Raw genomic sequence first — 144,179 nt, forward strand, 5'->3', positions numbered from 1 at the left:
CAGAGAACTGAAGTAAAGAAATTGGCCTGTAATTAGACAGCTTATGCTTATCACCAGCTTTAAATATAGGTTTAGACTGTTTGACTACATTCAAGATCTCTTGCTCATCAATGTTTTGAAAAGAAACTGCTTTTGAAACCTTTGTGTCCATCATTGTTTAATCTATTGATAATCTAAAAATATAGTTCTCACTCACCAGATACAATAAAGTTTCCTTCCCAAGGTTGAAGTCTAAGATTGGCAACATCAATTTACTGACCATAAATATATTGAAAACATTGATCCTGACAATTTTTGTAATTAATTTACAGAATGATTGTCAATACTATACAGAATTGAACAAAAATGGAAACAGAGGGAATGTTATACATTTTAATAGAAGTCTGACTTCTAGTATTTCAAAAATAGAACAGTGTTTAAAAATCTATTTACAGCAATAGCCAATTCTCTGATCCTGGTCCAACCAGGTCTGACACATTCTGTTGACCTGGATGGATGAGATGTTTTCTATGTGTAGAAAACACAAGTGGAGGTGGGGTTGCTTTATGGACAAAATAAGTAGCCTCAAATTTTGTGACTTGGTTGAGTTTAAAATAGCTCCATTTATGTTCAAAGGAAAAAGATGACGGTATACAAAAGATGTTTAAAGGAAGTTGCTGTGTACAACCTGAGGTAAAGCTGTTATAGAAACCATACGCACACACTGCCCTAAAAAGCAGATGTCTCCATTTATGGAGTAACTTCATGGGATGTTCAGTGATTTAAACTATCATGTTTCAAAATATATACAAGAAATGGTAAAATTGAGCAAATTAACAATCTGGCTGATGACACTAAGGATGTAAACTGTATTTAGCCATATAACTGCGTAAATTCAATAAGGAGTAGTATTTAAATAAGCTTTGGGCTTCCTTCTGCTCCATCTCAAACAAGGTATGTTACAAAAAATGAGCAGCCTTTCTTTGTACTTTATCCCTTTTTTTTTGTTTTTTCCTCAAACCAATGGTATGACACTGATGGAAAATTTGTCCCGTCCATCTCCACCAAATGGAGTGTTTCTGGACAGATTCAGTCAGGACGCAATTCTATTGTACAGTCATTTAGCTGACGCTTTTAACCGAAGCAACTTACTTACATGCTAATCCCACGATGGGCACATCAGGGGCAACTTAGGGTTTTAGTGTCTTGCCCAAGGACACTTCAGCACATAGTCAGGGGAAGCCAGCAATTGAACTCCCAATTTCCCGGTTACAAGCCAGCTGCCCTATCAAGACTCATACAAAGAGTTTACTTAAACTTCCAAAAGACCAAAAATCCTGGAGGACAAACTTTCCTCATTTTATTAAAGGTTTAGTGGAACGTTTTCTGCTGGTTCCTGTGAAGCTTTAATTAGCAATGACTTGATCTAAAATTAGTATCTTTCCCCACAACATGAACATTTCAAGGCTTAAAATTGTTTCACTGAGACGAAATGAGATCAGGAGAAGAAAGGATAACAGAGTGGACATTAGCTTGTTTAGCTGATAAAGCCATGAACACTAAATCTGTACAAACCATGTTTTTTCTACTAACTGATCCCTCTGACACTGGTAATGATTTAAAGCACTGGCTCAAATGGCAGCGTGTAACTCTGAAGGGTCAACTGTGATTATAGAACACCCTTATAAAACTGACTCAGCAGAAAAGTTTGGCGTTTATTTCAGCCCTAAAGGAGCAAAAGGGTTATCAGTAACTAGTAGTAGAAATGAGGGGTAAACAGATCTCCAGAAGTGCAGTGAACTATATGTAAATGGTTTTTGGTGAGAAGCGTCCCACAGGGATCAGAACTTGGCCCATTTTTGCATCTCAGAACTTTATATTACAGAAACCACCTCAAGTCTCACATTCAGTAAAACTCAGATTAACGGTGAAGCATCAGTGAAAGTTCTGTTGTCGTAATGAATAGTAAAGAATTTACACACAAAGCAGAAACATTAGTTCACATGAGGTACAAATTAAATTCTTTTCCATCACCTGACCTAGAAACCCTGCCGTATAAAAGGAGCCAGACATTGCTGCATGTGTTAAAGCGTTGATGTGAAGGCGACGTGGGCTTCGGGGGTCGTACCATCCTGTAACAGTGCAGATGAAGCGTCCTCTTTGGTCTGGTGCACCTTCATGTGCGTCTTCAGACAGTGGCTCTGCGTGAATGCTTTGTCACAGACGGTGCACTTGTACGGTCTCTCTCCGTTGTGCGTCCTCATGTGGACTTTCAGATGCTCCAGACGAGAGGATTTTTTCCCACAAACCCTGCAGGTGAAATCTTTGATGCCCAGGTGGCTCTTCATGTGGTCAGTCAGGTTCTCCTTGAACTTGAACGAGCGGCCGCATTCGGAGCATTGGTACGGTCTCTCCCCGGTGTGGACACGCATGTGACTCTTGAGGGTGGCCTTCAGGTTGAAGCCTCGGTTGCACACTGTGCATAGGAAGGGTTTGTGGTTGCTGTGCGTGCCGATGTGAATCATCAGAAGGCTTTTGGTGAAGAAGCTTTTGCAGCAGATGTGACAGAGAAATGGCCGCTCACGGTGTGTGTGCGTCGCCATGTGGGTCCTCAGCGTTTGGCGGAGCTTGAAGCTTTTCCCGCAGACCTCGCAGACATGACTGCGCTCCCCCGTGTGGGTGAGCTTGTGGGACGCCAGCGACCGGCGGTTGGTGACGGTCTTGCCGCAGATGTTACAGCTGTATTCCTCTTTGATGGTGTGAAGCCGCCTGTGAAGCTTCAGTCGTCTCGTCGTGACGAACGACTTCTCGCACAAGTCGCAGTGGTGCGGTCTCTCCACCAGATGGACTGCGTGGTGAATGTTGAGGCGAGACATGGTGGGGAAACCCCGGCTGCAGACGGAACACGTGAACAAACCGTCTCCGGTGTGCAAAGCCGTGTGAGTGTTCAGGCTGGAGGCGGAGACGAAACACTTCCCGCAGACGGTGCAGACGTGGCACTGATGCTGCGTTGTGAGATGAACCTTTAACTCCTCCGGAAACGTCTTCCCGCAGATCCCACAAACGCCCTGCGGCTCGTTCACGTGACTCCAGGCGTGTCTTTTCAAGCCGCCCTTGAATCGGTACCACACGCCGCACACTTTGCAGGCCGTCTTCCCCTTCTTTGTGTCCACGCTGCTTCTGGGACGTCTCAGCTCGTCCAAACCTGGTTCCCAGTCGTCGGCATCCAGAAGCCCCGCCTCAACCCCGTCGCTGTCGGACAGCTCGCCGCTCTCGGATACCTCTGCTTCCTGCAGCTGTGAATCGGAGCGCTGGGAAGAAGCTTCCTCTTCGGTAGCATCCTGGAGCAGAACGGGACTCCGGAGCCGGAAAACTGGTTTTATAAACCGTTTTCTGGAAGAAACAGAGAAACATTGTTCAAATCATCTTTAAATTAAAACATATCTGCATGTTTAATAATAAAAAGGCTTATTTATGGTGAGGAAAATTATATGAAGGTGGTGAAATGAATGGGAAATGTTTAGCGAGACAACCTGAAAATCCACTGGTTTCCTCGTAAAAGGAAACAAACCAGTAACTGAACTGGTACAAGTTGAACTCCCAGCTCTCACCAGGGAACAACTTGGCTTCAAGCACCTTTAAAGGAAGTCAGAGCAGCTTCCATCGATGAACACTGGAAGTCGCCTGGTTTGGAAAGTTTCCCAGTTGAGTATGAAGCTTATTTAACTGGGTGGGTGGAGCATCCCACTAAGACCAAGCTAACGCCGCGGTGCTGCAACACAGCGAGGCTCACAACAGATCAGATCATTTAAAAACACAAAAATGAGTACTAATTCCTGGAAGTACGGGACTGTTTTACTCCGACGCGACACAGAAACACAAAGATGTTTTCTATAAATCTGAGGTCAGAAGATGTCATGTCGTATCAACAGATTAGGAGACGCTGGAAAAGCCGCTCAGATCCAGGGACATTTATTCTCGCTACATATTTAACTCATTGTGTCATGAGGAATGTTTGGGTTGATGACAATATGGGACAGAATGGCTAAAAACATGAATTTCTGGTTAAACATCTATTTATTTTCATCATTTCTGATCCAACATGAGATAAATCACCTCGCACCACGTCCACCTTCCTCGCCCTCCACGCCACCCGGGGCTGCAGATGGAGGCTCGCTGTGTGACGTTAACGTCTGGGAAGCTTCATCCTCCTCCAGCTGCTCCTCATCCTCTTGTTTCTGCAGAGTTTGTTCCCAGATTATTAAATACAGAACACATATGAACAGCATCTGTCCATTCCTAAGGCGAATAAAGTCCATATGAGGATCCAAGCCTCCGTCAGACCAGTTGCTACTGGTCTTCAGTCCAGTGTCAAACCGCTTCAGATCTTTGCCAGATTTATTACAGTTTCTTTACATCCTTCATATTATCTCAGTGGTGCCCGAATGACAGATAATCCATCATCCAACCGGACCTCTGAGGCATTTAATCAGAACCAATAAGTGATTTGATCGTGTCCATATATCTGTAAACCGTTTAACGTTTACTTACTTATCAATATCTGCTCTTATACTGTGAAAATAACCCATTTTCAACATATTCCAGTTAACAATGAGGCGAAAAGCAGAATGAAACTGAAATAACTGCAGATGAATCGTAACCATGGCAACTATTTGCCCCGTCTGCCCTCTAGCTCCGTTTCTTTACTGAATCAGCCGAGTGTTTGTCTGCTTGTTCGTAAGGATGCACCGATACCAGTATCTGTATCGGCTCAATGCCCAGCGTGTGTGGTCCTACTTGGTAATAAAAGTGTACCGATAACACGCCAGTCAAACTACTGCAGGTGTGTTTTATAGTAAACACCTTGAATGTTAATGTGACTTTTTTTTTTTCCCACTAAAACAGTGATCTTCACTGTTAATTCAACAAGAGCCGAATTCAGTATACTAAGACAAGAGGAGAGCCACTGTGATTTTTCCCGCACAGCCACCACCCCCCTCTTAAACAGCGTTCCCACCTTACGTTGCCAAATCAGTAACATTCAGCTTTTTAGCAAGGAATGGTTATCCTGATTATTACACGGAGTAATGGCGTCTGATGAAAATACAATAATGCCTCCAGAATGTGGGCGTTTCCTTTTCATTATATATACGGAGCTACCGACGGAGCAGCTCTTTGGTGGAGTTCGCTGCAGCTGAAATCAGCCAGAACTGGCAACTCTGACAGGGTCAGTTAGGGCCGTTAGGACAGCAGAGTTTCTGCAAGCAGCCTGCAGCTCTTGTTTGTGGAGAGAACTGCAGCGTTGAGGATCATTATGACTTGTTTAGATGCATTTTCAGACAGCCAGAGGCTGCTTCACGAGCCGCAAGGCAAGAGTCAGAGAGCCGCATGCGATGAGGAACACGGCACTAAAAGATGGATCTTTGTTCCAAAACCACACATTTATAGTTGTATTTAGGTAAAATGTTCCAAATCAGAATAAAACTTGTTGGAATTATTAGATCAGTGATGTTATTCGATTTGTATTGGTGAGGTAACTTCAGAAAGGATGGGGCATTTATTACAACCTAATGAAATCTTACACAGTTATAACAGCAGTAATAACCATAGTCACAATAATGTTCACATTTCAGACTTCGGGATTGGATCAGGTCACCCTTAAGTGCCAGCGTGTGACGCACAAGGCGTTTTCTTCTTCTGGTGTTTCTGGACGGTTGTAAGTGCTTTAAAGTCAACACTGCCCACCAGTGCAGTGGTTGTCAAACTGGAAGTTGGGACCCCCATTGGGGTTGTGAGATGGCCATGTTGGCGCCTTGTTACAGCAGTAAAACAAACCAACTTTTTCCTCCTTTTTTAGGAATATTCTGACAGCTTTCCAGACTCAGAGGATGAAGCATCTGCTATATTACACCATCATCGTGTGGAGGGGTGGGGGGTCACATACACCTACACATGTCATCATGGGGTCACAGTTCAAAGCGTTTGAGAACCACTGATCTCATAGATGGTCTGACTAAAAAACCACGGCAACGTAAAAGATGGATGGAAGTAGTGGTCACGTATTACGGCATTTGAATCAAACATCCATGTTTACATGTAAGAGAAGAGAAACGGACTTTAAAGACGAACTGCAGAAAGTTTCCCATTTCCCCATCAGCACCCCCATCAATGGCTTTTATAACATTAACAATACTTAATAGGTTTCAAGGTCCAGTATGTAAAACCATAGATCATATAAAAAAGATGGGCGGAGCCTCCGTGACGTCACCCGTACGTTTCTGAAGAGCTGAATTGAAGCTCGGTGGGCGGTTCCTACCATCGCCATCTTGGCAGGGGCATGCGTGTCGTTTCGCCCGGAAAATACAAATATGGGCAAAGAGACGGAGCTGAGAGGGGGGCTGTGAGCGTCATGGTGGATGATTGACATCGAGCGAACTCCGAGCTTTCTGTAGCTAAGAGCTAACCGAGCTAACCCGGAGATAACAGGAGCTAACCAGCTAATAGAGGTAAGCGGGCTAAAGCTAAGTCACGTTGTTAACCGGCTAAAAACCGCGGTTGTTCCACGTTATTATGACTTGAAGCGGGAGATCGGGTACCTGTCAATCAAAAGGACACGCCCCTAAATATGCCGAACTTCGAGATTAAATTACTTTAAATTACTTTAAAACGGGCAAGTTAGAAAAAAATTCACTCCCCCCCACAGTTGTCATGAAGGTAAACCTGACCTATTAAACCTAAAATGGATTTTTGAACCAGGCTGTAAACATGTTTATTCCTGCTGTAAACATGTTTATTCCTGCTGTGAAGTTGGTCTTTTTAACATGGGAGTCTATGGGGATTTGCTCTGTTTTGCAGCCCCTAGTGGATGAAGGGGGAACTGCAGTTTTGTGCACTTCTGCACAGGCTTCACTGTTAACCACTGGAGGTTGCCGCTTGGTGGAAATGGACATTTTGTCCTTTGAAACTTAGTGGATGAAGAGCAGGACCTTGTTGCTCTGTGGTGGATCTCACAGAGGCCATTTCAACCGACGTTGCCGGAGACGAAGACGTAAAGCCTCCACTACCCCTGATGTTGGTCTGTAAGTATTTCCATCACATGACATTTCAGCTTCCAGGTTACCAAACATCTGAGTCAGCAGACTTACCAGCAGTTTGAGGTAGAGGGTGACTCGTTGTCCCTTGGAGGGCCGGAAGTTCCTGTAGATCTCCTCTGGCGTCAGGGTCTCCAGTCTGAACCTTTGGAGTTTTCTGCTCCGATCGGCCCTGAAGATGCCGAACGGTTTGTCCTCGCTGGCCAGCTGGGGGAAGGTGGACTTCAGCAGGCTCAGGAAGTCGTCCTCCTGTAGACCGTGAGGACACCTCAGGTCCTGCACCTGAGTGTTCTGAAAGACTAGAAGAGCAAATCACAGGAGGATTTCAGTCCCAAGAAAAAGCTGGATTTAAACCAGAACAACCTGTCTGAACTGGAAACCAGTGGGATTTACTGACCGAGGTTTGAGAGCACCTTGGTCTCAGAGTCGTCCAGAAACCGGACCCTGATGGTCCGATGGTTTTCCAGGTCACTGCTCTGAGGTTTGCCAGGACTCTTCCTGGTAGACTTAGTCGGGCCTGAAACGGATCTGCAGGACAGTCAAAGATCAGGTCTGATTGGTTCAAAGGTCCATAGAGACGAAGGTGTCCGTTATAAACGCCCGTAACTTTGCTAATAAAACGCTGCACCAGGCGACTGAACGCCATTTACCAACCACGGGTTTTCAGACAGTAGAAGAACTCTAAACACCAAGCAAACGACGCAAAGCACTACAGAAGGTGCTGGGGACAGTATCGTCTTTTTGTTTAACCAACGAAGAAGAAACTGACGGCAGCGCAATCTATTTCCAAAGTTTGGGGATATTTCAGTCTAAACAAAGTGTCAAACAGGTGAAACGTGTCGTCTGCCACGCAGAGTCGGCATACCACGGCAGCACGACAGTCATGCATCAGCATCTGGAAGGAAAGCAGCCCGGAGTCATGGTTTCCAGCGTTCCTGATGGCAAAGTTAGCATTAGCTAAAGTTAGCATTAGCGAGTAGCGATGTGCTGTTGTTACCTCTGCCAAAGAGCTTCTGCTTTTTACCGCCGTTTATCTGTTTGTGTTCAATAACTCAGAAAGTTATGGATAGATTTTCATGAGATTTTCAGAAGTTGTTGGAAATGTGAAAAGGAAGAAGTGATTTAATTCTGGTGGTGATCCGGATCACCGTTTGGATTCAGTAATGTTTTAAAGGATTCTGGTCTTTGTTTAACTGCAAAACAGGCTTTTTCAAGATGTAAATAATCCTTTCAATGCAATTCTTTTAAGATTAAGATGTTAAAATATTTTATTTATTTTCCTTTTGAGTCAAATTTTGTACAGCTTGGATATGACACTATAGCTAAGTTTGAATGTTTCACAATAAATTAGTAGTAAGCTGTTAAGCTAAATATCTAACTGGTTCAGGAGTCGTTCTTTTAACTTACTAAAGGACATCATGTTGGGACCGACTGGGAACCAGGGGGACCTTCATATGATGCAGATGGAGAGAGTGGGGTAAAACATACTGGAACCAGTAAAAAAAAAGCTGCGTCAACTGGAAGCACAGATGGTGGGCGGGACAGAAATAATCAGGATTTATCAACAAAATTATTTACAGGTTAGTCGACTGTTAAAATAATCCTTAGTTGCAGCCCTAATAGAGACAGAAACTTTTGCCAGTCTTTTACGTGAGCAGTAATGAGCATTACCACCAAAGCGTCAGGTATTTAAAGTCCTCCCAGACACTGCTCCGCTTTGTTTTACATCTCCATGTTTGTCATCGTCTGAAACCAACGTCAGAACTGGGAGGTGAGCTCCGAACGGCCCTCTAGTGGTTCTGCTGACTAACTACACCTCTAACGTTATGACGGTGTGATGGGAAGGAAATCTGAAATAGACGTACGTAAAAGGAGCATAAATGGGCCTTACACCGGAATGGTAGGAATACTCTGTCCCGTTTATTTCTCCACTAAACATGACAGAACAGCCAAAGTGCTGGTTCTGAGGAAAAAACACGAATATTCACTTTTCTATTGTTGGCACCAGTTAAAACATTTTATAACATGGATTTTGTTACTGACGAAGAGGAGCAGGAAGTTAAATCTACCACAAAAGCAGGTTGAAGTCCTGCCACCTGGTGGACAGGAGGACAAACACACCTTGGAAAAGTCCACCATGTGACCTCCTCTTTGTGTTTTCCTGGACAAGAAGTGGTTTTTGGACCGGAACAAATTATTTATGTGGCATCTGACAGTGAAAACTATTTGCATTAAAATACAGCATAAATTTATAAGAACAAATAGTTGTTCAAACTTTGTTAACTTTTAAATTACCTGATTTTATTTGTATTGTCAGTAGCACTTTGGATTGTTTTTTTTAAAGCATGAAAAATGCAATAGAAATAGTTTGATTTGATTGATAAAAATGATTCATTAAACAATTCGACATGTATGACGCAGCAAAACGCTGTAGATTAAACTGCATGAAGGTCTACGGCACCCTCTAGTGGTCTTGCAAAGTGTCTTTATGAAATAACTGGGATGTGGAACCTTGATGGTAAATGAAAATCCGGGTCTTTCAGGTCTTCTCGTTTCTGTATGGAGCAGATCAGAGGTTCCCACTTTTCATCATCATCATCACTAATGGGACAACCCAGGGTCAAAGGTTCCTCCACATCTGTGTAAAACAAAGACGTTAAATGTGAGAAAATGCAGATAAACACATCTCATGTTCATGAAACGACATGTATGTCGAAGCTTCATGATCAGGAAACTTTCTGGATGTGAAACGAGGAGACGAAGAGGAGGAGGACTTTGTCTGGTGAGGACACCTTCGTCTTCCATCCTGGCTGCAAACGACAGACTGAAGCAACATTTTTCACCTTGTCTGGTTTCGTCCTTCAAGTTTCCTCCTTTCTGTTTGCAGACGGCAGGTTGATCAACATCATCACCACCACTGATGGGACAACCCGGGGTCGGAGCGTCCTCCTCGTCTGCACAAAACACAGATCTTTAATGTGACAAGATGCTGTGAATTTATCATGTTTCTGCGTTAACGTTCAGGAGACTTTGTGGTCTGAGCTTCTTTGTGTTCATTTGATTTTCGTTGAGGATTAAAAAACTTTGATTTTTGTTTCAGGATGACAAAACTAAATGAGCCATTTTCCCTTCAATTGTTAAAACTGAAACCAAAATTAAACTTTTTCAAACATTTTATTTTATAGTTTGGAGAAAGAAAAATAAAATCACTTTAATACAAAAAACGAAAAACAGTTTTACCGTTTTTTCAGACCTGAAGTGACGCGGGGGTGTAAGTAGGAAAATCATGGAAAACCTCTGCAGCGGGAGGGACTGACGATCAAACACAGTTTGCTTCTTTATTGCACTTATAAAAATCAAAGTGCCAATATATGACTCCAACGACTGGAGAGCTGGGTGGGTCTCTGGTTCTGTACTGAACTGGCTCATAACGTAGAGAACAGAAAGTACTTTGCTCAGATGTAAAGTTACCTGTTGACACAGACAAGAATTAAATGTGGAGTTCCACAAGGTTCCATGCTAGAGCCTCTTCTGTTTAACATCTCCATGCTCCCACCAGCACAGGTCATACAGAATAACATGAGTTACCATAGCTACGCAGACGACACACAGGTTTATGTTACAATGTCACCAGGAGACGAGGACCTGTACAGGGCCTTGGTACATTTGTTGAGGAGATTAATGACTGGATGTGTCTGTTTTCAGCTAAATAAAAACAAAACCAAGGCGATTAGTTGTTTCACTTTGGCTCCATGACAAAGGCCACCACAGAGCTTCATTCTGTACAACTAAAGACCACCAAACCTAAAAACCAACAACCAGACCAGAAATCGGGGTCTAACAATGGACTCAGACATAAAAACCAACAACCAGACCAGAAATCTGTGTGCTGTCTTGATAAAAAATAAAAAAAAAATCAGACACCTGCAGCTCAAGTCTTTGCTAAGACCAGCAAAGTGGACCACATCAGTCGGGAACATAAGGCATGCTACTGCTAACGCACATAAACCCGCCATAGTAGACGTTGTCTTAGACTTTAGAAAGACTTTTTTCTTCTTAAATTATCTTGTAATAACAAAGTTTCATCAGGGTGTAGTAAACCACACGTTTCTTTACAAGAGCGACAAACTAAATCAATCCAAAATAATTTACATCAGTAATAACAGCAACCAGTATGATCATCACAATAAAGTTCAGATAAACTGATCTGGTAACAGGAAACATCATAAACAGATTAAAGGTGGAGTATGTAAGATTTTCAATATTTTCAAACTAAATTAACTAAAAAAATAACTACAATCATAATTAGTTTTTTTTAAAAAAACATATAGGTTCCAGTCTGTCCATATTTGATGTGTTATTAAATTACAAGTTTGTTTAATGACAGACTGGAACCTACATGTTCAAAAGACTATCTAATAATGATTGTAGTTAATTTAGTTTGAAAATATTGAAAATCTTACATACTCCACCTTTCAAACAAGTAAATCAATACATCTCTGCTCGTCTCTACAGCAAAATTATTACATCAGCTTTAAAAGATACAAATAAAATATGAGTGAATAGTTTCGACACTGGTCCCATGTGTTTATATGATCTAGTTGGCCAAAGTAGTTGAGATATTTTGCTGTTTGGATGCTTTTTAACGAAAAATGATCACCTGTGAGACTGAGAATAAAAATGTGGATGAAACATTTATTCATCTGAGCACAGGTTGAGATGTGTGTTTCATACTGAAGTGTGTATTAAATAGAAATGATCTCAACATCTCTGAGCATTACTGAGTAAAAAGATCCAGAAATATGTATAAAAAGCTACTTTCAGGTTTTAAATTAATACATTTCAGATGTTAAATCATCTCATTGACTATCAATAAATGTTACTGACTGGAAATAATAATTCCATGCATCTCTGACCATCAATGAGTCTAAAAATCCAGAAACTTGTATAAAAAGCTCCTTTCGTGTTTTAAATTAATACATTTCAGATGTTATTGAGTGTAAATAACCAGCAAAGCATCTCTGACCAACTTTGTGCAGCTGGACGTGAGGCTGCAGGACCTCCAGATGTCTCCTCTGCCGATCGATCTCCTGCCTGAAGCCCGAAGCCTCCTCCTCGTATCCGGCTACGGTCCTCTCCACCACCGCCAGGATCTCCCGCGCGACGGTGCTCAGCTTCTCCGCGATGATTCCTCTCAGGATGTCGGTCTTGGACACGGTACCGAGCCCGGTGAGCGGCTCCGAGCAGCTGCCGCTTCTCCAGGACGACATATGCAGGTTTTTTTAGTTTTTTCTCTGCGACAAAAACGTGCAAAACTTCCTCCAAACAAACACCCTCTTCCGGTTTGGGTGCAACACCGAATTACGTCCGTGTAACAACCCATGTCTATGGTAATAACCAAGTCAGCTATGGCTCTGTTCTGTTATAGAAAACCAGTTTCTGATCGATATCAACTGCTTTCAGTTGACAGAATGAGCCTGTCAATTTATTCTTGTTGTTCCTTTAACAAAATTAGAAGAAACTAAAAAATTAAGTGGTTGTCATGGTGATTCCAGGTCCATTGATTGTTAAAGTTATGGCCCATTTGTGGTCCCAAGGAGTTGGGATGTACTTGCTGTGTATGTTTACGTTCATGACTCAGCTATGTTTGTGTTTTGAAATTAACAATACTTTATTAATCCCCAAAGGGAAATACTGTAGTATATAATAATAATAACTATAGGAGGTCTTGTTCCGGAGGCTGCTGGCTGCTGGCAGGAATGATCTTCTGTATCTTTCAGTCTTACATGGGACCTGAAGAAGCCTCTCACTGAACACCCTTTGTTGTTTCATCACTGTGTTGTGGAGAGGGTGTGAAGAATCCTCCATCATCTTCATCAGCTTGTGCAGCATTCTTCTTTGGACAGCTCCAGCGGCTCCAGAGTTACTCCAAGCACAGAAGCAGCTTTCTGGATCAGTTTGTTGATTCTCTTCAAGTCTCTGGTTCTGATGCTACTACCCCAGCAGATGCTGCAAAGCTGACTGCACTCTCCACAGGTTAGGTTTGCTGCAAACAAGGCTAGCATGCTGTGACCAAAACATTCAATTCTGGAGGTCATCTATAGGAGGAAGTACACCGCACCAGGACAATGAACAAGTGAAAAGACCATTCATCTGAAATGTTGTACTCCTGTGGTATTTTGGAAAACCATAGTTTACCAATCTGTTGCTAACTAGGCACAAGTGTTTATCCCTGTGCAGTGGGGAGGAACAATTGCCGGTTTGTGCTCTTGTTCCAATGAGCGCCTCAACTGTTTAAGTCACACCTTGCGCACGTGACAGATTCTTTCTTCTTCTTATGCCACTTGATTCCTTGGGGAACATAGGGCCTCAACAACACTCCTCCATTGCGCTCGGTTCTGGCTGGTCCTCCTTAGCTCAGTCCACATTTTTCCGGCAGCCTACATCTCAGCATCGATGCTTCTCCGCCAAGTCTGCTTCGGTGGAAGTACTTTGCGCTTGCCTTGAGGATTCCAGTCAAGGGCCTGCCTGATGATGTTGTGTGCAGGCTTCCGCAGAGTTTGGCCAATCCAGTTCCATTTTCGCTTTCCAATCTCTATTGGAGTTCGTCCAGTGTCATATAAACAAAACTCAACATGCCTTCAGCACCTTGAGACCTATCTGGAGATCAACTGCCCTCTCACTCCGTAAAACCAACGTGAAATCGGTCCTGCTCTATGGCTCCAGACCTTCATCAACAGATGCCGGAACATCTTGAACATCAGATGGCCAGAGAAGATCCCCAACTGTGGGAGAGAACAAGCGTGCGACACATTACCTCTTGTCAATGTGCACAGCCTACATGCCAAAGGTCAACACAGACAGATGCAGACACATTGCCAGCAGCAAGTATATCCCAGGCCTTACAAACGTAAATAAAGATATTTATAAGTTTTATACACTTCTGTCTTCATGTTTTTATGTTTTTTTGTTTTTTTTTTAAGTTCCCATACTTGTTAAGTCAGTTCATCCACTAGAGGGCAGTGCTGAGTTCACATTTGACTTTTCACACTGGGTGGTAACAGTAATGTGCTGCTACTACCGTCCAAAATCAGCAGAAGAACAAAACCATCATTTTTACTGCTCTCGGTTTCTTCTGTCTTTTTCTGGCAATTTTCATCTGTCAGTTTCTGCATCGTCTTCTTTTCTGGTTTTTTCCTTTCTCTGATTGCATGTCAGCTATACAACACAACACTGCCCCCATGATTTCTGGTGGTATTGCAACGTTTTCTGCCTCAAGTGACAGATAGCTAAGCTCTTTAAAAATCGGATCAAACTACTCATATAACTGAGAGGAGGCAGACGAAACTGTCCATCCATCTGCGGATCCATCATCTGTGTTCAGCATAAATGGACCTTTTAACAAGTTCTCATACTAGCATTGGGTAAAAATAGTTGCAGCTAATAAGATGAAAAGCTTCAGGTTGGAGCTGGTCAATACTGCAAATATTTTCTATCGATCCAATACTATGTAAATGCTGGGCAAGAATTGTCAATAGAGATGTAGATACCACCATTTAATGATTTTGCCTTTGATTACACAACATGATTATAAAACACTGAACAAAGATCTTTTAAAAACATTTTAAAATAAAATTTTAATTTAAGCTGTTTTGTTTGTAAATAATATAAAACAACATAATTAAATGAGTTATTCACAATTTTATCACACCATTTTCTGAGAAAAATAAAGTCTAAATTATTGATTGAATCTCATTCACATTCTTTTACTTTTTGGCCCCAAAACCTTCTGCAAGGAAAATATCTTTTCGCTGGTATTGAACGACGCCAATACTACTGTTGTACAGTATATCAATACTATCTTTATTTAGACAGATCCACCAGCCTCACTTTATGTAAGAAAATTCAGTGTGAAAGTTACGAGTCCACTGACTTAAGCTGGTGAGACGATCTTAGACCTTAGAGCCCTGCCCTGAGCGATCGGAGATCAGATAAGGTGATGCTCGTCCAGCAACACACCTGATTAAAACAAAAAGGTTCTGAAACAAATTGTTGTTGACATCTGCAGTCTGTTAATTAACCATTGATTTGTTGCAGCAAGGAACCAGAAAAGCTAGCATAGAACTAGATTAGCCTGCTAAGTACCTTCATGCTCATTTCAGATTAACAGCCTAACATGACATTAGTTGCATGTTCCCAGCAGAGATTTCATCCCTGCGCAGGTACAACTGACTCACATAGTACTACAATCAATATGTTCACATTGGAGCTAAAAATAACTAGAAAGGTGCTTCAAGATTAGCTTAGTGCCGACTAAGCTAGCTACATGATCAGTGTCATTAATCAGAGGGCTAGCAAGGATACTAGCTAGTTTTACAGCAGCTACAGCATTAAAATGTGGAGAAATTTATTCTGTCACTGTCTGGTTCTGTAGAGGAAGAAATACAAATGAAGAAAAAAATGACTTTTTAGCAAAAAGTATCACAGTAGGAACTATTTCCTTGTTATGATAAAGTTTAGCCGCATAGTTAGCATTTATGTAACGTTGGCGTGTTGATTCGTCCTTTTTGTTTCAGTGTTTTCATAAAAGCTTTATCTATGCATTTTTAATCAAATAAATAATAGTTATTTAACATTCATTCATCCATTATCAACATTAACAACTTAGTCTGATAAAAGGTCATGGGGGAGCTGGCCTTAATCGGCAATCATTGGACGAGAGGCAGGTATATCCTGGACAGATTGCCGGTCCATCACAAGGCAGTATTTACCATTTTGTGGTAAGCAGATATCAATGGTAAAACTGATAAGGTACTACCACAAAAAAGAAAAAATAGTTGTGATCTTATTTATAATTTTGTTTTTGTTAATTTACACCAAAATAACAAAGATCTGGTCTCGGATGAGTTTTGTTTTGCAGAGAAACGTAATCCTCTCTGACAGCTACTTCCTTTAACTGTTATTTGATAAAAGTATGAAAAATGTACGTAACATGTTTGTATGTTTAGTGTCTCTATGACCAAAATAAACAATAGTTCAAGGTTGATTTTTTTTTCTGACTTCTGCTAGATATAGATTTCCCCCAAAATCCCCCTGTCAGGGGGAATTCACCTGAAACTCAGTAGAAAATGTAAATGACACGGCAGCCATCTCATTTATGTCCATAAAACTGTACATAAGTTCTAAGAATTAGTAAAATAGTCCTTGAAATGAGAACAGTTTGAACACAGCAGACACACGAGGAGAGTCTTTCAGAGCTGGAATAAAAACAGTAAAAGTGGGACATGGTTTGTGACGACAGACGTCTTCCAGAGTTTCTGTCCCACAGAGACGAGACAGACGTCTTCCAGAGTTTCTGTCCCACAGAGACGAGACAGACGTCTTCCAGAGTTTCTGTCCCACAGAGACGAGACAGACGTCTTCCAGAGTTTCTGTCCCACAGAGACAGACGTCTTCCAGAGTTTCTGTCCCACAGAGACGAGACAGACGTCTTCCAGAGTTTCTGTCCCACAGAGACAGACGTCTTCCAGAGTTTCTGTCCCACAGAGACGAGACAGACGTCTTCCAGAGTTTCTGTCCCACAGAGACGAGACAGACGTCTTCCAGAGTTTCTGTCCCACAGAGACAGACGTCTTCCAGAGTTTCTGTCCCACAGAGACGAGACAGACGTCTTCCAGAGTTTCTGTCCCACAGAGACAGACGTCTTCCAGAGTTTCTGTCCCACAGAGACGAGACAGACGTCTTCCAGAGTTTCTGTCCCACAGAGACGAGACAGACGTCTTCCAGAGTTTCTGTCCCACAGAGACAGACGTCTTCCAGAGTTTCTGTCCCACAGAGACGAGACAGACGTCTTCCAGAGTTTCTGTCCCACAGAGACGAGACAGACGTCTTCCAGAGTTTCTGTCCCACGGAGACGAGGCGGATGTCTTCCAGAGTTTCTGTCCCACAGAGACGAGACAGACGTCTCTGTAACCAGCAGAGTCTCTGCTTTCATACGACTCCTTGTCCGACGAGGAGAAATAATCAGAAGTTCTAAAGTGAACCTTGATGTTCTCATGTTCTGTGTTTTCTCGCACTCTGGTCGGGTCTTTTAGTCTGCAGCTCACGGCAGCTCCAGCATGTCGTACTCGGCCAGGATTCGCTGGGTCCTTTCGTGCACCAGCGTCAGGGCGTGGATGATGACGTGCAGGACTGGCGTGGCGTCCTGCTGCCTCTGGACACACACCAGCTCCAGGAAGTACTTCCTGTCAGGGAGTGCGAGGAAGACAAACTCGGCGGCCTGACGGAGGAACCAGGGGTGGTGGGGGGCCAACGCCACCTGGTAGGCATCCCTGACCGAACAGGATCAGACAATCAGAACGTCTTCTCTGATTTTCCTTTGCGACTAGAAGCAGAGAAGGCGTTACCTGCTGAGCTCGCCGGGTGTTTTGAATCGTCCGTCGGCGTCCGGTCCCTCGGATAAACCCTCCAGCATCAGCTTCAGCCACAGCAGTGAGCGATGCAGCCGCAGCAGCGTTCTGCATCCAGAGTCCGTACGATGGAGGAAGTTGACCACGCCCGCTTTTAGCTCCGCCTCCACCATGGAGCGCACCGATCGATATGCCTCAGGGCAAGAAATGTCAGAATAAATTAGTGGAACTACTTTTACTGGTCTTTTAGAGACGAACTGATGTCTCACCCCGGTTTGTAGTCCAAACGCTGCAGGGGTTTGTCGTCCAAACGCTGCGGGGGTTTGTAGTTCAGCAGGGTCGCCTGGCTTCCCAGCCGCCTCTAAACTGTGTCTGAGCGACAGCTCTCGAATCAGCCAAATCTTTTCTTTCACTTTCTGAGAGAAGAAGCCAACTATTGTCCCGAGAGACTCCATGAAACTGAGGAGCAAAAACAAAATGACGTAAACTGTCAACATAGATTTAAAGTCAAGTTTAGAAGCCAACTCAGGGTTTTTATGAGCTTTCTTGAGGAAAACAAACTGAAATAAGTTAATTTTTTAAGATTCACGCCTGAGAAACGGCATCAGGAAGGATAAAAACATGGTTTTGTGAGGCTCGCTTTGGCCCAGGAGCCACTAAGAAGGAAGGAAAGTCGTAGATGTACTTCAGGAGCTGATCCCAGCTCTGCAGGTAGGACTCCAGCAGGATGTCGTCCTCATCTTCAGCCAGGCTGGACTTGAGGTGGCGGAGAAGATGTCGGGCCTGAAACGACTGTCCAGGACAATCTTTGATAAGAGGCGGGGTCGCATCCAGCCCTGCCCACCTGTTAGGGACTGGTGGAGGGCCAGGCTGGAAGAGAAAGCCGTAATCCAGTTAAATCTGGAGGAAATGCAGCCATTTATCATTTAATATGATCCACTTTATCATGTTCAGCTGCTTGTTAATACAAATATCTAACCAGCCAATCACAAGGCAGCAACTTTAAGCAGAAAGGAATCCTGCCTTGTATCAAAGCTTCAAGCTGCTGCTGGCGTCATTCTCCCCGTTTGGTCCCCTTAGTATGACCTGGTTTAACCTCCACAGCCTACCTGAGTCCTACTGCTGACCATTTTTCATCCCTTTATGAGCACAGCGTAGCATCTTCTGATGGAAACTTCCAGCAGATTCCATAAGAAGACACTGCAGTAACTGAGAAACGCAGTGCATGCTGGGAAATGAAAACTGATCCCAGTATTTTTATCTGTTAACGCTCCTCTGATCACTGAAGATTTTACATTTAACCATCTGCACACATGCTTTCATCCCTCTCAGGCTCTGCTGTGCAAATTCACACCTGACAAGAGCTACTTCAAACAGCAGGGACGGAGCCAAGAGGCAAAGAAAAGGGTGGCCACAGCCCCCCAGCCCATGACACCCCCCCCCCCCCCATGGTGAACATAACGCTCAAACTGGTTTTTACCTGTATTTCTGTTTAATAATAATAATTTTTTAAAAAAAACTGTGTGTTTGACGTACCGTTTGGCTGTAAAAAGTCAAACATGGCTGCCAGGAGGAGCTGCAACCTCGTCCTCCACCCTGAGCTGAAGTAAAACAGGTAAATAGTTTGTTATTTAACAGTTTCAAATAATTTCCTGATAAAATTATTTCTTACAAGCCCGTTACTTTACATCACACTGTAGCCTGACAGAAAATATGAAACACCGAGGCAGATTCATTATATTCATCCAGTTTCATCCATAAATAATGCCGTTTACAACACAATGATCAGCCAATCAGAACATAGAATTCCTTTTAGAGGAGGGGTGTAAAGAACTAAATCAGCCAATCAGAACATTGTATTCCTTTTAGGGGAGGGGCGTAAAGAACAGAATCAGCCAATCAGAACATAGAATTCCTTTTAGAGGAGGGGTGTAGAGAACTAAATCAGCCAATCAGAACATTGTATTCCTTTTAGGGGAGGGGCGTAAAGAACAGAATCAGCCAATCAGAACATAGTATTCCTGTTAGGGGAGGGGCATAAAGAAAGGAAGCCTCTTTTACTTACTTTTGCAGAACAAACATTAAGCATAAGGTAAACAAACATCAGGTCGTCTTTTGATGCTATGTCATTGTAAACGGTTTGAATCCGTAAAGGTGGCGCCAACATGGCCGATCAGTTTGAATGAAACTCACGAAGCCAGAAGGAGCTGATGAAGAGGAGCAGAGTCAGCGTGGTCGTCAACAGCAGGTACCGAAGCAGCAGCGTCTGGCGAAGGAAAACCATGGCAACAACAAACACCTTCCCTTTCAGTCTTCTGTCAAGTTAAAACACGCGCAGGGGTTGCAAGTCGCTACCTCATCACGTCCGATCTTGTCTAAACACCTCAGCGCAAACTTTCAACTTGACCTTCGTCCTCTCAGGCTGTTTTATCTCATGTAAACACACCGTCATCATGCCCAGTGGAATGTGCTGGCTGATTTCTGAAGCTCAGATCAGAGCAGGATGACAGGTCTGGTTTCTGATCCGAGACGCCTGGAGGTTCTGGAGAAGGTTCAGTCTGGTTGCATCAGAAACGTGACGGCTAAACTCCTGTTGATCAATATAATTTATATGTTTTCACTTTTGCAGTTTGTAGCACCAGAACCACAAGAATTCAGATGCATTTTTCCTGTTCGTTGTGAGCATTTGCGTAACATACTGTGCAAAAGAGGTCTGAAACTAGTCTGAACCCAGTCTGACAGACAACCAGACATCGCCACGTCTTTACCTTCATTTAACTCTGTAAGATTTAATATGTTTAAGTTTTAAACTACAGACTCCAGACTGGATGTGTGGTTCACAAGTTTTTTCAACATTTTACATCTTAGCTCATGTTCCACATTTTGAACAAATTCCAGTGGATTTTGACCAATTACCATCCTCCATGGTTAAAAGTGAAGCTAGAAACTGCAGTTCCGCCTTCATCCACTGGGGGCTCCAAAACAGAGCAAATCCCTATAGACTCCCATTGTAAAAAGACCAACTTCACAGCAGTAATAAACATGTTTACAGCCTGGTTCAAAAATCCATTTTAGATTTAATAGGTCAGGTTTACCTTCATGACAACTGTGGGGGGAGTGAATTTTTTTTCTAACTCGCCCGTTTAAAAATGATTTAATGTCAAAGTTCGCCATATTTAGGGGCGTGTCCTTTTGATTGACAGATACCCAATCTCCCGCTTCAAGTCAGAAGAACGTAGAACAACCGCGGTTTTTAGCCGGTTAATAACGTGGTTTTACCTTTAGCCCGCTTACCTCCGTTAGCTGTTAGCTCCTATTAGCTTCGGGTCCGTTATATCTTAGCTACAGGCACATCAGAGTTTGCTAGATGTCAATCATCCAACCCCACATTCACAGCCCCCCTCTCAGTTCTTTTTTTTTTTTTGCTTATTTTTGTGTAGCATGCCCCTGCCAAGATGGTGATGGTAGGAACCGCCCACCGAGCTTCAATTCAGGTCTTCAGAAACCTATGGGTGACGTCACGGCGCCTCCGCCCATCCTTTCACAGACAGTCTCATTGGTTTTTACCAATAATATGAAAAAAAACTATCATTAATGAAAACCACATGTTCATTTTTGCTTTAGTACAAAGAACAAACATAATCAAAATGTTTATCTTTTTAGAAAACATCAAAAACCTGAAACTTTGGTAGAAAAATTAAACTGTGAAGTTTAAACAATATTTTGCCTCATTTTCAGACTTCACCAGATTTTTGTCTCAAAAAGTCTTTATGCCAGGGGTCAAAGAGGGGGTTTGGTCACCCTGTATCCTTATAGAGCTGTAGAATCTATCCATCCACCCCACCACCACCAGTAAAACCAGCAGAATGAGGAAATTTTGCTTCTGGAGCAGCAGCACCCTCTACTGTCCACATCTGCAACAGATTAGCAACAAGTCCAGACAAAACTGAGCAGAAAGTCATTTATTGACAGCAAAATGACACAATTTACCATCTCGATTCTTTTTCGATGCTCAAAGACACATTTCCCATCAACACCTCTTCAGCTTTAACACATTGTTCTAGTGCAGAATTCAACACACACCTCACTTGTGCAAAACGTATTTGTGCATATGAGTGTACTTGTGCTTCTTTTTAAGGTGAAACTAAAGGTTTGATTAAAACTTTAGGGAGGACTAAAGATTTTCTAACACTTTGGGAGAAATTTTATGGCTTTTTAGGCAGAATTTTTTTTGGCTACTTTAGAGGTAGAGGTGAAAAATGAAGTAAAAAAAAGGTTCGTTGGAGAATATTTAGGGTGTTTTTAGTTAACATTTATGTTTCTTAAGTTAAGAAAGTAAGAAAATAAAGGAAAACTAAGAGTGGAGGATAAACTATCTGTGCTAAAAGGACTTCAGTGTGGAGGAAAAAGGGAAAATGTTGCATTAGGTGATTAAAACTGGTTTAAGGATCAAGGTATTAGCTCAGGGATTCACAGAATGATTAATAATAAAATTAATCAAGTTTTTCCACAGTTAAAGTTATCACAAAGATTCCTCCCGTTCTCTCCAGCATCTGAAACCTGACAGCAGTGTTCTGAAAACGTTGAGTCTGAGGTGATATGACAACCACTTTGTGCAGGGAGTTAAAACAGAATGGTGAGGATGAAGAGCCCCGTTTTGTGTTTATGGACACATGACCTGATGAGGGTCAAAGACTTTAAGACACGCTGGATTCAGCCTGAGTGTTACTGATAAATTAATCACTTCAACTGTTTGTTTGTTTGTTTGCAAACACAAAAATTAGCTGCCAGAAATGAAAACTGAAACCGGATCCGGGAAAACTCACTTATTGATCCAAAACCCTGTAAATCGATCAACACAAGCCGATTTATTTCAATCAGACACCTGAAAAATGAATTTGTTGATAAGTGAGGTCCATCTTTAAACCGTTTAGACCCTCAGACTTTCACTTAGATGTAAAAACTGTCATGCGAGAGATGATCGTCCCGTGTGGAAGTATAAATGTGTTGAGGTCAGGAGAATCCTTCGGCTTTAACCTGCAGGACGTCGCTGAGACCAGGACGAGTCTGAAGAACCTGAAAACGTTTCACAACATAAAACACACAATGAAATAACCAATTTACCATGAATATATTCAGTTTATTTACTTATTTTACATTAAGAATACAATACTTTTCATACAAACAACAAAATGTAGTCATTAGTCAAGTTAGCTACCATTAGCGTTACTAGCTAATGTAAAAAAATTAAATTAACATAGCAGTTTAAGCTAATTTCTGATGCTAACATTTGTCAGCTGTTGTGCTTTTCACACAAACAACATTTTAATCTGGCAAGTGGGGTTTTGTCAGAATTGTTTTGTTTTTGCTAACACTTACATGCTAATATTAGCATCATGATACAAGGACTACTGTAAATATCTGTATTAACATTATTTCTCAGGCTAACTTTTGTTGGCAGTACTGTTTTCTATTTAAACACTTTGAGTGTTTTTTGTTTGTTTTGTTTAGTCTTCAATACATTTTCTGTCTTTTTAAAATTTGTCAATTGTTTATGTTAGCCATATTTTATGATAATTTGGCATTTGATGTACTTTTAACTATTTTCCCACAAACTAATCTTCTGATGGTCAAGTTCCTTTTTGATGCTAACTTTTCAATGCTAACTAAATTTCCTTCTTAATGCAAACATTTGCTTGAATGAGGCAGAGTTGCTTTTATATTCAGGTGTTACTTTCTAGTGTTAAACAGGTCATACATTGGGTTTTCTCCAGGTCCCTGGCTTCTTCCACTGTCTAAAAACATACATGTGAGGTTAATTAATGATTTCTATCCCGCCCCAGGAGTGTGACGAGTATGCATGATTGATTGTTGTGTTCATGTCTATGTTAGCGCTGTGATTGAGAGGCGACCTGTGCAGGATAAACCCCACCTCTCGCCTGACAGCGATGGGAATTCGCTCCAGCTCCGCCACGGTTCTGGATTAAACGAGTCCAGAAAATCGATGGATGTTGGAGGGATTTTTTAGTTGGTGGTGTTTAGTTTGGAATAAGCAGTTTTTCGGCTGGATTCTCTGCAGTATTTCTGTCATTTAACAGACAGCAGTATGAAACATACGGTAAACCTCACCTTCAGTGTGCTGAGAATCTCTCCAAACAGGTGTTGAGCTTCCTGAGTATCCGGTTCTTCAAAGTAATCTGACACAGAGACTTCCACCATGATAGAGTCGATGTGTCTGCACGCACCTGCGCAGGTAGAAGGAGGAGGGATCGTCATCGTGTTCACGGGTGATTTAAGTGTTTTCACATCAGAGAGTCTTACTGTGGAAGTGCAGGATGGCCTGACCGCTGACCGGCGTGTGCATCAGGATCAGCGTGTGCAGACTCTTCAGGCCTGCTTGACACAGCTCGATGGCAGTCTGCAGGCCGAGGTCGGTAATACGCTCCAACTCCAGAACCTGCAGCTGAGCGCAGCTACGAGCTGAACATAAAACAACACTACCCCTGTTCATCATCGTCATTTCCACGTGTTAAAAAACTAGAAGAAAGAAATTTACTGATGGGAAACAGCATAGAGAAGCATGACTGTAAACACTGTAAATCTCCAAACCCTGACAATGTTTATCTGGAATAAAATGCATAAAAATGCTCAGAAAAGTCCCTATCACCCACCAATGGTGATCAATCCCTGAGAACTGCAGCCAGCTCCGCCCACACTGAGCGACAGGAGGTGTGGCCAGCATCGACCAATCGTCTGCAAGCAGCGGTTACTAAACCGCGTTGGCTGTTGGCTGACAAATGAAAGACAGATGGATTAATCACTATAAATGATGTGTATTAATTGTTTTTAGTGATTACAGCAATCATCATGTAGGAACTAAAATGAGTCTTTTTGGATGCAGAAACATTTTGAAACGTTTAAATGTTCCCTGTCGTCTGGAAAAGTTACAGAAAACCTGGAGCGTTGGGAATTATTTACTGACCAGGGGAAAGCTGGCGCCACCTGCAGGCTCCTGATGCTTCTGCAGCCGGCACCCAGGGCCCAGAGAACCTCCTGACCTGGAGGATCTGAAGAACTCCTGCAGGTGATCAGGCAGACAGGTAAACATTTAGACAGGTAAACAGGTAAACATGCAGACAGGTAAACAGGTAAACATTCAGACAGGTAAACAGGTAAACATGCAGACAGGTAAACATGCAGACAGGTAAACAGGTAAACATGCAGACAAGTAAACAGGTAAACATTTAGACAGGTAAACAGGTAAACATTCAGACATGTAAACATTCAGACAGGTAAACAGGTGAGCATGCAGACAAGTAAACATTCAGACAGGTAAACATTTAGACAGGTAGACAGGTAAACATTCAGACAGGTAAACAGGTAAACATTTAGACAGGTGAACATTCAGACAGGTAAACATTCAGATAGGTGAACCAACAGGTGAGTATTCAGACAGGTAAACATTCAGACAGGTAAACAGGTAAACATTTAGACAGGTAAACATTCAGACAGGTAAACAGGTAAACATGCAGACAAGTAAACAGGTAAACATTCAGACATGTAAACATTCAGACAGGTAAACAGGTGAGCATGCAGACAGGTAAACATTCAGACAGGTAAACATTTAGACAGGTAGACAGGTAAACATTCAGACAGGTAAACAGGTAAACATTTAGACAGGTAGACAGGTAAACATTCAGACAGGTAAACAGGTAAACATTTAGACAGGTAAACAGGTAAACATGCAGACAGGTAAACATTCAGACAGGTAAACATTTAGACAGGTAAACATTCAGACAGGTAAACAGGTGAACATTCAGACAGGTAAACATTCAGACAGGTGAGCACGCAGACAGGTAAACATTCAGACAGGTGAGCATGCAGATAGGTGAGCATGCAGACAGGTAAACATTCAGACAGGTAAACATTTAGACAGGTAAACATTCAGACAGGTAAACAGGTGAACATTCAGACAGGTAAACATTCAGACAGGTGAGCATGCAGACAGGTAAACATTCAGACAGGTGAGCATGCAGATAGGTGAGCATGCAGACAGGTAAACATTCAGACAGGTAAACAGGTGAGCATGCAGACAGGTAAACAGGTGAGCATGCAGACAGGTAAACATTCAGACAGGTAAACAGGTGAGCATGCAGACAGGTAAACATTCAGACAGGTAAACAGGTGAGCATGCAGACAGGTGAGCAGTCTCACCTGTATGTGAGGGTCTGCAGGTTCCTGCAGTAGCAGCTGGCCAGCCACAGCGTCCTGTCGGTGAGGACGTGGGGACACTGGGAGATGGACAGGTGGAGGAGGCTTCCCCCCGCCGACCGCAGCAGCGCCTCCATGCCGGGCTCCATGATGCCTCTGGGAGACACACAGAGGTCAACTACAATACCCACAATGCACCGCGTTCGCTGCTGTCTGATTCTTATCGCTGCTTTTTAACTTGTCAACAATCAGACGACAGCTGGACTTCTGCTGGATGCTATCAGGAGCTGTTGACATGGCAACAATCCTAACAACCGCAGTATCATGTGTGTGTGTGTGTGTGTGTGTGTGTGTTACCGCGTGTTTTTGTAGTAATCCTCCCGCGTCTCGTTGGCTCGACGGCTTCGAGGCTTCAGGTTGTTCAGAACCACAGACTGGGTCTGGGTGCACCACTGAGACAGGGTGGTCAGGAACTGGACACACAAACGGTTCTGGATTTAGAGAAAGGGTTCTGGTGTGTTCTGGTCCCTTAAACTGGTCTTCAGCAGAACTTTTCCAGCTTTCTGACCGGTTTTCTTTGGACATTTTGCCAAACGATGACAAACAGAACTTTAGCAGCCAGACTCTCTGCATGTGTCAGCATGGAGGCACGAGGACGACAAAACTCTAAGAAACTGGATCTGAAGTCCAGCAAAGACCTGAACCAGAACCAGAGAGATCCAACTGGACCTTCAGCTGATCCACATACTGCTGCTGAAGCCTCATCAGAAACGGTCTCCATGGAAACAAGGACAAAAGGCTGAAATGGGTCACAGAACACAAGAACTGGAGGTGGGTTCTGATGGAGGACTGGATCCTCTCCAGAACCAGGACCTCAGCGGTACTGATGGAGGACTGGATCCTCTCCAGAACCAGGACCTCATGGTCCTGGAGGGATAGAACCTCTCCAGATCAAGAACCTTTAACACAATTAAGTTAGTGAATAAAACAATCAATGAAAACGATTATGGAACCCAGTAACTAACAACTAGAGACTGGTACCGGTATGACCAGTATAACCAGTATTACCAGTATGACCAGTATAACCAGTATATAACCAGTATTACCTGCTGGTCTGCAAACGGGTTAGGGTTAATCTAATCCGCTGCAGCTGCTTCAGGTTTCCTTCCCGTTACATAAAGAAGAGTTTGCCTCCGAGACAACTTTTATTTTCTTCTTCTACTCTCATCTCCGCCAGGAAACGCCGCCCCGTGGTCAAGGAGCGACAACACAGACGTGTTCTTCACGCCGCCAACACCTGGTTCCCCGTCTCAGTTTGTCAAACTAAACACACTGGTGGCGACTTTAACAGTGATGAAGATAATGAAAGTCCTCTACCTCTGCCGAAAGCCTTGCGTTCTCCAGCCGAAGGCGTGTCCAGACCGCAGAATGCCTGGCAACAAGCCGCCAATCAGAGCACACCTCAGCCGCCCGCAGCAACGAGCGTACGTCCAAATATGGGAAGACACAGAAAAGCCCCGCCCTGAGTTTCAGGGTGTTCGCCGCCGGCTGCCTGTCGTCATAGCAACGGGTGGGTGTGGATCGGATGGAGGGGGCATCTGGGTGGGGCGAGGAAGAGCAGAAAGAGCTTTTATTGTGAAGCAGACAGGAAGTCTGTCGTCATAGCAACAGGTGGGTGTGGATCGGATGGAGGAGGGGGCATCTGGGTGGGGCGAGGAAGAGCAGAAAGAGCTTTTATTGTGAAGCAGACAGGAAGTGTGACCAGAACGGCCTGTAACAAACAGAAAAACAGAAACCTGATCCAGGTGTGTGAGTCCTGGCAAAAATAAGCCTCCTCATCTCAGCACTGCTCCACAAACACTCCTCTTCTTCCTCTTCTTCCTCCTCTTCCTCTGTGCTGTGGTGACGAAGGTTTCGTTTGCTCCATGTTCTCCCCCAGCCTTCCTCCCCGACCCTGGCAACACAGGAGGATGACAAGTAGTTTGAGTATTTCTTCCTCAGAGGCAAAAACACGGTCAGGTTACGTAAAGGTGAATAAATTCAGACCATAGACTGCATATAAAAGGTGGGCAGAGCCTCCGTGACGTCACCCGTAGGTTTCTGAAGAGCTGAATTGAAGCTCGGTGGGCGGTTCCTACCATCACCATCTTGGCAGGGGCATGCGCGTCGTCTCGCCCGGGAAATACAAATATGGGCAAAGAGACGGAGCTGAGAGGGGGGCTGTGAGCGTCATGGTGGATGATTGACATCGAGCGAACTCCGAGCTTTCTGTAGCTAAGAGCTAACTGAGCTAATCTGGAGATAACAGGAGCTAACCAGCTAACGGAGGTAAGCGGGCTAAAGTTAAGTCACATTATTAACCGGCTAAAAACTGCGGTTTTTCTACGTTCTCCTGACTTGAAGCGGGAGATCGGGTACCTGTCAATCAAAAGGACACGCCCCTAAATATGCCAAACTTTGAGATTAAATCACCATTAAACGGGTGAGTAAAAAAAGATTCACTCCCACTACAGTTGTCATGAAGGTAAACCTGACCTATTAAACCTAAAATGGATTTTTGTACCAGGCTGTAAACATGTTTATTTCTGCTGTGAACATGTTTATTTCTGCTGTGAACATGTTTATTTCTGCTGTGAACATGTTTATTTCTGCTGTGAAGTTGGTCTTTTTAACATGGGAGTCTATGGGGATTCGCTCTGTTCTGCAGCCCCTAGTGGATGAAGGGGGAACTGCAGTTTTATGCACTTCCGCATAGGCCTCTGTTTTAACCGCTGGAGGCTCCGTCCATCTATCATATACGGACTATGGTTTCATCTCTTGCAAACATACACAGAATGAAATGTTGACACCCCAATCACCACAAACTTCCTCTCCAGTGTTCATTACGACCAGACCTCCATCACTTACCAGAACCTCTCCCTCTGCCCGTCTCCTCTCTCTCGTCGAGTCCGTGGTTGAGCGTAATGGGATGGGTGGATCATGGCCGAACAGCCCTCACTGTCCCACCCCCCAGAGCCCAGAGACATGGTCCGCATCCGGCCTGTAGGACAGCTGGAAGAGACATACCATCAGACAGAAACAAGTTCAGATTCTATTTGTCAAAACGTGATGCGTTCAGATACCTGTAGGGCTGTTGGCCATACAGTTGCTCTCCCAGTCTGTAGGAGCCAGACACACTATAACTCCTCTGGACAAAAAGGGATTAAAGAAACACTTTTGAGTAAATATTAATTGAATCTATTACTGATGCAAGACAAGGCTCGCTTTCAAAGAATAATTTCCACCCTGTTGCCGATGGTTCCCTGCATCCTGTTTGCAATGATGTCATCAGTGCTGCCATCCAGACTGCGTCCGCATCGTCCAGAACCAGGCAGGTACACCTCAGGGGGGGTATACGGGTCTGCATATGCATACTTGTCATTGCGTGTGAAGTGATTGTGACTGAGCAGCAACAACTGTCGCTCCGCACGGTCAGCTCGCTCCAACAGCGTCTCAATAAACACCTACATGAAAACAATAAAAAGAACATCAAGCATGTTTAGATGTGATACAATAACTTAATAATCAAAATCATGATAGAAGTTCTTGACGGAAATAATAAAAATAAATGTTACAACCAAAACTTGAATAGCATCTGTCAAACCTAATTAACTTTAAAATGTTTGTCCAGGACAAACTTTGACTTTACTTGACGTGTTTACAAACAAAAAAAAAATAGTGACAGTGAATTTAAGAATAAAAAAACATGTAACCAGTAACCTGACTCGAAACATTCTGACAGTTAAACATAGCATCTTAGCTATATTTAGATAACAGAAATATAAATATTATTTTGCTTCCCAACATTTATGAATAGCTCAATCACTATCAACTATTACTGTTTTAGCTCAGCTAGTGTTTGCTAACATTTAACAACCAACTAGTTAATTACAAGTACGCTTATTAAGGTATTAAACAAAACTGTTTTAGCTCAGCTAATGTTAGTGAACACAAGATAACTAATTAACAACATTAAGTCCAAGAAACCTTCTTTTAACTATCAAATAAATCTATGTTAGCTCAGCTAATGTTAGCTAGCACTGGTAGTCAACCAACTAATTAATTAACAGTAAGCTTCTTAAGGCATTAAACAAAACTGTTTTAGCTCGGCTAATGTTAGCTAACACATGCTAACTTACTAATTAACAACATTAAGCTCAACAAACCTACTTTTAACTACCAAATAAATCTATTTTAGCTCAGCTAATGTTAGCTAACACGCGATAACTAACTAATTAACAACATTAAGTCCAAGAAACCTTCTTTTAACTATCAAACAAATCTATGTTAGCTTAGCTAATGTTAGCTAGAATTTGTAGTCAACCAACTAGTTAATTAACAGTAAGCTCAGCTAACATTAGCTTACACATGCTAACTAACTGACAACAGTATAATCAAGAAACCTACTTTTAACTATCAAATAAATCTGTTTTAGCTCAGCTAATACTACCTAGCCTAGCATTTGTAGTCAACAAACTACAGTTATTTTAGGAAACCCATTGTAAACCATTAAGAAAAATTGCTTTAGCTCAGCTAATGTTAACTAAGATTTGTTGGCCAACCTCCTAGTTTGTGTGCTCATTAAACTGGACAGAAAGTGGCATTTTCTTTGTCATATTAATGTATTTCACCCTCTAAATATAGGAAATTATCATGATTTAGAACTTTCTGAAAACCCCCCTCTTCCTAAAAATATGCTACATAGTACCGAGTGATTCGTCTTTTCTGTTCATTTCAGTCCTCTATCCAATCCTCCCTCAAGGCCACAGTTAATCATTCAGGCCCAACAAGAGCCGCTATCCAGCAGGTTTTCAATGTAGCCCTGCTTCAACACACCTGGACTGAACACCTAAATGGCTTGAAGAACTGATCCTTTAAACAAACATGGTCTGCATCACCTGCAGCCTGGATTTGGCCTCAGCCTCCTTCTCTGCCGTCTCTTTCAGAAAAAGCTCGATATCCGCCATCTCTCTGGAAGACAAGCATTGGAATACTTCAATCACAAGGACATGGAAGAGGCATGAAATGAAAGATTAGCAGTTTAATATAAGATAGAAATTTACAGAGCAGATGCATCTGCATGCAAATGACATGAATGTTGGATAAACAGGAGCATAGATACAGAAATACAAGGTCTCACCACCAGTGTGACCAATCTTACAAACACAGACACCCTCAGGGCTGCCGAGCCTCACTGTCAGCCCAGATTTATCATCAGAGCGAATACGGAGGACTGTGTTTCACTGTGTGAGACTGACTAAACATGACGTGTCCTCTGTCTGAGCATCGTGTCTCCCTGATCAGCACATTAACTGGATGACCAGTACACAGCGCACATGCAAACACGTCGTTTACTGGTCATTCATTCAGATGCTGAACACAAACTGAACTCCCAGCATTAAAACCTTTAGGTTCTTCACGTGCACACACCATGTGGTCTGCAGCAGCATGGACTCCATGTGTCAGACCTCAGGCTGCAGCGGTTATGTATATCTCAAACACACAATTAAATTAGCAGCTCCATATGTCACCCAGAACGACAGTATTGTCTATTTTCTGTCCATGTTTACAGGGGTTTGTGACAAACGCTACGTCTCTACGCATAACCGCACAGCGTTGGGGGGTTGAAAATGAACACAAGGGAAATTTTCCTCTCAAACTGGAACTTTTCTAGATAATCTAGCTGTTCTGGTTTTAAACGACAGATATGTTTTTGATCATAGTCTCAGATTTATTATTTCTGTAAATGGAAATAGTGGATTTAGCTAAGAATGTACTCTCACTAGTCACTACATCTGGTCAACCGGTTGGGCTGCTTGTTAACGCTGTTACAACCACTGTGGTGTCTCGGGGAAAAGGGGGTGGCAACACAAAATGACAACGGCAACTAAGTACAAGGTCAGATGGGGTTTTATTTAACAAGATTGGCTTTGTCCTTGGTTTGGACTTTGGTGACATAGCTTTAAAGGAAAAAGCCAAACCAAAGGATGTGTAAGTCTACACCAAGCCAGAATATCAGAACAAACCAAGAAATCTAGAAATCTACAGCAAACAAATGCAATCGATTGCACTCAAGCTGAAAGAAGGAAACTTTGTCACAAGGTGCGTTTCCTTTAAACCTAGAATAATACAAAAACTAAATATTGCCATGCCTGTCACGATAACTAATTCTGCCATGCGATTGTCTCATAATTCATTGCGATAGACAATAATATTGCGCCAAGCGATTATTGTTGTCATTTTGATCATTTTCAACTAAAATAACAATCAAGCCATAATAATGTAAGTGCACCTTTTTAAAGAGGGTTTTGCCAACGTGCTTATCCAGAACATATGGTCTATAAACACCATGTAACACAGTTACATAGTCTATGGTCAGCTCATATAAGGAGACATGTTTGGACTGGACCAGAGGTGGAATGGTAAAATGTCATGTTTCATGTCATGGTAAAGTTGTGCAATTGCTTTTTGTAACATGTTTGTTCATCCAGGTGATTCATACTGGCTACGAAATGTTTGCAACATTTTGTAAAATGTCGTCTTTTTAAGGATATTAAAGGGCAGCATGGCTTTACCAACCACGCCGTCTGAGTGCACATCATGTTGCACTGTCCTGGTTGTATCTAATCTGTTGGTTAAACACCCCAGTGATCGTGGACTGTTGGGAAGATGGAGTTAGCCTGGTTGTTAAGGTCTTTTTTTTCCCAGCTGGGAATCACAGTTAATGATGGTGTCTTAAGTGTATATGGAAGCTCATTGTATTGCCGTGTTTCGTTAGTTGTCTTAAAGCAAATGCGGCACTGAAGACACATAAAAATTATTGTGTCTGGCAAACTTATTGTGCTAATTTTTTCTTATTGTGCAATTAACTGACTTATTGCTTACTGCAACAGGCCTAAATATCGCAATAAAAAAACGCAAATGGAAACACCCACATTTTCAAAATAAAGAAGTCTCAATGATGGCTAAAAAGTTTTTACTGTCGTATGAGGTGGTTTTTCATGGAAACATATTGCAAACGTGTAATGGGAACACTTTTTTCACATTTACATGTTCCTGGAACGCGACATGGGGGATCGTGACCAGTTCACTTCCAGTAAAGATGGAAAGGATGAAGTGTGGATCAGAGTGTTAGGGAAAAAAAAAAAGAGAGAGAAAAGCTTCGATAAGCAAATTCTCAGCAGCAAATAGAAAATAGAAAACTCCAAAATAACGCTACGTGGCTACCTCGCATAAGCCACAACTTTCGTAAAATCTCACAAGAGGAACGGGATTTTACGAGACTTTAGGCTAATGCGCTAAATACTGTTTGCTAGAAACACCCGTAAATCGCAATATTTTTTGTTGGAAATGTACAAATATCGCTTTTATTCTGCAAAAAAAACTGAAATTGAAGCACAGTGACCGTGTTCTTGGCCAATGGAGGAAGAGACTGAGAAGACGTCCACCAATCCTGAGGCACGATGTTATGGGTGGAGCCGAGGAATGGCAGCCAATCGGCTGTGGAGTCTCTACATTTGCCTAAAGGCTCTAGAGACCAGCAGACTCAGGATCGTAACAAACATTATCCAACCAGCCAATCACACGGTGCATTTAATCTCAGTGCATTTAGTCATGCAGACGCCTCGCTGTTCGGACTGGGCGTCAGAATGAGGAAGAAGGTCGGGTTAAAAAGACATTTACACCAGAACAGACTGAGGTTGGTATTCTGTGAGACACAGAAAGACAGAAACCTTCAGGATACTGACTGTTGCCGCTCGTTCAGCTCTTCCTCCTTTCCCGTCAGGTCTTTCTTTAATCTCTCCATCATCTCCATGGCAACAGACACCTGCAGGATGAACAGAAAACACTCCTGAAAGGCGTCTGGAAATTCATGTATGTGTTTCATGCTGGTCGTCTGCAGTTCAACCCACCTGTCTGGACAGGTACGCCGCCCTTCGCTCCACCTCCTGCTTCTCGCTCTTCAACCGTTCCCCGTCTCGTCTCTCCAGCTCAAGCTCCGCCTCCCTCCTCTGTAGCTCCGCCCTCAGCCGACCCACGCGCCGGTTCACCCTCTCCTCCACCTCTGCAAATGTGCGGGCAATTTTATGATCCACCCCAAGTCCCAGTCGCTCCTCCAGCCCGATCCCCACCGACAGCCCGAAGTCCAGCTGGAGCCCCACCTCGCCGAGTTTCTCTCCAGGGAACGACTCCAGATGCCCGGGAAGCACCAGAGCCGTGGAGGGGCCCTCCGAGGGGCCCGCGGGGGCGGGAAGGGCACGGTCCGCTGGGCCGAACATATCCCTGAGCAGCTGCATGGAGGCAGACGACGAAGCCAGGTCCAGGCAGGCCAGCGGCAGGGGGAGGCTGCAGGGCTCCACACCCAGAGAGGAGCTCTGATTCGGGGACACGGCGGGACCGGGGAGTGGGAGGAGAGTCCCCGGTCTGGAGCTTCTGACCCGGGCCTGAAAAGGGCCACCAGGTTGGAGACATGAAGCAGTAAACTGTGCAGTACAGTACACTGTAAAGTACTTCCTGCTACTTTCTGGGTTGAATGATCTTTAAAGGATCACCTGAACAAACTCATGATGAAAACGACGGAAGCTTACCTGCGACAGCACCAGCAGGGTCTCGTAGGTGTGCCGGCTCACCAGGTGAGCCCTCAGCTCAGGTACCGACGCGAAGCGAAACGTGTCGCCACAGCGAGGACAAAAGTAGGGCAACTCCGAGGAGGAGGAGGAAGACATGACTCACTGGGGAGCAGCGTCAGGCCTGCAAGATAAAACAGCAGCAAGACTGCAGCAGAGGCAGAAGGATGGCGTGGAGGGATGAACGCAGTCTGCACACGGCTGAACCCGCCTGGAAACTGGGTCAGAGCGTCTGAGCGTCCACGTTATTGATCCTGAGCGGCCGAAGACTTAACGAGCGGATGCTTCCAGAGGAGGCGGCGGCGGAGGAGATCCACGCCGGAGCATCACGTCCAGGTCCGAGCGCCGCAGCCGCATCTGAAGCCGGAGCCCCATGTGCGAGTCTGCTCAGCGAAGCGTCATCTTCCACGCCGCCGGTCAGCCCGTGCAGAGGAATGTTAACACGCATGGATGAGCAGGAAGAAAGAAACGAGTGGGGCGTGGGCTCTCTCTCTGCTTCCATCTGCCCCTGTTTACCTCCTCCTCCTCATGCTCCTCATCCTCACTCTGCTGTCACACCTGAACTCCTCACTCCAGCTGCTGATTCAGTCCCGACTCGCTCCTTCTAACGAGAATAATTACTGATGTTTACATGGATTTATGATATTTTTCTGAGCTCGTAAACATCCGTCTGTAAGCTCACGTGAAGAATGGAGTCGGGATTTTATTTACAGCCAATAAAAAGAATAGAAAATATAGAAATGAAAGATTGAACGTTGATCATTATGAGACTGTAAACTTTAAATATATCAAATTAAAATATTTTTCTACAAATATAAATAGAAAATCATCATCATAGGATAAAAATGACACATTTAGAGGCAGAAATGTTTAAATGACCTTTTAATTTGTTGGAGAAATTCATCCACAGAGTCACAATTATGGTTTCCAAATCCAGAGGTGTTTAAAGTAGAAGTAAAAATAAAGTAGAAGTCCCGCCATGTTTTTGGATCTAGAACAGGTGTTTTCACCAACAGGCTCGTCTACCTGCAGTGGAGCTGAGCTGATTACATTCACCTGGTTTAGTGACTGGTTGGAAAAAGCTCCCAGACAGAACTTATACTTTATACACCTCTGTCCAAAACCAAATGTCTCCAAATTAAAGAGATACCAGTTTGTTTTTACATTAAAAAAGGGCTGAAACTGACACGTAAAACTAATAATCCTGTTCATGTTATTTAAAATGTTTGGAAATGTTTAGAGATTTCTCTTCAGTGAATGGAGAAATATTAATTAAATGACCAGATTTATTTAAACTGTGTGTTATTTTTCTATATTTGATCTTTTATTGTTTATTTAATATGAAAATTGTACAACTAAAGCATTTAATTAGCTACGAGGCTAAAATACTGAAATAATCGCTAATTAATCGTAATGGCGGTAACTTGTTCTATTAACTGTGATACAGATTCCCGACATCGCCCAGCGCTGTCTGAAACCAAGCAGCTTTATTGTGAACCAAACACAGCTAACGTTAAACAGTCCCAAACTGCACCGACGCACCTGGATCCTTTTCTTTCTGCAGTAAAGCCCGCTGGGATCGGCGCTGTGCGGCGACGCAATGTGATGCAACGCGATACGTTGCGACGTAACGCGTACCGAGTCTTCGCAGTATTTCCCCGAACTCGTGTCAAGGCTTGCGTTATTTCAGAAGAGTGACATCACTGATCCGAAGCCTCGCTGCCGGACTGAACCACGTTACCAGTCCGGAAACGTCATGCACATCTTGCTGTTTGCCTCGTCGTTAGCCGCGACTGTGGCGGGTAAAAGGAGGTTTTCCAAGGATGGAGACGTTGGTAGGGTGGATTGCCGTGGGTCGGGAGTCAGGTCCTGCCTCAAGAGGAGGAGTTTAAATATCTCGGGGTCTTGTTCACGAGTGAGGGAAGTATGGAGCGTGAGATGGACAGAGGGATCGATGCGGCGTCTGCAGTAATGCGGACTCTGCGCCGGTCTGTCGTGGTGAAGAAGGAGCTGAGCCAGAAGGCGAAGCTCTCGATTTACCAGTCGATCTACGTTCCTACCCTCACCTATGGTCATGAGCTGTGGGTCGTGACCGAAAGGAGATCTCGTATACAGGCGGCTGAAATGAGTTTCCTCCGCAGGGTGGCCGGGCTCTCCCTTAGAGATAGGGTGAGGAGCTCGGTCATCCTGGAGGAGATCAGAGTAGAGCCGCTGCTCCTCCGCATCGAGAGGAACCAGTTGAGGTGGCTCAGGCATCTGGTCAGGATGCCTCCTGGACCTCCCTGGTGAGGTGTTCCAGGCACGTCCCTCTGGGAGGAGACCCCGGGGAAGACCCAGGACACGCTGGAGGGATTATATCTCTCGGCTGGCCTGGGAACGCCTCGGGATCCCCCCGCAGAGTTGGTGAATGTGGCTGGGGAGAGGGAAGTCTGGGCTTCCCTGCTTAGGCTGCTGCCCCCGCAACCCGAACCCGTTGATGGAGATGTTAAAATCTCCCATGTTAGTTTGAACAACCACGTTCACCATGTCCCATCAAAGCAGGATTTACTGTTCAGGCGACTGAAACGCTGAAAATCTGAACCAGTTTGGTGGAAAGCTTTAAAACTTCCTAAAGCTTCGTCCGACTGAACTGGTCTCTGCGTGGAGTACTGGACCTAGAGGCTCTGGATGTGGCTGAAGACGGGCAAGGCGGTTCGACCAAAACGCAGAAATTCTGCGGACTCCGGGGATGTTTAGTAAAACAAGTCACAGCAAATGCATGGAAAACTGACAAAAACACAAGACAAGAACCGGCGATTCCCGGGAACAATGGGCCGATTCCAGAACGGGATGAAGGTGTGAGGATGAGGAGCCAGAGCCAGAGAGCAGGAAGTAAAGTCCCAGTTATTCCCGGGAACGATGGGCCGATTCCAGAACGGGATGAAGGTGTGAGGATGAGGAGCCAGAGCCAGAGAGCAGGAAGTAAAGTCCCAGTGATTCCCGGGAACGATGGGCCGATTCCAGAACGGGATGAAGGTGTGAGGATGAGGAGTCAGGGAGCAGGAAGTAAAGTCAACAAAATAAAAGTGGAAACGAGACGGAGGACCAGGAAAGGTTTGGAACGCGGTGAGGAGGAGAAACGCCAACCGTTTGAGGGGGGAACGTTTTCACTGCTGCACCACTAAACATAAACTAGACCAGTAAAACCAGTTAGATGTCTGCTTTGTTCTGTGCTCCTGGTAAAGAGCCGATCAGGCTGAAAGGTTAATCAATAGCGTCTGCAGATGCAAAACTTTAATCAATCAATATCAGCTGATTTTTATTGATGATCCTAGGTTACTTTACTGATAAACTGATCTGTTACTGATCGATAAGTGCATGGAAGGAGAGGATCACACATCAGCACAGATGATAATTCCTTACTAATTGATTGATTGATTACTTTTTATGTTCGTGTAAAAGCAGGATCACGTTCTGACACGTCATCTACCGCTGATCAAATAATCGATAGGCCTACCTGGAGTTATTGATCCTCGGGTCCTGGTCCAGCCTGAATCCACCCGGATCCGTGGCTGCGTCACTCGCTCCGCATCAGTCCCGCGATCCCGTTGCCATGGTTTCCAGCAGCTCGCGCTCAGTCCGGTACCACCGGAACCAGGTACTGGTTCTGGTTCTGCAGTGGCGGGACACGGTGCAGGATGAAGGTGCTGCTTCACCACCTCCCGCGCGGAGAGACGGCGTGCAGCCGCCTCGTGCTGCCTGCTGCTGACGTAGGAGCCACGTGACCTGTCAACCCAGAAGTTGTTCATTAGAGGACATTTATTATTATTTATTCATTTATTGATTCATTCTCTTATCAAATCTGTGAATAAAGGCAGCCTATAAGTAGAAATGTTTATATATATATATATATATATATATATATATATATATATACACTATTCACAAAAAGTTAGGGATATTCAGCTTTTGGGTGAAATTTCACAACAAGCCTAAAATGCATTCAAACCTGTACAGGTGAACTTAATGTGATCTTCTCTAAGCTTTTAAATGCACATGTCCAGCTGTTAAATGTTTCAATAAATTTTGCACAAGTTGCTGTTCTCTAACAAGGAGCTTAACGGCAAAAATCACGGCAGGTGTGTGATCCTTGAATTGACCAATAAATGTCCTGGTTCAATTAGAGCTGGTGTTTAAACAGTTGTCCTCATCATGCTGTTCACATTTTGACATCATGAGACCAAGACGACACCTAACAATGGAACAACAGTCCCTTGCCATTGCCATGCTTCAAACAGGACGTTCTCAGACAGAAGTGGCCACTGAGCTTGGAGTGTCACAGAGTGTCATCAGCAGGTTGCAACAGAGATATGGAGAGACTGGAAGAGTCACAGAAAGGCCTAGAAGTGGACGTCCTTTGGCCACATCCCGTGCTGATGACCGCTACATTGTGAACACTGCCCTGAGAAACCGGATGATGAATGCCACTCAACTCCAGGCACGTTTAAGAGAGGTGAGAGGCACCCAAGTGTCACGTCAGACCATTCCAAACCGTTTCCATCAGCGTGGTCTGCGTGCTAGACGACCTGCACGGGTACCTGACCACACCACCAGGCACAGGCATCATCGTCTTGCATGGGCCAGGGAGCATTTACGCTGGACGAGGAACCAGTGGGCCTCAGTGCTGTTCTCTGATGAAAGTCGATTCACACTGAGCAGAAATGATGGCCGGCAACGATGTTGGAGACGTCAGGGAGAGCGCTATGCATCAGCCACTGTTGTCACCAGGCCAGCTTTTGGTGGTGGCGGTGTTACAGTGTGGGCAGGGGTGTCCACTTGGTACAGAACTGCCCTACACTTTGTGAATGGTACAGTGACAAGCCCATACTACCTGAATAACATCATTAATCCAGTGATTGCAACCCTACATGAACAGCACAGGCCTAATTTCATCTTCATGGACGACAATGCTCCTGCTCATCGAGGCCGCATCATCAGGGAACGGCTGTTGGAGACTGGTGGACCTCAAATGGAACGGCCTGCACTCTCTCCAGACCTGAATCCCATTGAAAACCTGTGGGATCAGCTGAGCCGTCGTGTAGAGGCTCGAGACCCTGCACCCCAGAACCTCAATGACCTGAGGGCTGCCCTTCAAGAAGAGTGGGATGCCATGCCTCAGCAGGCAATAAGTTGCGAACAGCATGAGACGTCGTTGTCAAGCTGTAATTGATGCTCAAGGGCACATGACGAGATATTGAGACATTCAAATTTTTTGTTGTGGTGTAACTACCATTGTTGTTACCTTTTGTGTTGAATGAATTTTTTGAGATGAGGAAATCAGTAGTGCATCCTTCTACTTAAATGTCTTACTTTTATGATATTATATCACTGTAGCATGAACATATTGCATTTTCCATAAATTTCACCTGAAATTTGACATTAAAGGAAACTTTATAAAGAAAAAATTTAAGACAGGAACAGATAAAAACAGAATGAGAGGGAGAAATGAACACATCCTCCACACAGGATCCAGAACTACCAGACCAGGCAGGATCCCAGTTACAGACTGTGCAAAGAAACCCTGAAACAATCCAGCAGCTCACAGCAGGGTGCAAGATACAGAGAATACATGGAGCACCATAACTAACCGATCACTACGGCTTTCCTCTGCTGCTGATCCATGATCAATATGTCTGGTTGGTTGGCCACCACCGTCTTGTTGGTCTGGAAGTCCCACACAGGATCTTGGCCCTCTCCAGTGGTGAACTGGTCCTTTCAGAAGTCGGCATACTCTCAATGTGTCGCCTTTGTTTTAAAAACAAAAAGTTTCCAAGAGTAACTTTCAGAAAAAGTGACATGTTAGACTCTACTTACTTTACTCATAAATCCATCAGTATATCTGCTCATTGTCACATATTTTCTGCTCTTTGGTTTCATAGTGGGAGAGGTATGAAATGACTAAATCAGTGCTGACACACAGATGGGTTTATAGACATATATCTGTATTATGTCTATGTTCAGGCTAAAGTTAACTCAGTTGAAGGCTAACTGCACCAGCGTAGCATACTAGGAACCCTAGCTGAGCTGCTGGGAGATGTAGCTACATGTGTAGGGACATTAGTGACTTTTAAAGCAGCATCAGGAGGTCTAGAAGTGGTTTAACTCCGTATATCCTGGACTACACCACCGGTCCTCTCATTCTCCACCACCTTGGTCACTTTACATTGATTACATTAAAACCGAAGATCCTCTGATACAGGAGTTATTAAAACAGATCCACATATTTATTTATTTTTTATTCTGTCAAATTTATTTGTGTTCTGTTAAAACACAGCTGCATCGTTTTCCTTCATCTGCAGGTTATATAAGATATGAACATGATATATTTATTTATGCCTCGGTGGGCGGCAGGGTGTTGGCTATAAGGGGAAGGGGTTGTCTAAACTGCTGCTGTGACCTCTGACCTTCACCATGTTCAGCAGATCAGTGGGAAGATTAGAAAAGCAGAAGAGATTTCATGATCGATCAGGCAGAATATCTTTCTGTAGTACTCATCAACGACCACTGGAGGGCGCCAGGTCCCTGCAGCCATGGCGAGGGGGGAACGTCAGCAGTTCACACATCTTCATCATCATCATCATTATCATCATCATCATCTGGATCCTCCGGGCCTTTAGAAGAAAACTGGACGTTTTGCTGTATGATCACGCGACTCATCAACGAAACTGCAGATTTAACACCCACAGCTGGCCGTGGGTTGAAACTGCCGTTGCCACGGCAACGCAACCTCCACAGCTCATCGCTGAATGAACTGTTAAAGCCGACACAAACCATGGCGCTGTTTGTTGCTTGGCAACATGGACCTGTTGATGGACGGAGCAGGAGAGATATCTGCAGGAGGAGGAGGATGAAGATGCTGAGGACTGATTCACAGTCATGATGGAAACAAAACTCATTCATGATGAGTTCGAGCAAATCTGGAGGTACTTAATCTGCTTTTCAGTCTTTTTGCTCCTGAACTTTACAGCTTGTGTGTCTGGGAAGCCTCTTTCTACCCGACCGACTGAGCTCAGCGTTGTACCCAGCGGTGTAGTCCAGGGTATACGCAGGTATACACAGGTATATGCTGGTATAGGCAGGTATACGCAGGTACACGCAGGTATACAGAGGTATACAAAGGTATATGCAGGTATACTCAGGTACACACAGGTATACAGAGGTATACGCAGGTATATGGAGGTATACGGAGGTATACACAGGCATATGGAGGTATAACAGGTATACACAGGTATACGGAGGTATACTAGGGTATGCAGAGGTATACACAGGTAAACGCAGCTATAGGCAGGTATACAGAAGTATACGGAGGTATACGCAGGCATACGCTGTTATACGCAGGTATACAGAGGTATAACAGGTATACACCGGTAGATGCAGGTATACCAGGGTAAACGGAGGTATACGCAGGTAAATGCAGGCATAGGCGAGTATACGGAGGTATACGCAGGCATATGCTGTTATTTGCAGGTATACAGAGGTATATGCAGATATACGGAGGTATACACAGGTAGACACAGGTATATTCAGGTATACACAGGTATATGCTGGTATATGGAGGTATACGGAGGTATATGGAGGTATACGTGGGTATGCGTAGGTATATTCAGGTATACACGGGTATACACGGGTATACCAGGGTATATGGAGGTATACGGAGGTATATGCAGGCATACGTTGTTATACGCAGTAATACAGAGGTATACGCAGGTATATGCAGATATACGGAGGTATAACAGGTATACACAGGTAGACGCACGTATACCAGGGTATACGGAGGTATACGCAGTTAAATGCAGGTATAGGCAGGTATACGGAGGTATACGCAGGCATACGCTGTTATATGCAGGTATACAGAGGTATATGCATGTATACGGAGGTATACACAGGTAGATGCGCGTATACCAGGGTATACGGAGGTATACGCAGGTAAACACAGGTATACGGAGGTATATGCAGGTAAACACAGGTATACCGAGGTGGAGGCAGGTATACGGAGGTATACGCAGGTATACAGAGGTATACGCAGGTGTATGCAGGTATACACAGGTATATGCAGGTATACGCAGGAAAATGTAGGTATACGGAAGTATACGGAGGTATACGGAGGTATACGGAGGTATACGCAGGTATACGCAGGTATACGGAAGTATACAGTGTATACCCACTTCTAACCCCCTTGTGATGCTGGTTTTACAGTGACAAACATCCCAACACATATATCTACGTTGCCCAGCAGCTCAGATAAGGTTACCAGTATGCTACACTGGTGCAGATTGTCAACAGCTGCATTAACTTTAGCCTGGACATAATAAAGCTATTTGTACATATATATGTCCATTAGCCTGTCTCTCACCAGCCTGTGTGCCAGTACTGGTTCAGTCATTTCTTAACTCTTCCTCCATTAAACCGAAGAGCAGAAATTATGTGAGAAAAAGCAAATATACTGATGGATTTTTTTAAGTAGACTAAATCAACACTTTTTCTGAAACAGCGTTTTTCTGGGCTACATTTTTTCTGTTTTTAAAACAAGGACAAAACATTGAGAGTATACCCAATATACTCTCCAATCCAATATATGGACCATTACACCACTGGTCTTAGCGATGACTTGCCGATGAGACCGCAGGTCCTGTCTCGCCACAAACAGCTGACCTTAAGGTAGATAAATGTTAGAGCATGAGCAGCTTTTAAAACCGCTTTAGCTCCACAAAACGGTGAGAATCCCTGATCAGAGACAGTTTCCATCACCAGTTTCTCCTGGTGATGCTGAGGAAACTCAGCTACGGAGAAGGCTGATCAGTTTCACAGGTTATAAAAACACAGAAATAAATACAATGAATAGAAAAAAGTAAAATCAGCTATAAGAAACAAAGTTTAACTAAAACCTTGCTGGAATTAAAAATGTCTTCCATCGAGTCCAGACTGTGTAAAGTTGGTCTTACGTAAAACCATATACGTAAAAGGGACCATTAAACAATTCTGGCTGGACGGCCAGACCTTTACAAGACATTTCAGAAGTGTGAAGAGGAACCTGAAAACTTCTGACGGTCAAATTGAAGATATTAAAACGGATTCTGAGACCAGCTGGTGTCGGTACCAGATCAGCTGATGGCCCTGCGCCTGCTGATGACGTCACAGTGTGTGATTGGCTGGATGTTGTGGTGGTCCAGACCACTTATGGGAGTGGTTTTTCAGCGACGTGGGATTGTAGGTCTTAATTCATAGGATGCACAAACAACATTCATGAGGAAATCCATCGCTACTGATCGAATGGGACCAACCACAAGCTAACCATCACGTCTGAAACTCCCGAGAGCAGAAAAGCTGCCATTTGGAAGGCATCGAAAAATTACACAATTAGAAATAACAATGTGACCTAATGTTTATGTTTGTGACTCCTGTTTAGTTTATAATTGCAATATTTATCCACTATTTAACCGGTTATTGTCCTAAAATAACATTGTTTTGCTTTCTGCAAGTAAAACTGTACAGGTGTATGACTACGAGGACGAACTCCGCTTGGCGGTGTTTAAACCTTCAAACAGTTCATGGTTCAAACACGTCTGCAATGTATTGACAAGTTCATAGTGAGATTATTGCATCTTCAGGGGCTTTATTGGTCTGATGAAAACATGTTTAGTTTGCCAAAGGAAATGCAAAATAAAAGCAAAAACATCTCTGAATAAATTAGACACCACGAGCGTCTTATTGGACTCTTATGGAGCGAGAAGTAGTGTGACAACATCGGCAGCCGCAGCCGGAGCAGATCTGGTACCAACACCGGCAGGCTGTGCAGAACTTTGGCAGAGGATTATATGAAGCGTCGCTACAGACGCCCTGAAGACGGGTTAGCTCCTTGTTGAGACGGCTAAACAGTCAGTGTAATCATGCAACGCTTAAAGCTCTAGTAGGTAACGTTGCAGAGAGACATGTTCCTCTGGGTGAAGTGGTTCCTTGTCCTGATACATTCTGTAATCATGAACAAAAAGAAATATAGTTAGATCCCTCAGTTTACTGTAAATCTGTAAAAACTCTGACCAATCCAAACGTTCCGACCCAAATGGAGTTGTTCATTTCTTATATTTCGTAGCTTCTTCTGCCAGCTCCTGCCTCCTCTCGCTAAACAGCTGAGAAAGAGAAAATCGTTGGTGGAAAAAACTGCGAATAAAAAAGCCTCGGATCACGCAAGGAGCAGAACCAGAGGGGGAGGAGCCAAGGTAGGGGGAGGAACCAGGACAGGGCGCCCCTTTCACATCCTGCTAACTCCCCAACATGACTTTAAAGCTTCAGTTTTATCTGAAGACGGCTGTCATGCTGCCTTACTGGATGCTAACTATGCAGGCGAGGACAGTCTCTAGAGTTCACAGGGTCTAAATGAGCAGAATAGTTGCAAATCATCAACATAAAGACGATATGGGATATTGTTGACCTGTTTTAGTACCTCATTTAACCTATAAAGACCCAAACTTATGTAAAAATGATCAAATTATAAAAAATTATGAGGTCTTTGTCTCTTCAATGAAATGTAAGAAAGTACCAACATTTTTTAGGGATTAATCACCATGTGTTACGTCAACATTTTCACAGTGTAATTTTCAGCTTTCCAGTTTCCACGGAGGAGCAGAAGAAAAAAATCACGTTGTGTTCCTCAGGATTGTGAGCAAAGTTTGTACCATGAAGGCAAATGTCTCAGAAACTGTGTCATCATATACGCCACGCTGGGTTCTGATGGGTTAAAGGAGCGTAAACAACCAAAACAGAGCCCAGACCGGAGCCCTGAGGAACCAGACGGCAAGCCCAGTCTTCAGACTGGGCTGCTGTCCTACAGGTTTCAGATGTTTCCCTGCTCCAACACCAGTTTAATCCAACACCTTGTAGTCACAGTGAAGCAGGAAAACCACTAAAACCTGCAGGACAGCGTCCCTCCAGGACAGCGTCACACCTGGACAGTGTCCCTCCAGGACGTAAACATATGCATGGACATGCACAGTTATAGCCAACAGTAAACCTCTGTGTGTGTTCACGCTGAACAAAAGGTAGGTATGTATTGTAAAGGTAGGTATTCATGCTGGTCTGCCAGACAAAACGACTGAATCTGGAGGTGCTGAGTGGATGCAGACAGCCACTATGTTGCGGGGGGAGGCGTGGAAATGGGCTCATATCATCACTCTGACTGGGAAAGTGTCACCATGCGGGTTACTGGGTAGATCAGAGCGACATCATTCCTTCAGTACACGACCAGCGCGGCTCTTGTGTTGAGGTTGTGATGGTTGTCATGACGATGAGCGCTGCACAGATAGCAGGACGAGATCTGAGAACGGTGTAAAACCAGCCTGAGATGAACAACGTGTGACATGTTGTGTAATCATGGCTGGGGAGGAACTTTGCTCCATTCTGCTGTCGTTGCTGCAGGTTGCAGAAGGTCCAGCAGTGGCACGTCAGTCAGGCTGAAGTCTGGATGTCAGATCACGTTGGCAGCTTGGTTCTGTTGTAGACCTGCTGCTGTTTGTCGCGTTGCGTGCGACAGTTCCAGCTGGACCCATGGCAGGGGCTCAAACTGGGGGTCGGGACCCCTACGGGGGTCGCTAGACAAGCTCAGGCCTGTCAAAATCATACCGTTACTGCAGAAATAAGCCTGTGAAATCAGCACCTTTACTTTTTTTATCACATAAAAACAGGGTTTTTACGCATTACATATTAACCCTTTAGAGCCTAGTGCGACATACACGACACAGGCAGTTTCTGCGACATTTTGCATCACTTTGTGGTAAAAACTTTGTGTAAAATCCTGCTGAACACAATCAGAAACTTCTGGCTCCTAATAGACACCAGGAACTATGGAAATTCTGACACGATATAGCTATTGTTTAATTGTTTAATTCTTTGTTACATTTGGTTAAAGGACCAAAAAAAAAGTGACTTTTCTTCGATTTTTCATGGTCAGTTCTGACAGGATCAAAAATCTGCATTACGTCTGCCAGGGAAGCTGATTCTGGGGATGAAGGTGTGATAGCAGTGAATATCCACATAAAAATGATTTATTCTCCTTATTTCAAGAGATTCTGACTGTTTTCCTACCTTAGAGGACGCTACGTCTGATATGTCATACAACTAGTCATCATGTGGGGGTGGTGAACATGCCACGGTAACCGCAAGGAGCCCAGACCATCAACCCTCCACCACTGTGCTGACAGCTGCTGTGAGGCATCATGCTGATCTACTCTTGTGTTTTGTGCGTTCTGTAAACAGAGTTTACGATTGGTTGACGCTGCCGCACCTCACAGAAGCTGGAAAGACGAAAGCAGCATCTACCAAACATCCAACATCGCCAGTGGGTTCGGCTTGAAATCCTGCAGGGCAGTCATGGGACCCCGTTCAATGACTTACACTGTCATGTGGTGTCAAAAGGACCCTTGTTTTCCTATTTAAAATCATATTTATATCTACATCATGTCTTATAAAATATGTATAAACAATTTATATAATTGTAAATCATAAAATAAGTATTAACTGGTTCCTCTGAACCCCAAATAGCAAGACGACATCTGTAACGTCAAACAGTAGCTCGGCCACAGGAGCATCTCGTTACATCGTGTTATGTTATTATATATTTCTGTTATTATGTCAGATTTCAGGTATTCAACTACAAGTTGTGTTTCCTTTAGTTATTAAGTACAAAATAAAAAAAAAACCAGTGTGATGAATCCTGGACCAGTTTGTACTGGTCAAAGGTGTCAAACGAATTCACACTCATCACTGAGGTAGAAGTATAGATACCAGGTAGAAGTATAGATACTAAGTAGAAAACTGACATTCAGAGTAAAGCTGATGATACCAAAGCGGCCTGAACTTTGCCATTCTGTTCAGCACTTCATTCTAAAGGCCATCATGACTGATATTAATATTAAATGTTACTTCTGGAACATCAAACTGCTGTCACATCTTTGCCACGACATTTTTGCACGCCTGTTATGTCATTGCCGTGACGTTATTTGTGTTGTGTTATGCATGTTTACATACTATACATGTATTGACTTCTCCTAAATACATCCATCCTTTTTCTTAACCATCCATCCATTCTGCGTCGCTTATCCGGGGTCGGGTCGCGGGGGCAGCAGCCTAAGCAGGGAAGCCCAGACTTCCCTCTCCCCAGCCACATTTGCCAACTCTGCGGGGGGGATCCCGAGGCGTTCCCAGGCCAGCCGAGAGATATAATCCCTCCAGCGTGTCCTGGGTCTTCCCCGGGGTCTCCTCCCAGAGGGACGTGCCTGGAACACCTCACCAGGGAGGTCCAGGAGGCATCCTGACCAGATGCCTGAGCCACCTCAACTGGTTCCTCTCGATGCGGAGGAGCAGCGGCTCTACTCTGATCTCCTCCAGGATGACCGAGCTCCTCACCCTATCTCTAAGGGAGAGCCCGACCACCCTGCGGAGGAAACTCATTTCAGTCACGACCCACAGCTCATGACCATAGGTGAGGGTAGGAACGTAGATCGACTGATAAATCGAGAGCTTCGCCTTCTGGCTCAGCTCCTTCTTCACCACGACAGACCGGCGCAGAGTCCGCATTACTGCAGACGCTGCACCGATCCGTCTGTCCATCTCACGCTCCATCCTTCCCTCACTCGTGAACAAGACCCCGAGACATTTAATCTCCTCCACTTGAGGCAGGACCTGACTCCCGACCCGGAGAGGGCAATCCACCCTATTCCGGCTGAGGACCATGGTCTCAGATTTGGAGGTGCTGATTCTCATCTCAGCCGCTTCACACTCGGCCGCGAATCGCTCAAGTGAGAGCTGGAGATCACGACCAGATGAAGCCAACAGGACCACGTCATCCGCAAAAAGCAGGGACCCAATCCTGAGGCCACCAAGCCGGATCCCCTCAACACCTCGGCTGCGCCTAGAAATTCTGTCCATATAAGTTATGAACAGAATCGGTGATAAAGGGCAGCCTTGGCGGAGTCCAACCCTCACCGGAAACGAATCTGACTTACTACCGGCAATGCGAACCAAGCTCTGACACCTGTCGTACAGGGACCGGACAGCTCGCACAAGGGGTCCGGTACCCCATACTTCCGGAGTACCCCCCACAGGAGCCCCTGGGTCCACAAAGCACATGTAGACTGGTTGGGCAAACTCCCATGCCCCCCCCAGGACCCCAGAGAGGGTATAGAGCTGGTCCACTGTTCCGCGACCAGGATGAAAACCACACTGCTCCTCCTCAATTTAAGATTCGACTATCCGGTGGACCCTCCTCTCCAGGACCCCTCAATAGACCTTACCAGGGAGGCTGAGGAGTGTGATTCCCCTGTAATTGGAACACACCCTCCAGTCCCCCTTCTTAAAAAGGGGGACCACCACCCCAGTCTGCCAGTCCAGCGGTACTGCCCCGATGTCCACGCAATGCTGCAGAGGCGTGTCAGCCAGGACAGCCCCACAGCATCCAGAGCCTTAAGGAACTCCGGGCGGATCTCGTCCACCCCCGGGGCCTTGCCGCCAAGGAGATTTTTGACCACCTCAAAGCCGTTCTTTTATTCTCCATGGCCTCGCTGAACTCCTCCCATGCCTGAGTTTTTGCCTTGGCGACAGCCGAAGCCGCATGCCGCTTAGCCTGTCGGTACCCATCAGCTGCCTCCAGAGTCCCACAGGCCAAGAAGGCTCGATAGGACTCCTTCTTCAGCTTGACGGCATCCCTCACTGCTGGTGTCCACCAACGAGTCCTGGGATTACCTCCACTACAGGCACCAACGACCAGGTTGGTGCCTTTTTCTCCACCACTTAGTTCAATTCAGGGTGACAGGAAGCTGGAGTCTATCCCAGCAGTCACTGGGGGAGAGAGAGGTACACCTGGACAGGTATCCAGTCCATCGCACCTCCTAAATACAAATACTCCAAATTTCTACTGAAGTAATGTAACTAAGTATTTGTACTTGATGATTTGACACCTCTGGTGCCGGAAAAGTCTGGTTCCAAACAGGCAGAGAACCATTTCATGTCTCACCAGGAGGTGTGATGAGGGAATGATGATGATGATGATGATGAAAATTCAGAAGAAAAAGTCTGACTCTCTCCTTGTTTGTTTGTTTGTTGTTTATTGACAGCAACAGCAGCCTCCATGCAGAACAAGGGAACAGTAAACCTGCACAGCCATGTGTGCTACTCAGAGCTCAGCTCACCCTGAGCTGGTGTGTTTCTGTTTTCACCACTACAGACACCAGGACACATATCCCACAATGCATCAGTGCAGCTTAAACCTGCACCCACATGTCAGAATGAAAATTATATAATAAAGTTCATTCAGTGTCCGCAGAGTGTTTACAATCATTTCATAGAAAAGTGACATCATTTCACGTTGATCCGCCATAGAAATCTGGCTTCTTTTCTAAAATAGACACTCTGACTGTAAAACGGCGACACAAAGAGGTAGACGAGCCGTCTAGAAAAATAGAGATATCTTACAAACATAGAACTCCTCGGTCATGTCAAATATAAAGCTGTTCACATAAAAATATCAAGAACAGATTCACCACATTCTGACGGCGACATTCACGTCCGCATGCAGAAAAGTCCGGAAAGGAATATGTTACAGGTAAAAACCTTCCCCAGGTAGACGGACTGCTCCTTTAAAGTCCCAACACGTCACAGCAGCCCGGCTCAAGTCCAGCAGGTGGACCAGCAGGTCCTGGATCCGACCCCAGACCCGTCCAACAGTCTCCTCGGTCCTCCTGCAGGGGACTGGAACGCGCATGCGCCCCGACAGGAGCCAAAACGTGGACGTCAGAGTCCTCTGCACACCTGTAAACGCCCTCTTCCGGTGTGACGTCACATGGAAACGTCTCTCTGACGCTCTCCGGTTCCGATCCAGAAGCTTGAAACTCCTCAGCGCGTGCGCGCGCGCCAGTGCTTTAGACGCCAGGCGCGTTCAGGGCCAGGGAGTAGGCGGCCATCATCTGTGCGCGCAGCTGCTGCTTGACGTGCACGCGCCCGTGCCTCTTCCTCTCGTCGCTGCGCGCGAAGCGCTTGCCGCACACGTCGCAGGAGAAGGGCTTCTCTCCGGTGTGCGTGCGCGTGTGCGTGGTCAGGTGGTCGCTGCGGCTGAAGCTGCGCGCGCAGATGGCGCACTGGAAGGGCTTCTGTCCGGTGTGGATGCGCACGTGCCTGTTGAGCTCGTCGGAGCGCGAGAAGCGTCGCTCGCAGCCCTGCACGGAGCACGGGAACGGCTTCACCTTCACGCCACTCCTCGCGCACGCTCTCCGGCCTCCGCGCGCCTGCTTGGGGGCTGCCGCGGCGTGCACGCTGCTGATGTTCACCATCGGGAACGCGCCCTGCAGGAGGGAGGACAGCAGGTGCGCGTCCAGGGTGGAGGGGGTGCAGAGGAGGTCGCTGCCTCCCTGCGCGAGCGCCGGCCGGCTGATGACGTAGCTGCCGGAATCTCCTCCTGCAGGAGCCGCCAAGCTCTTCAGCCAGTCCTCCAGCCCCAGCGGCTCCTGCTTCACCTCGCACGCCGGCTTCAGCTCGCTCTGCGCGGCCTCGCTGCCCAGCAGGGAGTCGATGAAGTCCGCCACGTCCGCCTGTTGCTCCAGGGCGGACAGCGGGAGGAGGCAGTCCAAGCCGGCCGGGAACAGAGCGTCATTCCCGGTCAGAGAGGGCTGGGAGGCTCCGCTGCTGCAGCTGGAGCTCGCTGCAAACTCGCTCTTCACCATCACAGGCAGCGAGGCGGGGGCGGGGGGCAGCTGCTGGGCTGCAGCCGGGGGGGGCACGCTCATGTCAGAAGCAGGGGCAAACAGAGGTGGAGAGGAGGAGGAGGCTGCAGCCTCGCGCACTGAGCCGGCAGCCTCGCGCACTGAGCCGGCATCGCCCTGCTGCTGCTGCTCCATCTCGGTGCAGATGCCCACAATCTCCGTGATCATGTTGAGGATCGCGTCTGCGGTGCTGCTCAGTCCCGCCGCAGGTACCGGTACCGGTTCTGGTTCGGTGAAGAAGCTGCTCGTGTAGCCGAGGGAGGGGGACAGCGTGTCCGAGGAGCAGTCGCTGAAGTCGGAGAAGAAATCTGAGTCGGATGCGTCGGTTCCCGGAGAGAAGACTGAGGAGAGAGAGAGAGAGAGAGGGGGGGGGGGGGGGGGGGGGGGGGGTGTTACTGCCATTGCATAATATCTGCTCAGTGGGCAGCTCATCAACCTACACACACACACACACACACACACACACACAAACACACACATCAAGTAAATAAATTATAAAGTGATAAACACGCGCATCTGCAGCGCGCGCGCCAGTATTGCGGCTCTTTCTGCGCCTCTACAGGTGACGCACTCTGCACACTTTCTGACCAGTCCATCAGGAACACAACTCACCTTGGCTGAACGGTGAGCCCACGTCAGAGTCCGTGCCGTCGCTGGGGCTCGAGCCCACGCTGTCCACCCAGGCGCTGCACGCGTCCTCAAACTCAGACATGAAGCTGTCGTCGCGCTCAAGCAGCATGGTGTCGCGGTGTGTGTGCAAGAAGCTGAGCTTTAGCTGAAAGAGTTGCGTTTATCCTGCAGGGATTCCCCCAGAAAAAGAGCTTAAATCCGTTACCGGAGCTGCCGGTGTCCGTTTATCCGCTCGGTGATGCTGAGGATGCTGAGCTTCCTCTGCTCACTCTGCCTTTTATATCCTCCATCTCCAAGGTAACTCCCGTCCTGGCCTTATTGGTCCACACCGGCGCGAGGGATTCCCCCCACCGAGCCCATCGTAGCAGCCCAAATATGGGCATGTTCCGGCTGTGACGGCGGGTATCCCCCATACCTTAAAAGGACAGGCGGCAGCGCGACGTCGCGGAGCGGGGAGAGGGGTTTCCTTCACTGCGGCAACAGGGATGGAGGGATGCAGCAGAGGATGAAGAGGATGGGAAAACTCACCATCTTCATCTACTGCCTGTTTATCAGACAGTGTGGGAAACATTTCTGAGTTTTCATGCAGCGTTTAAAACACGAGAGATGGAGAAGTTACTTAGAACTGAGTTCTGATTCAGGGGCGAGAGACATTCAGCAGAAACAAAGAGAGAGAGAGTTACATATCACTGCCCCACATGTGACATTCCTGCACAGCAACATGCAGCTGCTGGGATGTTGTCACCATGGAAACGGAGGGGATTCAGGACAGGGTTTGGTGGTTTTTCATTGGTTTTTTATGTGTCTTTTTGTTGTTTTTGTTCATCATCAGTGTGACTCCACCTATCTGCAGGTGTGGATGCAACAGCGAACAGCCTCCACTGGAGAGACTGTTGTGTAAGACGTGAATGAAAACAGAATGAAATGATTTTCACATTGATTATGACAAACATTCAACCGAATACAAGACAATACCAAGATATTTAATGTTCAAACTGATAAAGTTGATAGCTTTTGGGGCATTTTGACACATTTCGAGATTAATTCCTGCAACATGTTAAAACAAAAGAAAATACGAAATAAAACAAACGAGTTGAAGAATCTGATCAAATTAATCTGATGTGATTTGATCTGACAAACCAGATAAATCTGCATAGATGGATGGATGGAAGGATAAATGGATGGACAGATGAATGGATTATATATGGATGGAGGATGGATGATGGATGATTGATGGACAGATGGATGGATGGATGGAGAATGGATGGATGATAGATGGACGGACAGATGGATGGACGAACGGATAGATGGATGGATGGAGGATGGATGGATGGACAGACAGATAGTTGGATGGATGGATGGATGGACGGATGATGGATGGATTGATGGATGGACGGACAGACAGATGGATGGATGGATGGATGGATGATGGATGGATGGATAGATGGATGGATGGATTGAACTTCCTCATCAAGCTTTTTGCAGCCTGTTAATGATCCTTTATTACATTCAGGTGTGTCAAAGTAGGGTTACCTATAAACCATGCAGGGCAGGAGGCCTGAGGACCTGGACTGAGAAACACTGATCTATATATATATCTATATATATCTATATATATCTAGAGACTCGGCTGTAACCAGATAGTAACTAATGTAGGAGTAATCAGTAATGAACGAGTAAATAACCAGTAGATAACAACATGATTCACAAAAGTAAATTATTTCCTGCATGTTCATGGCGTGTTCTTCACATGTTCTTTGCATGTTTTAATGTGCAAAAAGTTTGTTAAAATGTTCAAATATGATATGCAAATGATACACATTTTAAAGTAACTGTTCCAAGTGTGGCTTATTAAACTCACAAATGTTGTTTCCAGTTAGAAATACCAGTTTACACACATCTGTGTCCAGCCAACCTCCCGTGGGCTCACCATCTGCGGGAGGAGCCGTAGGGGTCGGGTGCAGTGTGAGCTGGGCGGCAGCAAGAGGCGGGGACCCTGGCGGTCCGATCCCCGGCTGCAGAAGCTGGCTCTAGGGACGTGGAACGTCACCTCTCTGGTGGGGAAGGAGCCTGAGCTTGTGCGCGAGGTTGAGCGGTTCCGACTAGATATAGTTGGACTCACCTCGACGCATGGCTTGGGCTCTGGAACCAGTACCCTCGAGAGGGGCTGGACCTTCTTCCACTCTGGAGTTGCTCATGGTAAGAGGCGCCGAGCAGGTGTGGGCATTCTCATCAGCCCCCAGCTTGGTGCCTGCACGTTGGGGTTTACCCCGGTGGATGAAAGGGTAGTTTCCCTCCGCCTCCGGGTGGGGGGACCGGTCCTGACTGTTGTCTGTGCTTATGCACCGAACAGCAGTTCAGAGTACCCACCCTTTCTGGGGTCCTTGGAGGGAGTGCTGGAGGGTGCTCCTTCTGGGGACTCCATTGTTCTGCTGGGGGACTTCAATGCTCACGTGGGCAATGACAGTGAGACCTGGAGGGGAGTGATTGGGAGGCATGGTCCCCCCCCTCTGAACCCAAATGGTGTTTTGTTATTGGACTTCTGTGCTCGTCATGGATTGTCTATAACGAACACCATGTTCCAGCATAAGAGTGTCCATATGTACACCTGGCATCAGGATTCCCTGGGCCTCAGTTCAATGATCGACTTTGTAGTCGTATCGTCGGACCTGCGGCCACATGCCTTGGACACTCGGGTGAAGAGGTGGGCGGAGCTTCAACTGATCACCACCTGGTGGTGAGTTGGCTCAGATGGTGGGGGAGGAAGCCGGTCAGATCTGGCAGGCCCAAACGTGTTGTGAGGGTCTGCTGGGAACGTCTGGCTGAGTCCCTTGTCAGAGCGAGCTTCAACTCCCACCTTCAGCAGAGCTTCGAACATGTCCCGGGTGAGGCGGGGGACATTGAGTCCGAATGGGCTGTGTTCCGTGCCTCTATTGCTGAGGCGGCCAGCCGGAGCTGTGGCTGCAAGGTCGTTGGTGCCTGTCGTGGCGGTAATCCCAGGACTCGTTGGTGGACACCAGCAGTGAGGGATGCCGTCAAGCTGAAGAAGGAGTCCTATCGGGCCTTCTTGGCCTGTGGGACTCTGGAGGCAGCTGATGGGTACCGATGGGCTAAGCGGCATGCGGCTTCAGCCGTTGCCGAGGCAAAAACTCGGGCATGGGAGGAGTTCGGCGAGGCCATGGAGAAAGACTTCCGGACGGCTTCGAGGAGATTCTGGTCCACCATCCGGCGGCTCAGGGAGGGGAAGCAGTGCTCCATCAATACTGTGTACAGTGGAGATGGGGAGCTGCTGACCTCAACTCGGGACGTTGTGGGTCGGTGGAGGGAATACTTCGAAGACCTCCTCAATCCTACCAACATGTCTTCCCATGAGGGAGCAGAGCTGGTGGACTCAGGGGTGGACTCTCCTATCTCTGGGGCTGAAGTCGCTGAGGTGGTCAAAAAGCTCCTTGGCGGCAAGGCCCCGGGGGTGGACGAGATCCGCCCGGAGTTCCTAAAGGCTCTGGATGCTATGGGGCTGTCCTGGCTGACACGCCTCTGCAGCATCGCATGGACATCGGGGGCAGTACCACTGGATTGGCAGACTGGGGTGGTGGTCCCCCTTTTTAAGAAGGGGGACCGGAGGGTGTGTTCCAATTACAGGGGAATCACACTCCTCAGCCTCCCTGGTAAGGTCTATTCAGGGGTCCTGGAGAGGAGGGTCCGCCGGATAGTCGAATCCCGGATTGAGGAGGAGCAGTGTGGTTTTCGTCCTGGTCGCGGAACAGTGGACCAGCTCTATACCCTCTCTGGGGTCCTGGGGGGGGCATGGGAGTTTGCCCAACCAGTCTACATGTGCTTTGTGGACCTGGAGAAGGCATTCGACCGTGTCCCCCGGGGGCTCCTGTGGGGGGTACTCCGGGAGTATGGGGTACCGGACCCCCTTGTACAAGCTGTCCGGTCCCTGTACGACAGGTGTCAGAGCTTGGTCCGCATTGCCGGTAGTAAGTCGGATTCGTTTCCGGTGAGGGTTGGACTCCGCCAAGGCTGCCCTTTATCACCGATTCTGTTCATAACTTATATGGACAGAATTTCTAGGCACAGCCGAGGGGTTGAGGGGATCCGACTTGGTGGCCTCAGGATTGGGTCCCTGCTTTTTGCGGATGACGTGGTCCTGTTGGCTTCATCTGGTCATGATCTCCAGCTCTCGCTTGAGCGATTCGCGGCCGAGTGTGAAGCGGCTGGGATGAGAATCAGCACCTCAAAATCTGAGACCATGGTCCTCAGCCGGAATAGGGTGGATTGCCCTCTCCGGGTCGGGAGTCAGGTCCTGCCTCAAGTGGAGGAGTTTAAATATCTCGGGGTCTTGTTCACGAGTGAGGGAAGGATGGAGCGCGAGATCGACAGACGGATCGGTGCGGCGTCTGCAGTAATGCAGACTCTGCGCCGGTCTGTCGTGGTGAAGAAGGAGCTGAGCCAGAAGGCGAAGCTCTCGATTTATCAGTCGATCTACGTTCCTACCCTCACCTATGGTCATGAGCTGTGGGTCTTGACCGAAAGAAGGAGATCTCGTATACAGGCGGCTGAAATGAGTTTCCTCCGCAGGGTGGCCGGGCTCTCCCTTAGAGATAGGGTGAGGAGCTCAGTCATCCGGGAGGGGCTCAGAGTAGAGCCGCTGCTCCTTCGCATCGAGAGGAACCAGTTGAGGTGGCTCGGGCATCTGGTCAGGATGCCTCCTGGACGCCTCCCTGGTGAGGTGTTCCAGGCACGTCCCTCGGGGAGGAGACCCCGGGGAAGACCCAGGACACGCTGGAGGGATTACATCTCTCGGCTGGCCTGGGAACGCCTCGGGATCCCCCCCGCAGAGTTGGCAAATGTGGCTGGGGAGAGGGAAGTCTGGGCTTCCCTGCTTAGGCAGCTGCCCCCGCGACCCAACCCCGGATAAGCGGCAGAAGATGGATGGATGGATGGGTGTCCAGCCAGTGATGCTGACCGCTTGGTTTGGAACCAGACTCAACCAGTTTCACCAGAAACTCCTGCAGTTCTAAAATACTGTTTCATGTCCAACAAAGCAGTTGTCATGTCTACAAAACAAAATCTAAATAACATGTTTAGATAATATATTAGATCATATATTTATACCGTTTTAAACAGTCCAGAGATTTTCTCTCGCTAACAGCGGCACCCAGTGGTCATCAGAGGAACCGCAGCTTTCAGCTGTTTTAAGCTTTAATCGATAAAAAAAAAAACATCGATCTTCACGTTGTGTTGCATTACATCCTGTAATTTAAATACAAATATATTGTTATTTATTTATAAAAGGACATATTATGATGAAAAGAAACAAAATCGTCTAAACTGGTGAAGAAAAAAGAAAAACATGCATAAACTGAAGCTAATTTCCACATGACGAATATTGAGATCAGGAAGATTTTATTCATAGAACAATCTAAAACTCGTCTTTAAATAACATCTCAGCCAAACTAAATCTGTTTAATCCAAAATAACTTGATTTAGTGTGTTTCTTTTTTTTTTTTTTTTTAATAAAAACTGAGTCATCAAACAGGCATCTGTCACGTTAGAATGATTTTAATAATTATATTTATTTATATATTTATTCATATATATATATATATATTCAAACTAAAGTTGATTTGGTGATTTGCAAACAAAGTTTAAAAGAATAAATTTGTATTGTTTATATATGAAAGACCAGCCCAATATATGGGTGGACATTATAAAAGTAATAAAAACAAAACAATAATGATGAATCATGACCACTATATGTGGTCATAATTTGTATCATAATTTAAATCTTTAACCACTTAAAATATTGTTTTTCATAAAACATTCAAATTCAATCATAAATCTGCTTTTAAATATATAAATATATATTTTACTATTTGAATTATGACAATATTTTATTTTAATTTAATCTAATTTGTTTTTTACTTTATTTTTTTATTTTATGTTTTTTAAAATTTAATTTAATTTCCGTACATTGTTCTTACGTTTCCTTTTGCACATATTCCTGCAGGCATAATCTATTTAAAATCTATCTGTCAGGTGGCAGGGTGGACATGTGTCATGTCTGACTTTAACCTGACACATGAAGGCATCACCTCCTCATACAGTTTTCCTGCTTCACCTTCAGGTGCTGCTGACATCTGATTGGCCGGACTGCGGTCAGTCAGCGACGGCAGCACGCGACAGGCGACAAAGCCGTCATGCGAACGTTTGCTAGATGAGGCAGAGGGCAGAGAAGTCCTGCTATATCTAGATAAATGATGGAGGAATGTGTGTGTGTGGGCGAATTAAGAGACTGTTGCCATGGCGCCGTGCCACCTCCTGCTCCCTCCACCTGTTACAAATGAGACACTGTAAATCCAGAAATGTTGCTCATGGCGTCAGAAACTCTTTGGTTTATGTCGTCTGCAGCAGCTTACTCACTTCAAACCATTTTAAACCTGCAGATGGGTGTTTCTCATCAGCACCAGAGGCATCGGATCAGTTCCAGACCCTTCTGGAGAACGTCCAGTCAGAGATGTGCACTCTATCCATCACAGAACACACAGACCTGCAGCAGGCTTTCCTGTTGCCAGACATGTCTACAAACAGTCCAAAACTCTGCAAAACCCAGACCGAACCACACAAAGCAACACCGAAACCAGGTCTGGAACACATGACTCCATCATCCGTCCTACGGTGAGGTGAAATCCAGTCGTGATCCTGGCTCTGGTTTAGTTACTTTTAGTTTTCTGCCTTCAGTTATTCACGTTGGCGTTCATTTTTTAACTAATTTCTATCACTTCCTGTTTTATTTTGTAGAGCTTGTTGCTTCAGGTGTCTGTTGCGTTTTGCCAGATCAGCGTCTCCATGTTGGTTTGTTCAAATGAAGTCCAAAACCAGGCTAAAATCCAGGCTAAAACTGGCCAAAACCATCTTCAGGTTCATTTAACAGCCAAGTTAATAAAAACCAACCAGTTCAACGCCCCACTGCAGAGATGTCATGGAGGCTCTGCCCATAAACAAATCCAACATTAAAGCTGTCCAACGTTACATCCAAAGCAAATCTGAAAGTCTTTCCTAAACCAGGTCTGCAACGAGTCCAGTCCATGCAAAACCCGGTCCAGAACAGAGTCAAAGCCGGTCCATGCTGGGGTCCAGAACCAAATCCTGAACAACACAAACTCTGGTGATAAACTTCAGAATCACAGAAAACCTGATTATGAGAAATGTGGTTAACGTGTTACACCTTATAATGTTACAGAAAGCTGCGGCGTTACAGGATGCTGCAGCATTACAGGAAGCTGCAATGTTACAGGAAGCTGTGATGTTACAGGAAGCTGTAACATTACAGGAAGCTGTGATGTTACAGGAAGCTGTCATGTTACAGAAAGCTGCAGTGTTACAGGAAGCTGTGATGTTACAGGAAGCTGTGATGTTACAGGAAGCTGTAACATTACAGGAAGCTGTGATGTTACAGAAAGCTGCAGTGTTACAGGAAGCTGTGATGTTACAGGAAGCTGTAACATTACAGGAAGCTGTGATGTTACAGGAAGCTGTGATGTTACAGGAAGCTGTGATGTTACAGAAAGCTGCAGTGTTACAGGAAGCTGTGATGTTACAGGAAGCTGCGATGTTACATGAAGCTGTCATGTAACGTTACAGGAAGCTGTGGCATTACAAGAAGCTGACATGTAACGTTACAGGAAGCTGCAACGTTACAGGAAACTGTAGTGTTACAGGAAGCTGCGATGTTACAGGAAACTGTGGCGTTACAGGAAGCTGTAGCGTAACGGGAAGCTGTGATGTTACAGGAAGCTGTGACATTACAGGAAGCTGTGACGTTACATGAAGCTGTGAGGTTACAGGAAGCTGTGAGGTTACATGAAGCTGTCATGTAACGTTACAGGAAGCTGTAACATCACATGAAGCTGTGACATTACAGGAAGCTGTGGCGTTACAGGAAGCTGTGACGTTACAGGGAGCTGTGACGTTACAGGAAGCTGTGGCGTTACAGGAAGCTGTGGTGCTACAGGAAGCTGTGATGTTACATGAAGCTGTCATGTAATGTTACAGGAAGCTGCAACATCACATGAAGCTGTGACATTACAGGAAGCTGTGACGTTACAGGAAGCTGTGGCGTTACAGGAAGCTGTGGCGTTACGGGAAGCTGTGGCGTTACGGGAAGCTGTGGCGTTACGGGAAGCTGTGACGTTACAGGAAGCTGTGGCATTACAGGAAGCTGTGAGGTTACAGGAAGCTGCAACGTTACAGGAAGCCGAAACGTCATAGGAAGCGGCGATGTTACAGGAAATGGTGGCGTTACAGGAAGCTGTGACATTACAGGAGATTGATGTTACAGGAAGCTGTGACGTTACTGGAAGCTGTGGCGTTACAGGAAGCTGTGCCATTACAGGAAGCTGTGGCGTTACAGGAGATTGATGTTACAGGAAGCTGTGGTGTAACAGGAAGCTGTGATGTTACAGGAAGCTGTGGTGTTACACGAAGCTGTGATGTTACAGGAAGCTGTCATGTAACTTTACAGGAAGCTGCAAGATCACATGAAGCTGTGACGTTACAGGAAGCTGCGACGTTACAGGAAGCTGCGGCGTTACAGGAAGCTGTGGCGTTACAGGAAGCTGTGGCGTTACAGGAAGCGGTGGCGTTACAGGAAGCTGTGGCGTTACAGGAGATTGATGTTACAAGAAGCTGTAGCATTACGGGAAGCTGTGGCGTAACGGGAAGCTGTGGTGTAACAGGTAGCTGCGGCGTTACAGGAAGCTGTGACATTACAGGAGATTGATGTTACAGGAAGCTGTGACGTTACAGGAAGCTGTGGCGTTACAGGAAGCTGTGGCGTTACAGGAAGCTGTGGCGTTACAGGAAGCTGTGACGTTACAGGAAGCTGTGGTGTTACAGGAGATTGATGTTACAGGAAGCTGTGACGTTACAGGAAGCTGTGGCGTTACAGGAAGCTGTGGCGTTACAGGAAGCTGTGGCGTTACAGGAAGCTGTGACGTTACAGGAAGCTGTGGTGTTACACGAAGCTGTGATGTTACAGGAAGCTGTCATGTAACTTTACAGGAAGCTGCAAGATCACATGAAGCTGTGACGTTACAGGAAGCTGCAACGTTACAGGAAGCTGTGGCGTTACAGGAAGCTGTGGCGTTACAGGAAGCTGTGGCATTACAGGAAGCTGTGGCGTTACAGGAGATTGATGTTACAGGAAGCTGTAGCATTACGGGAAGCTGTGGCGTAACGGGAAGCTGTGGTGTAACAGGAAGCTGCGGCGTTACAGGAAGCTGTGACATTACAGGAGATTGATGTTACAGGAAGCTGTGGCGTTACAGGAAGCTGTGACGTTACAGGAAGCTGTGGTGTTACACGAAGCTGTGATGTTACAGGAAGCTGTCATGTAACTTTACAGGAAGCTGCAAGATCACATGAAGCTGTGACGTTACAGGAAGCTGCAACGTTACAGGAAGCTGCGGCGTTACAGGAAGCTGTGGCGTTACAGGAAGCTGTAGCGTTACAGGAAGCTGTAGCGTTACAGGAAGCTGTGACGTTACAGGAAGCTGTGACGTTACAGGAAGCTGTGATGTTACATGAAGCTGTCATGTAACTTTACAGGAAGCTGCAACCTCACATGAAGCTGTGACGTTACAGGAAGCTGCGACATTACAGGAAGCTGTGGCGTTACAGGAAGCTGTGGCGTTACAGGAGATTGATGTGTCAGGAAGCTGCAATGTTACAGGAAGCTGTGGCGTTACAGGAAGCTGTGGTGCTACAGGAAGCTGTGATGTTACATGAAGCTGTCATGTAATGTTACAGGAAGCTGCAACATCACATGAAGCTGTGACATTACAGGAAGCTGTGACGTTACAGGAAGCTGTGGCGTTACGGGAAGCTGTGGCGTTACGGGAAGCTGTGACGTTACAGGAAGCTGTGAGGTTACAGGAAGCTGTGGCATTACAGGAAGCTGTGAGGTTACAGGAAGCTGTGAGGTTACAGGAAGCTGCAACGTTACAGGAAGCCGAAACGTCATAGGAAGCGGCGATGTTACAGGAAATGGTGGCGTTACAGGAAGCTGTGGCGTAACGGGAAGCTGTGGTGTAACAGGAAGCTGCGGCGTTACAGGAAGCTGTGACATTACAGGAGATTGATGTTACAGGAAGCTGTGACGTTACTGGAAGCTGTGGCGTTACAGGAAGCTGTGCCATTACAGGAAGCTGTGGCGTTACAGGAGATTGATGTTACAGGAAGCTGTGGTGTAACAGGAAGCTGTGATGTTACAGGAAGCTGTGGTGTTACACGAAGCTGTGATGTTACAGGAAGCTGTCATGTAACTTTACAGGAAGCTGCAAGATCACATGAAGCTGTGACGTTACAGGAAGCTGCGACGTTACAGGAAGCTGTGACGTTACAGGAAGCTGTGACGTTACAGGAAGCTGTGGCGTTACAGGAAGCTGTGGCATTACAGGAAGCTGTGGCGTTACAGGAAGCTGTGGCGTTACAGGAAGCTGTGGCGTTACAGGAGATTGATGTGTCAGGAAGCTGTGATGTTACAGGAAGCTGCAACGTTACAGGAAGCTGCGGCGTTACAGGAAGCTGTGGCGTTACAGGAGATTGATGTTACAAGAAGCTGTAGCATTACGGGAAGCTGTGGCGTAACGGGAAGCTGTGGTGTAACAGGAAGCTGCGGCGTTACAGGAAGCTGTGACATTACAGGAAGCTGTGACATTACAGGAGATTGATGTTACAGGAAGCTGTGACGTTACAGGAAGCTGTGGCGTTACAGGAAGCTGTGGCGTTACAGGAAGCTGTGACGTTACAGGAAGCTGTGGTGTTACACGAAGCTGTGATGTTACAGGAAGCTGTCATGTAACTTTACAGGAAGCTGCAGGATCACATGAAGCTGTGACGTTACAGGAAGCTGTGGCGTTACAGGAAGCTGTGGCGTTACAGGAAGCTGTGGCATTACAGGAAGCTGTGGCGTTACAGGAGATTGATGTTACAGGAAGCTGTAGCATTACGGGAAGCTGTGGCGTAACGGGAAGCTGTGGTGTAACAGGAAGCTGCGGCGTTACAGGAAGCTGTGACATTACAGGAGATTGATGTTACAGGAAGCTGTGACGTTACAGGAAGCTGTGGCGTTACAGGAAGCTGTGGCGTTACAGGAAGCTGTGACGTTACAGGAAGCTGTGGTGTTACACGAAGCTGTGATGTTACAGGAAGCTGTCATGTAACTTTACAGGAAGCTGCAAGATCACATGAAGCTGTGACGTTACAGGAAGCTGCAACGTTACAGGAAGCTGTGGCGTTACAGGAAGCTGTGGCATTACAGGAAGCTGTGGCGTTACAGGAGATTGATGTTACAGGAAGCTGTAGCATTACGGGAAGCTGTGGCGTAACTAGAAGCTGTGGTGTAACAGGAAGCTGCGGCGTTACAGGAAGCTGTGACATTACAGGAGATTGATGTTACAGGAAGCTGTGACGTTACAGGAAGCTGTGGCGTTACAGGAAGCTGTAGCGTTACAGGAAGCTGTGACGTTACAGGAAGCTGTGATGTTACATGAAGCTGTCATGTAACTTTACAGGAAGCTGCAACCTCACATGAAGCTGTGACGTTACAGGAAGCTGCGACATTACAGGAAGCTGTGGCGTTACAGGAAGCTGTGGCGTTACAGGAGATTGATGTGTCAGGAAGCTGTGATGTTACAGGAAGCTGCGACGTTACAGGAAGCTGCGGCGTTACAGGAAGCTGTGGCGTTACAGGAGATTGATGTTACAAGAAGCTGTAGCATTACGGGAAGCTGTGGCGTAACGGGAAGCTGTGGTGTAACAGGAAGCTGCGGCGTTACAGGAAGCTGTGACATTACAGGAGATTGATGTTACAGGAAGCTGTGGCGTTACAGGAAGCTGTGGCGTTACAGGAAGCTGTGGCGTTACAGGAAGCTGCGGCGTTACAGGAAGCTGCGACGTTACAAGAAGCTGCGACGTTACAGGAAGCTGTGGCGTTACAGGAAGCTGTGGCGTTACAGGAAGCTGCGACGTTACAAGAAGCTGCGACGTTACAGGAAGCTGTGGCGTTACAGGAAGCCGTGGCGTTACAGGAAGATGTGACACCTGCAGAACGTTGGTTTCCTGGTGATGGAAGGAACATAAAGTTGAGTTTAAAATCAACAAACTGATCACGAATAGAACAACCGCCCTCATGTTGTTCCGCTTTAAGGTTGCCATGGCAACCAATGACATCCACACTGATAACATCGAGGTCGTCGGACCAACATAAACACACAATCACGGTCACACACGTGCAATAACAACACACACATACAGCACCTCAAACCTTTCAAGGTTTTCTCATGAGTAACACAGATTAAAGTCAGAACTCTTCATCGTCTTCTCATACTCCTCCGTCTCCTCGCAGACATGCTGACCTGCTTCATCTTCACCTCCTCTCCAGCCGTCCTCCTCGTCTTCATCATCTTTGTGGCGCTCGTCTGGTTTCTGAAGTTTTCTTTGCTTCAGCCTGGTCCAACACAAGGGTCCATCCCCTGCCTGCCGCGGCTCCCCGTCCTGGGCAGCCTCCCATGGCTAGGAGGAGGCCTCCCCCCGCACCTCCTCTTCATGCAGCTGGCCCGCAGGTGAGACCGCACACCTCCCTCCTGGATCCAGTTACGATCCAATTACGATCTGTAGCTTGCACGAGGAAAAGTCAAAAGCACAAAAAGGAAGAACTGGTTAAGGTGACTAATTGTAGAGTGAGAAGACTAGTGAGAACGGTGAAAGGCTGGTTGAGGTTTGGATGGAGAAGCACATTATTGGTAGGACTACTTTCATAATCTTGCTTAAAAGGACTAGTTTATCTGTGCAAAAAACAGAAGGACAAGTGATGCAAAGAACTGGGCATTGTTTCCAAAGACTGGTTAAAACTGAGAAGGACGAGTTAAGATTCAGAGTAACACTTCTACAAGGCAAGCTTTAATTTATGTGTTAACAGACTAGATAATATGAGTTCAAGCTCCAGATTCCAGGTTAACAGACTGGTTATTGAGAGTTAAACTTGAGTTTACAAGTTGACAGACTGGTTAACTTGACTTAAACTCCAGTTTATGGGTTGACGGACAAGTAATGTGAGTTAAACGCCAGTTTAAGGATTGAAAGACTGGTTAATTTGATTTAAACTCCAGTTAATGGGTTAACGGACTGGTTATTGTGAGTTAAACTCAAGCTTACAATTTGACCGACTGGTTAACTTTAGTTAATGGGTTGATGGACAAGTAATGTGAGTTAAACTCCAGGTTAAGGATTGACAGACTGGTTAATATGACTTAAACTCCTGCTTATGGGTTGACAGACTGGTTAGTTTGAGTAGAAACGAACATGTTTGCATGTTATTTAGTTTTTCTACATCACAGCATGTAACTTGCAGGTACGGCCCCCTGTATGGTCTCTACCTCGGCCCCCACTACACACTGGTGGTGAACGACCACAGACATGCCAGAGAGGTGCTGCAACAGAGAGGGAGGGACTTTGCTGGACGGCCGAGCATGGTGAGACTCTTTGCAGAGCTGGACAGTCGGACGTTTGGTTGAATCTTTTGGGCCTCAAACTGTCAGCAGGACATATATTCTGACTTTTGGCTTTTGAAAACACTGAACATGATCACTGATCAATATAAATAATCAGTAGATTACACAGAAAATAAATAATAATTGAAGCGTCAGGAGAGCACCTGATATTTTTAAACAAATCTTCATCCCCTGGCAGCGCCCCCTTGTGTCTGGGAGGTCAAAGTTCAGCTCGGCTTCGTACATGAGCAGAACTGCAGAAGTAGATTGTATTCTCTGTAACATCATCATCATTTATAGAAAATGATTAAAGAATATGTTTGGTTCTGAATTTACAAAATGAAAAAGAAGCTAATTCTGGTAGACAGGACTGCTGGTGTGGATGAGTTTCTGCCGAAATTCCATTTTAGTTATTTCCAGAACATTTTGTCCTTTAGAGCAGTGGTTCCCAGCCTGTTTTCTGGCCACAGAGTTTCCGGTCCTGAAACCAAACCGGCTTAAATCCCCTTGTTTGCTTCTGTTCAGGTCACCACCAACCTGCTGACCAGAGGAGGTAAAGACATTGCCTTTTCAGACTACTCTCCCCTCTGGAAGTCTCACCGCCGCCTCATCCACAACTCCTTCACTCTGTTTGGGGAAGGAACCAGTCGACTGCAGGACATTGGTATGACTTTCCATTCTATTTGTGATCCAGTTTATTTCTGTTTGATCTCAGAGAGAATCCGTGAACAAACCACCTTTTGTTTCAGTCCTCAGACTGTTTCCCACCACACAGGAACATGGAATACAACCAAATGGATGGTACCATCTAACAATGATCATCAAATCTGTAAATCACTAATAGTAACTGTAAAAAAAAAACTTTACCAACCTGCAAATCATCACTAAATTAGGCTTAAATAGAAACTATGAGTGAGGCTAAATGTAGAACCATATTGGAGCCATTTGAGCTGAAACTTTTGAAGTCGCTGGACTTCACCACACGGACCAGCAGGTGGCGCCACACAGAGAGTTGGTGGAATTAGCGCAGTTTTGATGAATTGTTTAATCATTTTATGTTCTGTGTAGTTTTGTCAGCAGTGGACAGTCTCTGCATGGAGCTGTTGTCCACCGGGAATCGCGGCTTTGACCCGTGTCCTGCGGTGACCAGAGCCGTGACCAATGTTGTGTGCACGCTGGTTTTCAGCAGCACATATCGCCATGGTGACGCTGAACTGCAGGAGGTGATCCGATACAACAACGGTATTGTGGAGACAATCGCCAGGGGGGGACTGGTGGACATCTACCCCTGGCTGAAGGTATGAGGAAGAACCAGGAAGATGGGGAAAGGGCATGTTGCTATGAAAAGAAAAACTTGATCCTACTCACAGTCCAATTTAGTCCAATTCATCATTGTTCAATATCAATCCATTTAAAAAAATCAATAATATGATCCACGTTGGTCCACTTTGTAAAAACTGTTCCTATAAACCAGTTTATAAGAATACCGAGCAACGCAAACACCGGACTGGATCCAATCTCTTTGATTCATTCTCCATCTTGAGCTGCATCAGGAGACAAGGAAGAGAAAAACCCATCAGAACCAGAACCAGGTAGGAAAACCTCCATCGGGACCAGAACCAGGAAGGAAAACCTCCATTAGGACCAGAACCAGGGAGGAAAACCTCCATCAGGACCAGAACCAGGAAGGAAAACCTCCATCAGGACCAGAACCAGGAAGAAAAACCTCCATCAGGACCAGAACCAGGTAGGAAAACCTCCATCAGGACCAGAACCAGGGAGGAAAACCTCAATCAGGACCAGAACCAGGAAGGAAAACCTCCATTAGAACCAGAACCAGGAAGAAAACCTCCATCAGGACCAGAACCAGGTAGGAAAACCTCCATTAGGACCAGAACCAGGGAGGAAAACCTCCATCAGGACCAGAACCAGGAAGGAAAACCTCCATTAGAACCAGAACCAGGAAGAAAACCTCCATCAGGACCAGAACCAGGTAGGAAAACCTCCATCAGAACCAGAACCAGGAAGGAAAACCTCCATCAGGACCAGAACCAGGGAGGAAAACCTCCATTAGAACCAGAACCAGGAAGAAAACCTCCATCAGGACCAGAACCAGGGAGGAAAACCTCCATCAGGACCAGAACCAGGGAGGAAAACCTCCATCAGGACCAGAACCAGGTAGGAAAACCTCCATCAGAACCAGAACCAGGTAGGAAAACCTCCATCAGGACCAGAACCAGGTAGGAAAACCTCCATCAGAACCAGAACCAGGAAGGAAAACCTCCATCAGGACCAGAACCAGGAAGGAAAACCTCCATCAGAACCAGAACCAGGTAGGAAAACCTCCATCAGGACCAGAACCAGGAAGGAAAACCTCCATCAGAACCAGAACCAGGAAGGAAAACCTCCATCAGGACCAGAACCAGGAAGGAAAACCTCCATCAGGACCAGAACCAGGGAGGAAAACCTCCATCAGGACCAGAACCAGGGAGGAAAACCTCCATCAGGACCAGAACCAGGAAGGAAAACCTCCATCGGAACCAGAACCAGGAAGGAAAACCTCCATCAGAACCAGAACCAGGAAGGAAAACCTCCATGAAAACCAGAACCAGGTAGGAAAACCTCCATTAGTACCAGGACCAGTTAGGAAAACCTCCATCAGGACCAGAACCAGGAAGGAAAACCTCCATCAGGACCAGAACCAGAAGTAAAACTGCTATATGCTAACTTAAATTAATCTAAAACAGCTGAAAACTACTAAACTGACTTATTTTGCATTCTGTGATGAGATCCGTCCTCTCTGTTAGATCATAACATCCTTCCTTTTCTAAACCAGAAGAAAATCCATCACCTTCTGTAAACCTACCCCTCCCTTCCATCTAGAAGCATCTCTACATGCCTTCCTTTTCCAGAATAACCTCCACCTGGTGAACCTAAAACTTCTGAAAGACCAACAGCTAACATGCCCATTTCTGTCCCTCAGGTGTTTCCCAACACGTCTCTCAGTAAACTGAAGGAGTGCATCGCTGTCAGAGATCGCCTGCTGAGCCGAAAGCTGGAGGAGCACAAGGTGACAGGAACCATGCAGGGCAGGGTAGGACTGCAGCTCCCCCTGCAGGCTGCAGAGACCACTACAGGACAAAGACTGTAAACACACCAGGACTCTGTACATGTTTGTAGAAAGATGTCTCACTCAGACCAAACTCTGGGTTTTATTGCTTAATATTCAATCAAAGGTCTATTATTTCACAGAAGATGAGCAGGAGAAGTTGTGGAGTTTAGTGATTTATCATGAATAAATCGAATCAAATATCATTTTCATCTTCTCTCTCCGCTTCATACTCAGGCAACGCTGAGTGATGGTGATCCCCGTGACCTCCTTGATGCCTTGCTGAAGGGCCAAACAGGGAGAAAGGAGGGTCAGGAAGAAGAAGGGATGACAGATGACCATGTATTAATGACAGCAGCTGAGGCTTTTGGCGCTGGAGTGGAGACAACGTCCACCACTCTGCTGTGGATCCTGGCCTACCTGCTGCATCATCCTGAGGTCATAACCCCAGTCGTATCCACGTCGCTGCGGCCGCTGGGCACTCAGGGATGGATCTTTATAGTGGATCGCATTGCTTCACTCGTTCCAGGTCCAGGAGGCTGTTCAGAAGGAGCTGGATGAGAACGTGGGCAGTGAACGGGCCGTAAGAGTGAAAGATCGCGGTCGGCTGCCGTACCTGGACTGTGTTATCAATGAGGGCATGAGGATTCGGCCCGTCAGCCCGGTTCTGATCCCCCATACCGCCATGACTAACAGCAGGTAGATCTGTACTCTCTGGATGATGATTTGAGAGAAAACTGAGCATCTTTGATGGTTTTTTCAGGGACCGGATGCGACTTTATACCTTTCATTAATTTACCCTTTAAAATTCTGGTGTGGAAATCCATTATTTATCCTCCATCCACCATTATTTATCACATCTTCACAACCTGTATTCTGACCTGGAAATGTCGATGAAGACACTCCCTGTCAAACTTTCCACCAATCAGAGCTTAAATTGGCGGTAATGTCCGATCAGAAGCAGCCAAAGATCAACAAGTGGTCAGAAAAGCAGAGAATAATGGTCTTGTATGGATGGAATGGTGGTTAACACTGTGGCCTCACAGCAAGAAGGTCGCTGGTTCAATCTTTGGCTGGGGCGAGGTTTGGTCAGTGGCCTTTCTGTGTGGAGTTTGCATGTTCTCCCCATGTATGCGTGGGTTCTCTCCAGGTACTCCAGCTTCCTCCCACAGTCCAAAGACATGCATGCTAGGTTGATTGGTTACTCTAAATTGCCCCTAGGAGTGAGCATGAGTGGTTGTTCGTCTCTGTGTGGCCCTGCGATGGACTGGCGAGTTGTCCAGGGTGTACCCTGCCTTTCGCCCAAAGACTGCTGGGATAGGCTCCAGCTTCCCCGCGACCCTGAACTGGATTAAGCGGTTAGGAAAATTAATGAATGAATGAATGATTTCAGTCCGTCTCCTGTAGTATCGGAGGTCACGCAGTGAGTCAGGGAACCCGGGTTTTGGTCAACATGTGGTCGATTCACCACGACCCCCAACACTGGGACAAACCGGATTTGTTCAACCCAGGTAACATGCATCAAGATGAAAAGAAGAAAAACATGAGAGAACGCTACTCTTATTCATGTTTTCTCGACCATTTCAGATCGTTTCCGTCACAACCAGGGTCAGCGTGTCACACCTTCATGTTTCCTGCCTTTTGGGGCAGGACCTCGAGTCTGCGTTGGCGAATCATTGGCCAGACTGGAGCTCTTCCTGTTTTTGTCCTCTCTGCTCCAGCGAATGAACTTCCGGCTGCCAGCTGGGGCTTCCCCTCCTAACTTGCAGGGGCGGCTGGGTGTGGTCTTGCAGCCGTTGCCTTATAAGGTCATAGTCACTCCCAGGCCAGGTTGGGAGGGCGGGGCTAAATGAAAGTGGGAGGAGCTACAAATAAATCTAAGATTTAAGACATAAAAACAACGTGATTGCTTTGGCAAACACGTACAGTTGTGCTCATATTTATTCATACCCTTTCATTAAAGAAGGAAAAAAAAAACAGCTGCCTGTAAAATAAGCTGAAATTGACTAAAATAATAATAAATAAAGCTTTTATGAAAAACATCATATTATCTTCTAATTCTGGTTCAATAGAAATATTTTTTTAAGAAGCAAACAAATAAGATAATTTATTACATTTTACATCACTCAAAGTAATATTTTATTGAACAATCCTTTCATGTTTCCGCTCCAGTCAGGTGTTTTCTGTTCCTCTCAGTCAGACTTCTGCACCTGTTGACAGGTATTTTGTCCCACTGTTCAACAGAAAGGTGCTCTAATTTGTCCAGGACCAATTTGTTTGTTTGTTTTTTCTTTCTTCAACTCAATTAAATGAAAAAACATCACTCATATTACAAAATTATATTTTTGCAAATTTTTAGTTATTGTTCCTTTTTTTAAGTCTCCAGTTAATTATCCGTTGTAAATTCAGCATTTTCTTTAATGAAAGGGGATGAATACATATGAGCACAACTGTAGATAGAGAAATTTTCCTCCTACAAATGTTTTTTCTTTTTCATTCATTTCACTAAAAGGATAATAAACCTCTATCTCACACAATTCAGCCAAAATTGTCCCATTTTTCTATATTAGGAACATTTCTGAACAATGCTAACTTCTGTTATCGCTGCTTTTGTTTTTGCAGAGTTGAAATGTCAGTTTTCAATTGTTGCTTGATTTGTAATCAGATAATTCAAGCAATCATGTTTTTAACATGATGTGATCTTCTTTATCACATGACTGCTACTAAATATGAGAAATCAGATTAACACACTTAGATTTCAGCAGAATACTTTGATGCCTTTGTTCATATTGTTCCATATGTCTGATTTATTTAGTTTTACTTGTGTGTGAATGTGTAAAAACATATTCTAAATGCCTTGCAATTAAAGCTGGAAATGGCACAATCACAACATTAGCAATACAAAACAAAACAAAAAATTAAAAACAATAAAATAGGATGTCATGTAGAAGAATGAAGTCAGTCGCATTCTAGTAAAGTTACATCTATTTTGCAACATGTTAGCTCCAACATCAGCAGCTAATGCTAAAGCTGTGCGTGCCATCATATTCAACAAAGACAAGATGTTTTAAAATTAAGAAGAAATTACGCCATTAAGTACATAGATGTTTCAGAATATCCAATGATGGACTGAAAAATGAAAACAAGTACTTTTGTATATCACATTTCAGAGATAGCTTGTAGCATTGGCTCACATTATTTCAATTATCTGATTAGTGTAAGTTTAATTTAATGAGCATATAAACAAGCAAACTTACATACAAAATAAAATTCAACTCATTCTTGGAAAAAATATTGCCAAGCAAAACTTTGCAAGAAACATTAAGTTAGCTTATAGCTAAGCTAGCTTATACCTAAATTAGCTTTGAGCTAAACTTCATGAGAAATTTACTTTTAGGCTGTCATGGTTCTATGAAGTAATCATGATCAAGACATATTAATGTCATTAACTTTTAATCCAGGACAAGTTGAAAATAGCTATTTTTATGTAAATACAAGATCTTTAGTTCAATAAACATGTTTCTGTTGTTTAGAAAAGACAGGCTTTAGTATTTAGATTCAACAGTTTTATTTATTTTTACACACTTTTAAAACAGGCTGGTTTAGTTAGGTCACACACATACATCCACACATACTAACTATTAATTTAGTAATACTAATAATTAGCATCGTTGTCATCTTAACAAAAGGGGATTTTAACGACTAATCTCCTCCCTTCTTCCTTTTACTCTGTCGACAGAAACCTCATGCAAACAGGAAGGGTGGAGGGAGGAGATAACGAGTAACATCCTGCAGACAGGGAGGGACTTGTACAATAGAAGGAACATACGGACGTCTTAGTAAATGAAATGTGTTGTTAAACATCACAGGTGGAGGCGCTACAATCTCCTTAAGGAACAAGTGAAAGTTAAAGAGCTAAAATGCTTATTTGATCCAAATCCAAACTTTGACCGGGCTCACATTTAGGGGTCAGAGGTGCTTTTACTGGATGGATTTTCAGTATTTAATGTGTACTTCTGAAGTTTGACCAGTTTTAGTTTTTTCATTCTGTTAATAAAACTAAAACTTGTAAATATAGCTTCCATACAGCTTCCCAGCTAGCTGACGTTTCTGCCACATTTGGATTACTTGCGGTATTTATGGATCAGTTACGGTACTGACAAGCAATGAGCGGGCCAGGATGCCAGTTGCCAACTAGCATCTAATGGGCCAAGTTGCATGTGGCCCACATTTGGGCCAAAAAATGCACATTTTGGCCATATTAGGGTCAAACATTTTATGATATCTGGGTACTGAAGCAGGAAGAAAAGATTAATCTCCATTTATCACCTGTAACAGTATCCGCCCTGATGAAAATCTCAGGTTTTACTTGACTAATTGCCAGCAATCATCGCTGACTCAGCTAACCATTCAGTCATTGTCTTCTTTTGCTCAGTTTGTCCCAGGCAATAAAACCAGCCTGAAAGAGAACAGAGTAACAAACTAGTGAGGAATGAATTACTCCCCCCTTTTCAGGTCTATCCCATGCTTCATCTATGGACAGATGATATAGTGGGAAGACAGGAATATCATTGATAGTTGGGGATAATCTGTTTCAAATCTCTGACCAACTAATGTGAAACCGGTCAATGTGAATATTTTCAGACAGAAAAGTGCCAATTCTGATATTTGATATTTAAAAAAACAGTCCATTTGAACCCAACAAAGACGTAAAGACGAGGTTTCCCAAAGTTACAAAGTCCCAAAGTCAGCTGATGCACCAGGAGTTCAAAAAGGCTTTCAACCATCAGTCGGTTGCCCATAAACCCAAAATACCTTGCAGCATCAGGACAGCTGACATCCTAGATGCTAAAACTTCCAGTCTAAACTTGCCTACTTTTATATTTAATTACTTAAGACTAATTCTTGAAATTGTTTTTTCTTTCTCAGATGAAAAATGTTTTATTTAGCCAGGAGTTTAGAGACATCTCCACTAAAATAACACCATGACAGTGCTTCCTGGTTACCCATCCTGTCATCTCTCAGCTGATGTTAGCTCTGTGCAGCTTCTGGAAACCTGATACAGACATAAACATTTCTCCAGTCACTCTGCTCTAAAGCTCACACTCACACAGAGCGAGAACAGCTCTAGCTAAAGCTAAGTTTTATCAGTTGTCAAGTAGAAATGGCACTCAGAAACCATGGAGATATATAACCTTTTAGTTTAGGTAAACAAAAAACACCATCAACCACAACATCAACTACAACATCAACAGCTCAGTGTCACACTGGAACTTTCCGGTTTCTTCGGCCTCTGTGAACTCTGCCATCAGTCCAAGTTCAAACAAACCAAAGGCGTCATCAGAGAACGCGCTCGAGCTCTCAGAAGTCCCAGAACCTGATGTCAGGGAAGTTCATCCACATGATACCAAGCCAAGCATGAACCCAGTCTCATGTATGTTCCTCCATCATGGCCTCTCTGTGGCAGGGCTTTGCTTTTGTCTGGAGTAAGTCCAGCGTAGCTCTATCCCTTATCGGTATCCATACGGACACCTGTGTTAAGAAATTCAGACATGAAGTAATGCAGCATGGACACAGGACTTAAGGATCAGTCATCCAGACTCATCGCCGTTCATCAGGTGAAAGCGTCCCTTCCCTCGGGATGATGGCGTTGCCACCAGGCGAGATGATGTTTGAGATCTGGTCGGTTTTTTCCAACACGCTGCAATCTAAATGCACATTTGTGAAGCTCTCTAATGTAACTGACATGAAGAGTAAAAGCAAGCACTTTGCAGGAGCCGGCGTGAGATAACGTCATTTCTGGCATTTCTGATTGCGCTCCAACAGACTGTTTACTTTTAACCCAATTGGCGCACAGCAATACACGATAACAGGGCGATGAAATACAAATCTATCATTTAATCAGTTTAGATTTTAAGTGTCTGCACTGGTGCAGTTTGGTTTGGTAAACCCTGTTGCATTTCCACGGCCAACCGTACCCTTAATGCCCATTTCTGCTCCTGATACATGAGTAAATATGTCTGTTTTAAATGTCACTGCTCTCTTAATGCATCACTTATGTTGTCATAGTTGTTCACCAACACGTCCACCAGAGGGCGCTGTGTATAGTTCAGAGTTTATGTCCGAGTTTAGATGATAAACATGATGACGGTGAAGATGTTCAGGCTCAGAGTCATAAAAAATATGGAGGCAAATAAACAACGGGGGTCTGTGTAGTCATTAAATATGTGACAGTTGCTTCTTATTTGTACCGGAAACCACCAGGGAGCATTGTTGAGTTGTATAGCTGACACACAACCACAGAAGGGAAAAAAAACAAAAAAAAGAAGAGGAAACGACGGGAGAAAGCGCCAGATGAAAAGCAGCCAAAAAGGACACAGAAGAAGTTGAGAAAAAAAAAAAAAAAGGTTATAAACAACGGTAGCGGTGCGTTACTGCTACCAACCAGTGTCAGAACGTGGAAGTTAACTCTGAACTCAGCGCTGCCCCTAGTGGATAAACTGAGTTGACAACCATGCTAAAGTAAAAGACGTATGGAAGTGCGATGGCGGTGACATACGACAAAATTTAAACCATTTCTATATGTAAGGAAGCAGAAGTGGACCCTAAGGGTCCCAAACAAGTAGGAAAGATCATGGCGCCCTTTCCTGCTTTTTACCCATAGAAACGCAAATGAATTGCATACCAACACCGCCCTGCAGACGTCATGGACACGTTGATGGAAATTATGCTTTATAAAGTGTCACAAATGCATGATGGAATACCTCCACCAAACGCGCTGGAAATGAATCATTGCTTTGACATTTTACAATCAACACACTGCTTTTGTTTGGAGCAAATCTTCCAAGTTATTTTCACGGGTCAGTCCAAACCTAAACATCGCAGCTGGCTTCCGTTGTTTTTTCTGGGGTTATTATTTACACACAGACTGTTGCTGATGAAAAATATTGCTCTTAGTGTCTAATTTCAGTCTACGGCGAGCTGAATACACCAGCTTGTACAAAACAAATGGTACCAACTCTGCTTCATTGACAAAATATACTCTACTTCCGTGTCTTTCTGGCACAAAATACCAATTATTAACTCGTCTATCAAGCCGACGGCGTACGAAACATCAATAACAGCCTAAAAATAAGTCCTACTTCTTATAAGGGGGATTGGGGTCACTGTCACTGTTAAGGCCTTGGATAATCTCTACTTGTTGGGTGAGTTTTGGTGTGTTATGATTGAACTTATATAGGAGAGATGTCGATAAATGGGGAAATGTATGACACTTAAAGTGGTTAGTTTAGATGGAGACTGTGGTGAATGCGATGTATTGTTTCATCCGACCTCAAACTCAGAGTGAAACAAAGACGGGAAGATGACGTGCTCTGTCTGTTTGATGCTTTGTTTCCATCTAAAAGCGGCCATTGTAGGAGCTTCTCTCTGCAACAAGGCCGACACATTCGTCCACATCGAAGGCTGCAAACCAGCCGCCCAATTCGGCTCTCCTGTCAGACTTGTCGTCAAAACGTCCCCTAACTGAATGAATCAGTCTTCCCTCTGTCAGTCGGCATGAATCATCCACCTACATCAGCCTGTCTTCCCGTCCAAAGCAGCCGACTTGCTCCTCGGCACGTTTCCAGACCCCCGTCATCAACTGAGACGACGTGCGATGTATCTCTGGCTAAAAGGCTCGGCTATTTAAAGTCGTTCGCTTCTTTGATGAAAGGAAGGAAAAGGAAATTTCGGCAATCTCTGCCAGCCATGCTCACAGTTTTCACGCTGCATTTACGTCACGAGACTGAAGGTTGACTGAAGTTCCTCTGGTTTCCTGCGGTATTAGGGTTAAATCTGCAGTATCGTGTTAGTAAAATAAGCATTAACTTTACTGATATGTGTGTAGAGGTCCTGTCGGTTTGTGCTGTTGGTGTGTATAATCAGAAACCCTTCCGACATAGACAACTCTCCAACATGAAGTGATGAAGAACAGGGTGCTACTTTGTCAAGAATAACAGGCCTGTAGCGCAGAGGTTCGTCAACTTTTTGCAAATCTTGAGTAGAAATTTGGCACACAGCCCGTATAATTTTGTCTTTCACGTGAAAATTGGGAGAAAGTTACCACGACAACCAGCTATTTCCACCCCCATCGTCTACCCAACACCCCCGTCTGTAAATGTGACAACCTCTGTGGTTACTGAAAGATGGCGGATGGTCTAACTTGTCAATTTCCGCTCAGGACACTGTCTCCATGACGATGACAATTTTACTGGCGTCATCAGACGTTGGTGTGGTGGCGGTGGCGGTGGGAGTGCACCGCGCAAGTCCGTCCTCTGTGCCTATCTGACCTCTTGCAGGACAGTCAACGCTGTCATGGACATCAGTGTTCCCAACACCTCCTCTCCTGTCATCTTTCCTTTCCCCATCCTCTTCCTCTTCTTCGTCCTCCTCCTCCTCCACTTGACACCGACATACCTCAATCCCAGAGTCACCAGTAAGCCGCCGATGTCTATACTGGCTCTCGTCAGCTCCCATGTCGTCATCCTCGTCCTCGTCGTTGTCCTTCTCCTGCTCGTCCTCCCAGCTGGGAGGTCCGGGCTCAAAGACGTCCACGCAGGGAGAGAAGACGGTCTGTTTGGGAGGAGACTGAGTAGCCCGGGGTGAGGGAGAGAGGGAGGACGCGTGGCCTGAGGAGGAACCACCTTTGTCGGACTGGTGCAAGGCGGTGAGGGGGTCCAGAAGTAAAGCCGGCGCCGGGAAGGAGGGCGGGGATCGGGATGAAGATGGAGAGATGACCGTCAGAGCCGAGTGAGAAGCAGCTGAAGTAAGTTCAGACTCCACAGTGATGGATGGGCAGGACAGAGCTGGACGGGTGGGAGCCAAGTCGGACAGAGGACTTGATCCAGATCCAGAATCAGATCCAAAACCAACCTGGACTTCTGAAGGCAATGTTGAAAAAGGCTCCAACTTGGAGGACTTGTATGGGACCAGATGAGGTTCTGAACAGACCAACGCTGTCGGGCCCGAGTGTTGGGACAAACTGGACTCTGGGCTGGGAGGAATCTGGACTAAACCGGATCCAGGTGACAGTTCTGAGTTCTGGATTGGAGTAAATGAGGATGAAATGGGCTCTGCTTCGGCACCTTGAGCAAGAGATGTCATTAGAACGGTGTTAGTCGTTGAATCTGCGGGGATTTCTGGAGCTGGGTTTGAGATTGGGATGCACTCCGAACAAACTGAATTTGGAGATCCAGTACGCTCGGAGAGGAGAGGTTCATGATCTTGGGTAAGGGTTGTAGGTGCCGGAACAGGTACAAGGCTGGTATGTTGGTCTGGGGTCGATATGAGAGATAAAGTTCTTCCAGCATCTGAAGGCGATACTGAAGTTGAGCTACAAGGAACATGAGCTGGATCCAAAGTTCTGGTCAGACCGAGGGTTTGGAGGCCGTCGGCAGCCCGACAGCTGTCAGGAGACCCAGCTGTTGGGGCTGATGGTCCGGATGTTCTCGTGGTTTTAACAGATGGGAGCGCTGTGTCCACAACGCTGGGACTGGGGAGTGGGCTTGAGCTGCCTGTGCTGACAAACGGGGAGCACGGTGCCATGTCCAGCTGCTGCATTGTGGGAGATGTAGTTCCAAGAGGAAGGGTGAGCTGCGGAAAAGGTGAAGGCAGAGGTTGAGGGGAGGCCGCCCTGGTAACAACCGCCACGGTAACAGTCTGGCTGGGAAGTGATGAGTCCTTGGCAACTGGTTCATGGACTCCCGCACCTTCTGGATCCTCCATGTCAATGGAGACTGCCAGAGCCATCCTCTCAGAGGCGCACTGAGCCTCGTGGGCCTCCAGACAGCTGGCGGCAGCAGCAATGGTCTCCATGGTGACATCAAGAGTAAGGGGCGTGGCCTCACTCGGTGTGGAGGCGTGGCTTGTGTCCGTCTCGTAGGTGACGGGTGCTGAAAGAGAGGAGCTGCATGGAGAGGAGGGGCAGCAGGAGTCACAGGAACAACTGGAGCTGCAGGAAAAGTAAAGAATTTAATCTGGTTGAGTGTCTACGTTTATGACGTGGAAGATACATATATATAAAATTAATTACAATCAACCCGTGTTTTATTCCCAAAAGATCATAAATAACATATCATCTGATAAAACCGACATTTTACAATTTGATGGAAAATATGACCTGATTGTGAATCTAATGGCAGCAAAACATCCGTAAAAAGTTGGAACAGGAGCAACAAAAGGCTGGAAAACATCTGGGGAAGAATTTGACAAATAATTAGGTTTATTAAAAAGATTAACCTAATTTTCCTGGAACAAAGCTTTCAGGAAGACATTGGAGATTTCAGCAAGACAATGCTGAACCGAATCCCGCATCCATCATAACAGCATTGCTTCAGAGGAGAAGTCTGGCTGGTGAACTGGCTTACGTTTACAAGCTAACAGCTACTTACAATGCTAAACATTACTCTGCAACTAATGTTTATACAAGCTAACAGCTACTTACAATGCTAAACATTACTCTGCAACTAATGTTTATACAAGCTAATAGCTGCTAACAATTCTAAACATCAGCCTGGAACTACTGTTTATACAAGCTAACAGCTGCTAACAATGCTAAACATCCCCCTGGAACTACTTTTGTACGAGCTAAAAGCTGCTAACAATGCTAAACATCGGCCTGGTACTACTGTGTATATACGCTAACAGCTGCTAACAATACAAAACAACAGCATAGAACTACTTTTTACACAGCTAACAATGCTAAATGTAACTCTGGAATATTTTTTGTATAAGGTAACGGCTGCTTACGATGCTAAATGTCACCATGGAACTACTTTTTACACAAGCTAACAGCTGCTGACAATGCTAAACATCCCCCTGGAACTACTTTTTGTACAAGCTAACAGCTGCTAACGATGCTAAATGTCACCCCGGAACAACTTTTGTACAAGCCAATGGCTGTAACAATGCTACACAGCACTTTGTAACTACTTTTTCTACAAGCTAACAGCTGCTAACAATGCTAAACAACTCACTGGAACTACTTTTTATTCATGTTAACTGCTGCTAACGATGCTAAAAGTCACACTAGAACCACTTTTTCAAGACGTGTTGCTGCATCAGATTCACAATCAGCTCATATTTCAAATGATAAAATGTCTGAGATTCATCATTTGACATGTTCTTCATCTTCTACTGGACATAAAATAAGCTGATGAGAGTCATCCTGGAGAGACTCCTCCTGATTTTCTTTCGATGAGATTATACAACGTAGATGTTGACGAATATTTTTATTCAATCGTTCCACAATTTGTCCAATTGATAAACCATCAATCTTAGCAGCTCTGCTGAGGCACCATCAGTTACCTGTTGTCAGAGCTGAGGGAGGATGGGCCATCGCTTAGCGGCTGGTGAAGCAGCGGCCCATGTTGCGTAAGCAGATGAGGGTCAGCTGCGCGCGGTGGCTGCGGATAGCGTGGGGTGGTGAAAACTGAGCTGTAAGGAGGAGGAGGGGTGGAGGGCTGAGCTGCCACCTCCTCATAGGACGGCAGCTTCAGTGAAGCCAGAAAACCTAAAAATACAAGAGGAGAGGAAGGTTTGTGCAAACAGCTGTTAGACTCGTCTTTCTGCAGGGTATTGATTAGACATGCAAAAGACCTGATACCCAGATTATTTTCACCCTCCGAGTTGCCAGCAGGGGTGAAGGAGTTCAGGATATCAACACTGACTTGCTTGGTGCAGAGACTGTACTTACAAACAACACTCTGCCCTATAACATGGTCCCACCCTCTGCAGGGATAAGGTCACCCTGAATCCAAATCCAGAAACATACTAAACAGGTGTCAGACTGAGGCTCCCGTTCAGTGTCATCATTCAAGGATGGAAGCATAAAACTGGATTTTGTTATATTCTGGTGAGCTCCTCTGTTGTGATAAAAAATGTTTTAATGAAACAAAAACCTTGAAATTCCCGTAAAATCCTAAAAAAAAATCAATGAAGAGTATATAATGTGCCGCAGGATCAGAATTAGCAGAATTGCCCTTTAAGGCATGTAGGCTGTAAATTTCCACTATGTCGTCACGGCAACAGAAGCAGCACATCACTTGACAGCTGAGCGTCAGTTGCAAACAAAAGGACAAAACAAGAGTGGCTTCATTGTGTGAAGAGCCTAGACGCAACTCTCACACATCCTGGAAAACCTGGAAAAATTTTCCAGGACTGTCATTGTCATGCTGTTGTCGTATAACATGGGACATGTGTTCCCGTGACGGCAGAAACATACTGAGGTCCAGCATAGAGGAGGGGAAGGAGTTGGCTCCATGGTAGGCCAGCAGGCTGATCTCTCTCTGCCTCTGCTGTTGCTGGACTCTGAGTTTGGCTCGGCGGTGTCGGTACGCGCAGCAGCAGCTGAACAAGATGAGGACAGTCCACAGCAGCCAGAACCCTGAACACACCATAAAATACACACAACATGCTTTTATCATGACGCTTTCACATGCATAGACACAACAGATGCAAATTAGCTTGTCAGTTATAATCTGGCACGCAAGAGTTTATAGATGTTCTTCACCATTAAATAAAATAAAACTTTATCCTGGCTGGCAACGTGGAGTTACAGGACAAACTCCAGTCTGTAAAGGCAGCTGTCCTGCAGGTTTTAGCCGTTTCTATGCTTCAACACACCTGAATGAAACTAGTAAAGCATCGTACACAACAACAAGCTGTTGGAGCTGTTTGGTTATATTGTTGGAGAATAGAATAGAATAGAATAGAATAGAATAGAATAGAATAGAATAGAATAGAATAGAATAGAATAGAATATTCTGTGACATCATGGGGTCACAGAATCCCAGTCTAAAAAAAGTCTCTCATACCAACTTGTTTAGAGTTTTTAAAATATTTGGTTGCAGACATTTCAGACATTTTATTTTGGACAAGTATATTAGCATTAGCTACCGTATGCTAATCAGACATTTTATTTTGGATGAGTATATTAGCATTAGCTACCAGAGGCTAATCAGACATTTTGTTTTGTATGAGTATATTAGCATTAGCTACAATATGCTAATCAGACATTTTATTTTGGACGAGTATATTAGCATTAGCTACGATATGCTAATCAGACATTTTATTTTGGACGCGTATATTAGCATTAGCTACCATAAGCTAATCAGGTTTATAAATTTTTTTTCTGAAAGAGAATATTAGCGTTAAGTAACATCGGCTAATCAGACTCCTACATATTTTTTCTAGAAGAGAACTTTAGCATTTGCGACCATAAGCTAATCAGACATTTTCTTTGAATGGGTATAGTAGCATTAACTAGCATAAGCTAATCAAACTCCTACACATTATTTCTGGAAGATAATATTAGTGTTGGCTAGCATATGCTAATCAGACCACTATACATTTTCTCTGGCGGAAAGAATTAGCATTAGCTAACATTAGCTATTCGGACTTCTAAAAATGTTTTCTGAAACAGAATATTAGTGTTAGCTAACATAGGCTATTCAGACCTCTATACATTTTGTCTGGCGGAATGAATTAGCATTAGCAAATATAAGCTAATCAGACTTGTACACATTATTTTAGGAAGAGAATATTAGTGTTAGCTAGCATTTGCTAATCAGACCACAATACATTTTCTCTGTTGGAATGAATTAGCATTAGCAAACATGAGCTTATCAGACTCGTACACATTTTTTCTGGAAGAGAATATTGCCATTAGCTAACATAAGCTAATCAGACAATTGTAGATTTGGGGTGAATTAGCTTTTGTGAAAGTACAAAACTTACACCAGAGCTCATAGTAGTACGTGCAGCAGCCTGTCTCTCCACAGCAGTGTCCTGTCTCACACAGGTATCCTCCGTTAGCATTGGCCCCGGGGCAGTACCGTGGTCTCCCCAGCAGGGGCAGGCTGCCACCTGAGTGGTACTCCATCGCACCCCTGCTACACCCTGACTTAACCCCAAGCCACAGCTACTGGCTCACCTTGAGCCGCTAACACGCCGTTAGCCGCTAAATACTAAATCACAGAGTAACTACATTTTTAATTCATTTGTCTTCTGGTAGAATTTCGGCTCAGGAGAATAAAGTTTTGTTGTTTGTTTGTTTTTTTTTTTATAGTTAATTTTTAACTAGAAACTGACAGTATTTAAAAAGAAAATGAGCCTTAACGACATTTTCTTTTTTTTTTAGGATCACAGTGAAGCTAATGTTAGCCTGGCAGTGATATTTCTTTCTTTTTTTTTTTTTTAAGCGACTAAACTCATCTGATCTCGGGTCCGTTAGCACCAAACAAGACTAGAAGATGGATCCTCCAGGTGAACAGATTCATCAGATGTAAAAGATGCAAAGCTACTTCTATAGCTAAATACTGAGTGTTCGGGGCAGTAGGAGAGGAACTGCTGATGGACGGAAATGGGACAATGGCCAAGAGGAGGTCCTGAACTGCAGAGACAGAAAACAAACAAACAAACAATAGTTTATTGATAAGCAGCAACACAGTCACACACACAAGCCACTACAGGCCTGATTGAAATTCATCACCGCACCGACTCAAACCTCAAGAGACACAATGATGCCACTCTTTCCCTATCACACACACACACACACACACACACACACACACACACACACACACACACACACACACTTGTTAACATGCACTCACTGGGCCCTGATCTCGGCCGCCATGAATGCCGAGTTCTGACCCACCATCAGAACTCAGATTTGAATGTTTGTATTCAACTTTGTTAAACCCTGATAGGTTAAAATATCTTGATTTATTCTAAAAATGTAAAAAATAAGACATAATTCCACGTCCTAAGCTGAAGGATTGCCAGCTTTCCCTTCTGTCTTAGCCTCACCACCATCTTTTCTGCAGATACTGCAGTTTTAAAATGTTTTATTGTGTTTAAGGCAAACCACTGTGTCTGTCAAAATTGTTGCTGCGTCATGAATTAGTTTTTCTAAAATTACATCTTATTTTCATTATGTTTGCAAGCCCTTTGCTTTTTTGAAAAGATTTTTTAAAAATGACTGACAAAAGCAAATTTAACATTTGGGAAAGAAAACAGCAACGTAAAGCTGAAGACGGTTAGTGTTTGTAATGGGGAGTTGTTTCTTGAAGCACGAAACACAACAACAAATTAAAAAAAATTAAAAAACACAACAACAAAACACAGTCTGTTGTTGTCTTTGTGCTTTATACTTTGTGTCTGCTAAGTTTTTATTGTAAACAGCAGTGAGATATTTTCAATAGTTTGTGGTTTATTTACCACAATCACATACAATGTCTTGGGTTTCCTTGGTAACATTTTTAGGTTGGTTTATTTGCACCTTTCATGTACAAGACAATTTAAAGTGCTTAACATAAAGCTTTAAAAACATGACAGATGGTGTGAAAAAGCATAAATGACAACACACAGCAAAATCACAATAAAATCATAAATTATATTGAAATGATTAAAAGCAACATTAATTTTTACGTGTTTTTTCTTTACTACATGACATAGATGTCCACAAATCAGCTGTTTCAGAGGCGTGTTTAGTGGCCATTTTTCCCAGTTGGTGCAACTGGAACATGAATTACCTGGTCATGATGTCATCTGGAGACAACTTGAACGCACCATGAGACCCTCAGAAAGGCAGACATGATGATGATGTTTCACTTATTTTATGAGGCCGACGCTTCTCAGGAACGTAAAAAAAAACATGTTTTCCTGAAAACTATGGGAGATTTTCCTCGTGGGCTGCTGCGTTCACGCTGCACAACTTCAGGCTAAAACCAGGTTATTAACTAAAATCTGCGTGTTTAAAATGACCGTTGACATTATCAGTTCAGTGTGACCTTCATCATGCTGAGGTGAACGGTATGCGTTTCTGAGGCGACACAAGATAACACACTGCTCTGAGGATGTAATAACCAAGTTTCATGTGTGTTTATTCATTTGGAAGTTCTTGCACACTGGGAACAGGAGAAAGTATTCCCAGTTAAAGAGCGGAATAAAAGAGATGAGAAAAAGCAAAGCAGGATGTTAACAACGTTCTTTTGTGCAGACGTGACTTTTGTACAAAAACACGTAAAGACACTGGAGCCCAGTTCGTCTGTCCAGAGTCCTGGTCCAGTTTGACCAACCAGTACCCGCAGTACTGAGTCCTGGTCCAGTTTTACCAGCCAGCACCCGCAGTACAGAGTCCTGGTCCAGTTTGACCAACCAGTACCCGCAGTACTGAGTCCTGGTCCAGTTTTACCGGCCAGCACCCGCAGTACAGAGTCCTGGTCCAGTTTTACCAGCCAGCACCCGCCGTACAGAGTCCTGGTCCAGTTTTACCAACCAGTACCCGCAGTACTGAGTCCTGGTCCAGTTTAACCAGCCAGCACCCGCAGTACTGAGTCCTGGTCCAGTTTAACCAGCCAGCACCCGCAGTACTGAGTCCTGGTCCAGTTTAACCAGCCAGCACCCGCAGTACTGAGTCCTGGTCCAGTTTAACCAGCCAGCACCCGCAGTACTGAGTCCTGGTCCAGTTTAACCAGCCAGCACCCGCCGTACAGAGTCCTGGTCCAGTTTGACCAGCCAGCACCCACCTGAACCCGTTAGGATGATACCTGACACGTCTCACTATGAGCTCCAACCAACTGATGCACAACCTGGGACCCAAACCGGCTCGTCTTCACTGCAGTTCTTGTCTTTATTCCTTCATATCTTTAAAGTGATGCTGTTGTGTTGTTTATAAGAACATAAGGTTTGTTTACACACAGACTGGGTTTGGATCGGACTGATTTAAAAGAACTAGAAAAGCACTCGGAGAGCGCAGACCTCCACCAAGCATATTGTGATTAACACTCAGCATAACTTCAAAGTTAGCTAGAATCCAGGATCTCAGCAGGTCAGTAACATGACTGCCTCTCTGAAATGCTCCTTGATGCCCAGAGTCTCTCAGTAAATGGTTCACCAATCTGCCCAAAATGGTTTAAAAAAATCCTGCAAAGACTTTGATGATTCCACCAAACAAAAGGACATGAAAATATATTTGGCTGCAGTGTTTTGACATGAAGAAAACCAAACCATCATTCTACGTGCTTCATAGACCATTCTCAGTTTCGTCACAGACCACGGGACTTGGGCGTTGGCGTTGCTTAGGGGTGGCAAAAAGAGAAACAAACCAGGCTACTGGTTGCTACAGCTTGCTTTACATGTCAAAATAAATAATGGTACATTGGTGCCGTGTCTTTAGATATTCCAGTTGGATTCCCAGAGATGGATTTCATTTTCCAGACTGCCTCCTGACCCTTAGTGTCGTGTCTTAGAGTTGCTGCCATCAAACCAGATAACTGGAAGCCTCTTAGCTGTGTTAGCAGCACTTTGTTGCTGTTCAGCAGCAAATGAACCAAACACAGAAGTTTCTTTCGGTGTAAATGCAACAGTGATGACAAATTCACCGTGTTGTAAGTGCAGATATGAGAACGGGAGTTTTAGTATTAATAACAACGTAAAATAGCAACATTTTCTCAAAGTAACATCAACTCATAAAGAGACGTCTCTAGTCTTTACATCCCGTCATCTGTGACATTTTATTTGTTTTTAACACACCTTTGACATGAAGAGGAAATAGTTTGGGCAACGTTCTGCAGCTGGAGGTCTGATATCCATCCTGCCATGAAAAATGAATAAAGTTCCAACGACTTCTAAGCTCTGGTGAAACCGACTAGGTCACTGTAAATGTTGTGTTTAGATAAATCTGGTATCAGAAGCCCTGTTTCCACCGACAGGTGCAGGTAGGGACTTTTTTTTTCTCCAGCATACGGCCGTGCGCACCACGTAGCAGGACAGTGCGTGCACCAGACAGAGCAAGTGAGAACGTGCGGCCTCCACTGACTCGTGAGGCGAAGCGTAGAAACAATTCAGCGGGATTAGTTTGGATCTGAAGGAGCTGGTGATGGTTTTTGGAGTGTAGGCTGGGTTAATACGCAGCACGGCTGAGCTGCCGTCTCCTTGTATTCTGACGCAGGAAGGCACCACCGAGGGAGCCGATAAATTGCTGACTCAGATGTCAGAGCGATTAATAGGGCTGTTTTCATCGACAAAAACTGCAGTTGGACCTGAAAATAAGGTTCAAAAGGCGCAACAGTCAGTGCGCGTAAATCCCACTGAGGCGCTAAGGTTCGTGACATCGGTCTGTGTCTACGTACGCCTTTCAGGAAGTGTTTGACCAGCGACGGAACAGCGATGTCAGCAAAACTTCCATGACAAGATGAGATAGCCACAGCGCAAGTCTTAATGGAGCTGAAGGCCAGATTCCTCTCCAACAACATCTGGATGAAGGACAGGACACAGGGCAGCCCGCATGCTGGGGGATTTATTCCTCTTTACAAACACCAGCACTGGAAAGCTGACCACTTAGACGAGAAGGAAGCCCTCGTTGACGCGGCCCTCATGTCCTGGATCATGCACATGACCTTCTGAGAGAGACAGAGCCTCTCTTAACTTTTCCCACTCAGCAGGCAGGCCCAGAGGCCCTGACCTATCTCTGGGTATCTCCAGATCGCTCCCCCCGCTTGGAAGAGCGCGTCCGTGCACCACGGAAGTTGCCACATTCAGCCCAACAGCAGCTACTGTTGACACGGAAACCACGATGCGCTCCGGAGCAACGACAATCACTGCTAGCTGTCCTTTCCTGATCCGATATCGGACAGGGGGGATCAGTGAGATGGGAGGAAATGCATGCAGCAACATCTAAGACCACAGTGGCGAAGAGGTCCACTTTCGCTCGCCCAACCTGCTCCAGATCTGTGAGACTAGATCAGGGTGGAGGCTCCAATTGTTGTGTCGTGGACCTCCCCTTGACATTATGTCCGCTCCTCTGTTCAGGATGGCGGGGATATGCACCGTTCTAATGGAGAGCAGGTATGTATGAGCCGTCTGGCCCCGTCCAGCAGCTGTGTGGAGCGCACTCCTCCCTGACGGTTGATGTAGGCCGCCGTTACTTTGTTGTCCATGTTGATCCTGCAACAGTGGGGCAAAATGCTGGACCACCTCCTACACTGTGAGAAGTTCCAGCAAATTTATGTGGAGAGACATGTGGGCCGGCCATTGTTCTCCCACTCCCACCACTTGGAATTGACACGCCCTCCCCCCCCCACTCAGAGAGACGTTCTGAGAGCGGGTGTGCTTGTGTCGTTTCTGCTGATGTTGCCATAGGAACAAACCAAGACAAGGCCCCTGGAGCCGGAGTGTCCTCCAGAGCGACCCCTTGGGGACGTGGCCGGAAAGGGCAGAGTACTGGTCTCCGAAGAGCGTTTTATGTACAAACTCACATCCAGACATTGCCAGGGAGACGTTATGTTGAGCTCAGCGGTGTCAGCCTGGACACGGCATAGTTTATGGGGCGGCGAGCTGGGCTGACAGACATGAATGTCTGAACTTGCAAAAGTGAGGGGAAACACGGAAAAGTGAGGGGAGGAGTCGGTGCTCACGGGCCAGATGACTGATTTTGTATGCATCGCAGGAATGCACTGCTTTGATAATGGGAGACAGCGGCGCTCGGTAACCGATAGGTTAACAGCGGCCAGTCTGCTGAGCGCGGGAGACGGTTGAGAAGCGGCTACGTCAAAGACAGTTGGTCTAGTGGCAGGACGTAAATCAGGAAACATGCTCTTCAGAAGAGGGTGTTGACATTTTATTTCAACATTTAACACATCCCCCATATCACATTCGCGCCCGCGCCCCCCCCCCCCCACACACACCAGAGGTGCGGCTGGGACATGTGACAGGTGTCTTCTGAACCTCTCGGCTTCCTATGCGGTCTTCTAGAGATGTGCCAGGAGGGACTGGAAGTGAGGACCGAACAGCCCGTCCGGGCTGATGGGGCCTTCCTTCTTCAACTCCTCAGGGACGGAGGAACAGCCAGATGGTTCTATGAATCATGCGCTGCCAGGCAGTCATGCGAGCAGTGACTACTGCAGGGGCTGCGCACAGGTTCAGGATGGCGCTGGTCGCGTTAGCGATGTCGTCTGCGCGGTCGGCAAGGTGGTCAGGTTCCTCTGCCATTTTAGTGATGCTGTAGGCCAGCAGCTCGATGTTATTCGAAGCGGCTGACGCCCGGTAGGCACACTGGTAGGAGTGGTCCAAGAAGCGGGCTGTGAGTTGATCTTTGGGCGTGGTGGGGTGGACATCCAGGACGTCTACAGACTCAAGAAGCACAGGCTCTTCCGACAGGAAGGGCGGAGCGGGGCTAGAGCTGTTGGATCCATGGTGGGGGGCAGAGTTGTCCAACTCCCACCCAGCGTCGAAAAGGTCAAGGGCCAACAGCTTCTCATCATATCACAGTTTATGCAGAAGTTCCAGCCATCCATTTCCTGCCGCTCATCCGGGATCGGGGGCAGCAGCCTAAGCAGGGAAGCCCAGACTTCCCTCTCCCAAGCCACATTTGCCAACTCTGCGGGGGGGATCCGAAGGCGTTCCCAGGTCAGTCGAGAGATATAATCCCTCCAGCGTGCCCTGGGTCTTCCCCGGGGTCTCCTCCCAGAGGGACGTGCCTGAAACACCTCACCAGGGAGGTCCAGGAGGCATCCTGACCAGATGCCCGAGCCACCTCAACTGGTTCCTCTCGATGCGGAGGAGCAGCGGCTCTACTCTGATCTCCTCCCGGATGGCCGAGCTCCTTACCCTATCTCTGAGGGAGAACCCAGCCACCACGACCGAAAGCTCATGACCCTCAGAGATGAGGGTAGGAACGTAGATCGAATGGTAAATCGAGAGCTTAGCCTTCTGGCTAAGCTCCTTCTTCACCACGACAGACCGGCGCAGAGTCCGCACTACTGCAGACGTCGCACCGATCCGCCTGTCGATGTCTCGCTTTTATGGCAGAGGTGCTGATAATTTTATTCTTAAAATTTTATTGGGTTAGTATCACTGCTGACTTTTCACCAAGAAGAACAAATTCTGACACCAGAACTCATCCCTCCGAGGTTGTGTGCAGCAGTAACCACTGGAGCTGGAACTGTGTGTAGATCTGGTGTTGGATTTGTGTGTAGATCTAGTGTTGGATTTGTGTGTAGATCTGGTGTTGTATTTTTGTATAGATCTGGAGATGGATTTGTGTATAGATCTGGTGATGGATTTGTGTATAGGAATTTGAAATAAATGTTTTGTCTGAAACTTACTTGTGTGTGATAAATGTCATTTCAGGTTAGAAATGCTGGTTTTGTTTCATAGGCTGGATTAGATCTAGAGTCCATGGTGTGCGATGTCTAGGCCTCCTCCGTGTTAAAAGAATGACCAACACCCTGGTTGTTTTTGCTTTTTCATGTGATTTTTGAAAGTCTCCATGACAATGATGTCGCATACAGGCTGGTCTGTGTTCATGACAGTGAGCGTAACAACACACGGACAGGTCAAGCGTCTACACAGTTCTTTGTGGATGATCTTGTCTAAATTATGAAAGTTTTCCGGGTTCACTTGAAAATCTTTGGACTGGAGTTCAGCTATCATTTTATCATAGAGATGTTTCCGGAGAGCTTCACAGAAATCCGGGGTGTTTGGTAAGCGGGTTTTTTTGAAGAGATGTGAAATAAGTTTGTCAACAGTCACGTCCACTAACAGCCTGCACGACCTTTCCTTGTCTGATTGTTGCTGTTTGCTTCCATCAGACTTTAAGGAAGTCGTCTCACCGCTTTTGGACTTTGGACTTTTGGGCGGGTCTTCTGTCACAAAATCTTCATGACGTAAGCAAGCACATCTGCAGGACTTTTTGTTCTTTTGAAACATCTGTAGAAATCTTCTGAAGATGGAGGGCTTGTTTGTTATTTGCTTCCTGAAAGACCATGCAATTATTTCATCCGTGAGCGGCTTCTCTGAGCCCTTGAACACCTCCGCAATCAGCTGTGCAAAGGACATGCTTTTGCAAATCTCCCTGTAAATATGCTTTTCAAGATGCTGAAACTTCTCTGGAGGGATGCTGAAGTCTAGTTTTTCCACTTCGGTCCAAAGTTTCTCAAACAGACGTTGTTTTGTGGCTTGATAGTTATCTTGACTGCATAAGATATTTGCTTTTCTAAAAACAAGGAGCGTCAGATCGACCACAAGTTTTTGCACCAGCACTCTGCATTCGGCTTCTTTCCTAAGCTGGTGCTCATCCTTTGTTTTATTTGACTGCAGTGAAGTTACTGACCTCTGTAGCTTGTAGGGAGCTAAATGAGATGATACATCCAGGTTCATGGACTCTGCAGAAGCGGGTAAGTCCACATGGCAAATCTCTTCTTGTTCATCTTCTTCCATGGAGTCTTTCAGTTTGAAACATGGACAGAGTTCCTTCATCCTCCTTCCTGCTCTTGGTGAAGGTCTTTTATCAGTAGATTTTACTGATACGTCCCTCTGGGCAGACATTTCTTCTTGGTGCAACTCTGGGACATCCTTATCATCAGAAACTGATTCCTGGACGTTCATGTCCACCAAAGTGGTCTCTACTTCCTCCTCTTTCCTGGAGTTTTTCTGCACTTTTTTGCATTTAAACATTTTCTTCATCCACATTCCTACCTTTTTTACAAGACCTGGGGGTTTACTGACCAGAGGAGCGGTCTCTTCCACACTTGTTTTATTTGGAACTTCCTCTATCTGCAGAGAAGAGGCAGGTTCTTTCTCCACTTCTGGTGTTGATTTATCTGCAGATTTAGTTGACTGGTCGCTTTTGTCCTCAGCCATATCTTGTTGGTCCATCTGCTGGTCGTCTTTATTGATAGAGATTGGTTCAATGATGTCGGTGTGATCAATGTTGCAGCACGGCAATAATGTCTTAATCATCCTTTCTGATGTCTTTTGAGACCATTCAACTTTGCTTTTAGGGAATGGAGACCTCTCAGGATAATCGTGTTTCTGCAGAGAGGATTCCTGTACATCCTCTGTTGCGAATCTGTCAGCAAATTCAAGTAATTCCTCCGTTTTTTGGTCCATGTCCACGTCATCTGGCTCTTCAGAAGCTGGTTCCTTGATGTCCATGTCCACAGGGACTTTCTCTATTTCTTGCTCCAGGTGATCTTCAAATTTTTCTTCTGTGCAGCACTGAAAGAAATTTTTAATTTTCTTTCCGACCGTTTTTGGAGACTCATCTGGCTCTTCAGAAGCTGGTTCCTGGATGTCCATGTCGACATAGACTTTCTCTATTTCTTGCTCCGGGTGAACTTCAAATTCGTTGTCTTTGTAGCATAAACAGAAATTTTTAATTTTCTTTCCAACTGCTTTTGGAGACCCTTTCGCCTTACCTTTTAGGAATGAGGCTGGCTTCTCCTGACTGGTGATACCTGGAGAATCCAGCTGAAAAGGTGGGAAAGGTTTAACCTTGTCAAAATCCTTCCTGTTCTCGTCAAAAGTTTCTTCTCCATCCATTTCTTCTCCGTCTTCGTTAAAAATAGTTGGTTCCTGGATGTCCTCGTCCATGGTTTGTTCGACTGTTTCTCCACTTGATTGCCTTTGAGTTTTTCCCAGATTGCACATGCTTTTTGATAAGCATTTTCTAAACTTTTTGCACATCTGAGTTTTTTTCCTGGAAGAAGCAGACACTAAAGTGTCACGGATATATTTAATGCTGTCTGACATTTTCTTAACAAGTACATTTGTCAAAGATTCAGTAGTTGCTTCTTCTATTTTTGATTCCAGCTCAATGACCTCCATAAAAGTCTTTGGTATAGTGTCTTCGACGGTGGTCAACATTTCCTCCCTGGAAACTGTGCCTTGATTTTTCAGTCTCTCCTGGATTACTTTTACAGTAATCGATACCAATTCAGCCAGCATTTCATTGGCAGCATTCTTGGTTTCTTCGTCTGGATGACCAGACCACAAATTCATCCACTGTTTTTGTGAAACCTTAGAAAAAAATGATTCAATCACTGGCCTAATCATGTGGATTAAAGCCTGTGTCTCTCTAATCTCGTAACTGCTTGTATCTTCCATGGTAAACTTCTTTCTTTACTGTTCTAATAAAAAATGTGTTTAAAAAATTAGAAACTCCTACAATTTCTCACACTGCTGAATGATGCACGAACAGGAAATGAGAAAACACCTTTGACAACCCAAGATAAAAGGTAGGAGTAGATAAGCCCCGCCCCTCAGAACAATGATGTCACGGTTGCCATGTAACACTGTCACATCAAAGCAGTTCTATGTTCTATAAGCCCCTCCCCCACCAGCTCACTGTTGCCATGGCAGTGATACATTCCTAATTTCAGTCTGATGGAAACAGACATTCAAAAGTCTATGATTTTACTACTGTTGTTATTTTAACTGACTTTTTACTTTTCTACTGTATCATAAGAATATTTTAATATCCACATACAGAATGTCCGTGAATGGTTTTTCTTTCCAATTCAACTATTTTTAAACTGTTTTCTGGAATAAAATTAAATAAACATCTTTAATCTTGAACTGCTTTTTATAAAATTGATTGCGTAGATGTGGCATGAGTCCCAGAATGATCGTTGGCACCTGAAAAATGAGGTGGAAGAATTTGGATATCAGCTAGAAATTAATCATTATCCACCACTTTGATGTACAATGTGTATATATGTATATAAACTCCTCCGTCACCCACCCCTCCCATCTCCCCAGGTTAGGGCGAGGGGTCGGGTTCTCAACCAGAGTCCTGGGAGGCTCCTCTTCAGTATCTTAGCTGTTCCTAGGACTGATCTTTTCTGGACGGAGATGTCTGATGTTTCACCAGGTATCTGTTGGAGCCACTTCTCCAGTGTGGGGGACACGGCCCCCAGTGCTCTGATCACTACTGTTGCTTTCACCCTCCAGGCCTCTCCAGTTCTTCCTTGAGGCCTTGGTACTTCTCCAGTTTCTCCTTTTTCCTGATATTTCCATCATTGGGGATGGATCCATCGATCACTACGGCTTTCCTCTGCTGCTTATCCATGATCGCTATGTCCGCTGGGTTGGCCACCACCATTTTATCTGTCTGGATCTGGAAGTCCCAGAGGATCTTGGCCCTCTCATTCTCTACCACCTTGGGGGGAGTTTCCCACTGGGACTTGAGGGTCTCCAGTCCATATTCTGGACAGATGTTCCTGTACACTATGTGGCTACTTGGTTATGGCGCTCCATGTATTCTTTGCCTGCCAGTATCTTGCACCCTGCTGTGAGGAGCTGGATTGTTTCAGGGGCTCCTTTGCATTGTCTGCATATGGGATCCTGCCTGGTATGGTAGATCTGGGATCCTGCCTGGTATGGTAGATCTGGGCTTCGATTGCTCTGGTGCTCAGGGCCTGATATCAATTTATAAATCGGGATTAAAGAAGTAAAAACTAGAAAAGCACTCGGGAGCACAGACCTCCGCCAAGCATATTGTGATAAACACCCAACATAATTTCAAAGGGATCCAGAATCCAGGATCTCTTCCGGATCTCCACCAAAATTTCATCATTTGTTCCTTATGACACCCCCAACATATCCCAAAGATTTCCTCAGAATACATCCATGACTTTTTGAGTAATTTTGCTAACAGACAACCACACAAACTCTGATGAAAACATAACCTAAAATAAAATGAAATCAGTTCTTGGCTGTTCAGACTGTCATTTGCATCGATTATGGAGCCCTGATGGATATAAAGATATTATGCAAATGAATGCATTTGCACTAAAACAAAGTAAAATGTAGTTATTTCACTGCTCCGACCAGCCGGTGATAAAAATGTGCCGAATGTGGAACCGAAACTGAAATAACTGCTGCTTTACGCTTCTGTAAACACCGTTTATGAGAACAAATTAAACCTCATTATGCCAACAGGAACCAAACAAATGATGCACGTTCTCCTCTGAATGTGAAGAAGACTACATGAAAATGTACCGTACCACGTTGATCTGACAATGGAACCAATAAACTTTGCTTTTTAACGGGGTTGCTGGAAGATTCGACTCCACACATGCAGGTAGGTTGCACCAGGTGATGAAGGGTTAACACTCCTCTGCGACATGTTTCAGGGGAACACACTCCCCCCTGTCAGAGCTGTGAGAGTCTGCAGCTGCACAAACACAGACACACACCTGGTCGTATCGACCAGCAGAAGAAACTTCTCGACGACGATCAACGGCAGTTTTACAGCTTTTCTAAACGTCAACTGAAGCTGCAAAATTAAATTTAAATCTTGATTTGCAGCTTCATCTTCTTAAATTCTGAATAACTGAACATGCATCATATTTTATTTATGTAACAGGTGACATCTCTGCTCAGAATAATCAGGTTTAAAGATTTTTGCCTCCTTTGCTGATGTTGCAGCCACCGTGGAGCAACCCACGCTTTCCTCCGCTAATGCAGGTCTAAACGTCCTCATGATGGCAGCGAGTGGGAGGATGAGCGAGGACACGGGGAGCCAGCGTCATCCGTTTGTTCACTTGTCTTTTTTCTTCTAAAAATCAGCTGCCGTAACCCATCGCTGACAAGAACGCAACAATCAGCCATGAAGACGCTCCATCTACTGTCAGGGTTATAAAATAAATTAAAGCTGCAAGCGGCGGAGGTTCCGGTGACGTCATCGTCCAGCATGGCCGCTTAGACCGATAGCTCTCTGGCGAATTTGCAAAATTGTCCCGTACAAGTGTCAAAGTTTCATTTTTCTCGTAATAACAGACAAGGGTTAAACGGGACAACAATGGGAAAAAGAGATGGACGACAAAAGACTGCCAATGAAGAAAGACAAAACGAAGAAAACTCAGAGAATGCCTCGGAGGTTAGCAATGGCGCTACTGTTAGCAGGGCCTCGAACCTCCCTGATGCCTCAGTGGTGACTATATTAGAGGAACTACGAGACTTCCGTAAAGATTTACAAGATTTCAAAACAGAGTTGACCACTGTAAATCACAGGATTGCAGAAGCTGAAAGTCGCATTGAAAATTTTGAAGACCGAGTCGGAAATGTGGAGCATGTGCTGGCCAAAATGTTAAAAGTCATGAATGAGCAGGAGAACAAGCTAATCGACCAAGAGAGCAGAGCTCGCAGGGTGAATTTGAGACTGTATAATCTCCGTGAAGGGGCTGAAACTGGAACAACGATGATTGAATATGTGGAGAAATTATTAAGAGACAGTCTGGACATTCCCCAAAGCATGAGCCTTGGTATTGAGAGAGCGCACAGGGCGCTGGGTCCCCGTCCCCGGCCATCAGAGAGTGGAGAGGAGAAGTCACGCTCAATAGTGGTGGGCTTTGCACGTTTCACAACAAAGGAAGAAATTCTCCGCAAAGCATGGACTAAAAAGACTGTGCTCTGGGACGAAAGAAGGATATACTTTGACCAGGATTATCCCCCGTCTATTCTACAGAAGCGTAAGGAGTATGTTGAAGCGAAAAGAGTTTTGAAACGGCACAACATTCGATTTCAGACCCCATACCCTTACAAGCTGAGAGTGTTTTACGATAACGGAACCCAACTGTACCAGTCAGCAGAAGAAGCAACTACAGATATGATCACCAGGGGCCTGCCGGTTAACAAGGTAACGACGCGGGAGAGTCTGACGGAGCAACTGGCACGGTCGGCATGGTCAACGGCGGGAGGACAACAGCGACGTGATGCTGGAGACGCACGAGAAAAAGCCATCCGGGAAAAACTACAGATCTACAGGAGGCCTACATCACCTGTCAGTGAGCAATGAGGACACGAGGTTTGTTTATGACACGATGTGTGGTAATTAAAAATATCACCCATCTTTTTTTCCCAATAAATGAGGATTAAAACCAGAGAGACATGTGACTTATGGTAACTAAAGAGTGGACACAGAGCTGCCGTAGGGGCCCCCCTCCCTTAGTGAGAGGAGGCCCTCCCCTACTTTTTGACGATTTTTCCACCTTACTGCAGGGTCAGTTAGAGGAGACCCCTACCTTGGAATCACATTTTTATGTTTTTTTCTGTTGTTTCCGCTGTTGCGGTTGTGTTTTTTGTCCAGAGTTCTTGTTTATTCAGGGAGTTGACCATTTACTAAAGCACTATGACACTTTGTATTTTGGATTTGTAGGATATGAATAATGACCAGATAAAAATTATTTCATTTAATGTGAATGGGCTAACTAACCCGGTGAAGCGTTGTAGAATCCTAACCAAAGTTAAAAAAGAACAAGCTCAGGTAGTATATTTTCAAGAAACCCATTTAAATGACGATGAACATGGAAAGCTAAAGAGGATGGGATTTACAAATATGTTTTGTTCTTCTTACAAATCTGGCCGCAGGCGTGGTGTAGTGATCCTTATTTCAAATAAACTAAATTTTGAAAAAACGTTTGAATTAAAAGATAAAGAGGGAAGGTTTATACTTATTAGAGGTAGTATAGACGGTAACATAGTTACCTTTATGAATGTTTATGTGCCTCCAGGGAGCGAACTAAGTTTTTATCAAAAAATTGTAAATATACTGGTTACTGAAACAGAAGGCTTTTTGATATGTGGTGGAGATCTAAACATTCGTCTGCGGCCAGAACTAGATAGCTCGAAGGGGAAAATACCAGATTCAAGCACTTTGCATGTGAAAGTACGCGCACTTTTTGAAGAGGTTGGCCTCATTGATATATGGAGGGATCTATATCCTAGGAGGCGAGATTTCTCCCATTATTCGGTTCCACATTCCCTTTATACAAGAATTGATTACTTTATAACTTTTTTGAAAGACAAAGACAGAATTCAGACATGTAACATAGGGACAATAGATATAAGTGACCATGCGCCTTTATATTTAACAATAAATCTAAATATGAGCCTGTGGTGGAAAATACTCTGGTCTTGAGAAGTTGTAATACATCTAAGAGTCAACTGTCTTCTTACAATGAACATTTTATTATAAACTAATACAAGCACACGCTGGAGCTTGGAGAGAGAACTCTCTCTGCAGATGCTGAAGTAACACCCAATTATAAACCATGCTTAACTCCTCCTAGTTGCTGGGCAGACCATATGAAACAATCATTATCTCTTATTTAAGACTAAACTGAACTCACTAAGCATCAATCACTCACTATATTACTTTATTACCTTTAACCTCTAACCTTTAGACAACTGGTCAACCAAGCAGTTGACAAAACCCGATGCCCTGCATGAAACTCTTCCTGTCTCAGACTTTGTCTGCACATTCCAGACAAGGATCATATGACTTAAAGAAAGCTTTGTGCATAGACACAAAACACAGCAGGATCACAGCAAATCAATGCATATATGTCTAATACTTAATACAAACCAAACTCATAACAATTTTCCCCAACACCTCCCTCCTCTTGGTCCTACAGGACCAACAATAAGAAGAGAAATTGTTATCAGAACGCAAAAATACATACAGAAGACAACATTCTCAAAACATCAGGAGCCTCATGCCTGTCGGGTTTTAAAAGAATCTTTCAGAAATTACAATAGTGAGGAGCCATTTGCTTCAGCTTCAAAATCTGAGTCTAACAATAAATGTAAGAAAAGTGGAAACAAATCATTCCTCTTAGGGGGTGACAGAGGTGCAGTGAAGACACTGTTGGCGTTCTGGTGGGACTTGGCATATCACAGTGGCAGTGGAGCGCTTTTTTTCACCTCACATGAAGACAGAGATTTCAACTTCTTAATGGTGCTGTACATCAACCTCCTACTGCAAAGGAACTAGTTCTGTTTGCAGCGGATGTACACAGAGGGTCAATCCCACACCTTTGTAGAATTATCAGGCAAAACTCTCAATGTCTCCAGAAACCAGCCCACACAGTTTCTTCTCTGTTCCTCCTCACTCAAGATGGCTTTCCTCTCAGTTTTCTAACTCAAGGTTGGCCTGGTCTTGCTTCTCGAGCTCACAGGACTTACTGACTAATTTACTGGTCTCGGTCTGGTAACTCACAAGATTTACTGGTCTGGTCTTGCTACGTCTAGCTCACAGCACTTACGACTTGGTCTTGTTACTCACGATTTTTAACTTAAACTTTAACCTAAACTTAACTTAAACTCACAGGATTTTATTTATGACGTCAACCTGATCTCGTCTTAAGTTATTCTCTTATCCCTTGAGTTATTCTTTCGATGAGGAGGTGAGGAGGAGAATCCCTGTCACAATGAGAATAATGAAGACAATTGACCACAAAACAGAAAAATATTGTGATTATTAATTAAGATATTGATTATTAATTTGTGATAAATTTCTAGTAATGTTTGACTCCAGTTTGAGTCTGAAAATTAATATAAATTTAGAATAACACTTCTCACCATTGTCTTTTCACACTGGTTCAGAAGGAGTCCTGGCGTAGTCGACCACGGGTGGGAGAAAGACGTCCTGTCCTCTGAAATTCTCTAATTGAGGTTCTTAGGATGAATCTGTGGATTCAGGTGGCCAACCCGTCTATCCCCAACCTGGGCGGACTGACGCAGGATCCCGAGACGAGCCCCCAAAAACTGTGGTGGAAAATACTCTGGTCTTGAGAAGTTGTAATACATCTAAGAGTCAGCTGTCTTCTTACAATGAACATTTTATTATAAACTAATACAAGCACACGCTGGAGCTTGGAGAGAGAACTCTCTCTGCAGATGCTGAAGTAACACCCGATTATAAACCATGCTTAACTCCTCCTAGTTGCTGGGCAGACCATATGAAACAATCATTATCTCTTATTTAAGACTAAACTGAACTCACTAAGCATCAATCACTCACTATATTACTTTATTACCTTTAACCTCTAACCTTTAGACAACTGGTCAACCAAGCAGTTGACAAAACCCGATGCCCTGCATGAAACTCTTCCTGTCTCAGACTTTGTCTGCACATTCCAGACAAGGATCATATGACTTAAAGAAAGCTTTGTGCATAGACACAAAACACAGCAGGATCACAGCAAATCAATGCATATATGTCTAATACTTAATACAAACCAAACTCATAACAATTTTCCCCAACAAGCCCCAAAATAATTACATGGAAACTGAATTCAAGTTTACTTAAAGATGCTACTTTCAAGGAACAAATGAAAAAAGAAATACAAGACTTCCTTGATATTAACGATGATGGAGAGTTCTCGCCTTCTATACTTTGGGATACATTAAAAGCTGTAATAATTGGGAAAATAATTGCAATAGCCTCATATAGGAAAAAAATAAGAAATAGAACAATGCAGGAATTACAAAACAAACAAAGAATTAGAGAATAAACATAAAAAATCTGTAACACAGAGTATTTTTGAGGAAATAAAAAGAGATTAGAAAAGAAATAAACAATTTAACGACCCAAAATATAAAGGGAAAATTAATGTTTCTTAAACAAAAATACTATGAAAGTGGGTCAAAGTCGATGAAAATACTAGCATGGAAATTAAAGAAGAAGATTTCTGAAAATACAGTAAATAAGATTAGAGATCCTCAAACACAACAGATAAAGAATAAATTACAAGACATACATAGAGCTTTTGAATTATATTATAAATCTCTGTATTCCAAGGTCCCTGGGGGGAAGGATAATGAAATTGACAAATTCCTATATTCACTGCATTTACCAACTCTTACTGAAGAACAAAATAATAAATTGACTGCAGATATAACAGAAGTAGAACTTAAAAAAGCTATTAGTCGACTAAAAGCGAATAAATCACCTGGCTCAGACGGCTATACGGCTGAGTGGTATAAAGGATTAAAATCAGAGTTGATCCCTGTCTTACTTTCTACATTTAATTGGGTTTTGAAAAGGGCACAAATACCTCCAAGTTGGAATGAGGCAATTATTACAGCAATACCAAAGGAAGGCAAAGAAAAAACTGAATGTGCTTCTTACAGGCCAATATCGGTTCTTAACATAGACTATAGATTATTTGCCAATATAATAGCTAGAAGGATGGAGGAATTTCTGCCTATTTTGATACATAACGACCAAACAGGCTTTATAAGAAACCGACAGACACAAGACAATATACGCAGAACTCTTCATGTTATAAACCATATACATAGGAACAAAACTGAAGCAATACTTATAAGTGTCGATGCAGAAAAAGCCTTCGATTCCGTCAATTGGGATTTTCTATATAGAACATTACATAAATTTGGATTTAAAGATAAAATTATCGATACAATCAAGTGTTTATATACCAACCCTATTGCAAGGATTAAAATAAACGGTTACTTGTCAAACAACTTTGCTTTAGAAAGAGGTACTCGACAAGGGTGCCCATGCTCCCCGCTCTTATTTGCATTGTATCTAGAACCGCTGGCACAATCTATAAGACAAAATTCACATATTAAAGGTATAATCCTTGGAGGGAAAGAGCACAAAATGGCATGCTATGCAGATGACATTTTAATCTTTTTAGGTAATCCGACAAAGTCTCTTCCTACACTCATGCAGCAAATTGAACAATACAGCTGGCTTTCTGGATACAAAATAAATATGAATAAAACCCAAACGCTCACATATAACTACAACCCACCGATGGAGATAACTTCTAAGTACCCTATGTTGTGGCAGGCTGATTCCTTAAAATATCTGGGTATCACGATTCCAAAAGACCAGACAAAAATATATGATTTTAATTATATTCCATTGAATAAAAGGATAACGAAGACTTAAAAAGGTGGAATTTAATCCCCTTCCTCTCTTTGTATTCAAGGATTGATTCTATTAAAATGATTGTCTTACCAAAATTATTGTACTTGTTTCAAACATTACCAATACAAATTGAGCAAATTCAATTTAATGAGTGGGATAAAATGATATCCAGATATATATGGGCAGGAAAAAGGTCAAGAATTTGTTTAAAGACATTACAACTGTCTAAAGAGAGAGGAGGTTGGGGCCTGCCATCAATAAGGGAATACTTTTGGGCAGCACAAATGAAGGCATTGATAAATTGGTGTGATATATCCTATGATTCTCAATGGAAAAGTATAGAGGAGAAAATCTTTCCTTTCCATACACAAGCTATCTTGGCTGATGCAAATATTCAAAATTACATTGATAGTATTGATAACCCCTGGGTTCAATGCACTTTGTCTATTTGGAAACAGGTGGTCAAGAAATATGATTTAAAAAAAGATATGGTTAGGTTTAAATGGTTTGCTTATGATTCCGACTTTTTACCAAACAAATTAGATGCACGATTCAAATTATGGACAACAAAAGGGATAACAACTCTAAGCAAATTAATTAAAGATGGAAAAGTCATCAGCTTTGTCGAGCTTAAAGATAAATATGCTTTGGAAAGGCAGGATTTTTACCGATTCCTACAATTACGTCATTATATTGACACTAACATTAAAGTAGAATCTGATGTAAACAAGGACCTATTACAATTGTTTAGAAATTCATATGCTGGAAAAACAAATAACAAGCTTATTTCTGTAATATATAAATGGCTGACAAATAATAAGACTCATTCAACAAAACGTGTAAAGACAATGTGGGAAAAAGAAGGAGGTATAAGTATAACGGAAGAAGAATGGACAGCACTTTGGAAACGCTCATGGAAATCTACATATTCGCAAGAATGGAAAGAATATGGATGGAAAACATTAATACGATATTTCATCACGCCATGTCAAACAATACATTATAATGGGACTCCTCCTTTGTGTTGGAGAAAATGTGGAGATCAATGTGCAAATCATTTCCATATTTTATGGGACTGCCCGCTTCTCAAGTCATATTGGCAAAGGGTTCATGGAGTACTACAGGATATTTTCAAGTGTAATTTTCCTTTTAATATGAAAACTGTCTATTTTGGTTGTCTACCTTGGGAATGGGGTCAGAAAGATAAATATTTAATAAGTATTCTATTGGTCGCAAGTAAGAAATCTATTACAAAAAAATGGTTGTCACAAGATGTCCCTACAATATCAGAATGGTGGGACATAATTATGGACATTTATAAGATGGAAGAAATGACAGCATTTGTAAATCAGAAACAAGATAGGTTTGTAGCATGTTGGGAAAAATGGGTCAAGTATATCCAAAATAAAAAGCCCAATTTAATCTTAAAATAAGACAATGGCAAATTGTATTAGTCACTCCCTTGTTCACATTGTTTATTCAGTTGTGTTTTTTTTTGTTTTTTTTGTTGTTTTTTTCTTGATGGGCAAATGTTTTTATAAATGTGAATAATGATGTTGTGCACTTGTTTGCACATAAAAATTCCACCTGTCAACAAAAATTGAAAACTTATAAAGAATTAAAAAAAAAAAAAAAAAGCTGCAAGCGGCATCCATCGGGTCCGAGCCTCATGCCGAAATCCCCACCCTAATCCTCTTTCTCATATTGCAACATGTGAAGGACCCACAGAGTCATGTATTTTCATGGAGATACATAATGCACATAAAGTGAAAATAATGGGTCTGGACACCAAGATGGCGGACACCTCGTTGCCATGGCAACACGTGTTTCATTGACTTTTTTGCTCTTCTTGGGTTGTTACACATGTATACCAAATTTCGTTGTCCTACGTCAAAGTAGACAGTCGGGACCCTCGGGATCCCCCCCTCCAAAATTTTTTTTTAAAAAAACGAGCCAAAATATGGTCGTAAACGCTAAGATGGTGGACACCTTGTTGCTATGGCAACAGGTGTTTTATTGACTTTTTTACTCGGCTTGACGTTCTAGACAACATCAAACTAAACTTTTTTTTTACCTCATTCTATGGGCCATTTTTGGCGTTTCTAGGGGGCGCTGTCGAGCCATTTTTGCATTGAAGTGTATGCGGACCACAGAATATCGCTATTTTCGCCGGGCTTGAGGTGTGTGCCAAGTTTCGCAAATTTTCACGGGGGCTAAAGGGGTCAAAATGGAGTGAGTTTTGCTTAGAGTAAAAATAATGAACTTTTCAACAATAGGCTCCAGCTATAGTTTGTATGGCTCGGACCCTAATTAAATTAGTAAATTAAATTTGTAAATTAAATTATATCTTATCATTTACCAACTAAAATTCAAGCTCAATGATTACCGTACAGTACCCATATGATAGGTATGAAACCTCATGTGGAACATAGCGGCACTACAGACGTCTCCAAATGTTCTTGTTTTATAAATAATCGCGATTATTATTCATTAATTTGTTTGACGACAGTAACAGTAATGCGTGTTTCTGGTTTTATCTGAAATTCTCCTTTCTGATGAATAAAAAGGTTTTTTGTGGGCCTCATTTAAAAACTCATTTGAAAATGTCTGCATGGTTGGGGTCCAAAGAAACGACAGATGCAAACAAACCGAACCTCGAGCGGCATATTAACGTTGTTACCCGCTACGACCAGCACTGTTGAGGAAGAGGAAGACAAGAAAAACAACAAAGAAGATAACGAAGATCTGTTGGTTATCGCAGGACAGCTTACATCCGTCTGAAATCCATTTCTGCTCCTTTACGTAGGTAAGACACCAAATTACGCGCTTAACCAGCATGAATGGACCTTTTACGCTTCTACTCCGAATAGTTTGTCTGAATAATTTACATGGCAACGTTTTCCTCAGATCGATGTCAAGTCAAAGGCACGTTCACATCAGTAATGAAATTCTAACCACGATTTTGAGTTTAATTTTTTAAAACTGAGGTTGACTTTTCTTAAAATTCGCAATCGACAGATTGACCAGTCAGAGAAGACATGTTGATAGCAACACCAGAGGCAGCTGCGAGCGATGCAAGTGTCACTTCATTTAGACTTGGCATCATCATGGACGAGTATCGTGTCATTTTCTCTGCTTCTTCAAGCTAGCAGCTAGCAGCTAGCAGCGGAAACAGATCCTCAGACTGTCCCACAGATTGCCCTTCATCATGGAGTCTTCTTCCTCCGTTAGACTGCGTTCATTCACCCATCCCCAAACCAGCCGCACTTTCAAATCAAAGCCACGCAGCCAACGTTGTACCTTTAAACGTAGAGGATTCATCACGTACACACCACCAACAGTCTGAACCTTCCACGATTTCAAGTTTTTCACTCTTTAACGTTGCGTTAACAGATTTCGCTGTACAGCCATTAGCTGCGTTTTCATCACACCTAGAATTACACAAAGACTAAATATCGCAAATAGAAACACTAATGGAAACCTAACTTAAAACATAAAGGCTCAAAATATCGCTAATAAAGTTTTACGCTCTGATGAGGTGGTTTTTTTCAGACGGCGCGATCCAGAAATATATCACAAAGTGTGATGGAAACACTTTTTAGCGTTTATTTGTCCCTGGACTTTACGTCAGGGGTCATGTGACCAGTTAATTTCCAGTAAAGACGGCGCGGTGTGGAACAAACAAGTTTCAGAGTTTAGAAAAGAAAATGATGGAAAAAAGCTTTCAAAAGTCGCAGCAAATAGAAAACCCCAAAATGAGGCTACATGGCATATGGCTTAGTTCTCGTAAAATCTCATCAGCCAGACACGATTTTACAAGAACTGAGGCTTCGTCCGTTGAGACTAATGTTCTAAACACTGTTCAATGGAAACATCTGCAAACTGCAGTTGATTGTCAAAACTTACAAATATTGCTTTTATTTTGTGAAAAACAGTCATGGAAATGTAGCTCCTGCGAATCATCGACTCAGCATTGCAACGCGTCTAAAAAAAACTGATAATCAATGATAATGTTGCTTTATTTCTGTGTTCTGCGTAAATTGTGTGAGTCTGTGTACCTCGATTATTTAAGAATGTTTGTGTATCAAACTAAATGTTGCAGTACCACCAGGAAGCAGTGGGGGGGCAGCGTTGTGCAGTGCACAGACATCACGCCTTTTCCACGTTCCGTCTCTTTGGAACATCTCCACCACCGCCGCCATGTTTGTTACTGACTGCGACTGACTCCGGAGCTTATCTGAGCTTTCCTGGATGATCGGAGCTTTCCTGGATGGCTGGTCCGGAGCTTTCCTGGATGACTGATCCGAGTGTTCCTAGATGACTGGTCCGGAGTGTTCCTAGATGACTGGTCCGGAGTGTTCCTAGATGACTGGTCCGGAGTGTTCCTAGATGACTGATCCGGAGTGTTCCTAGATGACTGGTCCAGAGTGTTCCTAGATGACTGATCCGGAGCTTTCCTGGATGACTGGTCCGGAGCTTTCCTGGATGACTGGTCCGGCGCTTTCCTGGATGGCTGGTCCGGCGCTTTCCTGGATGGCTGGTCCGGAGCTTTCCTGGATGACTGGTCTGGAGTGTTCCTAGATGACTGATCCAGAGCTTTCCTGGATGACTGGTCTGGGGCGTTCCTAGATGACTGGTCCGGAGCTTTCCTGGATGACTGGTCCGGAGTGTTCCTAGATGACTGGTCTGGAGCTTTCCTGGATGACTGGTCCGGAGTGTTCCTAGATGACTGGTCCGGAGCTTTCCTGGATGACTGGTCCGGAGCTTTCCTGGATGACTGATCCGGAGCTTTCCTGGATGACTGGTCCGGAGCTTTCCTGGATGACTGATCCGGAGCTTTCCTTGATGACTGGTCTGGAGTGTTCCTAGATGACTGGTCTGGAGCTTTCCTGGATGACTGGTCCGGAGCTTTCCTTGATGACTGGTCTGGAGTGTTCCTAGATGACTGGTCTGGAGTGTTCCTGGATGACTGGTCTGGAGTGTTCCTGGATGATTGATCCGGAGCTTATCAGAGCTTTCCTGGATGACTGATCCAGAGCTTTCCTGGATGATCAGAGCTTTCCTGGATGACTGGTCTGGAGTGTTCCTGGATGATTGACCTGGAGCTTTCCTTGATGACTGATCCGGAGCATATCGGAGCTTTCCTGGATGACTGGTTCGGAGTGTTCCTGGATGATTGATCTGGAGCTTTCCTTGATGACTGATCCGGAGCATATCTGAGCTTTCCTGGATGACTGATCCAGCCCTGGTACGACTGGAAATGGATTTCTGACCTTCACTTTCACACGTTTGGTTCGGTTTGTGTTCAAACTGCACTAAACTCAAGCAGATCAGACTTCCTGGAAACGTCACATATAAACAGCTGTTCTCTACGGAGTGATGCTCCAGATTTAATATGCTGGCGGATGTTTAGTGAGGCGGGTTTCCTTCTTTTTCCTTATTTTTTAAAGGATTTTTGTGTGTGTGGTTTTTTTTTCATTATTATTATTTTATATTTTACTTTTTTCCCCCTTTTTTTCTTTTTTTTTTTTTAAAGATTTTTTGGAGATTTTTTATTACTTGATATTTTTCATTTTACTTTTTATTTAATCATTTTTACGTCAGCGGTCATGTGACCAGTTAATTTCCAGTAAAGACGGCGCGGTGTGGAACAAACAAGTTTCAGAGTTTAGAAAAGAAAATGATGGAAAAAAGCTTTCAAAAGTCGCAGCAAATAGAAAACCCCAAAATGAGGCTACATGGCATATGGCTTAGTTCTCGTAAAATCTCATCAGCCAGACACGATTTTACAAGAACTGAGGCTTCGTCCGTTGAGACTAATGTTCTAAACACTGTTCAATGGAAACATCTGCAAACTGCAGTTGATTGTCAAAACTTACAAATATTGCTTTTATTTTGTGAAAAACAGTCATGGAAATGTAGCTCCTGCGAATCATCGACTCAGCATCGCAACGCGTCTAAAAAAATTATGATTTTTTTTAATCATTTTTACTATTTTTTTTTTCTTTCTTTTATATATTTCTATATTTTTCTGATCAGGCGGTGAGACCGCCTTCACCGTGAAGCTGTGCAGAGTATCTCCAAACCTACGCCCATGGTGAGGAAAGTCTGCGTCCCGTTGAGCGCAGCCAGGGAGATATCAGTCTGCTGCTGGTTCTGATCCAGTTCTGGACACAAATCTGAACTAGATGTTACTAGTTTTTCTTCCAGTCATATGAATAAAGGACCAGTAGCCTACAGGAAGGCGGTCTACAGTTCAGTGTCATATTATGCTAATTATAATATTAAGTTCTGCCTAAAACGAACCTTTAGGCTGTTTTTATCGTCTTTTCCTCGTTTTTATTGGAAATAAAAACAACAAAAGTCACATCAGATATCGGAACAAATGAAGAAAATCAATGTAATGACGGAGCGCCGGCGACCAGGTCGGGTCTCAGGTTACAGTGAAGCAGGTCGGGGGGGGGGTATCAACAGGTCGGGTTTGGTCATTTCAGGGGTGCCAGGTCAGTAAAATTGGATCTGTGCACAACACAGATCTTGGATTTTTTTCATTTTACGGCATTGTTTGCTTTGTTTCCTCCTAAAAAAACAACAATCTGCATCTTTATCGCGGTTTGCAGGGATCTCTTCTCTGATTGGTCGCCGGCAAGCGAACCGAAACCCACTGGTTTCAAGCGGACCAGAGTTCGCTTTTCTGGTCCACATCAGAGTCCGGTTGGTGTTCATACTGCACTTAATGCATCGGAAGCAGACAGATGAGAAAAAATAAGCATTTTGTCTTATTTTTCCTCATCTTTTCCAAACATTTACATTTGCAAAAACGTGTAAAGTGAGATTGTTTTTACTTTTGTCTGCACTACACCAGTCGCACTGGTGAAAATTTTGGTTATATCGTTAATTCTACATTCAAGTTTTTAGAAAAGTTTGTTAAAACACAAACCTTTTTTATTTCTATGAGGATTCATGTGTTTTTACTTCTTTTTAAGTTAGTTTTAAATAAAATATGTCCTACACTATCACCTCAAAATGGAGAAATGATGTGTTTGGTAATGTCCACGTTGTGTTTTTATGGAAAAACAATGTTAAAGATGAAGTTTTAAGATAAAAGATTATCAGAAGTACATCAAACCTTTCATTTCTGGTTTTTAAAGAATGTTTTATGAAAATAAAGGGAAAAAATCAAACTAGAAACTCAGATTAATGTGAAAAATTCTGACTTTTTTCACCCAAAAACTATTCTAAGAAAAACTTTCTTACGTGTTGCACCATCCGTCCTTTTCAATCCCCACAAAATCCTATTGATCAATAATCTGTCTGATATCCTGCAGTAAAGCCTCCTGATTGGCTTCGGAATCACCAAATCTGATCAATATTTCAATAAGATTTCACCTTTCTGGAGTTACATTAACTGATTTATATGGACGTCTATCAATTAAAACATGCAGCCATTTAAATGTCCTGCTGGCAGACACACACACACACACACACACACACACACACACACACTGCTGCAGAGTTCAACAGGATCACCAGAAGAGATGGTGGTCTGCAAAGAGTTTCTAACCGGGCCAAGTTCAGGCTGCATGCTGCATTGCTGCGTGCGCGCGCGCGCACACACACACACACACACACACACACACACACACACACACACACACACACACACACACACACACACCAGCCAAACAGCCTGGTAAACATGCCTGCAGACGGTCAGTGAACGCAACACACACAGAGGCCGTAATTAAACATGTTTACACAACCAGCGTCCTTTAACGTGCAACATTCAGCAGCTCGCGCGCGGCTCGCGCACCACCTCTCTGCACATACATGACAACATTTGTCCTGAGATCCGCAGACGGAGCCTCCAGATGCAGATAAAACAGGATGAAAGCCTGAAACTCTCCTTTAGCTGCAACACAGAAACATACCGCTCCGTCCTGCGCGCGCCTCGCTGCGGGGTCCGCGCGGTTACTGCTCGTCTCGCGGGGTGTCGGTGCTCCGTACCGGGGCCTCCTCTCTCTGTCGCTTCTGTCCCCCGCCTCCTCGCTCTCCCTCCTCGGTGCGACCCTCCGCCAGCGCCGCCGCCATCAGCCAGCGGCACGTCAAGCACGCCAAGCGCGAGACGCTTCACTTCCGCCTTGTCGTCTGACAGATTTTCAAAATAAAAGCCCAAATAGCAAAGAAAGGCGATGAGTGTAACTGCCACTTTTTTTCCTCTATAAATGGGACTAAATCTCAGTAAATAACGAGCTGCTAATGTATTTACAACTTGTTTACTTAGAAAAAACCCGCACCTGTTACGAGATTTATTTCTATTTTCTCTTCTTCTCTGTTCTCTTACAGTCCCTCTTCTGTCTTCTCCGGTCCAGCAGTACAAACTTTGTCATTCAAACAATTTTGCAAAATCAATAGAAAAATAAAATAAGAATCCAGAATATCAAGGGGAGCATTATATCTACGATGCTTCCCTTGGCAAAGTAAATTTGCCCAGCAGAACACAGCATCCAGACAATCATTTTGCCAGCTTAGTTGCTGACAAAAAAAAAAAAAAAAAAAAAAAAAAAAAAAAAAAAAAAAAAATAATAATAATAATAACCCTGCTTTGTATGACTTTAGACACTGCTGCACAAATAATAACAATAAAAACATTCACAAGAATCACAAGTTCTATTGGTATTTCATTAATATGACATTTAAGCCTGTGTAGTTGATTCATCTGATGGTTTTATGACTTTTATTTGCCCTTTATAAGATGTAAACACTTTGAAAAGACAAATATTAGAACCACTGTCTGCAGTTTTTCGAATATGAGGAAAATGGAAGAGTCGATGTAGGAAAATTACCTTTTTTACAAGTTGCATTTTATTTTAAGCTTCTTATTCATTCACTTATGCATTCACTTGTACATCGGGATATGAGCTTTACTGAGGCAAATATCAGTTTATCTTGAATGTCTGTTAGAATTTGATTTGCTGATTCTATTCAGATTTTAGCGAAAGTGCTTTGACCTAGCCTCTAAACTCATCTTCAATTAACATTTTTTCTACTTTGGTGAACAACTTTTTAGATTCCCATATCCATATCAAATAAATGAACATTATTATTATTCTGTGCCGGTCTGTCGTGGTGAAGAAGGAGTTTAGCCAGAAGGCGAAGCTCTCAATTTACCAGTCAATCTATGTTCCTACCCTCACCTATGGTCATGAGCTGTGGGTCGTGACCGAAAGAACCAGATCTCGTATACAGGCGGCTGAAATGAGTTTCCTCCGCAGGGTGGCCGGGCTCTCCCTTAGAGATAGGGTGAGGAGCTCGGTCATCCGGGAGGGGCTCAGAGTAGAGCCGCTGCTCCTCCGCATCGAGAGGAACCAGTTGAGGTGGCTCGGGCATCTGGTCAAGATGCCTCCTGGACCTCCCTGGTGAGGTGTTCCAGGCACGTCCCTCTGGGAGGAGACCCCGGGGAAGACCCAGGACACGCTGGAGGGATTATATCTCTTGGCTGGCCTGGGAACGCCTCGGGATCCCCCCCGCAGAGTTGGTAAATGTGGCTGGGGAGAGGGAAGTCTGGGCTTCCCTGGTTAGGCTGCTGCCCCCGCGACCCGACCCCGGATAAGTGACATGAAGATGAGATGAGACGAGACGAGACGATATTATTCTCATATATCACACAAATAAAAATTTTGAATTTACTTTTGTAAGGGAAAAAATTTCCTAATAAAAATAGTGAATAATAGAGAAGTTAATAATACTTTAGAGAGATTAAATTGTGGAATAATATTTCTCATTTAGCAAACAAGTGTCAAGATATGTTAGAAAGGTCATTCAACTGCTTTTTATAATCTTCATATGTGTGTATTAATTCAAACATTGGTTTGTTTCTACTAATTTAAATGTTTAGTTTTATTTGCAAAGTTTTTTAATCCATTTTTTCTCATATTTGTTTAGTTATAGTTGGAAAGTTATTAAAAGCCCTTTTTGCCCCTGCCTACGAGTATTATCTATTTTGTCTGTTTGCTGTATATTTTAACACGCAAAATTAAATTAAGAAAAAAAATTACCAAAGGTTGAAATATTTTGACAAAGGTTATGACTTTATTGAATTTTCTTCCACAGGTTAAATTTATGTTTAATGTTGTTGCATTTACTGTCATCATTGGTATATCCATATCTAATCTTTAACCATGTAAATGTAATAGATGTAAACATTCTGATGACCTCCTCCTTCACTATACAGACAGAGTTGTGGAAACTTATACATAACTCATACGTGGGTCTATGCTAACTTAAATATCTTATATGACATTCATGTGATGTCGGGATACACTGACATGACATTTTGTAAGCTTTATGATGCTTTGTGTGTCATGCTTACTAATAGGATGTGAACAAATGATAATTTGTGCATTGTTATGGTTTATTTTATTTGGGTAACTTATGGATGTTAAGTATGATCTCATTTACATATTTTATCTTAATTGTAAATTCAAGGACACTTCTGAAATATTTGAGAGCAGCTCAAAAAAGAAAAGTCAGGTTTTAGATTACACTTGCTCTTTCATGTGGTCAAGCACTGCCTGATGACCCAAACACATTTTAATGCAAGTTGTAAATAGTTGCAAACAACTTTTGCATTTAAAAATATATTTAATAAAATAACATAAATAATATAATATCCTTGTGTTGTGTATGCGTGTGTGTGTGTGTGTGTGTGTGTGTGTGTGTGTGTGTGTGTGTGTATGTTTGGGGGGGTCATGATGGTTGGTTTGCCCAGGGCGCGAAACTAGCCAGGACCGCCTCTGCTCACAATAACATTTGTCAGAAACGTTGAACTAACCTCTAAACTGTTCAACTAGTTCAAGTTCAAGTTGAAGTTTATTTATATAGCACATTTCTACAGCAGCAGCTCCCCAAAGTGCTGAACAGTAAAGCAACAAACAACAACACTGCAAAATTTAAACACTGCACATTAAAAAAATAAATCAAATCTGGACACAAAACAAAAATCTAAAAGAAAAGTAAAAAAATTAAAATACACAAAGAAAAAGCTCAGGTATAACCAAATCCCAGCGCAAAGAAGTGGGTTTTAAGGACAGACTTAAAGAATCAGATTGAGCAGCTCTGATGTGAAGGGGAAGGCTAGATGAGTTTGGTTGTTTGGGTTTGGTGTATTTCTTCTGAAAACCTTTATTTTGTAAAGACTAAATGGGCTCTCTCTAAAGTTGTGCTCGCGTGTGTTTGTGCGCGCTCCCCAGCCCCGCCATGACAGCCAACAGCAGCCCTGCAGTCCAGACCATCAGTGTTTCTGTGAAGCAGGGAGAACAGCTGCTCTCTAACCTGTTGTTTCATCCCACGTGATTAAATCCCACCAATAAAAACACGTCCACGCACCCAGGCAGGAAAATGTTCCAGTATCATCCCAACCAGCCTGCAGGTTAGTGGAACTGTGGTTCTGCTGGTAAATCTGCTCTTCAGACGAAACAGGGATGCATTCTCAGGATGGACGCACTGGCACCTGATTGGCCAGAGGCGGCGGGCTGTGGACCAATCACAGCGCACGCTGAGGGAAGCTGCCTGTCCTAGCAACAAGAAAACGTCTTCATCTCCGACATAAACACAGAAAACTTCAACAGAATCAGCTGATTAAAGTTTTCTGGAGTGATTCTGCCTTCATTTCAGTTTCTTTACTTTATTCTCAGTTGAGCTGAAACTGACTAATAAACAATAAAATGTTGTTTTTCTTCCAAACAAGCCCGCATGGCGGCGGATCCTTGCGGGAAGTGGGTGTTTGGACACATAAGTATTTCTGACTCAAACATCTTTAACATCTGTTTTCACCCAAGAAACTGAGACTTTTAGAAGAGATAAAATAACTGGAATGTTTGTTTTCAGTGAATTTATTTATGTTAGGAGCTGCAAACAAAACTTATTTAGACGCAGATACTGATAGGAAGTAAATGTAGGAAAAATAAATGGCATAATTTCTGTTAATACACCACTGGTCAAATCTGTGATTAATGTCATGTGTTTAAAAATGTATTTTTAGTTTAATTTCTATTCATCTAAATAGTCTAATAAAAGAAAATGAGCTGAAGCTGACTGTAAACGTTCAGCCTTACTACTGCTGCTTTGTGTCCGACCGCCTTTAAACATCCTGCTGCCTCTTTTAAAGAAACCTCATTAAGATGATTGGTGTAAACTTCCAGCCGATCAGTAAAACTGCCCTGTTTTTGGTCCAGAGAGCCAGAGGAAGTGTCAGATGCAACAACAGGATTCGTTTTAGAAAGGTTCCAGTCTGGTTTTAGGTTCCTCCACAGGAAACTGGACTTCCATCAGTTTTAATGACCTTCTTTTGTCCCTCACATCCTCCTGACACAGTGACAGCATGTTGGTGTTGGAGACTCTGAACTGGTTCCAGTCCTGTCTGTTGGATCAGTCTCTCAGTGGTCGGTCCCTCTCAGCTGTGGGGTCCCACCAGGGGACCGTTCTAGGTCCACTACTATCTCCCTCGCACATGCTGCCTTTAAGATAAAAACATAACATTGCTTTGCAGATGAAATACAGATACAGAGCAGAGAAAGGTATTTCTGGTTTCTTACTATTCCGCACATTTTTCACACAAATTTTATTATGAGACAAACATAACCTGATAAATACAAGATGTGGTTTTATATGGTGATTTTATTTATTAAGAGAAATAAGCTTTTCAAACCTACATTACCCCATAATATCCCCCATCCACATGAGTTAGACCTGACCAGAGCCAGACTAGATCACTGCCAGACCAGATCGCTGCCAGACCTGATCAATTAAAAATCACTTAACTAGAAGCTGTCCTTGGAAGTGAAGCTAACTATTAGATGTGGAGAAAACAGACCACACTGCCATCCAGAGACATTCAAGACCAAGTGAGAAACAAAGTGACAGAAATCTATCAGTCTGGAAGGTTACAAGTCACTTAGACGTCAGGACTCCAGTTAACCTCAGTTAGAGATATTACTCACACACTGGGGCATTGGGGAACCAACATACCTGTCAAATAGCCCGTTTTGGCCCGCATTGTTGTTTTCCTGTAAATCTCCCAGATTATAACTTCCATCACCCAGAAACTCCATCGCAACACTCTTGGTGGTTTCCAGAGAATTCCCCGTTGTAAAATCCAGAACTTGGCAGGTAGGCGATGGGAACAAACCTTCCTACATCATGCCAAGACCACGACCACCACCACAACCATGACTATGACCAAGACCACGACCATGACCATGACTATGACCAAGACCAACATATTTAAATACCATTATTATAAAAAAAAACATTATTTAAACCTTTATTTCACCAGGAAAGTCCCACTGAGGTGAAGAACCTCTTTCTCCAGCTAGCAAGAGGCAGCAAGAGTTACAGGCAATCTACATGTTACCACTGTAACAGACAAATAATTAAAAGCAATTACAACTAGAGGTGGACATCTCAAAAATCTCTCACTCTGGACTTAAAACTGTTCAAAGAAATAAGTTGCGACAACTTCCAGTCTCTCTGCAAAGAGTTCCACGTAGACGGAACGGAGTAGACAAAGGTCCTTTTTCCCCAATTCTGTGCCGGCCAATGGAACAGAAAGCATCAAATGATCATTCAATCGCAAAAAATAAGAATCAACACGTCGCTGTGTGATTAAATCACAGATATAGGCTGGCAGCAGCCCAAGCATGGCCTTATAAATAAATATATACCAATGCCCCGTTCTCCTGATGGACAACGAAGGCTGTCCTACTCTAGAATACAGTTCACAATGATGGGTCATGCTTTTACAGTTTGTAATAAACCTCAGAGATGCATGGAAACAGTGTCGATTTTATGTGGCCATCGAGCTGAAGCCGTCCCATACACCACATCACCATAATCTAAAACTGTTAAGGAACAGTGAAGGAAAGAGCCTCCAAGAAGTCCAGCAAACAAATGCTTCTCAACTCGGTTCCTTTATTTTTGTCACCGGTTGAGCAGAGATGGACTGGCAGAAAATGGAAGGCAGGAGGCAGACTGAGCTGGCTGGCACTGGAAAACAAAACAGGGGTTTCTTTAGATTCTCTTATTTGGTTCACAAATACAAGAAACTGGTTGGCCATTCGATACTGCTGGCAAGCAGACGAACTGGCAATGGCTGGAGAGCAGTCCTCAGTCTTATCCTCCAGGCTGGAACGAGGAACAGCTGCAGCCAATCAGTCAGGAAACACCTGAGGAAAATCACATCCCTCCAGGCCCAACAAAAACAGATAGAAATGCAGCAGCGACTAGCTGTTTTTTAGCTTTAAAAGAAAAACAAGATTTGTTTTGGAATCCCGTCCAGCTGACGGGATGTGCATGGACAAATCACAGATTCCAGAAATATAACTTTCATCACGTGATGACCCACAAGACGGCCAAACCTTCGCTTCATGTGTCAAAACATCATCAGAAATTCTGCCTCCAGAACTCCTCTGCACTGCTTTTAAGGATTCCCATGATGCTCTGGGAGCAGCTTCCCATCAGTTTCCCGCCTGATTACATGGCTTTGGTTCGACGTCAGTCATTCTGCTTCACATTTCCTCCATCACCACTGATGATTGGTCAGTTTGAAGCTGATGACATCGGCACAAATAGAAAAGGCCTCGCCATCTCGCCACTAAGGCCTGTTTCACTGCAGCTCCATAAAACTTCCCGCAGATAACATCTGCAGATGTTTTTATCTACGGAAGCTCATTTTCAGCATGTTTACATGCTAGGACACGCAGAAACACAAAGGCGAGGAAAAAGACTGGAAATGACTTCAACAGAGTGGAATCTGCGTTTTAACTTTGATCTAACAGAAACATGAACTCTGGGATCATTTATTACACATTAATCAGGACTTATTTATTCACCATAACAACAATAATGTTTCCATTAGTTACGTTTGTTAAATGTGGAAATGACAAAGAAGTTATTTAGTGTTTCTTTTTCTGCAGAAAAATAAAAGTGATTTCAGTTTATAGTTTATCAGTTTATATTTATTTTAGTTTGGTTCTGTAAACTTGTCATAAATGTTACATGTCTGTATGTCCAACCTTGGACAAGCTGGCTTGAACCTTGAATTTCCCCTCGGGGATGAATAAAGTTTCTTTGATTTGATTCATGGATGGATGCTTTTATTTAAAAATCCATCATTTATAAGCCAACTTGTTCTTTCTTTCTGATGACATCTGATGACTTTATAGATTCAGTTTTTTTATTAAGCAATGAGTTGGCTCAGGTGCAGGATGACAACGCATGTGGAAATATACATGTATGTACATTTTAAAAAACAGGTCTCGATCTGGAAAAGTTACTGTAAAGATTTTTTAAATGTCAGGTTATTTATCATATCATTTCTAAAACGAAATTAATAATGTTAATAACGTCATAATGTACTCGTATTTCAAACAAAGACATTTAAACACATATGTAAAAATACTTTTGTTTACTGTTTCATTTTCTAAATGAGAGCATTAAAGTTCCCTCATCTGCGCAGTTTGATCAAACATTAAAGATAAATGTGAAATTTCAGAAAGGAAATGTCATGTCACTCTGATATTACATTCAAAGAGCCTCGGAAATTCTTCTACGTACTGAACAGAAACACAGAAGTCAACAACCAAAAAGCTCGTACCGTGTACAGAGGGGTAAAACCCTGCAGGCTCTGAAGAATACGGAAGCTGCTTCAAGAGGATTGTTTTGTTTTCCTGATTTATCATTAGAGACTAATAAAGTTCCGAAAAATCCTACTTTTCAGTTGACTTTGAACGCAGCTCAACTTTCCGACCCAAAACTCCCAAGATCTCCTCTGAGTGCATCAGCCGGACCCTGCGCGTGCCAGGTGGCTCCTGTCCCGGTCCAGATGAAGTTCGCGGGGTTCGTCCTCATCACAGGTTGTCTCTGGGCCGTTTTTACCCAGATCACCCCCCAGGAACAAGGTGAGTAAATAATAACAACAATAATCAAGCTAAAGGTCGTTGCAGTTTCAGGCTGCTGCTGTGGTGAAATGTTGCGTTTGTGAGCAGAAGCAGCTGTTACTTCTTCTTCTTCTTCTTTTATTATTAGGGTCCGAGCCATACAAAGTATGGCAAGGCCCTATTGTTATTGTAATGTTTATTAGGGTCCGAGCCATACGAAGTATGGCAGGGCCCTATTGTTATTGTAATGTTTATTATTATTCTCCTCGTTCTGAGCACAACTCGGCTATTTTTCACCCCCTTAGGCCCCGTGAAAAGTTGCGAAACTTGGCACACACCTCAGTCCCGGCGAAAATAGCGATATTCTGGGGTCCGCGTGCACGCCAATGCAAAAATGCCTCGACGGCGCCCCCTAGAAACGCCAAAAATGGCCTCTAGAATGGGGTCAAAAAAATTTAGTTTGACGTAGGACGACAAAATTCGGTACACATGTCTATCACATCAAGACAAGTAAAAAAGTCATTGAAACGCCTGTTGTCATGGCAACGGGCTTTCCGCCATCTTGGCGTTTGCGGCCATTTTTTGGCCCGTTTTTGTCAATTTGGGCGCATCGCATTTGAACGAACTAGTCTGAGGCGATTCATGCTATTGGCTCCACATTCGCCATGGAGCTTCGTGACAAGATGGGTACCAAAAGTTATTCAAATCTTTTTGATAGGAGAAAGCGTGTTACCGTGGCAACCCATGGAAAAAAGCGTTCTCGCCATGAAACACGGTTCACTCATATCTTCGCAGAAATACATCCGATCGGAACCAAAATTAAAATAATTCATGTTTGGTAGGTCCTTCACGCATTGTAATATGTATTGTGGGTGGGGCGCATTTTGGGGGGGGGCCCCTAGGGGCCCGATAGTCTACTTTGACCTATGGCTATGAAATTCGGTACACATGTATAAGTAACCAAGACGAGCAAAAAACTCTATTGAGAACCTGTTACCATGGCAACGGGGTGTCGGCCATCTTGGCGTTTATGCCCTTTTTATCACTTTAAGCGCATCGCATTTGAACGAACTAGTCTGAGGGGATTCAGGCTATTGGCTCCACATTCGCGATGGAGCTTCGTGACAAGATGGGGACCAAAAGCTATTCAAATCTTTCTGATAGGAGAAAGCGTGTTACCGTGGCAACCCATGGAAAAAAGCGTTCTCGCCATGAAACACGGTTCACTCATATCTTCGCAGAAATACATCCGATCGGAACCAAAATTCAGATAATTCATATTTGGTAGGTCCTTAACGCATTGTAATATGTATTGTGGGGGGGGGCACATTTTCGGGGGGGCCCCTAGGGGCCCGATTGTCTACTTTGACCTATGGCTACGAAATTCGGTACACATGTATAAGTAACCAAGACGAGCAAAAAAACTCTATTGAGAACCTGTTACCATGGCAACGGGGTGTCCGCCATCTTGGCGTTTATGCCCTTTTTATCACTTTAAGCGCATCGTATTTGAACGAACTAGTCTGAGGCGATTCATGCTATTGGCTCCACATTCGCCATGGAGCTTCGTGACAAGATGGGGACCAAAAGTTATTCAAATCTTTCTGATAGGAGAAAGCTTGTTACCGTGGCAACCCATGGAAAAAAGCGTTCTCGCCATGAAACACGGTTTGCTTATATCTCTGCAGAAATGCATCCGATCGGAACCAAAATTCCAATCATTCATATTTGGTAGGTCCTTAACGCATTGTAATATGTATTGTGGAGGGGGCACATTTTGGGGGCGGCCCCTAGGGGCCCGATCGTCTACTTTGACCTAGGGCTACGAAATTCGGTACACATGTATAAGTAACCAAGACGAGCAAAAAACTCTATTGAGAACCTGTTACCATGGCAACGGGGTGTCCGCCATCTTGAAAAAAATACTCCTCGCCATGAAACACGGTTCACTCATATCTTCGCAGAAATACATCCGATCGGAACCAAAATTCCAATACTTCATATTTGGTAGGTCCTTAACGCATTGTAATATGTATTGTAGGGGGGGGGGGGCACATTTTGGGGGGGCCCCTAGGGGCCCGATCGTCTACTTTGAGCTAGGGCTACGAAATCCGGCACACATGTGTATCAACCCTAGACAAGCAAAAAACTCAATTAAGCACCTGTTACCATGGCAATGGAGTGTCCGCCATCTTGGAAAAAAACCTTCTCGCCATGAAACACGGTTTGCTTATATCTTTGCACAAATTCATGCGATGTGCACCAAAACTTTAACTATTCATATTTGGTAGGTCCTTAACACATTATAGAATGTATTGTGGGGGGGGGGCACTTTCTGGGGGGGGCCCTCAGGAGCCCGATTGTCTACTTTCACCTATGGCTACGAAATCCGGCACACATGTGTAACAACCCAAGGCGAGTGAAAAAGTGCATTGACCACCTGTTACCATGGCAACGGGGTGTCCGCCATCTTGGTGTTTACGCCCATTTAGCACTGTATGTACATTGTTTTTGAACAAACTAGCTTTGGATTCGTGCCTTTTACTTCACATCCACCCGGAAGCTTTGTGGCGAGTTCGGGTGGAGGGTTCGGCATGAGGCGAGGACCCGATGGATGCCGCTTGCGGCTTTAATTATTATTATTCTCGTTCTCGTTCTAAGCACAACTCACTCAATTTTGACCCCCTTAGACCCCGTGAAAAGTTGCGAAACTTGGCACACACCTCACGTCTGGTGAAAATTTCGATAATTTGGCGTTTGTATGCACGCCAATGCAAAAATGCCTAGACAGCGCCCCCTAGAAACGCCAAAAATGGCATCTAGAATGGGGAAAAAAAATTTTAGTTTGACGTAGGACGACGAAATTCGGTACACATGTCTATCACATCAAGACAAGTAAAAAACTCATTGAAACGCCTGTTGTCATGGCAACGGGCTTTCCGCCATCTTGGCGTTTGCGGCCATTTTTTTGCCCGTTTTTGTCAATTTGGGCGCATCGTATTTGAACGAACTAGTCTGAGGGGATTCATGCTATTGGCTCCACATTCGCCATGGAGCTTCGTGACAAGATGGGGACAAAAAGTTATTCAAATCTTTTTGATAGGCGAAAGCGTGTTACCGTGGCAACCCATGGAAAAAAGCGTTCTCGCCATGAAACACGGTTCACTCATATCTTCGCAGAAATGCATCCGATCGGAATCAAAATTCTGATAATTCATGTTTGGTAGGTCCTTCACGCATTGTAATATGTATTGTGGGGGGGGCGCATTTTGGGGGGGGCCCCGAGGGGCCCGATAGTCTACTTTGACCTATGGCTACGAAATTCGGTACACATGTATAAGTAACCAAGACGAGCAAAAAACTCTATTGAGAACCTGTTACCATGGCAACGGGGTGTCCGCCATCTTGGCGTTTATGCCCTTTTTATCACTTTAAGCGCATCGTATTTGAACGAACTAGTCTGAGGGGATTCATGCTATTGGCTCCACATTCGCCATGGAGCTTCGTGACAAGATGGGGACCAAAAGTTATTCAAATCTTTTTAATAGGAGAAAGCGTGTTACCGTGGCAACCCATGGAAAAAAGCGTTCTCGCCATGAAACACGGTTTGCTTATATCTCTGCAGAAATGCATCCGATCGGAACCAAAATTCCAATAATTCATATTTCGAGGGTCTTTAACGCATTGTAATATGTATTGTGGGGGGGACAAATTTTGGGGGGGGCCCCTAGGGGCCCGATCGTCTACTTTGAGCTAGGGCTACGAAATTCGGCACACATGTGTATCAACCCGAGACAAGCAAAAAACTTCATTGTGCAGCCGTTACCATGGCAACAGGGTGTCCGCCATCTTGGAAAAAAACCTTCTCGCCATGAAACACGGTTTGCTTATATCTTTGCACAAATTCATACGATGTGCAACAAAACTGTAACTATTCATATTTGGTAGGTCCTTAACACATTATAGAATGTATTGTGGGGGGGACACTTTATGGGGGGGCCCCAAGGGGCCCGATCGTCTACTTTCATCTCGGGCTACGAAATTCGGCACACATGTGTATCATCCCAAGACAAGCTAAAAAGTCAATGAAACACATGTTGCCATGGTAACGGTCTGTCCGCCATCTTGGTGTTTACACACATTCTTTTCTCAATATGTGAATTGTATTCCTCTATTAAAATGAACTGTCTCTGCGGGTCCTTCACATGTAGCATTAGGAGAACCAGGACTCGGGTGGAGGGTTCGGCATGAGGCGAGGACCCGATGGATGCCGCTTGCGGCTTTAATTATTATTATTATTATTATTCTCCTCGTTCTGAGCACAACTCGGCCATTTTTGACCCCCTTAGGCCCCGTGAAAAGTTGCGAAACTTGGCACACACCTCAGTCCCGGCGAAAATAGCGATATTCTGGGGTCCGCGTGCACGCCAATGTAAAAATGCCTCGACGGCGCCCCCTAGAAACGCCAAAAATGGCCTCTAGAATGGGGAAAAAAAATTTTAGTTTGACGTAGGACGACGAAATTCGGTACACATGTCTATCACATGAAGACAAGTAAAAAAGTCATTGAAACGCCTGTTGTCATGGCAACGGGCTTTCCGCCATCTTGGCGTTTGCGGCCATTTTTTTGCCCGTTTTTGTCAATTTGGGCGCATCACATTTGAACGAACTAGTCTGAGGCGATTCATGCTATTGGCTCCACATTCGCCATGGAGCTTCGTGACAAGATGGGGACCAAAAGTTATTCAAATCTTTTTGATAGGCGAAAGCGTGTTACCGTGGCAACCCATGGAAAAAAGCGATCTCGCCATGAAACACGGTTCACTCATATCTTCGCAGAAATACATCCGATCGGAACCAAAATTAAAATAATTCATATTTGGTAGGTCCTTCACGCATTGTAATATGTATTGTGGGGGGGGGGGGGCGCATTTTGGGGGGGCCCCTAGGGGCCCGATAGTCTACTTTGAGCTAGGACTACGAAATTCGGTACACATGTATAAGTAACCAAGACGAGCAAAAAACTCTATTGAGAACCTGTTACCATGGCAACGGGGTGTCCGCCATCTTGGCGTTTATGCCCTTTTTATCACTTTAAGCGCATCGTATTTGAACGAACTAGTCTGAGGGGATTCAGGCTATTGGCTCCACATTCGCCATGGAGCTTCGTGACAAGATGGGGACCAAAAGCTATTCAAATCTTTCTGATAGGAGAAAGCGTGTTACCGTGGCAACCCATGGAAAAAAGCGTTCTCGCCATGAAACACGGTTTGCTTATATCTCTGCAGAAATGCATCCGATCGGAACCAAAATTCAGATAATTCATATTTGGTAGGTCCTTAACGCATTGTAATATGTATTGTGGGGGGGGGCACATTTTCGGGGGGGCCCCTAGGGGCCCGATCGTCTACTTTGAGCTAGGGCTACGAAATTCGGCACACATGTGTATCAACCCAAGACAAGCAAAAAACTTCATTGTGCAGCCGTTACCATGGCAACAGGGTGTCCGCCATCTTGGAAAAAAACCTTCTCGCCATGAAACACGGTTTGCTTATATCTTTGCACAAATTCATACGATGTGCACCAAAACTGTAACTATTCATATTTGGTAGGTCCTTAACACATTATAGAATGTATTGTGGGGGGGACACTTTTTGGGGGGGCCCCAAGGGGCCCGATCGTCTACTTTCATCTCGGGCTACGAAATTCGGCATACATGTGTATCATCCCAAGACAAGCTACAAAGTCAATGAAACACATGTTGCCATGGTAACGGGCTGTCCGCCATCTTGGCGTTTACACACATTCTTTTCTCAATATGTGAATTGTATTTCTCTATTAAAATGAACTGGCTGTGCGGGTCCTTCACATGTAGCATTAGGAGAACCAGGACTCGGGTGGAGGGTTCGGCATGAGGCGAGGACCCGATGGATGCCGCTTGCGGCTTTAATTATTATTATTATTATTATTATTATTATTATTATTTTAATATGTATTTATGTTTATTAAAGCTTTATAACAATTAATAGGACGCACAAAGTGCACGAGAGAGGAAGACAGTCATAATAACTTATGTAAAATGCAAAAATAAAGACACGAAAGTAGCAAATAGCGAAATGAAAGTAATTTTTCAGACATTGCAGAGGAAATGTTTGATCCGCGGTGCGCACGCGGTGCAACCGTTACCTGGATAACAACGCGTCATACGCTGTGATGGAAGTATTTCTTAATGTTACGCAGAAAATTAACCGTTGATGAAAACTTTATTTATACCGAAACAAAAAGGAGACAAAGAGGTGCAAAGTCATGTTTTATTCTTCAGTCTAACATGTCTGATCGGAGAGCTGTCTCTAAAATACACATTTTGTCAGTGGAGTTTGGTGAGACGGAAGTTCTTGTCAGCTCGCGCTCCCTACGGAAAATGCTGAGGCCCAAAAGTCTAACTTGTAAAACGTGAATACATCATTCTTGATAACAGAAAACCCATTTTTCTTTCAGATTTATTGTTGTTAAAAAAAGAAAACGATGATTTAGAGATTAACAGGTTTGAAGGTTTCATCTTTTTTTTTTTTTTTTTTTTTTTAGATCTTTAAACACACTTTCTACTTCAGAAGAAATTTAGGCAGGCGTTTTCATCCTAGTTTTTCCCTATTACAACCAAGCGGCAACCTCCAGCGGTTAAAAGTGAAGCCTGTGCGGAAGTGCATAAAACGACAGTTCCCCCTTCATCCACTAGGGGCTGCAAAACCGAGCGAATCCCCATAGACTCCCAAATTAAAAAGACCAACTTCAGAGCAGAAATAAACATGTTTACAGCAGGAATGAACATGTTTACAGCCTGGTACAAAAATCCATTTTAGGTTTAATAGGTCAGGTTTACCTTCATGACAATTGTGGGTTGAGTGAAATTTTTCTCTAACTCGCCCGTTTAAAAATAATTTAATCTTGAAATTTGGCATATTTAGGGGCATGTCCTTTTTATTGACAGGTACTCAATCTCCCGCTTCAAGTAAGAAGAACGTAGAACAACTGCGTTTTTTAGCCGGTTAACAACGTGACTTAGCTTTAGCCCGCTTACCTCTATTAGCTGGTTAGCTCCTGTTATCTCTGGGTTAGCTCGACTAGCTCTTAGCTACAGGCAGCTCGGAGTTCGCTTGATGTCAATCACCCACCATGACGCTCACAGCCCCCCTCTCAGCTCCACCTCTTTGCCCATATTTGTATTTTCCGGGAAAGACAACATGCATGCGCCTGCCAAGATGGTGATGGTAGGAAACCCACCGAGCTTCAATTCAGTTCTTCAGAAACCTACAGGTGATGTCACGGAGGCTACGTCCATCCTTTAAATACAGTCTATTGTTAAAACAGAGGAAACATCCAGATGAATAGAAAATTACCCATCAGTTAGAAGGAGCAAAACTAGAGGGGACACACATGGATCACCAGTATCATGATGTTAGCATGAAGCTACAACAGCGGTGTTAACCTAGTTCTATGCTAGCATTAGGTTAGGTTTAAGCTAATGTCATTCCATATTTAGTTTTCATTAAGAACATTTATGGACTATGCATCAATTCAGTCAATCAAGATTCATGTAGCTGATCATGATGTTAGCATGAAGCTACATAGCGGTGTTAATCTAGTTCTATGCTAGCATTAGGTTAGTTTTAAGCTAATGCCATTCCATATTTAGTTTTCATTATTTAGTTTTCATTATTTTTTTTTTTATGTATTTATGTTTATTAAAGCTTTATAACAATTAATAGGACGCACAAAGTGCATGAGAGAGGAAGACAGTCATAATAACTTATGTAAAATGCAAAAATAAAGACACGAAAGTAGCAAATAGCGGAATGAAAGTAATTTTTCAGACATTGCAGAGGAAATGTTTGATCCGCGGTGCGCACGCGGTGCAACCATTACCTGGATAACAACGTGCCATACGCTGTGATGGAAGTATTTCTTAATGTTACGCAGAAAATTAACCGTTAATGAAAACTTTATTTATGCCGAAACAAAAAGGAGACAAAGAGGTGCAAAGTCATGTTTTATTCTTCAGTCTAACATGTCTGATCGGAGAGCTGTCTCTAAAATACACATCAGGACATTTATGGACTACGCGTCAATTCAGTTCATCAAGATTCATGTAGCTGAAAATAAACTACATTGATGCTCAAAGATAAGCTTAGCCCGAATAAAGTTAGCCATACACCATCCAGTTTCATTTAAACTGGAGGCTAGCAGTTAGCTTTAAAGTAGCTACAGCAATAAAATGTGGAAAATATATCCTGTGACCAGCCTGATTCTGTAGAGGAAGATATAAGAATAAAGAGAAAGAAGATGTTTCTGACTTTTCTGATCCGGTCTACAGTCAGACAGGAAACCAGACCTCATCCCTCGACTACCACATCAAGATCCAGTCTACCACCACCACCAGGCAGGAGCTGTGCCACAGCTGATACATCTATCCTTGTTTTATTGGAAAGGAGACTCATACATTGATGAAGTCTTGAAGCCATGTGGGTTTCACCCTGTTTTGCCCTCAACTCTCCGTTATAGCAGGGGATGATGGGATGTGTCATCAGAAGGAATTTAAAAAATGCGTCGGCTTCCTTTCCCTGCTGTCTGTCCTGATAGCATTTCCCGGCTGCAGCAGACATACAGTATATGACAAGCATATACAGAAAGAACTTATTTAATTCAGAGTTAAGTCAAGTTCTCCACTTAATCACTTTATCAAAATGTGAAAAAACATAACCTGGTTGTTCCAGATCGGATTAGTCTGATCTGACTAAAGTGTCTACATGGAGAAGTATAAAATATGAGCATTCATCTGATCAGTCATTTTTATTTTCTTGCTTTAGACTTTAATCTTTATCTTTTCTTGTGTTGAACCTGCAGATTCGCCTCTACAAAGCGACTCAGTGTTTGCAGCCGTCCACACGGACGCCGTTCTTCCATGCAGGTCCTCCAGACCCATCCAGCTGTCACATGTCTTGTTGGAGTGGCTACGAGCAGATGCTCGTCTCAAGGGGACGGTTCACGTCATGCGTAATGGCGAGGAGCTGGAGAAGGAGAAGGAGATGGAGTACAGGGGTAGGACGACTGTCATGGAGGACGGATCTCTGAAGCTGCACAACGTCCAACCCAACGACACCAGCAGCTATATGTGAGCTGAACCATTAAACAGAGTTTCTGATTGAATGTGGAGAGATGCTTAATGTTAGCAACCTGTCTGTGATAAATGTGACCAGATATCCAACATTCTTCATTTAGGAAGGCACAGTAAAACGCCAGAGTTAAGACGCAGCGGCTACCTAGCCAGAAGCTAGCTACTAATCTGATCAATGATAAACCATCACGTGTAATTGGACGACTATTTAGTCTACCTTGGTGGAAATTTCAGCCTTTCGCTGGATCATCTGTTGTCTTGCATATGCTATCTGCTATCCATTAGCAAGGAGTTGCAGGCATTAGCATTGGAGAGGCTAATGAGTGAGTAGTTTGTGTTGGTTGGGAACCAACTAGGTTAGACATGAATACGACCTTTGCTATCCATTAGCAAGGACTTACTGGTGTTAGCATCTCTTTGCTAGCACCATATTAACAATAAGTTATTTTTGCAGCTGGTGACCCACTATAGAAAATACTGCGTCGTCTAATCATTAGCAAGGACTTGCAGGCATTAGCATTAACAGAGGCTAAGAAGTGGCTTCTCTAGGCTCCTGACCCAACAGATTAGATGCCCCCTCCTCCAATTATCTATTAGGAAAAGGTTGCTGGTATTAACAATGGAAAGGCTAATGGTTAGCTTCTCTAGATTGGTGATACTTCCTCTGCTGTACATTAGCAAGATGTGAGTGTTAGTATCATCTTCAGGTTGTCTCCCTGCAGAGAATAAAAATAATTTTCTGTTTTTTTCTGATCCAGTTGTGTCCTGGACAGGAAACCCGTGGAAACAAAGGTGTCTCTGATTGTGGGTAAGAAGAGTTTGTCTGTGAACAAATCGAGCGTCCAGCTCAGGTCGATTTAAGTGATGTTGATAGTAAGTTTCAGTGTCTGCTGTGTTTGCATGTAGTGGAGGTCTTTGAGTTCGACATCAGTGCCCTCCGCTCCTCAACCAATGAGCTCTTTGTGATGTGCGAGTCTAGTGTCCGTAATTTGAAGCCCAACATCTCGCTACTGGACGCTGATGGGAAAGTCGTCGCCGTGGGAACGGAGAGGACGGTCAGACAGAACCTCCACTCTGTTAAGGTCGGCGTGAAGGTGGATGCAGCTGGGGGTGTGACACTTTTTAAAGGTATTCAGACTGTTTTTGTTTTGTAAAGTTGAATTTTAAGAAAGAAATTGTAAAATTTTCTTTGAATCTAAATGTAAGAGGATGTTTTATATGTTTTTTTTGTTTTTTTTTTAAAGTTTTTCATGTATAAAACTTCATTTTAGTTAATACCAGTGTACTTTAGTCCACGATGACTGTCTGAAAACTACCAGAATACGTTTGAAAAGAATCCTACGTGTCTGCACATAGTAACTGCATAAAAGAGCCCTTAAAGCCGTTTTTCGATCAATACAGAAGACAAATACGCCTCCTGCGTTGGTTACGCACACAATTTAGTCCGTTTTGATGTTTTGACTTGAAGCAGAAAACAGAACGATACCACCAGAAACCACGAGGGGGCAGTGTTGCGTTGTATATTTGACACACAACCTGCAAAAGGAACAAACGAGAAGAAGAAGAGGAACAAGAAGACGGCAAATACATAAACCGCCAAATACACACATGAAGAAGAAAAAAACACTTCATGGTTTTCTTCTTCTGCTTCTGGTATTTTTGGATGGTTGGAAAAGCCTTCATAGCGGTGTATTACCGCTACCAATGTGGAAGTGAACTCTGAACTCAGCACCGCCCACTAGTGGATGAACCACAGACTGTATATAAAAAGATGGGCGGAGCCTCCGTGACGTAACCCGTAGGTTTCTAGAGAGCTGAATTGAAGCTTGGTGGGTGGTTCCTATCATCGCCATCTTGGCAGGGGCATGCGTGTCGTCTCAACCGGAAAATACAAATATGGGCAAAGAGGTGGAGCTGAGAGGGGGGCTGTGACAGTCATGGTGATGATTGACATCAAGCGAACTCCGAGCTTTCTGTAACTAAGAGCTAATCGAGCTAACCCGGAGATAACAGGAGCTAACCATCTAACGGAGGTAAGCAGGCTAAAGCTAAGTCACGTTGTTAACCGGCTAAAAACCGCGGTTGTTCTACGTTCTTCTTACTTGAAGCGGGAGATCAGGTACCTGTCAATCACAAGGACACACCCCTAAATATGCCGAACTTCGAGATTAAATTACTTTTAAACGGGCGAGTTAGGGAAAAATTCCCTACCCCAACAGTTGTCATGAAGGTAAACCTGACCTATTAAACCTAAAATGGATTTTTGAACCAGGCTGTAAACATGTTTATTCCTGCTGTAAACGTGTTTATTCCTGCTGTAAACATGTTTATTCCTGCTGTAAACATGTTTATTTCTGCTGTGAAGCTGGTCTTTTTAACATGGGAGTCTATGGGTATTCGTTCTGTTTTGCAGCCCCTAGTGGATGAAGGGGGAACTGCATTTTTTTTGCACTTCTGCATAGGTTTCACTTTTAACCGGAGGCTCCGTCCATCTCTCATATACGGTCCATGGGACGAACCGACTAACTACCATGGCAACGCAAGAGGCATGGAAGTACGACGACAGCGACGTATGACAATGTTTAAAATGGATGGGAACAGGACTGAAGACTGAAAGTGTTCTGGTAAATTAAACATGGGTGACACACCAACACCATACTGGAGCTCCTGTTACTGTTCATCTTGATTTAAACGCAATTATATGAATTCCATCGAGTTCAGAGACATAAAGCACAAATATCAATGAAAGACCTGAAATAAATCAGAGTTACTATGATGGAGAGTTGATGTTTCATTTCATGCAGAATAAACCATCACATGTTCCATCTCCGTGATGGTAATATCAGTGTGGTCTGTTGGTTTGACAGGACACCAGAAAGGAAACAGGACGATCGTCTGCAGGTTGGAGGTACCTGAAGTAAAGGTCCTGGAGGAGAAAACCATCCGTGTAACTGGTAAAACAGCGTGTTTTATGTGTTACTTTCAGACTCTAATCTTCTAAAGTGGGTTTGAGCTTTCTACAGACTTTCTGAAGGTCTCCCAAAGTCGTTCTCCAGTCCAGACCAGTTTCTGCCCAGCATTCATCTCCTGGCTGAAAGGACCAACCAGTGTTGTGTTGGTGCATCGTTTTTATCGTAAAACGCAGAAAAGATCAGACAGGAAACAATCAGACACCATCTGAAACCCAGCAAAGACCTGAACCAGGACCTGAGAGCTTTATGGAAAGTCCTTTAAGGGATCCTGGAGAACTGCTCCTGGAAAGTCCTTTAAGGGTCCTGAAGAACTGCTCCTGGAAAATCCTTTAAAGATCCTGAAGAACTGCTCCTGGAAAATCCTTCAGGGATCCTGGAGAACTGCTCCTGGAAAATCCTTTAAGGATCCTGGAGAACTGCACCTGGAAAGTCCTTTAAGGATCCTGGAGAACTGCACCTGGAAAGTCCTTTAAGGATCCTGGAGAACTGCTTCTGGAAAGTCCTTCAGGGATCCTGGAGAACTGCTCCTGGAAAGTCCTTTAAGGATCCTGGAGAACTGCTCCTGCGGACCGTGCTGAGGCTGAACAGGACCTGGTTTAGTTATCAGTAATTATTTATATGAAATAAATGTATTAATATGAAAAAATGAGTGCGGACAGTGATGGAAACCAGTAAGTCACACTGGTACCAGTATGGTGGGTCTGCTGGATGTGAATCTGGAGGAAACCAATAAGTCACACTGGTACCAGTATGGTGGGTCTGCTGGATGTGAATCTGGAGGAAACCAGTAAGTCACACTGGTACCAGTATGGTGGGTCTGCTGGACGTTAATCTGAATCAGAATAAGTTGTGTCTGAAGTGGACTTTCCTCCTGAGCTGCTGGTTTGTTTCTGCAGATGACTTGGTTCCCTCTGAAGGTTTCCAGTGTGGGTTCATGTTGGTTTGTGTGGTCTTACTGGTTTGCGTGGTCGTCGGGCTTCTCATCCCACTGTGGCTGATCGAGGAGCTGCGGTTTTTACTGGCAGGTGGGCTTTTCCAGCATTCTCCAGCTGCTGAAGGCGGACGCTTCAAACTGAGCCTGAATCTGTTTTATTGCAGATTTCTGCAGCAAGAAGGTGTTAGCCTGGAGGACGGGACAGGAAGGAGGTGAGTCCGGCTTCGCTTTTATCTGGGAAACTAAAGAAATATCTGATCAGCAGAAGTGATTCATTTCTTTCTGTCTTTACAGAATGGCTGCTTGGTAAGATGTGCTGGTTTTTCTCCAAAATGCTGCAAACATCACACAGATCAAATCAAATCAATCAAAGATACTTTATTCATCCCCGAGGGGAAATCCAGAGTTCCAGCCAGCTCGTCCAAGGTCAGACATACAGACGTGTAACATTAATGACAAAAGAGTAATACGGAACCAAGCTTAAGCTTAGGCCGTGCAGCCAGTTTACTGGCACTGCCTTACAAGATAAGAACAGAGATACATTAGGATCATAGGGGGTCGAGGGAAAAAAAAGGTCATATAAATCCGGACATACAGAGACATGTCCGGACATACAGAGAAAAAAACCTCATACACTGAAGCACAAACTAAAACAAGACACACTAAGTCCAGAGAGGCGGTGAGTCATGTGGGAGGGGACTGGGGGTGGTTGGGGGGGGTAGAGCTTCTATGAACATGTCTTCTTCCGTTCTCAGGGGGGGTTGCGCCGGCCCAAGGCCATTGGGAAGCCGAATCCAGATACGAGTTTTGTTTGGGTTCCAGGCGAGGAAAACAATTTGCCCTTGGCCTTGAGTCCATAGCAGGTCTCAGGCAGGCAGCTCCAGACAGCTTATCTTATCAGCTCCAGGGGGTCTTATCTAAGTAAATTCAGTCATATCTTCCTGTGATTCTGAAGAAGAAGTTTCTCCACGTAGATTAATCATTCGTTCATTCCCAGCTGATGTTCAGAACTGTGCAGGGAATTATATGTTATTAGGTAAAGGATAACGCCCAACGGGTGTCAATTATCAGAAATTAATGGACGACGAGGAGTACAGAGTAAACAGAGTCAGAGAGCGAGAAGGGCAGGAACTGCATCAGCTGTTTGGTGGAAACAGAAAAAGCAGCTGCTGCAGCTGGAAACATCTGCTTCTTCTTCTTTACTGGAAACAAGCAATCAGCACATCCTGAATGAACTTCCAAAACTAGAGTGTCGACCCCTGGTGGGTATAAACCGCTATTACAGGTGCCCCTTCCTAACAGAAACACCTGTAGCATCTTCAACCCAAACAAAGCAGACAACCATCAGGAGCACCAGGAGAAAAACCTCACTGTGACTGGAGTTACTGGTGGTTAAACCCACATCGTAAAACAGCAACAAAAGCTTCGTCAATGTGGACAAAATGTCGGGAATAAGCGTCATCATCACCACAGAGGCTCCTGCAAAGGTTAGAGGTAGACCAGGAGGTCTCCAAGACCCAGCAGCCCCCATTAGAACCTAGGACCCCCTTAGCTTAAGGCCCTAAGTACCTCCCAGTGCCTCCCTGTGAACCAGGAAATGGTCTAAGAACTGCTCCAGTCTGATGTTCAGCTACGACTGCTTCTCTGAGATCGTTGCTGATGTCTTTCCTCCTTAGCATCGTGTTCACAAACTGAATCCTGCAGAGCAACAAGCCTAAATGTGCTGTTTATCCGTTATTTGTTATTTATCTGACGTTTATCTGTTATTTATCTGTTGTTTATCTTTTATTTGTTATTTATCTGTTCTTTATGTTATTTATCTGTTCTTTATCTGTTATTTATCTTATGTTTATCTGTTATTTATCTGTTGTTAATCTGTTATTTGTTATTTATCTTATGTTTATCTGTTATTTATCTGTTGTTAATCTGTTATTTGTTATTTCTCTGTTCTTTATCTGTTATTTCTCTGTTGTTTATCGGATGTTTATCTGTTGTTTATCTGCTATTTATCTGATGTTTTTCTGTTGTTTATCTATTTTTTGTTATTTATCTGTTGTTTATCTGTTGTTGTACTGAACTGATTTTGGTTACTTTCTGTCCTCTGCAGGTGATCTGGACAACACCGGTGAGCAGTTTACCCATTCCTCTTGGTATTTGTAACATTTATTCATTTCTGACCAGACGGACGGTGCGTGTGTCTCTGTGTTACAGACAACACAGATCTCAGTCAGATAGAAACAACTGGAGCGTCTGAAACAACAGCACAAATCAACAAACTGGAAAACCTAGATGGTCAGTGTTACAGGAGAGTGGCGTTTAGAGAGGCGGGTGGAGAACTTCCATCCTCCTCTCGGCTGTGGTCGAGTAGCTTCTTCACTGATGCTTCTAACGTTTGTCAGGTCTGAAAGTTGGACTATTATCTTCCCGACTGTCTGAGTCCTTCATGATGAACAAAACTAAACAAACAAGCAGTTAAAAGTAGAGAAGAGGTGTGTTTTCTCCTCTGACTGGCTCTGATCCAGTCGTACGCAAAAGAAATTAGGTTAAAAAATAAAAACTGAAACACCCATTTCAATGTGTTTTTACACATTTGATGAAATTGTGTGTAAATGAATATTAAACAGATAAACCGTGATTTAGGAAAATCATACAGGACTTGAACACCAACAAGCACATTATTAAAAAAAATCTTAGCAGTCACCTGCTAACTAGCTAGCTTTTACAACCTCAACATGGCGGTGTAACACTGTGATCATGCAGTTAACCAGCGTCGTAAGAAGATGATGGCGTTTGAGAGTATACTGACCTGTTTAGGGACCATCGATGCTTTTCAAGATGCAATGTGGGTAATTTTGAGTGAACTTTTCTCTCTTGACATTCTGACACCTCTAGAAAATGGCGTGAGCGCTATGCAGGGAGTAGCGTGGACATTCGAACGGTCATTGCTTGCTTTAAAATCCACATGCAAACAAGCATTTAAGGCGTGTTACTGGAGATTTGTCTGAATTTTACTCACCAAAAGTTTTCTAGGTGCAAATCAAAGAGGCTGATAGAAACGGTCATGTGCTTGTGATCAGATCAGAGTTTTACTTGTTTTCTGTTTTCACTTCGTTCTGCAGGTGTACTGGTGACTGGAGTAGAAGCTTCCAACATTCTTGCACAACAAGACCTGAGAGCGATGTCCAGATACAAAGACAAAATAATTCAAGCGGGAAAGAAGTGCGTCCCACAAAAGCCCAAACTCAGCTAGCATTTTCACCAGTTGGTGCCATTTGCTGAGGTTTTCGGGAGATTTGTGCAAAATTATTTGCTTAAAACACTATTCAGAGATGAACAACAGCTCTTTTCACTCATACATCTCCCTCAGTGTCTGCCTACTGTCATCTGTAGGATTCATCTAGATCTTATCGTTCTTAGGATTACTCATTCCTAAAATTACTCGTTCCTGGGATTATTCGTTCCTAGGATTACTCGTTCCTGGGATTATTCGTTCCTAGGATTACTTATTCCAGGGATAACTTGTTCCTGGGATTACTCGTTCTTATGATTACTCGTTCCTGGGATTACTCATTCCTATGATTACTCATTCCTGGGATTACTCATTTTTATGATTACTCGTTCCTGGGATTAATGTTCCTGGGATTATTCGTTTCTAGGATTACTCATTCCTGGGATAACTCGTTCCTGGGATTACTCATTCCTATGATTACTCATTCCTGGGATAACTCGTTCCTGGGTTTACTCATTCCTATGATTACTCATTCCTGGGATAACTCGTTCCTGGGATTACTCATTCCTATGATTACTCGTTCCTGGGATTACTCGTTCCTGGGATTTCTCGTTCCTAGGATTAATCGTTCCTGGGATTAATCGTTCCTGGGATTACTCATTCCTGGGATTACTCGTTCCTAGGATTACTCGTTCCTGGGATTACTCTTTCCTAGGATTACTCGTTCCTGGGATTACTCTTTCCTGGGATTACTCGTTCCTGGGATTAGCTGCTATCTTTTGGTTTTTACTGCCAGTAGTGTGGTTTTCTTTAAGGTGGATAATATTCACATGTATAACATGCATGTTGATTCTGACACTTGTAATAATCCCAGACGTCTCAGCTTTATGTAGAGACCAGGATTATACATGCAGCCCTTGTAGTTGTCGAGGTTTACTTCATTTACTTTGGGTAGGCAGAAAAAATAAGACTCGTGATGAAGATGTCAACCAGAGCACTTGTTTAAACACACACCGCTTCAGACCACCACACTTCACAGTGTCGGTTTTATATTAAAATGTTTACATTTCCAAAGTACTGATCCATTTTAATGAACTCCGTCATGCCTCAGACTGGTCCATTCTGTCAATTTGCTGCATGATGACCCGCCAGCAGCTTCAAACCAATTCCTCCTTACATATTCACTCCATTCCTTAGTAACACCTAACCCCAAACATTTCCATAGCATTTCTTCCTCAGCAAACTGCTGTGAGATGAGTTACATCCGGCTGTTCTCTGCGGCAGGCATCACATCTATCCTTCCCTGATCGCCGCCATCATCTCCAAACAATCCCGAGCTGGAACCATCCTGCATATGAACGGCTACGGAAAGTTTGACAGCAACTGCTACGGACTCATGCAGGTTTGTGGGGCGATCGCCGGCCATTTGCTCACACTCTGATCCACAGCGGATGGTTTCTCGCTGACTGTTTGTCCTGTTGGTGCAGATCAATAAGACCTTTTTTGCAACGACCGGCAGTCCTTTCAGCCTGGAGCACATCGAAGACGGAACCAAACACCTGGTCCATCTCATCAAGACCCTAAAGAACTCAGACGAGTCGAGGAACTGGACCCCCGCCCAGTTTCTCAAAGGTCTGAACGACTTCTTCCCTTCTAGACCCTTTTTATAATTTCTGCATGAATATCTGCTCGTAGCTACCCAAGGCGAACAGGAAAGTTCATCTGCATTAAATTTCCTCACTGTATGCAGATTATTTCCTAGATTCGGGTGAAATTGATCACATAGAAGCAGAATTAAAGAAGCTGAAGAAAAGAGAATAATTAGAGATTGCCAAAGATAATTCTAAGCTCCCCAAGAAGCCTCTGAACCAGGGTCTCCAACTGCGGTCCTCGTGAGCTGCCACCTGACCCAATGGCTCATTACCAGGCAGGTACAGAAGATGATAAGTTGCTAGAGAACCTTTTCATTTAAATCAAATGTGTTGTAGCAGGGAAATACTGAAACCTGCAAGATTGTAGTTCACCGGGAGTTTTGTTGGCTAAACCAGTCCACCTCGCCAGTAAAGAAAATGGAAATGCCATTCAGGGCGGCAGGTCTAGCTCTGGTCGTCTTCAGGTGGACTTGAAAGATCCCTCTCTGGTATTTGCTGGTGTTTCTTCACGTGAAAGCAATGAAGACCTTTTCTCCGTTTACTTCAACTGGAACAGGTACGCAACAGCTCTGTGTGGCATTGCCCTCATTTTCCTGCTGAAGCCGATTTTCGTTTTTACATCCAAACTTTCTTGACGATGTACCCGGCAGTGGACTCACTTCAGACTACGACTCTGCCTCTCAGCTGTCCCCTCATGTCCACAGACTGGGAGTAGTTGATGTCTGAGGAGACATGCCAACCAATGGGCTACATAACCGGTGCCAGGACATAGAGTTCCAGTTTGTGCAGCTAACTGTACAAATCCAGGCTGTTTGCTGGTGTTTCTTCACGGAAACCGGTGAAAACGGTTTCTTCTGGAACAGTTAAACAACTCTGTGCCATTGTTCTCGTTTTCCTGCTGAAGCCGACTTTTATCTACATTTACGCGTATATCCAAACTTTCCCTCCGTCTTTGGGTAGTTACGAGCCTCCGCAAGTGACGTATGCACACATAGTATACAAATCAGCTTCCTGCCTTCAGCTAAATGTGCTTCTTGTTTCACCCCGTGTCTGTCCAGGAGCTCTGATTGCGTACATCTCAGGCATAGATAGGGTTAAATCCAGAGTTGCCAACGCTGCCAACGTTGATGAGATTCTTGAGGAAGTGGACCAGGAGACGCCAACAAGAGACTTTGCCAATGATGTGTTTGCCAGAGCCAAGTATTTTGCTGATTATGAGTATTAAATGTCAGAGTTTTGCCTTTTTAAAGCAGACAGAACAAACCAGGAACCTCAGCCATCATGTAGTTGGAGTTACGCTCAGACAAACACACCAGCTTAGCTTCTTAACCGCAGGTTTATCAGTGATGGCATTTTTACGAGCCTCTGATGAGCGACCTGCTCCATGTCAAACACCGGAAATGGACTCGCTGAGCCATGATGGACGTGATGCTTTACCGCTCGATGGAGGCCTGGCCAGATGTTTGGAAATATAGCAGCCGTCAGCCGTTCAGGGGATTTGATTAACAAGTTGAAAACTAGCCTCATCTTTAGTCAGTTCTATCATCCAAAACATCACATAACTGGGTTTTGTTTAGTTTATTTTCTCCCACTTTCACAGCAGAGGAACAACACAAGCCTGTTGTTGCAGGTCAGGCGGGTACAGAGCATCGTCTGCTGGAGGTCAGGCGGCATTTCAGCTGAGGTGCTTCCAAAACGTCTTTTTGTCTGATTGTAAACCTCCTGGAGAGGATGGAAAGGCCTGGAAAACATCTGTAGATTGCCTAGAGAGTAAACTATTATCACAACTTGGCCCACACCGCTCCACGCTACCACTCCGATGATCGTTGATAGCTCTCAGGGACACCAGAGATCTTGCAAAGTTTCAATCCTTTTTTTTGATAATCTGCAGGTGACATATTATGATTGCGTATATTATACATATGATAAATGAGCTTAATTTCTGGTTTGTACGTAAGTTTGTTGTTTTTTTCCATAATTTGCCTCTAGACATTGCTGGAACTGTTGATGAACGAGGCTCCTGGTCTAAAGACTTTTATCATTTTCAGCTTGAGATAAAGTTATAGTTAGAGCGGCTAATGTGTCTTAAGGCCAGTCTGCCAATCAGGCCAGTCTGCCAATTAGCTCCAGTTAAGGTGCTGATTTTGTGAAAATTTAAAAAAAAAAAAAGTCTGATAATAGGACAACTTATGGCCTGCAGAACACTTGCGGTGATCCACATCCAAGCCAAGCTGAGTAATAAGTGTGAAAGGTAACCCAGATGAAGCCTGAATGTGTCGGGTATCAGGGTCACAGCTACTGATGCTGCTGGATGATATTACCAGAATGATATATCACAATATTTTTAAAAAAATTTAACACCATTTGACGTTACTTTCCCCCATTTGTCACCGCATTTAGCATATTTCTAAGCAGTCTGCAGGACTGGACTCTTTTTAGTTTTACATGAGGAGGTCTCAGACTTTCTTGGTATTAAAGGTCTTTACAAACCGGAACCGATGTGAATAAATGACAAACTGCGAGGATCTCGGAGGTGAAATATGGACACTTTAGACTCCGCACAACAAGAACGATGCGAAATGGCAAATAAATGAAAAAGATTCTAAAACAAACTCCCAAAGTGGCAAAAACAAACATGGATGATTGGTTGATTGTGTATTTGTAGCATGTTGAAAAAAAATGAAACTCACAAAATCATTGGACGGAATTTCGTCACGGATGTGAACATTCCCGTTGACGTGACTTTGGTTCGATGAAATATTTTACTGAGCGAGTGACAAAATATTTGCAGCGGTCTCTGCTCAACATCTCCGACAAAACAGCGACTCTGCTGCGGGTTTATTAGTGGTGCAGCAGTGAAAAATGTCCCACCTCAAACAGTTTCCCGCTGCTCCACGTTCCCAACGTTAGGATTAACGTTTTGGTCTGAACTGGTATATCGCCCAGTCTCTGGCTATCATACTGGTTACCCAGCTGGTTGTTACAGAATCTGTGATGAGTAATTCAGGCTCTTGATGTTTTGGCTGGTTTTGGGGTATTTTATTAAGTAAAATAGAGAAAACTTATCAGTATTTACCAGGTTAGAGCTACGGATGTGTCATATTTAATGTTACGGACCTGATCGCTGTAGGTGTTCTCTGTTCAAGTATTTTAGAAGAGTAGATTCTGTGTACGTTTACTGTCCTCCGTTACTTCAGCGTTATCGACTGTCAGCCTGATCTGTGCTGCTTCGTGAGATCTACTGTGGACTAGCTGGATTCCAGTCAGCTTTTAGAAACCTTTTACAGACCCAACGAAGGATTTCAGTGTTTGTTTTGAATTTCTCGCCTTGGATTATTGAGAACAGATACAACGCTGTTTATTTAAAGGTCCAGTTTGTAAAGCAGTTAGAACATATAGTAGAAAATGGAAACTTTCTGCCATTTGATGCAATTTCTTCACGGTATGAATTCAGCAGCACCAAATTCTTAGAATACCACCAACTTAAATCTATCATAAGTAAGAAATACACCACTGATCAACTAAACTTACAGTTACCTATAAGGGTTGCAGAATTCCTAAATCTTAAGGCCCCGAAGCTACTATCCAAAATATACAGATTACTATTGAAGCTAGAAGATTCCATCTCTCTCCCAACTTCTAAATGGGAAGCAGACTTATCCAGCAACTTCAATCAAAATGAATGGTCACAAATCTGCTTAAACACATTCAAAATGACTAAGAATTCAAGCATGCAATTAATACAATTCAAAATTCTACACAGAACTCATTATACGGGACACAGGATGTTCAAGATGGGTCTGTTACACTCACATATCTGTTCACACTGTACTGACAACATGATTGACAGCTACTACCATGCCTTATGGTCTTGTCCACCTGTCCAGAGATTCTAGCTCCAGGTATGTAAAGATCTGTCAGACTGGTTTAAATGTAATATCCCTGCAAACCCCAAATTGTGCCTATTGAGTCACTTAGGTGAAAATAACATAGGGTTTAATTTAGCAAAACCAATCCTCAGCAGCCTGTGCATTGCAAAGAAAACTATTCTTGTGAACTGGAAAAGCAAACAGAATCTGTATATCCAGCAGTTTAGAAATCTGTTATTAGATTACATCAGCATGGAAATGATGTCTGCCTCCTCAAAGGATCAGTCAGCTGAATTTCACTCTCTCTGGTCTCCTGTGATCAACTCCATCACTTAGTGTAGGGGGGGGGTGTGACCTCATCCTGCTCGGGGCTGGGGAGTGGCTGGGTGGCTCAGGTGGCTATGGGTCTGGGGTGGACCCCTGGACGGGGATCTTGGCTGCTTCATTACTGGGGGGGCCAGGTTTCCAGACCTGGCGGGAGGCCTTGGGTTGATCAATGGTTGGAGTTGCCTTTTGGTGGTGGGGCGAGGTCGCTGGCGGGGGCTGGATCGGCGGGTATTGGCTCCGTGACGGGTGGCCGTGCCGCTGTGGGGTGGGCGGGGTGCGGGTCCTGGGCTCCGGTGCCCGGGGCTGTCCCCTGCTTCTCGGGGATGGGGGGTCGGCCCTGCCGTGGGGGGGGTTGGGCTGACCTGGACCTGCCGCTGCAGCGGGGGCGGGTCCGTGCCCTGGTGCCCGGCAGAGGGACCCGGGCCCAAGATAGTTGAGGATGGGGGGGGTGCCTGTGTATATATGGGGTGTGTATGGAGGAGTGTAGTGGTACATGAATGTATGGGGGGTAGGGGTGCGTGTATGTGGGAGTGTGTTGAGGCATGTATGTGTGGGGGTGTATGTATGAGGGAGTGCGGTGGTGTATATGCGGGGTGTGTATAGAGGATTGTAGCGGTACATGAAGGTATAGGGGGTGAGGGGTGTGTGTATGCGGGAGTGTGTGAGGGGTGTTGGGGTGGAGGTTTAGGGGACTGTGATAGTACATGAGTGTGTGGGGTGTAGGAAGTGTGTGGTGGTTTATATGTGGGGGGTTTATGGGGAGTGTAGTGGAGCATGAGTTTGTGGGGGGTAGGGTTGTGTGTAAGGGGGAGTGTGTTAGGGCATGTAGGTGTGGGGGTGGAGGTTTTGGGGCGTGTGATAGTACATGATTGTGTGGGGGGTTGGGGTTGTGAATGAGGGAGTGGGTGTGTGTGTGTGTGTGTGTGTGTGTGGGAAGGGGTAAGGGCTTGTGTGTGGATAATCTGGTGTTAAATGCATGGGAGATAGGGGTGTGTATATAGAGGAGTATTGAGATGCATGTGTATGGGGGGTAGTGGCCTGTGTGTAGGGGGGAGTGGGGGGGTGCATGTGTATGTAGGTGTATAGGGGGGTGAAGGGTCATGATTATGAAGGGGGTAGGACTTCAGTGAGAGAAGTGGGGAGTTGTAGTGGTTTGTTCTAGGGTAGGTAGAATGAGAAGGGGTGTTTTGTGATGGGCAGGGAGGTGAGTGGGATGTAGGGTTTTGGAGGTGGACTAATCTTTTGGCCGTGTATCTGTTAGAATGGGTGTGTATGTGTATAGATGTATGTGTGGGTCTGTAGGTGTGTGTGTGTGTAGATGTGTGTGTATACCAGGCTGATGGTGAGGGGGTGTGAATGTGTTGGTGTGTAAAGGAGAAGGGAATGCAACGTGTCTCTGGGTGTGGGCGTCTCCTAGGGGTGTGGGGGCGGTGGGCCCTTGGTCTGTCTCTCCTTCTCCCGCCCCTCCTCTTCTTTGCCCCCCCCCCCCCCCCCCCCCCCACTTTTGCATGTGGTTCGTTGGTGCCTTCTGGGGCCGGTGGCGGCTCCTTTATTGGGGTTGCTGAGGGCCCTGGTTGTTGGGGCAGCTGCCCTTGGCCTGTCCTGGCCTTCGGGGGCCCCGGGAATGGGGGATGTGCCTCGTGCCGCAGGTGGCTCATCTTCTTGAGGGAGGCGCGCTTCCCTCGGGACCTAAATCCCCGGACCCCCCTCCTTCCCTTCTTCCACCACACACAGGCAGGGCGTTGGGAGGTGGACACGTTGATCTGGATGGTGAGAGAGGCCATCAAGGTGGTTTCGATCGCTGCACCCAGCATCGGTTCACCTCCCAGTTTTAATTACACTTAGTCAACATAACACAAAAAACACACACTGACAACACATGGACATATTTTGGGGGGCTGGCCATGCAGTGTGCGGTGGGCGGGGCTGCTTTGGTGGTCCCGCTCCCAACATGATGTGGTTACTTCTTCCCAATTTTAATTGCAAACAACACACACTTCACAATCATTCATAAGCTGGGAGGGAGGGGGTGTCGATGGGGTCCTGCCACGCCCCTATTTCTGGGGCTGTGCCGGAGGAGTTTGGGCGGGGGAGTGGTGCTGTTCAGGGGGCCTGGGTCTGGGCTGGCCTGGCGGGGGTGGGACTGCTGCTGGCCCTGGGTGGTGCTCGATCAGCTGCATGTGTGGAGTGGTGGGGGGGCATTGATGGGGGTGGGGGGTAGTTGTGGGGCCCTGATCGGGGCCCTCCTATCCCCTGCTCCCCCGGGGGTATCTCACAGGGGACACGTTGGGAAAGAAAGGTGAGGGTGTGCATGAGCCAATGGATGAAGTGGTGACTGAATGTTAGGGTAGAGGGGGGGTGGGGGGATCAGGGTGAAAGAATTTAGGAAAGTGGATGGCCGCTGGGATAGGAGGAAGGGGGGGTGTATGCAGATGGGTGGGGGTGCGTATGTGGGGTTATGTTGGTGGTACAGGGAAGTGATGGGGTGGGTGTACAATGAGGAGTGTGAATGTGGATAGAGGGGTGTAGGGAGGTGTGTGTGTGTGTAGAGTGGGGGTATGGAAGAATGGGTGATTATAGAGGGAGCAGGGATGTGTGTGTGAGGGGGTGTGTGAGTATAAAGAACGGGGGTAGGAGAGTGTGAGTTTGAGCGTGTGTAAGAGAATGGGTGTATAGGGTGTGTTTAAGGAGGAAGTGTGGATGCGTGTGGGTGTGGGTAGGTGGGTGGGTGCATGTGTGTGTGTGTGTGCGTGTGTGTGTGTGTGTTTGTGTGCGTGGGTGCGTGGAGGGTCTTGGTGCTCGGGGAGCGCTGCTGGTGCACTGGGGTGCGGCCTGGCTGCCGCTCGGTGGCGGTCTGGGGATCCCAGCCCTCCGTCGGTGTGGGCTGGGCCCTCTGCCTGCGGGGGTGGGGGGTTGCTTCTGGGCTCTTGGGGCCGTGGGGCCCGCGCTCTGTCTGCCCTGGGTGGCCGGTGCCCGGCGGGGCCGGTCCTCGCTGGTCCGGGCCTGCTGGGGCCTGTTCCCCCTGACTGCGGGGGACTCTGGCTGGGACCCCCCTCTGCTGCCTCCTGGGTCGGTGCATGGCTGGCTCCGGGGTGGGGCGGTTGGGGTCTGCGCCTGGGGATGGCTGCCGATGGCCCTGGTCTCGGGGGGTACTCCTGGCGTGCCTCTTGCCTTTGTGTGGGAAGGGTCACACTGGCATGATCACCTTTTCCGGAACACGTTCCACTCTGCATGTTCTGCATGTGACACAGTCAACGAGTCGTCTGCAGGTTTATTCACTAACAGCAGCTAGTTTTCTCATTTCTGTTTGTTTCTCATTTATATTTAACTTTTTAGATTCATAGTTTAGTTACTATGATCTAAAGTTGGCTTGTATGTGTATGTATATGTGTTAATACTGGCAAGTGCGTATATGTTTGTACGTATGTATGTGTGTGTATGTGTGTGAAAAAGAAAAAAAAAAAAAAAAAAAAAGGTCCAGTTTGTTGGATATACTGACACCTAGTGGTGAAGTTCTACAGTGTAGCCAAACAAATGGCGGCGGTCTGTTTCCAATGAAAAATGTAAAAGTAAAGAGTTTGATTCGTTCCCTTTGGTCGGTGCTGGTTCCAGCGGTGGAAAATGTCCAGGAAAGAGGAGGATGAAAACTGGAATAACTTGTTATAAAACAGCTCACTGGAGTCTGATACGTCCTGAAAGAAGTGAAAATAAAATCTGAATTTACTTTTATTGTGTTTTTTTCTTTTATGCTGTAACTTTTTATTTGTATTTACATGAAATGTTTCACGAAAACTTCATTCTGATCTTGTTGCGCTGTTAAGATATTGTGAGATAAAAGTGAAATGCTCATTTTCTGAAGGCAAAGAAATAAAGTTTTCTTTATTAACATAAAGAAAATGTGTTTATCTTGTAATTTTACTTTAGTTTTTAACCACCATTCTGGTTGTTTCTTCACCTGGGAGGATTTCTCTTCCAAGTGTTTCACTCAAAGACCTGGAGGTTTTTCTACAAGTTAATCAGGACAAATTTGAGTCTTTTATTCGACATAAAAGTCCTCTTCCATATAACTGCTGTTTAGTTATCACAGATTAATCATTTTACTACTTTTTTAATTTGTCATATCATTAAATATGCTTTAATCCTGATCAAAAATACCACATTTTTTGGTAAGTATTGAGAGTATTTTCAAAATATTTTAACCACTAATCTTTGTCATTTTACAACAAACTTTAATTCTACTAGTTTTTTGTACCGTCTCAGATTCATAATTGATTTAATTTCAGGTCATTATTGATTAAAAAACACCTGAAGTTTATTTTAGCAATTTTTAAAAAAAAAATCATTCATTGGATGGTTCTTGGATCGTCCTGTCATTTAAGTTAGTTTGTTCTTTTTTTCTTTGCCTTTTGTCATCTGTCTTTTGTTAAATAAATAAAAAAATAATTAATTTGCTATAAAATAATACAGAATAAAAATAATGTTTTTTGGGGAGAGGACTTTTTGTCCAGATCTGTAGGAAAATATCAGACTGGTTTGACTGGAACAACTGTGTGAAACGAGAATTTTTTTAAATGCAGAGTTGATTCTCCATTCATATAAAATGTAAATAAAATCGTTGGATGTGATTATGCTGATTTCTGATCATCTGGTCAGGATTCATCATGAACATTTAGTCCTTATCCATCAGTATCAGCTCATCTCAACTTTACTCGCCTCGGTTTGAAGGGTTTGTCACTCGGCTTCTGTACCCATTTAACGATACTTTTTTTTGTAAGTCCTCAGCATGAGCTAAGTGAGCTGAGCGAGAGGGTCTTGGCTGCAGACTGGAGAATGGACGGGGCTGGATGTCCAGCCCTAACCCCCTCAACATTTTGATTGGTGGCCATTGCTAACCCTAACCCCGAACACCCATTGCCCTTCTAACCACGCCCATTTTACATCCAACTCCACCCAATATCCAGCCGCGACCCAATTGCCAGGTTGCAGCTGGGGGTTATGGTCGCGTTGTGTGTGACGTCGCCAGACTGCATGCCGCTATTGGTCAGGGGCGCGGCCAATCAGAGGTCAGAGAGTGACATCACTGGAAGAGCGACTCCAACTCGCAAGTTGTTTACATTACGTGACAAAAGTCTGTTCGGT

At 44.3% G+C, this 144,179-nt stretch overlaps 7 protein-coding genes across 7 annotated transcripts in view; 1 reads left to right on the forward strand and 6 right to left on the reverse strand.

Annotated features, from left to right (window-relative positions):
* Positions 1–1,469: 1,469 nt before the first annotated feature.
* LOC306769314 (uncharacterized protein) lies at positions 1,470–12,340 on the reverse strand (the record flags this gene model as incomplete). Its single annotated transcript, XM_079257880.1, has 7 exons — positions 1,470–3,372; positions 4,096–4,217; positions 7,125–7,369; positions 7,468–7,598; positions 9,582–9,708; positions 9,914–10,024; positions 12,097–12,340. 7 exons carry the CDS (start codon positions 12,338–12,340, stop codon positions 2,064–2,066), a joined length of 2,289 nt encoding a protein of 762 aa, XP_079114006.1. The 3' UTR covers positions 1,470–2,063.
* Positions 12,341–17,172: 4,832 nt separating this feature from the next.
* Positions 17,173–19,763, reverse strand: LOC306769315 (ceramide-1-phosphate transfer protein-like; the record flags this gene model as incomplete). The annotated part of the gene is made up of 5 exons (XM_079257881.1): positions 17,173–17,401; positions 17,477–17,938; positions 18,165–18,349; positions 19,016–19,080; positions 19,673–19,763. The coding sequence occupies 5 exons, from the start codon at positions 19,761–19,763 to the stop codon at positions 17,173–17,175; spliced, it is 1,032 nt and encodes a 343-aa protein (XP_079114007.1).
* Positions 19,764–22,492: 2,729 nt separating this feature from the next.
* LOC306769544 (F-box only protein 41) lies at positions 22,493–34,455 on the reverse strand (the record flags this gene model as incomplete). Its single annotated transcript, XM_079258199.1, has 16 exons — positions 22,493–22,555; positions 23,609–23,724; positions 23,801–23,959; positions 24,151–24,269; positions 24,462–24,557; positions 25,694–25,846; positions 26,048–26,163; positions 27,068–27,288; positions 27,487–27,644; positions 28,598–28,741; positions 28,813–28,877; positions 28,975–29,193; positions 30,628–30,700; positions 33,478–33,557; positions 33,643–34,173; positions 34,318–34,455. 16 exons carry the CDS (start codon positions 34,453–34,455, stop codon positions 22,493–22,495), a joined length of 2,451 nt encoding a protein of 816 aa, XP_079114325.1.
* A 15,848-nt stretch (positions 34,456–50,303) lies between these two features.
* On the reverse strand, positions 50,304–51,879 carry LOC306768901 (uncharacterized protein; the record flags this gene model as incomplete). The annotated part of the gene is made up of 2 exons (XM_079257371.1): positions 50,304–51,481; positions 51,753–51,879. 2 exons carry the CDS (start codon positions 51,877–51,879, stop codon positions 50,304–50,306), a joined length of 1,305 nt encoding a protein of 434 aa, XP_079113497.1.
* Positions 51,880–64,187: 12,308 nt separating this feature from the next.
* cyp17a2 (cytochrome P450, family 17, subfamily A, polypeptide 2) lies at positions 64,188–70,291 on the forward strand (the record flags this gene model as incomplete). Its single annotated transcript, XM_079257882.1, has 9 exons — positions 64,188–64,402; positions 65,191–65,311; positions 65,855–65,993; positions 66,398–66,627; positions 68,313–68,399; positions 68,676–68,876; positions 68,968–69,137; positions 69,846–69,949; positions 70,026–70,291. 9 exons carry the CDS (start codon positions 64,188–64,190, stop codon positions 70,289–70,291), a joined length of 1,533 nt encoding a protein of 510 aa, XP_079114008.1.
* A 1,704-nt stretch (positions 70,292–71,995) lies between these two features.
* On the reverse strand, positions 71,996–109,022 carry LOC306768902 (uncharacterized protein). Its single transcript, XM_079257372.1, has 5 exons — positions 108,879–109,022; positions 82,215–82,869; positions 80,701–80,862; positions 79,785–79,989; positions 71,996–78,429 (listed from the first exon to the last, which is right to left on the reverse strand). The coding sequence occupies exons 2-5, from the start codon at positions 82,357–82,359 to the stop codon at positions 76,656–76,658; spliced, it is 2,286 nt and encodes a 761-aa protein (XP_079113498.1). The 5' UTR covers positions 82,360–82,869; positions 108,879–109,022; the 3' UTR covers positions 71,996–76,655.
* Positions 109,023–142,620: 33,598 nt separating this feature from the next.
* The window catches only part of prelid1b (PRELI domain containing 1b), a 7,625-nt gene continuing 6,066 nt past the window's right edge, over positions 142,621–144,179 (reverse strand). The window contains exon 7 of the transcript XR_013771676.1: positions 142,621–142,732. The gene's annotated coding sequence lies outside the window, so the exon portion shown is untranslated. The remainder of the gene's footprint in view (positions 142,733–144,179) is intronic.

Source organism: Telmatherina bonti (genome assembly GCF_933228915.1).
Source record: "Telmatherina bonti genome assembly, chromosome: 18".
Classification (NCBI taxonomy): domain Eukaryota; kingdom Metazoa; phylum Chordata; class Actinopteri; order Atheriniformes; family Telmatherinidae; genus Telmatherina; species Telmatherina bonti.

Bases quoted from the DNA above. Each gene is read 5' to 3' on its own strand.
- LOC306768902 (XM_079257372.1), bottom strand. From the start codon at position 82,359: ATGGAGTACCACTCAGGTGGCAGCCTGCCCCTGCTGGGGAGACCACGG. The intron at 80,863-82,214 runs GTAAGTTTTGTA...TGGTGTGTTCAG, and splicing joins GTACTACTATGAGCTCTGGT to GGTTCTGGCTGCTGTGGACT. The intron at 79,990-80,700 runs GTATGTTTCTGC...TTGTATTTTTAG, and splicing joins CTCCTCTATGCTGGACCTCA to GTTTTCTGGCTTCACTGAAG.